Source organism: Artemia sp. Qi Xiang Cuo, chromosome 2, assembly GCF_049724085.1.
Source record: "Artemia sp. Qi Xiang Cuo chromosome 2, ASM4972408v1, whole genome shotgun sequence".
In the NCBI taxonomy this organism is placed as follows: domain Eukaryota; kingdom Metazoa; phylum Arthropoda; class Branchiopoda; order Anostraca; family Artemiidae; genus Artemia; species Artemia sp. Qi Xiang Cuo.
In genome coordinates, this window is record NC_142795.1 from 48,065,487 (window position 1) to 48,209,665 (window position 144,179).

Sequence of the window (144,179 nt, forward strand, 5' to 3'; positions counted from 1 at the left end):
AAAACCAGAGTCAACAAAAATGAAATTGATAACCTAAAATTAAGATCAAACTTGTCGTTTTAAAAATTTAGATAAGAAGCCTGTAGAATTATAATCTAGGATATAATGTTCTGAGTCCTAGCAATAATAAAAGGGTCAAATCCGAAGCTTGATGACATCTTCTTGGGGTACATTTGAGAACCTGGACTCACTCTTGAAAAATTCATTTACCTAGTTAGGTAAATAAAACTTTCAGCTACCGTGGCCTATGTTGAGTGTGGATGAATAGTTAGATCAAACAGTTCGTGGTAACGAACTGTAAGTAAGGAGCGACCCGGCTCAATGGTAACCGAAACTCTAAAAAACGAAATTTTGGTACCAATAGATACATCAAAAGAATCACATTTTAGTTCTAATTTCAAATATTTAAATTTTATCAAGTTTAATTATACCCATCAAAAGCTACGCGCCTGAGAAAATTTGGCTGATTTTCGAAAAAAGGGGGAAAGACCCCCTAAAAGATATAGGACCTTAATGAAGATCCCACCATCACATTCAGCGTATCAGATAACCCTACTGCAGAGGTTTCAAGCTCCTATCTACAAAAATGTGGAATTTTGCATTTTTTGCCAGAAGAAAGATCACGGGTGCGTGTTTGTTTTTTGTTGTTTTTTTCCCAGGGGTAATCGTATTGACCCAGTGGTCCTAGAATATCGTAGGAGGGCTCATTAGAACTGAAATTAAAAGTTCTAGTGCCCTTTTTAAGCGACCAAAAAAAATAGAGGGCAACTAGGCCCCCTCCCACGCTCATTTTTTTCTCAAAGTCACCCAATTAAAATTTTGAGATAGCCGTTGTGTTTAGCATAGTCGAAAACCTAATAAATATGTCTTTTATAATGACTTAATCCCCCACAGTTACCAGGGGAAGGGCTGCAAGTTATGAACTTTGCCCATTGCTTACATATTGTATTGGTTATTGGGAAGTATACAGACATTTCAGGAAGAATTTGTTCTGGTGGGGGGGGGAGGGGGGCTGGAGGAGGGGGCTACTCGGGAGAATCTCCGTGGAAGATGTTTCTTTGGGGTAAGGGACATTTCTATGAAGGGGGCGCCTGCTTTCCAAGCATTATTTAAAAAACGATCAGAAATTAAATTAAAAAAAACAAGTACTTTCAACTAAAAGTAAGAAGCAACATTAGAACTTAAAATGAACAGAAATTATTACGTATATGAGGGGGTTCTCCCCCAAGTCAATACTTCGCTCTTTACGCTACAGTTTTTTTTAGTGCTTTCCAAAGAGCTATCTATTCTAACTAAACGGCCTTTGGGATTCAGGGGTTTGTGAATTAAATTTTTTTTAACTTTAACGTAAAGAGCGGGGTATGGACTAAGGGGAGACCCCCCTAATATATGTAATAATATATACGTAATAAAAAAAAAACAATAAAAAAAAACAAGCGATACGGCTCAATAGTTATCGAAACTTTTAAAAACGGAACTTTGATGTCAATAAATGTATCAAAAGAATGGGCTTATAATGCTGATTCTAAATATATGAATTTTAATAAGTTTAGTATTACTCATCAAAGGCTACGAGCCTCAGAAAACTCACCTGATTTTTTAAAGAGGGGGGAAACATCTCCTAAAAGTGAAAAATTTTTAATGAAAATCACACCGTCAGATCCAGCGTATCAGAAAACCCTATAACATAGGTTTCAAGCTCATATCTGCAAAAATCTGCAACTTTGTATTTTTTGCCAGAAGAAAAATATGCGAATATAGAAGTTTGTTACATAAGTTAATTTGTAAATTACGTTGGAACCAAATTTAGAGACAGCCATTTAGCAAAAGAAAAGTAAAATTTTTATGCAAATTTTGTTTACTTATTCAATGATGGTGAGCCAAAATAAAAGCTGCATTAACTAAAAAACGATCAGAAATTAAATAAAAAAAAGCAAGTTTTTTAAACTGAAAGTAAGGAGCGACATTAAAACTTAAAACGAACAGAAATTATTCCGTATATGAAAGGGGCTGTCCCCTCCACAACGCATAACTATGTTAGGTAAAGGTTTAAAATTTCTCACAAATTTATTTTTTAAAAAAAAAAAAAAATTTATCGTAAATATCGAGGCGTTGAGGAGGCGACCGCACCGTTCATATGAGGAATAAATTATGTTCGTTTTAAGTTTTAATGTCGCTCCTTACTTTCAGTTTAAAAAACTTGTTTTTTTTATTTAATAAAAGGTATGGGCTATGTTTACCTTGAATGAGGTTATGGCCTGAAAAGCTACCATGAGGCTACGATAGAGATATAGGCTAATGTTTACCTGTTTAATTGTCTAAATTAAGAAACAAGAAACACAAATCATAGGTAGCGCAATAGCGCTGCCTAAGTAAAGAGTGATGTGGGACAATGTATTACTTGCATATTTTATTTTTCTTTTTTTTTAGACGAGGACACTTCGTTTAGAAGGAGTTGTTGTAAAAATGTCGAAGGAGGCTCATTCATTTGGAAATTCAAAGGACTAGTGCCTTTCTTAATGCTCGAAAGTGATTTGAGGGCAACCAGCCCCCCCCCCCTCTACGCTCATCATTTCCCCAAACCTATCCAATAAAATTTTGTAATAGCTATTTTTTCAACGTAGTTGAAAGGTCCGGAAATTATGTTTTTGAGGATGACAACCCCCCACCCCCCCATCCCTCAAGGCAAGGGTTGTAAGACACGACCTGGGGGCATATAAGGTTTTTTTTATAGAAAAGGTGGTCGTATAAATTTCGGAGGCGGTTCATTGGACTGGTTAGTAGAAGTTCTAGTGCTCTTTTTAAGAGGCAAAGCGAACGGAGGGTATCTATCCCTTCCTTTTTTGTTTTAAACCAGAGCAGTTGGTATAGAAGGAGTTCTCGTAGAAACTTCGAAAGAGGCTGATTCCATTGGAAATTACAACGTCTAGTGTCCTTTTAATAGTCGACAGTGATTAGAGTGTAGCTAGCCCTCCCCCCTACGCCCATGATTTCCTATATCAGATCAAAATTTTGAGATAACCATTTTTGAAGGTGACACCCCCCCCCCCCGACAGTGCTCATGTCAATGTTTGTAAGTTATGCTCTGGGAGCATATAAGGTTTTCATGGAACGGATGGTCTTATAAATTTCGGATTGGATTGGGCCCATTTGATTGGAAGTCGGAAGATCTAATGCCCGTTTTTAGAGTCTAAAGTGAACAGGGATAACCAGCCCACAAAAGAACTTTGTTGTTCAGCATTGTTGAAAGGTCCAGTAATTATGTCTTTGTGGATGTCAGCCTCCCCACAGTCCTTAGGTTAAGGGCTGTCAGTTAGGAAATTCGTTCATTGTTTATATATAGTATATCTTATTGAGAAAGGTATGGATGTTTGAACTTAATTTTCCAAAAGACGAAGGGAATCCAGGTGAACCTTTCAGAGAATATTGAGGGGATCGTTGAACTAAATCAAAACTCGTTATGTGTATACGGATTTTCAAAAGGGCGTAACTCATGAATTACTCAGTCATTATCTAGCTATTGAAGAGTGAACTCCTATAATCGGATTACTTTTTCAAGTTAAAGGGATTAAATTTGATATTGTTTTGAACTTTGCCATTGCGTAATTTGATGCGAGTGTAGAGTTCTACGTGCGGATTATAGCATTCATTATGGCTGTCACTCAAGCAAAATTTGATGAAGGAATGAAACGGCTTCAGGCGTTGCTGGATAAAATATTAGCAGAGCAGAAAAGTTTTTCTGTATCAATAATTTCCCTTCAAGATGAAGTTAGGCAAATATCAGCTGAAAAGGCGAATCTACGAGAGGAATCTAAAAAGCTTCGAAATGATCTAGAGCAAGAAAAATTGCGGAATAACGATTTGGAGAGTAAGCTTTTGGACATCGAAGTGAGAGAAAGAAAGTTGAATTTGATTGTTCATGGTCTGCCTGCTGAAAAGCATAATCAATCAGTGACTAGCAACGTAAAGCCTCTTCTTTCTGACAAATTGCAGGTTACCGAGGACATTTCTCTTACCAAGTCTTATTGCCTTGCGAGAAATAGCAGTTCAAACATCAGTAGTAGGAAAACTAGTGTTTGACCGGCCCTCTTTTTACATCGCTACACACAGATCATAGCATTCATGCGATTCTCAGTGAGGTGAATAAGTTGAAGGGTAGTGGAATTCGCATTTGTACTGATCTCCCACCAAAGCTAAATTTCCTACGGAATGAGCTATTGTCTATGGGAAAGGGCATGCGTGATTCGGGTTCAGTTCTTCTTACGCGTATTAAACAAAAAGGGAGTAAATTATGGCTCGAGTGTAAAAAGTCTCCCTCTTCACAGTGGGTTAAGATTGACTAGTTGCGGTGATTAATAATGACATTCGTTTGGTGAGATTATGTTTATTACTTTATGTAATGTTTCTCTGTTCATAGGATCTATTATTTTTATTTCTTTTGAGGTTTTTTGTCCCTCTGTAGACTTATTATAAGTTTATTTTCTGTCTTTTTGTTTGTTTCTATTATTTTTATTTCTTGTGAGGTTTTTTGTCCCTCTGTAGCTTATTATAAGTTTATTTTCTGTCTTTTCTGTGTGCTTCTATTTATATGAAATAATTGAGTACAATATTTTTTTCTGTATCCGCATTTCATCTTACAATGAATAAGTTCCATTTCTTTCTGTTGTTTCTATTTATTTTCAAGCAGTTCCTTTTTCTTTCATCATTATTTTCGAGTTCTCGCTGGTTCAGTTGTTTTTGCTACGTTAAGACTCAGACGGTGTGCATTTTGCGAAAGTTTCTGCTTGTCCTGATCATAATTCTGATTATTTACATTGGATGATAATTGTATTGGGGAGACCTAGAGTCTAACCCTTTTGACTTTTCCATTTTCCAGAGCCATGATAATTTTTTTGGAAATGAGATAAATGATGGTGGGCTGATTTATTTTCCAAAATGAAAATATAAATTACATTCCAAAGTTTTTGACATTCCCAGTACCGGTGTTGTGAGAACAGGATTTTTCAATTGTAGAGGTTTTTTTTAGTTCACAGGATGATCTTGTCGATGTAGTTCATAAGCTATCTTGTCATGTCATTGGATTCTGTGAGACTTTTCTTATAGACCCGGCTCCTCATGTTGCTTTTCCAGGATATCAATTTACTTTCAAAACCAGACTGACAAGGCGCCAAGGTGGTTTGGCAGTATTAGTTAAAGAAGGTATCTCTTTTCGACGCCTTGCAAATCTAGAAGGTTCTCAAGATGAAATGCTTTTTGAAGTAATGGTAACTGAAATTAGTCTTGGAAAAAATGATATAGTATACCGACCTCCTTCTTCTCCAGTCAAGTCTTTCCTCTCTAAACTCCATGATTTTTTGCATCAACCTCATTTTCAAAACAAAGATGTTATCCTCTCCGGAGATTTCAAAACATTGACCTTCTAGAAGCTTCAAATGAAGCTTCTGTTGATTTATTGTCTTCTTGTTTTTTCGCATATCTGCTTCCTACTTGCCTGATACCTACGAGAATTTCACCTAGTTCTGCTTCTCTCATTGATAATATTTTTACATCCTTACCAATTAAAGCAAATTTTGCTACTTTAAGTGATATATCGGATCATTTCCTGCTGGTTTCAGATTTAGCTTTTACTTATAAAATACCGCAGGTAAGTAAGGAACGTCAAGTACGGTTAATAAATAAAATAACATTAAAGCACCAGAATGAAAGCCTTGGTCTGTTGGATTGGCAGGATGTAATATCCACGGAGGATACAGTTGTGGCAACTGATACTTTCCTAAGAAATTTCCATTGCTGCCTTGATTCTAGTTGCCTATTTGTTACGAAGAAAATTTGCAGAGAAAAATTTCCTATAAGGCCGTGTATAACGTCTGGAATTTTGATATCAGTTAAGAAAAAAAAACAGTTATTTAAAAAGCAGTTAAAGAATCCAACTGATTATAATATTAAAAATTTTAAAATTTTCAAAAATAAATTAACCGCACTGATACGATTGTCGAAACATAGGTATTATAAAGAGTCTTTCGAAGAAGCTCAAAATTCTCCTCGCAAAACGTGGTCTTTAATTAATTATATTATAAAACAAAGGAATTCTAAGTTTCCTGAAGTTATTAGTTTAGAAGATGGCTCGACTACTAACAAATTGGAGAAAGTGACTGATATTTTGAATACTTATTTCGCTAGTATAGGAAAGAAAATTGTTTCATCAGTAATTAACCAGTTTGATTCACGTAGTAATAAACATGTTTCTTTATACCTTCCATCTCCTCAAAGTAATTCAATTTTTCTTGGGCCTATTTCTCAGTCTGAAATAACAAAAATAGTGTGAGATCTAAATCCATGTAATTCAGCGGGAATCGACGGGTCTAGTTTCATAATTGTAAAGTAATATTGTCTGTAGTAATTTTGCCATTCCAGCATTTAATTAATCTTTTATTTAAAACTGGAGTTTTCCCATCGGCTTTTAAAGAAGCGAGGATACTTCCGCTTCACAAAGGTAACTCTCCTGAAAACCCATCAAATTACCGCCCTATTTCTATTTTGTGAGCATTTTCTAAAATATTTGAGAAGGCAATTTATAAGAGGTTCTATGACTTTCTTAAATCGTTTAATTTCTTCACAAATTCCCAGTTTGGTTTTAGGTATGGACACAATACTGAACACGCAATCATTGCTCTCATCCAATATATTCATGAATGCTTAGATAGAGGTGAAATTCCAGCAAAAATACATTTGGATTTTAAAAAAGCATTCGATACAATATCCCATTGTATTCTTTTTTGTAAATTGGATAATTGTTATGTGCGCGGACCGGCGTTGGATCTAGTTAAATCTTATCTTGATAATAGAAAGCAACGAATAGATGGAGGTATTTTCTCTCTTCGCCTGTTCCTCAGTCCTCGATGGTTGGGGTACCTCAGGGCTCTGTCCCAGGTCCTCTGCTTTTTCTAATTTATATAAATGATCTTCACCACGCTTTGGCAATCCCATGTCTCAGCACACATTTTGCTGATGATACGGCAGTTTCAATTTCTGAGAGGAATGAAGAGAAGTTGGAGGCAAAACTTGATACTGCATTTTCTAATGTTCTTGAATGGTGTTCTGCAAATTTTATTGCTTTGAATTTATCAAAAACTAATTTCATAATTTACGGCAGGAAGTCAAATATATGCCCTCGTATTAGCCGAGTTACTTCTTCAAAGTATCTATTATCAATATCTCGGGTGAAAGTGATAAAGTTGCTTGGACTTATGATTGATGAAAGCTTATCTTTTAAAACACACATTCAATAATATACGCTTAAAGATTTCAAGGTATGTTGATTTAATGTGAAGGTTGAAGCATTATTTGCCCTACTCTGCTTTACGAAGCATTTATTTTGCTCTGATTCAGTCTATTATTAATTATTGTTCTCTAGTATATTTATCTACATTTAAAAGCCATATTAAACCAATACAGATTTTACAAAGTAAAGCAGTAAGAATCCTGAAACTTTTTATTTCATCGCCTATTGCACTTCCAAATAAGTTTTCTACAGCATCTTTATATACTTATCTAGATATATTTCCAGCTTCTCAACAATTTACTTTTGGAGCAATTATTTTCAAATTTAATTATGACATTAAGAAATTACTGCCATATTACCTCAATCAAAGTTTGTTCTCCCAATCACAAGATTTACATCGTTATAACACGCGACAAAAAAAGAGTATCTACATTGACAAGTATATTACTGAGAGATCTAAATTCACCCCGTTCGTGTCAATAGCCCGGTGCTGGGATGCTCACAAGGATTTTATTGATAAATTTTCTTCTATCCATTTAATAAAAAGGAATCTTAAATTTCATTTAGTTCAGGATTACTTTTAATTAAGCGTCTTTTTAATATGACTAAGTTATTTGTTTGGATTGTTGTTCTAGGTGAATGTGGGCCTCTCGGCTATCTTTTAGTATTAATTTATATTTAATAATATTGATTTTTTTTTTATATTTTTATTTATATTGGGATCTTGGGCTAGCTGCTACTTTCAAATTATTGTTGTATTATTGTATCTTTGCCGTCGTAATTATCTTTGTATTGTAGCGTAATTTGTTATTGTATCTTTGTCTAGGCCTAGTTTTTCGAGCTTGTCTCCCCATGGACCTATGTCAATTATTTACATGTATATGTTAATAATAAAATGATTGAACTTGAACATGAACTGGGAATATAAATTTGGAACTTTCAGGAAATGTTAAGGGAGACGATCAAAAAGGGAATATTTGGAGGCTACCACTACCACCACAACTTCTACTACTACTACTTCTTCTACGAATACTACTACTACTACTACCGCACTACTTCATTTACAATATTGAGGGAAATTTTGAAGTAAATCAAAAGACGCTATGTGCATGCGTTTTGTCGAAAGAGTGTATCTTAAGAATTGCTTTGGTTATTAAGTCGGAACTTTCAGAGAATACCAAAAAGGGAAAAGCATCTGACCAAAAGGCAGTATGTGCACGCTACTACTAACACTTGTATCACTGCTACATTTTCTACTACTACTACTATTACTACTTCAACCACTACTTTTATTACAACTGCTTGTAAAGGTAATACGTTAATGCTGCTGCTGCTACTAGTACTACCGCTATTAATATTAGTACTACTATTAGTACTGCTAGTAATACAATGACTACTACTGTGACTACCATTAATATTATGCTTAAGGGTATGAATGTGAAATTTTTAAGGAATTCTTTTGGGAGGGGGAAGGTGAACTTAATCACAACACGCTGTGTGTATGCAGGTTGTAAAAACTGCGTACCTGTAATATCTTATGATAAGTTTGGTGTTTGAACTTGAAATTAACAGAGCTTGTTGTGGGGGATGCTGAACTAACCACAAGAAAATGTTTGCATCCTATTGCTACTGCTTTTACTCATACTTCTACTACTGTTACTATTTTTACTACTTCTACTACTACTACTACTACTGCTACTAAAGCTAAGGCTACTTCTATTAATTCTATTGCTACGACTACCACTACTGCTACTAAAACTAAAGGCAAGTAGGTGAAAAACTTGGGAAATACTGAAATTGTATGGAGCTAAATGCTGCCCGCACAAGTTTTTAAGAGGACGTAGGGGAGACCGGGGATTGTGGACATTTTTCACAGGATGGCAAAAACTTTTTCAGTTAGGCTGATTTTGCATATCCGGTTCCACTAACATTAGCTTTAATATCTTGGCTTTGTTTGAACTACTTGTGTAAAGCCTGTACATCTTACCAGATTCTCATGGGGAGTGATCAAACGAAAAGCAGCAAAATTGTCCATATACCTGTATTACCAGGGTATACTAGACACTTGGTATGGGCAATTTGGACACTGATTTTCATTATACCCTGGGTTACTAAAGTCGGAAATAGAAGAATAGAAATCAGAAGTAAAAAAAGAGAGCAAGAGAAAAGAGTAGAAAATCAGAAAGTGAAAAGTTTGTTGTTTACTGAAAATGAATCAAATATATATATATATATATAACAACTAGGTATGCAGTGACAACCAAGAGCGCAATTTGAATTGAAAATCAAGTATTTTGCTGTAGGCATCAAGACATGGCTAATTGTAGAAAAAGCCAAGACAGATAGTCCAAGTAATTGAGAGGCAAATGTTTAAATGGCACGGGTAAAAGGCGGGAGTAAGCATGACTCTCTTATGGGACAAATACTTGTGTGTTAGTTTTTGGAAAGGCACGCCTGCCTAGAATCTCAGGCAGGTAGATCAAGAATTTAGAATTGACACAGGACCGTTAGATTGCCTGGAATGACAGGCAAACAAGGCACGCCCGTCTTTGGTCTTAGGAAGGTTGACGAAGAATTTAGAATTGACACAGGACCATTAGTTTGCTTGGAATAACAGGCGAACCATTGCTTAAAGCCATCTTCATCTTCCAAATAGTACTTATTCATTGCCTAAGCTCATCTCAACATTCTGAGGAAATTTCAATTTTTCACAAATTTTTCAAATATTTGCGTCACTTTCCCGAGACTCTGGGCACCCCCGAATATTGTCCCAAATTCCTCTCTCAATTTAGCACTTGTTCACTGATGCACACCGTCTCCAATCACTTTCCAAATATTATCTATTCAATGCCTCAGCTCAGTCCAGCATTCTGAGCAAATTTCAACTTTTCAAAAATTTTCAAGTTTCGGGTTTCTGGCCGGAGACTCTGGGGAGGTGGGTACCTCCAAAAATTATTCCAAATTCCTCTCTCGTCTTAGAAATTATTCACGGATGCCTAAAGCCGAGAATGGTTAAACCGTTTCCCTAGCGGTAACCATGCGCTACACACATATCAACAATATATTTTTTCATTTTCACATGGAGTCCCATCTAGCCCATGTCCATCGCTTAGCTTTCAAGCCTTTTGGAAAGGTACGCCTGCCTAAAGTCTCAGGCAGGTTTAGAGTCTCAGGCAAGGTTTCCACTTCTAGTAAGAAATCACTTCTTTTAGGGACACTTATTTTGAATCTAGGGAAATATGGAGTTAAGTAAGGATTTTCAGGGAAATCTGGGGTAAAGTAAGGATTTTAAAAGATAGTTTTATTTTTTCAAACAAAAAGCTGAAGAATTCTCAAAGATTGCGTAGGGTTTCCACTATCCCCGAATTTTCGGGGATTTGCCCCAAAAACTATGTGTCTCCCCGAAAAAAAATTTGGTTCCCCGAATCCCCGAAATTTCCCTGAAAATTAACCAATCACGGTGTCACCCCTCAAGGCCATGCCCAGGATTTTTTTCGGAGGGGGTTTAACTCAAAGATTTTTTCTGGGGGGGGGGTTAAACAAAATAACCTCAAAAAACGCATACAAAATTTGTTTATATCCATTTTTGTCACGTTTTTACGAGTCAAAATATAGTTCGGGAGGGGTTCAAGCCCCCCTACCCCCTCCCCCTCTGGGTATGGCCTTGTCACCCCTAGTGACTATCCCTAGCAAACATTACTTTACATACCATAATTTTTTGCTACTCTCTTGTTTGTTAATTTTTGTCTCCTGTGTTACTTTGCATAAGAACCAGACCCATACAATTTAAGTATAGATGGTTCTTCATATTTTCACAAAACTAACATTTTCCTGCATTTAGATTAAACCATTTCAAATGCAGTATTCCAAATGCTATTAAGATTCTTACATTTATGTCATTCGTGGTCATGACAATCTTGACAAAATTAGACAAGAATTTTACTTAAAGTTGTTGAACGCCGGTTGTATTTTTGGTTTTGAAATTGAACTTCTAAAGAGGGAGAATTGGGTACTTTCCCATAATATGGGCACCTCTAAAAAACAGTCACTAAAACCCAAGGCATCCACTCGACAAAAACAAAGATTTGACGCTAACTGATGTTGTATAAACAAGTATTCAGGGGTTTCTCACTATGGGAACTATATTTCAACTGTTGTTTTTTGGGGTTTAGGGGGGCGGGGGATGAAAAAAAAACAAAATAGGATGAATATACAATAGTTTAGAAACAAATTTGGGCTATATATTTGCACATTAGGGGGGTAGGGGTAAAGCATAGCATATATTAACGTATTTAATATATACAATGCTTCACTCCCCACCCCCCTAATGAGCAAATATATAGCCCAAATTTGTTTCTAAACTACTATATATTCATTCTATTTTGTTTTATTTCATTAGCATTAACCAAACTTGACTTTTTAGAGGTGCCCACATAAAAGGAAAGTACCGAGAATGGTTTTGAAAGCCGAACCATAAGTTAAAATGTCGTTTTCTTTTGCTATTTTTGGTTTTGGAACTACTGTATTAATGTTTAATACTTAATGATTGAAGGCATAATATATTGAAGGAATCTTTTTGCCAGGAATTCTTATCATTTAAATTTTTTCTTTCATTCGGTGTGTAAAATTTAAGTTCTTCTCTCTTTTATCTGAGAATTGTATTTGTCAATCGGCTATTCCCCTCACAATTATTATTCTGGTCCTTTCACCCGTGTAATATTTTCAGTGGACCTAATATCTGAAACTGCAGTGTTAGGATCTTTTTACAGTCTTGCAAAGATGTTAGTTAGGCGAAAGAAATTTTACTGCAAATATGTTCTGCTCAAATTCGGGATAGCCAAGTAAACTTGTTTAAATGTCTAGGCCAGTAGGCCTACCTTTATAACTTATAATGCTTGAACATTCTTAGTCACCCTGTATGAAGACTAATTCTGAGATAAAAACAAAACAATTTAAAGAAATTGTGGTATAATTTATTTTATCGGGAGAACTGTCCCTAAATACCATAGTGTTACCATAACAAATGCACCACTCCTCCTCCTCCGAATGAGGCAAAATTTAACTGTAGACTATGTACAAGGTCGGGGAATAGGGGATTTATACGGTAGTGACCCCAAAAATATTATTCATGAGAAAATTTCCATTACAGCTTAAAGTACAAATTTGGTTATTAGGCTCATATTATTTTCTTGTCAAGTTTTATATTATTTTCGGAATTATTCACCACGAACTGTTGGTTAATAATGCCAAATGATGTTAGCGTGAAAAAACAGAATAGGTAACTTTTATATGATTTGTAACCTATATCTATCATGTCCAGGCATTAGATGGGCTGATATAAAAATGAGACTGCAATAAGTACTATATTTGAAACATGGATGGCCGCAGGGTTGGTGGGAGGGGTGGGGGGTTAATCGGTGACTATATAGTAATTATGAGGTAACAAGAGGAAGGAGAGCATAGTAGAAACAAACAATGAAAAAAAATGTATGTGTCAAGGGGGTATTTTCCACCGGGGGTGTGTGTGTTTTCTGATGGTATTTTCCGCGGGTGTATTTTCAGCGGGAGACATTTTTTTACGAGGGTATTTTTTGTAAGGGGGAGGGGTACTTTCCCGTTTTTTCCGCGGGGGGATTTTCCTGGGGATAAACACCCAAAACCTTAGAATCAGCATGAAAGACCAATAATGTGTCAATTGTAGTTGAAATTCTCTTTTAATTTAAGTTTAAAGTTACTTGTTAATTTAGTTCTTGCTTGTTTTAAGTTTTAATGTTGCCCCATACTTATAGGTTGAATTTTGCCTATTTAATTTACATATCTAGAAACCGCAGACAATATTTGTTTTTAAATAATATTAATGAATTGCTCAGATTAATGAATTAATGAAAAACTGCTACTGGTATTTACAGTTCACATGTATTCACTGTTTTTTATTATTTTTTTTTACAATTTTGAAGTTTTTGCAGCAATATCAGCAATAAGTGTTTTCAGCTATGGTTTCCAATTCCGTGCTCTGGCTCTAAAACTACTCTGTAAAAGGCTTGATTTACTACGCGGATCCAAGCCCTACTTGAGCCTGAAACCGAAGCTAAAACCAATTTTGGCTCCCGAATTTTCGCGACGAAATTCCATTTTGTTTTTTCCCGAAAATTCCCCGAACCTTGAAGACTTGTCCCCGAAACTCCCCGAGTCTTTAAGGCTTTGAGTGGAAGCCCTGGCTGTAACAGCCGAAATTTCAAAAAGCTGAACCCCGGAATGTTATTTAGGTAGCCTAGCATAGCAGAAATAAAAGCAATTGAAAGTGAACTAGAATGGGTATCAAGAAAAACCAGTGAATGTGATGAAAACCAATCTAAGTTCCTCATATGCAGTGGCTGAAAATCTGCCCTCCAGTCCCTAAAAAATTTTCCTAGTAAACCAAATGATGAGGTCCATAAGTGTTATAGTTGCATTCTGAAGATTGTTGAGAAAAGAATAGTGATACAATTTTTGTGATGTCCAGCCCATGTGGCAGTGGTGGGTAATGAAAAAGCAGACCAATATGCCAAACTAACAGCACAAAATATGACCCTTACATCCCCTACAGAAACATAAACAGATTAGAGAGATGGTTAGAAGGATTTACCAAAAATATTTTGAGGAAATGATAGTAGTAATGTAGTTCTTACCCAGAAAAAGAGGTAAATATTTACCAAATCATATTATTGACTTACAAATAAAGTGAGCATACCACTCAATGCCTTTTTTTATGCTCTTTCCAAATATAATACTAATTTTTGTCAGAAAGGAATTTTACCCCCCCCCTATATATACCAATTCAGGGTATACATTTGCACATTAGGGGGGGGTAAATTTTGTTTCTGATGTAAATGGGAGGTAAGTTTAAACTTTACCCCCACCCTCCTCATATGCAAATATATACCCTGAATTGGTATATAGGGGTGGCGGTAAAATTCATTTCTGACAAAAATGAGTAGACTACTATATTTGAAAAGAGCATAAAAAAGGCATTAAGTGGTATGTTCACTTTATTCATAATTCAATAATATGATTTGGTAAATATTTACTGAAAAAGCAGCCTGGCTTTGATATGAAAAACTACAGTATATTAACAAGAAAATATGGTTGCTTAATGTTCTGTTTCTGGTCAACCCATGTAGGTATTAAGCATAGGGTTGTTTATCATAGGCAAAGCTGATAGTCCTCAGTGTGATAATTGTAGTGAGATAGAAAGTATTTTCCATTATTTTGTTGAATGTAAGGAATATGAAAATTTGAAAGAAGAAATGATGAATTTGTACAAAGAGGAAAATTTAGGAGAGTTTTAAGTAGCACTTGCATTAGGAATTTTTGACGTATAGGATAACAGACCTATTTATTAAATTTATACAGGAAAGTGGTAGAGAAAAAGATTTTATCTAATGTTGTTAGTAATCAAATTGCTGTATTGTCAGTGTTGAAAAAGGAATTGGTTTTGTATATGGAATATGTTCGACTGATGGTTTTAGCAAAGATATATTTATGTGTTAAGTGAAAAAAAAAACCTGCTATAAAGGAAGATTGTCTGTTCTTTTTAGATTGAAGCTGAGGTGAATTAATAATTGCTGTATTGAAAGTAGTTGCAGCTAATGGTGTCATGCTGAGAAAGAAGAAAATTAGTCATATTGAAAGAAGTCTCAACTGACATTGCTGTCAAGAGGAGACTCAAATCTCTCAGATCAGAGATTTAGGTAGCCTAGTTTTTATTTTATTTTTAAGCAATGGCTTTGATTGGTGTAAATTACCAACATAAGGGAGTATTGGTTAGGCTATTCAGCAATTTGGGTAAGGTTTATATTAGCAGACTATTCAGGTAGCTTAGAAATGAACTTATCTCTATAGTCAGAATTGCATCCTCAATCCAAATTTTGTGAGCATTTGGTATGGAAATGAACTTTACCATCACTAAAATGAATTTAGTGATGGATTGTATGAGGGTCTGGTAAATTTTTGCAGTTCATATTATTGACTTACAAATAAAGTGAACATACCACTCAGAATGCCTTTTACAAATATAATGATCATTTTTGTTGCAAACAAATTTTACCCCATCCCTATATACAAATTCAGGGTTTATATTTGCATGGTAAGGGGGGGGCTGGGGTAAAGCCTAAACTTACCTCTCATTTGCATCAGAAATAAACTTTAACCCCACCCCCTAATGTGCAAATATATAGCCTGAATTGGTATATATAGGGGTGGGGATAAAATTCATTTGCAACAAAAAAAATTTACTGAGGGTCAACTAACTGCATCAAACAAGTCTTTGTAAAAAACATGATTCCCTCACAAAATATTGTTGGTTTTTGTGCAGATACTGCTAATGTCATGTTTGGATGCAATAGATCTTCTTCAACACTAATGAAAGCCATGATGCCCCATATCTTGAATATAAAATGCTCATGCCATCTTATTCACTTATGTTTATCCTATGCATGCTTGTTACTTCCCAAGACACTAGAAGATTTGGCACAAATCTATGCCCACTTTTCCAGAAGTGTTTCTAAGGGAGGTAACTATGCTGAATTTCTGGAGTTCTTTCAATGCAAAGCACTCTCAATTCTGGCACCAGGATAGACCCATTGGTAGTCCCTTCAGGCCTGCATAAAGATGCTTATTGAGTATCAGTTTGCTATTACTCAGTATTTCCTAGAAACCATGTTTGACATCCCAACTGCATCCAATGACCTTATATTGCCAACATTACAAAGCAAGTTGACAAAGCCATACCTTGAATTCATGGACTGCTCTCTCAGCCTCTCCAATGAATTCAATGCAGTTTTCCCATCTGAGCTTCCAGTTCTTCACTCCCTAAAGGCAAGTGTCAGCAAACTTGTGAATGATGTTGTGTCTAACTTCATGAAACTGGACTATATTCACAGTGTTGGTTTATTTACCAAAGTGGATCCTTACCTTTCAAGCAAGTACCTGCCTTTAAGCCAAACATATGGGAATAGCTGCAACAAATTCAATGCAAGAACTTGTAGATGCTCAAGAGCCAAGTGATGATATTGAAGTCTTTTACTAGTCTTGTTGAAAATACTATATAGTCCTAATCAAGAAGATCCAAAACCATTTCTTGGTTAAAGAAAAAGATTATGACATTTTGATATGGTTGAACCAAGAAATGCAAGACATTTGAAGCCAAAATCTCTAAGGCCACTATTTGCAAGATTTTCTATTCTAAAAGAAAAGTTTTGGCCTCCAGAAAATGGATGTAGAATAGAGGTTACTTGCAATGACTAATGTCACTGAGCTTTATTTGGAATATGCCCAAGTTGAAGACCTGTCAGTTGAGCAGTACTAGATAAAGATATTTAGTCTGGAGACTTGCAGTGGCAAAATCAAGTACCCAGAATTGCAGAAGTTTATATCACTGATCTTCTCTTTACTTTTTAGTGCTGAACCACCCGAGCATTTGTTTAGTCTCCTGAAATCAGAGGCAACGCCATAGCGTTGCCTATAGTAAAGGCCATATGGCTCCAATGTTTTATTATTATTAATTTAAAAAAAAAAACTCTGAAAAATAAGGTTCTCAAAGAAAAGTAAAGGCCATTTTAAACTTAAGCTCAACAGATACAAATACCTGTTAAAATTCAAACTCAAAACGACCATAAATTACTATTAAAGAATAAATGAAACCCAAAACGAACAGAAATTAAATAAAGAATCATAACAAAAATATGCAACAAGTAATAATATAAATGAATAAATAGATCTTAAAGCAATTAATGCTTAGATTGAACATGAAAATCAAGCTTAAAACGAAAAAAAATATTTTGCTATTGAAGTATAAATTAAACTTAAAACAAATAAAAATTAAATAAACAATCAATGAAAACAAAAATACAATAGATATTATTTTAAATTAATAAATAAATCTTAAAACGAGTGAAACTTAAATTGAATATGCAAATCAAGCTTGAAACAAACAAAAATCACCACAAACAAGTTTGGGTATGACCTCCTTCTGATATAACTCTAAATATACTGATATTTAGTAATCAAAATGTTAATATTATTTGGTTTATTAAAGTTATAAAAGTAAAAACATAGATATTTTTTCAGTAAAGTGCAAATTTTTTTCTGGCCTTGGGAAGGCATAGAGGTTTTGAACCCAACTTATGTTAATTTCTGCTCGTTTTGAGTTTGACTAGGTTAATGATTGTAATTTCTGTTTGTTTTGGGTTTCATTTATTTATCGATGCTGATTTGTGGTAGTTTCACGCTTGGTAGATTATTTTATTTTATTTTTGCTCTTTTTTTGTTTAATGGAGTTCTTTACTTTTCTTTGAAAAACTTGTTTTGTAGAAAATTTTTTTTAATTTATTTCTGTTCGTTTTATATTGACATAGTCTTTTCAGGGAAAAATAAAATAATACTTTAAATCTTTTCGTTTTTTAAGACTTTATAATTTGGCCTGCTATTTGTATGCTGGAGTAAATTTTTCAGCAATATTTAACAAAACACACCCTTTTATAAATCTGGACACAAATAGTACTGTTTAATTTAGTTTCAAACCTCCTCTAGTTGACCTGAAATGGAAAACTTGATACCATTTGAAAAAAATATGTTTACTTTCTTTGATAGCTTGGATACACTTACGCTATTTTGATTTGGTTAAATTTTAAGAGCAAAAGTAGCCCCAAAAGTTTGAACATAATACCCTCAATTGTTCTTGGGATACTGCTGAGATGCCTTAATGGGAATTAGCATTAACACAGTGCATTTTGATTGGCAACAACTTAAGGCAACAATTAGTTTTTAAACATAATGGGCAGATGGGAGGGTGGGAGTGGAAGGGTGACTAGTTGCCCTCCAATCACTTTCGATTATTAAAAAGGGCATGAGCCCTTTCTATTTTCAATCTAATGAGCCCTTTTCGTAGTTCCCACGACAACTCCTTCGATACAAAGTGCCCTGGCATAAACCACAACAACAACAAAAAATAATACATTATAACCACATAAATCTTTACTATAAAAATGTCAAGCCTTCCAATCACTTTCAACTATTAAAAAGGGCACTAGGCCTTTCGATTTCCAATCGAATGAGCACTTTTGAAAACAACAAAGCTTTCTATAAACACCTTATATGCCCCCAGGGCATAAATTACAACCCTTACCCTAAGGTCATTCTCAAAGACCTAATTTCCAGAACTTTCTACTATGTTGAACAAAATGACTATCTGGAAATTTTGATTGGATTTTTTTTGTATGAATGGTGGGAGTGAGAGGGAGGTTAGTTACGTTCCAATCATTTTCGACTATTACAAAGGGCACTAGCCCTCTCAATTTCGAATTGAATGAGTCCCTTTTGAAGTTTTACGATAACTCTATCTATAAAATCTTATATGCCCCCAGGGTATAAAATACAACCTTTGCCCTTGGGGCTCTCGGGGGTTTGTCATCCTGAAATACATGATTTCCAGAACTTACAACTATGTTGAACAAAATGGCTTTCTCTAAACTTTGATTGAATGTTTTTTGGGGAAATGGTGGGCGTAAGAGGGGGGTTAATTACTCTCCACTCACTTTCGACTATTAAAAAGGGCAATTTCCAATCAAAGGAGCCCTTTTTGAAATTTCTATAACAACTTTCGATATAAACTTTAATGCCCCAAGGGCATAACTTACAACCCTTGCACTGAGGGCTCTGAGGGGGATATCATCCTAAAAGACTTAATTTACAGAACGTTCAACTACGTTTAACAACATGGAAATCTCAAAATTTTTATTGGAAGTTTCCTGGGGAATGGTGTGCGTGATAGGGGTGTTAGTCATAATCCAATCATTTTCAACTATTAAAAAAGACACTAGCCCTTTCATTTTCCAATTGAATGAGCCCTTTTGAAGTTTCTATGACAATGGTTTCAATGAAAACATTATATGCCCCCAGGGCATAACTTACAACCCGTGACCTGAGGGCTATGGGGGGAGGGGCTGTCATCCTTAAAGACCTAATTTACAAAAGTTGCAACTACGTTGAATAGAATGGTTATCAAAAATATTGATCGGATGTGTTTGGGAAAAAGGTGGGGGTGAGAGGGGGGTTAGTTGCCCTCAAATCAGTTTCGACTATTAAAAAGGGTACTAGCCCTTTGAATTTCAAATCGAATGAGCCCTTTTTCAAGTTTCTACAACAAAGATTTCAGTAAAAACCTTATCTCTATGTGTATCTATGTGTATTATCTCTATATGTGTCGTCTCTATATGTGTGTCGTCTCTGTGTGTGTTTTGTCTCTGTGTGTGTGTCGTCTCTGTGTGGGTGTCGTATTTGTGTGTTTCGTCTTCGTGTGTTTGTCATCTCTGTGTGTGTTTCGTCTTTGTCTGTGTGTGTGTCGTCTCTGTGTGTGTGACGTTACTCTGTGTGTGTATGTCATCTGTGTGTGTGTGTCGTCTCTCTGTGTGTGTCGTCTCTGTCTTTGTTTGTTGTCTCTATGTGTGTGTCGTCTCTGTGTGTGTATTGTCTCTGGTTTATGTTAGGTTAGGGGGGTTAGTTACCCTCAAATCACTTTCGACTATTAAAAAGGGTACTAGCCCTTTGAATTTCAAATCGAACAAGCCCTTTTTCAAGTTTCTACAACAAAGATTTCAATAAAAAACCTTATATGCCCCCAGGGCATAACTTAAAATCCTTGCCCTGAGGCTTGTATTTCTATTTGGAAATCAACTACACTGAACAAAATGGCTATCTCAAAATTTTGATTGGATGTGTTTGCGGGAATGATGGGCATGAGGGGGGGGGGGGGCCTAGTTGCCCTCCAATTACTTTCGACTATGAAAAAAGGCACTAGCCCTTTGAATTTCCAATCGAATGAGCCTTTTTTGAAGTTTCTACGACAACGCCTTCTATAAAAACCTCATATGCCCCTAGGGCATAACTTAAAACCCTTGCCCTGAGGGTTGTGGGGGAGTGTCCTCCTCAAAAACATATTTTCTATCTGGAAATCACCTACGCTGAACAATTTGGCTATCTCAAAATTTTGATTGGATTTGGTTGGGGGAATGATGGGCGTGGGGGGTAGTTGCCCTCCAGTCACTTTCGACTTTTAAAAAGGACACTAGCCCTTTGAATTTTCAATCGAATGAGCCTGTTTTGAAGTTTCTACGACAATGCCTTCTATAAAACTTTATGTGCCCCAAGGGCATAATTTAAAACCCTTGCCCTGAGGGTTGTGGGGGAGTGTCCTCATCAAAAACATGCAATCACTTTCGACTATTAAAAAGGACACTAGCCCTTTGAATTTCCAATCGAATGAGCCTCTTTTGAAGTTTCTACAACAACGCCTTCTAAAAAAAACCTTATCTGCCCCAAGGGCATAACTTAAAACCCTTGCCCTGAGGGTTGTGGGGAAGTGTCCTCCTGAAAAACATATTTACTATCTGGAAATCAACTACGCTGAAAAAAATGGCTATCTCAAAATTTTGATTGGATGTGTTTAGGGGAATGATGGGCGTGGGGGGGGCGTAGTTGCCCTCCAATCACTTTCGATTATTAAAAGGGCACTAGAACTCTCGATTTCCAATCGAATGAGCCCCCTTTGAAGTTTCTACGACGGCCCCTTCCATGAGAAGTGCCTCTGGGACAAAAAATAATAATAAAACATTGGAGCCGTATGGCCTTTACTATAGGCAACGCTATAGCGTTGCCTCTTATTATTATTTTTTTTTCCCAGAGGCACTTCATATGGAAGGGGTCGTCGTAGAAACTTCAAAGGGGGCTCATTCGATTGGAAATCGAGAGTTCTAGTGCCCTTTTAATAATCGAAAGTGATTGGAGGGCAACTAGCCCCCCCCCCCCACACCCATCATTCACCCAAACACATACAATCATAATTTTGAGATAGCCATTTTGTTCAGCATAGTTGATTTCCAGATAAAAAATATTTTTTGAGGAAAAAACTCCCCCACAACCCTCAGGGCAAGGATTTTAAGTTATGCCCTGGGGGCGTATAATGTTTTTATTGAAGGCGTTGTCGTAGAAACTTCAAAACAGGCTCATTCGATTGGAAATTCATTGGGCTAGTGCCCTTTGTAATAGTCGAAAGTGATTGGAGGGCAACTAGGCCCCCCCCCCGGGCCCATCATTCCCCCAAACACATCCAATCAAAATTTTGAGATAGCCATTTTGTTCAGCATAGTTGATTTCCAGATAGAAAATATGTTTTTAGGAGGACACTCCCCCACAACCCTCAGGGCAAGGGTTTTACGCTATGCCCTGGGGGCATATAAGGTTTTTTTATAGAAGTTCTTGTCGTAGAAACTTCAAAAAAGGCTCATTCGATTGGAAATTAAAAGGGCTAGTGCCCTTTTTAATAGTTGAAAGTTATTGGAGGGCAACTAGCCCTCTCCTCCATGCCCATCATTCCCCCAAACACATCCAATCAAAATTTTGAGATAGCTATTTTGTTCAGCGCAGTTGATTTCCAGATGGAAAATATGTTTTTGATGTGGACACTCCCCGACAACCCTCAGGGCAAGGGTTTTAAGTTATGCCCTGGGGGCATATAAGGTTTTTAAAGAAGGCGATGTCGTAGAAACTTCAAAAAAGAGCTCATTCGATTGGAAATTCAAAGGGCTAGTGCCCTTTTTAATAGTCGAAAGTGATTGAAGGACAACTAGCCCCCCCCCACGCCCATCATTTCCCCAAACACATCCCATCAAAATTTTGAGATAGCCATTTTGTTCAGCATAGTTGATTTCTATATAGAAAATATGTTTTTAGGAGGACACTCCCCCACAACCCTCATGGCAAGGGTTTTAAGCTATGCCCTGGGGGCATATAAGGTTTTTTTTTAGAAGCCCTTGTCGTAGAAACTTCAAAAAAGGCTCATTCGATTGGAAATTAAAAGGGCAAGTGCCCTTTTTAACAGTTGAAAGTGATTGGAGGGCAACTAGCCCCCCCACGCCCATCATTCCCCCAAACACATCCAATCAAAATTTTGAGAATCAGCGCAGTTGATTTCCAGATGGAAAATATGTTTTTGAGGCAAACACTCCCCGACAACCCTCAGGGCAAGGGTTTTAAGTTATGCCCTGGGGGCATATAAGGTTTTTAAAGAAGGCGTTTTTGTAGAAACTCCTAAAAAAAGCTCATTCGATTGGATATTCAAAGGGCTAGTGCCCTTTTTAATAGTCAAAAGTGATTGGAAGGCAACTAGCCCCCGCCCCCCACGCCCCTCAGTCCCCCCCACAGATGCAATAAAAATTTTGAGATAGCCATTTTTTTCAGCACAGTTGATTTCCAGATGTAAAATATGTTTTTGAGGAGAAAACATTTCCGCTGCCCTAAGGGCAAGGGTTTTAGTTTATGCCCTGGGGGCGATTAAGGTTTTTATGGTATTCGTTATCAATGAGACATAAGAGAAAACCGATCTGATTGGGAGTTCAAAGGGCTAGAACCCTTGTTAATATTCAAACAGTGCGGGTGGGCAACTAGCCCCCTCCACCCACGCCCATCAGTACCCCAAACATATCCAATAAAAAATTTTAGATAGCCAATTTTTTCAGCGTAGTTTATTTGCAGATATAAAATATGTTTTTGTGGAGGACACCACCCACAACCCTCAAGGCAAGGGTTTTAAGTTATACCCTGGGGGCATATAAGGTTTTTATAGAAGGTGTTGTAGTAGAAACTTCAAAAAAGGCTCGTTCGATTGGAAATTCAAAGGGGTAGTGCTCTTTTTAATTGTCGAAAGTGATTTGAGGGCATGTAACCCTCCTCTCACGCCCACCTTTTCCCCAAACACATCCAATCAAAATTTTAAGACAGCCATTTTATTAAACGTAGTTTTAAGTTATGAAAATAAGGTCTTTGAGGATGACAACTCCCCCACAGCCCTCAGGGCAAGGGTTGTAATTTATGCCCTGGGGGGCATATAAGGTTTCGTACAGACAGCATTGTCGTAGAAACTTCAGAAAGGGCTCATTCGATTGGAAATTTAAATGACTAGTTCCTTTTTTAATAGTCGAAAGGGATTCAAAGGCAACTGACACCCCTTCCACGCCCAACTTTTCCCCAAACATATCCAATCAAAATTTTGATATAGCCATTTTGTTCAACGTAGTTGAATGTTCTGGAAATTATATGTTTGAGCAGGACACTCCCCCCAGTCTTCAGGTGCAAGGGTTATAAGTTATGCCCAGGGGGCATATATTGTTATTATGGGAGGAATTTTCATATAAATTTCAGAGAGGGCTCATTTGATTGGAAATAGAAAGTTCTAATCCACTTTTTAAGCGTGAAAAGATATTGGAGGCTAGCCAGCTTCCCCCACCCCCAAACCATTTTTTCCCAATCGCATCCACTAAAAATTTTAAGATAGTTATTTTGTTAAAAAAAAGGTTCAAAGATCATATAACAAAAATCGCGGTGTCAACAAAACCTATCAGGGCCCGGGGACAGGCGTTGTAAGTTATGCCCTGGGGGCATATATGGGTCTTATGGAAGGGATGCTCGTATTAACTTCAGAGGGATCATTTGATTGGAAATTGAAACTTCTAGTTCACTTTTTAAGAGTCAAAAGAGATTGGAGGGCACCTAGTCCCCCCTCAACGCCCTTTTTTCCTCAAACCCATCCGATAAGAACTTTGAGGTAGCTTTTTTTTTAAATAGTTCAATGACCATATAACCTAAACTCAGGAGTCAACACAGCCCCCCAGGGCCCGAGGGCAGGTATTGTAATTTATGCCCTGGGGTAATATATGGTTTGTACTGAAGGGGTGCTCGTAAAAAATTCAGAGATGGCTCATTTGATTGGAAATTGAGAGTTCTAGTTAAGTTTTTCAAAGTCAAAAGAGATTGGAGGGCAACTAGCCCCCCCCCCCGCGCCTCTTTTTCCCCAAATGCATCCAATAAAAATCTTTAGATAGCCATTAAGTTAAAAATTTCTCAAAAGTCAGATAACACACCCAAGTGTCGTCACAACCCTCAGGGCCCGGGGGTAGGCGTTGTAAGTTATGCCCTGGGGCATATATTGTTCGTATGAAAGGGATGCTCGTATAAACTTCAGAGAGGGCTCATTTGATTGGGTATTGAAAGTTCGAGCTCACTTTTTAATAGTCAAAAAATATCCGAGGTCAGCTAGCCCGTCCCCACGCCTTCTTTTTCAAAACCCATCTGATAAAAATTTTGAGATAGACATCTTGTTAAAAATAGTTCATAAAAATAGTTTGATTAGAAATTGAAAGTTCTAGTTCACTTTTTAAGAGTCAAGAGAGTTAAACTAGCCCCCCCCCCGCGCTAATTTTTCCCCAAGCCCGTCCGCTACAAATTTTGAGATAGCCAGTGTTTTGGAAATTGTTCAAAAATTATGGTTCTTATGAAACGGATGCTTGTATAAACTTCAGAGGGGGCTCATTTGATTGGAAATTGAAAGTTCTAGTTCAAGTTTTAAGAGTCAAAAGATATCCAAGGCAAATAACCCCCCCCCCCCCCCCCCCCCCCCCCCCCCCCCCACACACCTTTTTTTCCCCAAGCCCATCCGATAAAATTTTTATAATAGCCATTTCATTAAAATAGTTCAAAGGTCAGATAAAAAAAATTCCTGTGTCTATGGAACCCGCCAGGGCCCGGAGGCAGGTGTTATGAGTAATGCTCTAGGGGCATATATAGTTCTTATGGAAAGGATGCTCGTATAAACTTCGGAGAGGGCTCATTTGATTTGAAATTGAAAGTTCTTATTTACTTTTTAAGAGTCAAAAGAGATCAGAAGGCAACTATCCCCCCTCCTCCACGCCGTAAATGCATCAGAAAAAAAATTTTGAGATAGATATTTTGTTAAAAATATTTCTAAGTTCTGATAACAAAAAACTCTGGTGTCGACACAGCCCCCCAGGGCCCGGGGGTGGGCGTTGTAAATTATGCCTTGGGGGCATAAATGGTTATTATGGAATGGTTGCTCGTATAAACTTCCTAGAGGGCTCATTTGATTGGAAATTGATAGTTGTAATTCAATTTTTAAGAGTCAAACGTGATTGAAGGGCAGCTAGCCTTCTCCCAAACTCCATTTATTTTTTTTTCCCAGAGGTACTTCACATAGAAGGGGTCGTCATATAAACTTCAAAGGGGGCTCATTCGATTGAAAATCGGGAGTTCTAGTGCCCTTTTTAAGAATCAAAAGTGATCGGAGTGCAACTGACCCCCCCCCCCAAGCCCTTTTTCCCAAATACGTCTGATAAAAAATTTGAGGTAGCCATTTTGTTAAAAATAGTTCAAAGATCATGTAACAAAATCTCCTTTATGTATGGTCATTTTGTTAAAAATAGTTCAAAGATCATATAAGAAAAGCTCCTTTGTCGACACACCCCCTCCCCCAGGGCCAAGACAGGCGTTGTAAGTATTGCTCTGGGGGCATATCTGGTTTTTATGAAAGGTATGCTCGTATAAACTTCAGGGAGGGTTCATTTTCTCAGAGTGAAAAAAGATCAGAGGGCAACTAGCCCCTCCCGCCCTCCACGCCTTTGGGTGTATCAGATGGATAAACCCATCCAATAAAAATTTCAGATGACCATTTTGTTAAAAATAGTTCAACCATCAGATATTAAAACTCCAGGGTCGACACATTCCCCAGGGCCCAGGGATAGGCGTTGTAAGTTATACTCCTAGGATATAAACGGTTCTTGTATATGTGATACTCGTATAAAGTTCAGAGAGGGCTCAATTGATTTAAACTAGAAAGTTCTAGTTCACTTTTAAAGAGTCAATAGAGACCAAAGCTTAGCCTAGTCCCCCCCACGCCGGCACGGACGCAGGAATTTGTTTCGGGGGGGGGGGCAAATTGTTTCGGGGGGGGGGGCCAAAGCCTACAAACCCATTATTATGTGAGAAAAATAAGAAAATTATGGGAAAATGAAAAAAATCGTGAGATTTCGGAGGGGGCGGGCCCGGAGGCCCCCCTGCGTACGTCCCTGCCACCACGCTCTTTTTCCCAAACCCATCTGATAAAAATTTTGAGATAGCAATTTTGTTACAAATCGAACAAAAATCACCACAAACAAGAGTTTGGGTATGATCTCCTTCTCCCACTGTAAAAGTCTAAAAGCTACTTCATTATTGGTGCTTTACTGAAAACTATATGCATCTTGAACAGTCTTGGAAAGTATAAACAACATCAAATTGAATAGTTGATGTATAATGATATTAATTTATGAAAGATCCATCAGTTCAAGAATTCATTTTACTGTAATTGTATTTTTATTTTCAATACTGTAAAAACTGGAAAAGAAAATATTTGTAATATAATCCGTTTTCAGTTAAGTGCCAATGACGCAGTAGGCTTTTGGTTTTTATTTACAGTTAGGAACGGAGGCCGTATCCAAAAAATTGTTTGTAGGGAAACTGTATTCGTCTTTAACCATTTTAAAAAGATCCAATAAACTAAACTGAATATTTGACGCATAATGATATTAGCTTCTGAGACCTCATCAGCTCAAAATGTTACTATTATTTTAATTTTTGTTTTCAATATTAAGTACAAAAGAAAATATTTTTCATAAAGTTGGTTTTCAGTAAAGCGTCAATGAAGCAGTAGGTTCTAGACTTTTACAGTGAGAGAAGGAGGCGATACCCAAACTCTTGTTTGTGGTGGTTTTTGTTTGTGTCAAGCTTGATTTGCGTTTTCAATTTAAGTTTCGGTCGTTTTAAGATTCATTTACTATTATATATTAGTATATATTGTATGTTTGTTTGCATAGATTGTTTAGGCTATTTGTTTTTTCTTTCTGTTGAGTTTCATTCCAACTTCAATAGGAAAGAGCTCATTCGATTGGAAATTCAAAGGGCTAGTGCCCTTTTCAATAGTCGAAAGTGATTGGAGGGCAACTAGCCCCCTCCCCCCACGCCCATCATTCCCCCAAACAGATCCAATCAAAATTTTGAGATAACCATTTTGTTCAGCACAGTTGATTTCCAGATGTAAAATATGTTTTTGAGGAGGACACTCCCCCACAACCCTCAGGGCAAGGGTTTTAACTTATGCCCTGGGGGCATATAAGGTTTTTAAAGAAGGCGTTTTTGTAGAAACTTCAAAAAAAGCTTATTTAATTGGAAATTCAAAGCGTTAGTACCCTTTTTGATAGTCGAAAGTGATTGGAGGGCAACTAGCCCCCCCCCCCCACGCCCATCATTCCCCCAAACATATCCAATAAAAATTTTGAGATAGCCATTTTTTTCAGCGTAGTTTATTTCCAGATAGAAAATTTGTTTTTGTGGAGGACACCACCCACAACCCTCATGGCAAGGGTTGTAAGTTATACTCTGGGGGCATATAAGGTTTTTATAGAAGGTGTTGTCGTAGAAACTTCAAAAAAGGCTCATTCGATTGGAAATTCAAAGGGGTAGTGCCCTTTTTAATAGTCGAAAGTTATTTGAGGGCATGTAACCCTCCTCTCACGCCCACCTTTTCCCCAAACACATCCAATCAAAATTTTAAGACAGCCATTTTATTAAACGTAGTTTTAAGTTATGAAAATAAGGTCTTTGAGGATGACAACTCCCCCACAGCCCTCAGGGCAAGGGTTGTAAGTTATGCCCTGGGGGGCATATAAGGTTTTGTACAGACAACATTGTCGTAGAAACTTCAGAAAGGGCTCATTCGATTGGAAATTTAAATGACTAGTTCCCTTTTTAATAGCCGAAAGGGATTCAAAGGCAACTGACACCCCTTCCACACCCACCTTTTCCTCAAACACATCCAATCAAAATTTTGATATAGCCATTTTGTTCAACGTAGTTGAATGTTCTGGAAATTATATGATTGAGCAGGAAACTCCCCCCAGTCTTCAGGGGCAAGGGTTATAAGTTATGCCCTGGGGGCATATATCGTTCTTATGGAAGGAATATTCATATAAACTTCAGAGAGGGCTCATTTGATTGGAAATTGATAGTTCTAGTTGACTTTTTAAGCGTCAAAAGATATTGGAGGGTAACCAGCTCCCCCCCACCTAACCCTTTTTTACCAAATGCATCCAATAAAAATTTTAAGATAGCTATTTTGTTAAAAAAAAGGTTCAAAGATCATATAAAAAAAATCGCGGTGTCGACACAACCTATCAGGGCCCGGGGACAGGCGTTGTAAGTTATGCCCTGGGGGCATATATGGGTCTTATGGAAGGGATACTCGTATTAACTTCAAAAAGGGATCATTTGATTGGAAATTGAAACTTCTAGTTCACTTTTTAAGAGTCAAAAGAGATTAGAGGGCACCTAGCTCCCACCCCTCCACACCCTTTTTTCCTCAAACCCATCCGATAAGAACTTTGAGGTAGCTTTTTTTAAATAGTTCAATGACCATATAACCTAAACTCAGGGGTCAACACAGCTCCCCAGGGCCCGAGGGCAGGTGTTGTAAGTTATGCCCAGGGGTAATATATGGTTTTTATTGAAGGGATGCTCGTAAAAAATTCAGAGATGGCTCATTTGATTGGAAATTGAAAGTTTTTGTTAAGTTTTTTTGAGTCAAAAGAGATTGGTGGTTAACTAGCCCCCCCCCCCCCCGCGCCTCTTTTTCCCCAAATGCATCCAATAAAAATCTTTAGATAGCCATTAAGTTAAAAATTTCTCAAAAGTCAGATAACACACCCAAGTGTCGTCACAACCCTCAGGGCCCGGGGGTAGGCGTTGTAAGTTATGCCCTGGGGCATATATTGTTCGTATGAAAGGGATGCTCGTATAAACTTCAGAGAGGGCTCATTTGATTGGGTATTGAAAGTTCGAGCTCACTTTTTAATAGTCAAAAAATATCCGAGGTCAGCTAGCCCGTCCCCACGCCTTCTTTTTCAAAACCCATCTGATAAAAATTTTGAGATAGACATCTTGTTAAAAATAGTTCATAAAAATAGTTTGATTAGAAATTGAAAGTTCTAGTTCACTTTTTAAGAGTCAAGAGAGTTAAACTAGCCCCCCCCCCCGCGCTAATTTTTCCCCAAGCCCGTCCGCTACAAATTTTGAGATAGCCAGTGTTTTGGAAATTGTTCAAAAATTATGTTTCTTATGAAACGGATGCTTGTATAAACTTCAGAGGGGGCTCATTTGATTGGAAATTGAAAGTTCTAGTTCAAGTTTTAAGAGTCAAAAGATATCCAAGGCAAATAACCACCCCACCCCCACCCCCCCCCCACCCCCCACACAAACCTTTTTTTCCCCAAGCCCATCCGATAAAATTTTTATAATAGCCATTTCATTAAAATAGTTCAAAGGTCAGATAAGAAAAATTCCTTTGTCGACGGAACCCGCCAGGGCCGGGAGGCAGGCGTTATGAGTAATGCTCTAGGGGCATATATAGTTCTTATGGAAGGGATGCTCGTATAAACTTCCGAGATGGCTCATTTGATTTGAAATTGAAAGTTCTTGTTTACTTTTTAAGAGTCAAAAGAGATCAGAAGGCAACTATCCCCCCTCCTCCACGCCGTAAATGCATCAGAAAAAAAATTTTGAGATAGATATTTTGTTAAAAATATTTCTAAGTTCTGATAACAAAAAACTCTGGTGTCGACACAGCCCCCCCGGGCCCGGGGGTGGGCGTTGTAAATTATGCCTTGGGGGCATAAATGGTTATTATGGAATGGTTGCTTGTATAAAATTCCTAGAGGGCTCATTTGATTGGAAATTGATAGTTGTAATTCACTTTTTAAGAGCCAAAAGTGATCGGAGGGAAGCTAGCCTCCCCCCACACTCCATTTATTTTTTTTTCCCAGAGGCACTTCATACAGAAGGGGTCGTCGTATAAACTTCAAAGGGGGCTCATTCGATTGGAAATCGAGAGTTCTAGTGCCCTTTTTAAGAATCAAAAGTGATCAGAGGGCAACTGACCCCCCCCCCCAAGCCCTTTTTCCCAAATACGTCTGATAAAAAATTTGAGGTAGCCATTTTGTTAAAAATAGTTCAAAGATCATGTAACAAAATCTCCTTTATGTATGGTCATTTTGTTAAAAATAGTTCAAAGATCATATAAGAAAAGCTCCTTTGTCGACACACCCCCTCCCCCAGGGCCAAGACAGGCGTTGTAAGTATTGCTCTGGGGGCATATATGGTTTTTATGAAAGGTATGCTCGTATAAACTTCAGGGAGGGTTCATTTTCTCAGAGTGAAAAAAGATCAGAGGGCAACTAGCCCCTCCCGCCCTCCACGCCTTTGGGTGTATCAGATGGATAAACCCATCCAATAAAAATTTCAGATGACCATTTTGTTAAAAATAGTTCAACCATCAGATATTAAAACTCCAGGGTCGACACATTCCCCAGGGCCCAGGGATAGGCGTTGTAAGTTATACTCTTAGGATATATATGGTTCTTGTTGATGTGATATTCATATAAACTTCAGAGAGGGCTCATTTGATTGAAAATAGAAAGTTCTAGTTCACTTTTAAAGAGTCAAAAGAGACCAAAGCTTAATCTAGTCCCCCCCACGCAGGCACGTACGCAGGAATTTGTTTCTGGGGGGGGGGGCAATTTGTTTCGGGGGGGGGCCAAATCCTTCAAACCCATTATTCTGTGAGAAAAATCAGAAAATTATGGGAAAATGAAAAAAATCGTGAGATTTCGGGGGGGGCGGGCCCGGAGGCCCCCCCTGCGTACGTCCCTGCCACCACGCTCTTTTTCCCAAACCCATCTGATAAAAATTTTGAGATAGCAATTTTGTTACAAATCGAACAAAAATCACCACAAACAAGAGTTTGGGTATGATCTCCTTCTCCCACTGTAAAAGTCTAAAAGCTACTTCATTATTGGTGCTTTACTGAAAACTATATGCATCTTGAACAGTCTTGGAAAGTATAAACAACATCAAATTGAATAGTTGATGTATAATGATATTAATTTATGAAAGATCCATCAGTTCAAGAATTCATTTTACTGTAATTGTACTTTTATTTTCAATACTGAAACTGGAAAAGAAAATATTTGTAATATAATCCGTTTTCAGTTAAGTACCAATGACGAAGTAGGTTTTTGATTTTTATTTACAGTTAGGAACGGAGGCAGTATCCAAAAACTTGTTTATAGGGAAACTGTATTCGTCTTTAACCATGTTAAAAAGATCCAATAAACTAAACTAAATATTTAATATATAATGATATTAGCTGCTGAAACCTCATCAGCTCAAAATGTTACTATAATTTTAATGTTTATTTTCAATATTAAGTACAAAAGAAAATATTTTTCATAAAGTTGGTTTTCAGTAAAGCGTCAATGACGCAGTAGGTTCTAGACTTTTACAGTGAGATAAGGAGGCGATACCAAAACTCTTGTTTGTAGTGATTTTTGTTCGTTTCAAGCTTTATTTGAATATTCCATTTAAGTTTCACTCGTTTTAAGATTTCTTTATTCATTTACATTAATATCTACTGTATGTTTGTTTACACTCATTGTTTATTTAAGTTCTCTTTTTTTTAAGTTTCATTTATACTTCAATAGGATTTTTTTTTTTTTCATTTTAAGCTTGATATTAATATTAAATCTAAGCATTACTCGCTTTAAGATCTATTTATTCATTTATATTATTACTTGTTGTATGTTTTTGCTATGATTGTATATTTAATTTCTGTTCGTTTTGTGTTTCATTTATTCTTTAATAGTAATTTCTGGTCGTTTTGAGTTTGAATTTTAAAAGATATTTGTATCTGCTGATCTTAAGTTTAAAATGGCCTTTACTTTTATTTGAAAAACTTTTTTTAGGAAAGCTTTTTTTTAATTAATTAATCAAAACAGACACCCAAAATAGTCTCAAGAATGTCACAGTATTCTCACTTGTTTGAGTCAATTACTGATTGATAAATGAATATAAAAACTTCATTAACTGTCAGCATACCAAAAGATGTTGCTGGCTTCAAGACAAAGGCAAACCCTATATGTGATGAAGTGCTGGAGATGACACTTAATTAAACTTTCTTATGTGTCCTCAGGAGGGAAAGAGGTATCTAAAGTAAAAGATAACAATTTGATGCTGTGCTATGTTTTTTCAAGTAGATTGTATGGAAATATAAAGCGAAATATCTCTTCTTTCTAGGAAGAAATCAGACCTAAAGATAGGGAATTTTAGGGGAAATTGGTATAAAATAGGGAGAATTGAAACCAAAAAGTGGAAGCACTGAGGCCTAGATGTCATCATAAATAAGTAGGAAACACAAGTTTAAGAAAAGGAAAATTTCATTAAAGTCATGTACAGGTAACAATAGGTTCCAAGTGATAAATGCAATGGATATGATCCTCTGACATCTAAGAATATCCTAATAATGATCCTAATTACTTCCCACAATTAAAACAGATGGAATTGAGAAACAAACAAGAAAATATGATTCGTTGATTCAATTCTAAGACATGTAATGGGCTCATCCTGATTTCGTCTTCAAAGGAGAGGTAATAATGTGAGTTGATACACTGTGCCTACTTGGAGTTAATTTCCCTCTGGATCTCTCATGGACTGAGCATCTCAGTAAAATTAGATCCTCTTGCAACAAGAAGTTAGGAGTTATCCTAAGATGCAAAAGTATTCTCCCTGATGGTTCTATTCTGCCACTTTTCAATTTGTGCATCAGACCTGTCATGGAATATGTATGTCCTCTCTTTGCTGGTGCACCAAAAAGCCACATTGCTCCACTCCAACATATTCAAAACAAAGCAGTGCATGCAGCAACCTTTGGCACGAAAGCTAAAACACCATAGCTGATCCAGGAATGTTTTGATGTGGCGTCCATGTCAGTTTTCTATAAGTACTTATATAACCTTCCATCAGAGGAGCTATTGAAGCTCGTTCCTGATAAAGCAATGCCCTTTGCAATCAACTTTCCGAAGTACAGCTTGTCAGGACTACCTTGAGCAGGGTACTCCCTGCCAAGAATATTTGAAAACGAGTTTTGCCCAAGGATTGGTTGCCGTTGCCACATGGAATAGATTGCCGGCACAGGTAATCCCAGAAAATCCTTCTCTTGATGCATTCAAGAGAAGGTATAACAAGTACCTTAGTGTTAGAAAATGAGGTAACTACCAGGAATAGCGGCAAATCATCATCTGTGATGGAGCCGTGAAACCTGTAATAAAAAAAATGATACTTGCTGTATATTAAAAATTCAATCATTTTTTTTGGCTAGTTTGTTCATATAGCGTAGGGCTGTATGAGACCATTAGAGGGGGGCTGGGGATGAGTTGTCAAAAACACAAACCAAACCATGGAAATAAGCATAAGATTGGCTGGTAAAGTGCTAGTTTAGCTACTTTTTGCTATCCTGGAAAGGGGTTATGTTAGGAAAGTGAAACTTTCAGGGATGGGTCTACAGGCTAAAGTATGTCCTGGGAAGTTATTTTGAAGTAGCCTACCTAACTCCACTCCTTTTCCTTCTAGAGGGTAATTTTAATGACCTTTAAAAAATCTTTGTGATATAAAAATGAAACCTTGCAAAACAGATCTTCTGCTTAAATGAAGTACAAGAAAACTGTTTCCAGCTTCACAACATAACAACCCAATTTCCCAATTTATGAGGTTTCAATCTCCAAATATGTTTCCTAAATTTGGAAAAAATCAATTTAAATAGCTTAAAATCCTTCTCAAATAGCAGGAATTGCATCTTCAGAACTAAAACCAGAAAAAAGAAACAAAACTGAAAATTAATGTAAAATTTTGTTTTGTCAAAATTTCAAAAGGCAATAGACTTGTCAAGTGGGCAAATTTCTTAAGACTCAGAAATCAGAAGAGGTTTAACATGGGAGCTTGACAATACCTTCCCAGAGTATGTTTTTAGCCCTGGATTCATTACTGTAAGTTTTGTTTTCCTAACCTATCCCCTTTCCAACATAGCCAAAAGTAGCTAAACTAGAATTTTACCAATTGGCTATCTAAAAATGTGTCTCTTTTTGTTCTAGCATGTCTCCTTCCGAAAGGATTAATTCTTAACCTTCATCCTTATCTTGTTCTTAGAAGCACACTCATCACTCCCCCTCCCTTTGTAATTGAGTAATGTATAGCCAATTATGTTTGCCTCTAATCCCATTATATTTTACTTCAGCTTTACTCTTTCTTCTTTATTTTGCTATTTCCAACACTAGTCAATTTGTGAGATGAAAAGAGTCATGCAATACATAGGATATAGTGGAAATATATATAGGCTATTCAGCTATATATTGCTCCACTTCAGGGGAGGTGGGAGGTGAAGCAATTTGCTTTTAGGAATGAGGTAAGTATTTACGATTGTTTAAAGTAGCCTATTTTTAAGATCTTTTAGTTTTTCCTTCAAATGTTTCCCTCTGCTTAACAATTACCAATGAAACTTCCAGGAAGGAATTCAAGGTATAAATTATGCCCCATGAAGTTGATTTTTTTTTTTTTTTAATCTTGGACAATGGTTAGTCTAGGAGAAACATAGTTTCAGGAATTAAATCAGAGGCTAAATTATGCCTTAGAAAAGTGTTTTCAAGTTCCTATATCAACTCATTCCTAATTTCCAAGGCTTAGAAAATTTGAAAGCGGCAGGTCTAACATGGCCTAGCTTAGAAAAAAGGAATATATCTCCTTAGTTTTGGTTTAAGTATACTTTTTAGACTCTAGGTTTTTGAAACCCACTTCAGATGATTTGAACGAAATTTAATGCCATAATAGAATCTATTTTTTCCCAAATTAATGGCACATTTTTCTAACTTCTTTCTAATCTTATACATCAGGATTAAGCAAAGTTATAAAGCCCAAGCAAATATCTTTAGGCCATGGTTGTGCTGTAGATCTACTTGTGAAAATTTTACATGTATACTACTACTACTCATAACTCACTGCAGCAAAAAGTTGGCTAAGACCATCACAACTGTTCAAGTTCCTCCTCCATCCTTATCTGTTCAAGGCTTTGCTCTTTATACCCCCTCAAGAAGTTCAAAATTCCTTTAAATCCTTTCTTTTGACCTCTTCTCACACCATTTAAGGACAACCTCCCTTTTCTTTGGCCCTAGATGGATAGACAATTGGTACATTCTAGCTTGAAATTAGTGCTTTGTTTTGCTTGTGTTTGCTGTTTATTTGTTTGCTTTGCTTTTGCTTAGCTGTGCTTATTTACAGGTTGTGTTATGGGTTTTTTTTAATTAAATGCCTGAGCTTGCTTATCTCCATTTGTTAGCTATGCTTGTTGCATGGTGTCAGAAAAGACGGGCATGGACGCCGCCATCCATTATCCAGAGTTGAATTGGGAATCAGACAACCCTAGAGTAGCATGGGTCAGGTTCAAGAGCCATGCACAGCTTATGTTTGATGGTCCTCTTAGTAGAAAGTTGGAGAAAGTGCAGTGTGCATACCTGTTAATCTGGCTGGGAGAAAAAGGGCGTGACATATTCAGCACATGGACATTAGCTGATGCAGGAAAAAACAAGATCGATGTGTACCTCCAGAAATTTGGTGACTATTTCAGCCCAAAAGCAAACCTGATCTTCTCTTGGTATGTGTTCTGTAAGCGTGATCAAAAAGACAGCAAGACCATTGAACAATATGTTACCAAACTCAAGGTTCTTGTGTGTGACTGTTCCTATGCAGCTGATACCAAGGACAAAAAGGTACATGACAGACTCATATGTGGAATAAACAATCAGAGGACCAGGGAAAAACTTCTTCAGTCAGGATCAGAGCTGACATTAGCTGAAGCAATCAAAATCACCAGAACATACACTGAAACCCGGGCACGACTGAGGATAATGTCTTCTGAAGGCAGCATGAGCAATCCAGCATTCAAACAAGGAGTTGATGCAATTAAGGAAAACCTGAACTCACGTATCGAGAAAGCATCCAAATCTGATTGCTATTTCTGTGGTGGTGAATATTCAGTGAGTCATAACTGCCCTGCTAGGGAGAAAGCCTGTAGTAAATGTGGCAAACTAAATCATTTTGCTGAAGTTTGTTGCAGTGCGAAGAAAAGTGTCAATGTTATTGAATCTACACATCAGACTACAGATGGTGAACTCTTTAATTATTAAATCTGAGCAGACAATGAAGAGGATTAGCCATATGCAAGCATAAGAATTGATGGACAGATTAGTGTCCAATTCTAGATTTACATTGGGGCACAAGCCAATATAATTCCAAAGCACTTTTTCAAAAAGCTAAAATCACAGCCGAAAATGTACCCAACTAATCATGTCCTTACTAGTTTCTGTGGTCAAAAGATCACAGTAATTGGTATTTGCAGATTGAAATGTGCCTACAAGGATCGTAGTCAAAGCTTGCTTGAATTGAACTAGTCCTCAGCCTTCAGAGTAATCCAGCATATACAAGCCAACTCTTCGATGAATTTTCAGAGTTGTTTGAAGGAGTGGGCAAAATCGAAGGGACATGCAAAATAGTCCTTTGAGAAGGAGCTGAACCTTCAGTGCGGCCTGCAAGACGGATCCCCCTTGCATTACAAACGAAATTCAAGCAAGAGCTTGATTGCATAGAAAGTCTAGGCATAATTGAGAAAGCCAGCCAACCAACTGGGTTAACTCTGTAGTTATTGTGGAAAAGGCAGATGGGAGCCTTAGAGTTTGTATTGATCCCCATGACCTTAACAAGGCAATCAAGAGGCATCATCACCCAATGCCAACATTTGATGAAGCGATCCAGAAACACCAGGTGCGAAATACTTCTCGAAGCTTGATGCTCGGCATGGTTATTGGTCTTTATGTCTGGACGACGAGTCATCTGAGTTGACGACCTTCAATACTCCCTTTGGGCGATACAAATTCAAGCGAATGCCATTTGGCCTTATATCAGCTCAAGACGAATTTCAGTAACATATGGAAGAAGTTTTTGCAAGATTGGCTCGTTTTTCTGTCATAAGTGATGACATTGTCATCTCAGGCAGACCAGAAGAGGAACAGGACGTCAATCTTCGAAAGACGCTGCATTGAGTTAAAAAGAAGGGAGTGAAAATGAACAAGGAAAACTGTATCCTGAAAGAAACATTCATCCCTTATTTTGGCCACATCTTATCTGGTGAGGGCACCCACCAGGATTCAAATAAGGTCAAGGCTGTCCAAGAAATGCCTTCGCCAAAATCACGGGAACAGCTGCAGACCCTCCTTGGAATGCTCAACTACCTCTCCCAGTACATTCCAAACCTGCCAACCCAAACGAGCCGTTGAGATCATTGCTGAAGCAAAAGATGTTTGTTTGGACCCCTGACCATGGGCAGGTCGTTCAGCAACTAAAAGAGTCCATCTGCGGAAGAGTAGCTTTCTTTGATCCAGCTTGCAGTAATATTGAGCTGCAAGTAGATGTATCAAAATCGGACTTCGTGCGATACTGCTTCAGAACAACAGTGTTTTGTCATATGCGTCAAGATCACTAACAGACACTGAACAGAACTATTCCCAAATAGAAAAAGAACTGTACTTAGTCGTTTTTGGATGCCATCACTACCACCAGTATTTGAATGGTCAACACTTCAACATAGTAACTGACCACAAGCAACTTGAAACACTGTTGGACCACCCAATCATTAAGTCTTCAGCCAGGCTCCAGAGAATGCTGCTGCAGATACAGCTCTACGATTATATCCGTAAGACAACATTTTGTCTTTCATCCGCAAAATGTGTCATAGCCATCCCAACCTTTCTCTTATTACAGTCCTAAAAGTGGGATGGAACCAGATTTTTTGCATAGTTAAAAGTGTTCTTAATGTGTTCATCTATCAGTGCTCTTCGGATACGTATAGGTAAATACTTCAAAAGATGTTCCCAAGGCATATTTTAGGGCCCATTCCTGAAAGTTTTATTTATCTAGCTCAACTACTTTCCAAGATTGTTAAAAAAAAACCTCATCTAGAACTATATTCACATGAGGCCTAAAGAAAGTGTTACTGATTAATTTTAAAAACCTTTCTATGAAAGAAGTTTTTTCAAAGAAAAGTAAAGAGCTTCATTAAACCAAAGTAAAGTTAAATAATATTTCAATTGTAAAACAGCTATAAATCACTATCAATAAATAAATGAGATCTAAAACAAAACAGAAATTCCAATAAGTAACCAAGTCAAACCTAACATGAGCAGAAACTATCACAAAGAGGAGTAGAGCTAATGTCCCTTGTGCCTTCTAGAGACCGGAATATAATTTCTACTTTACCAAAAATCAATTTTATTTGGAGCTATGTGTTTTTATTTCTCATAACATAAAATATATTCCCATAATTACCATTATTACTGAAAAAAAAAATTTAATTTGTATTGACAGTTTAATATTCATTCCTGAAAGTCTCAATAATTTTTTATTTATTAAAGTTATGAAATAGAAAACGTTTAAATTTTTTTTTTTTCTGTATAGGTCAAATTATTTTCTGGTCCTTAGCCACAAGGTGAATTAGCCCTACTCCTGTTTGTGATAGTTTCTGCTTGTTTAAGTTAGACTTGGTTATTTGTCATAATTTCTGTTTGTTTTTTTGGTTGCATTTTTTTATTTGGTGTGGTTTATTGTTGCTTTATGCTTGAAATATTATTTGACTTTATTCCTACTCACATTTGTTTTTATATAACTACTTTCCCTTGAGAAACTTCTTTTGATGAAAAAAAAAATATAATTTTCTGTTCTTTTTTAATTGATGTAGTCTTCCTCATTGATTACAAAAATAATTTTTTCAATCTTTTCAGTTTTCTGAATGAGAATCCAGATTTTGGTTTGTTATTTATTGAAAAAATTTGCTACAAGGTTTAATAATAACCTAGTTGTACTGTATTGCTTCAAATGGATGGGAACGGGGAATGATATTCAAATAAATGGGTTGAAATCTGAATTATTTTTTGGGTTCTATAAGGGTGAAGAAATTTCAACCCCCATCATGTTACAATCTTGAGTATAGACAAATATTAATCAACCATCCCCCTCCACATGCTCTGAAAATTTAAACTTAATTCCCTTAACGTTTCCTGAGATGTAGCAGATACACTCTTTTGACAACCTTGAATGCCCATAGAGTATTTTGATTTAGTTCAAATTCCGATTCCATTTACCCTGTCAGTTTTAACTTAATATCGTTGGCCATTCTTAAGAAATTCCAGACATGCCCTTCCAGCAAGATTGGATGCTTATAGTATCTTTTGATTTAGTTCAATGTCCCCAGCAATAGACTCTGATGTTCCAATGTAATACCCTTAGTTTTTTCTGGGATATTGCACAGATATTCTTTTGAAAATATTGATGCTAATAGTTTCTTTTGATTTAGTTTTACATCCCCCCTGACTTTTGCTGGAAGTTTCAACCTAATGCTATATTCTGTCCCTTTGATATTGCACCTATGTCATTTTCACAACCTGGATGCCTATAAGATCTTTGCATTTAGTTTGACTGTAGTTGTAGTAATAAAAGTAGTAGTAGTATCAGTTGTTGCATTTTTTAGTTATAGTAGCAGCAGATGCAAGTAGTCAATTTTCACAGCCTGGATGTACTTAAACTCCTTGGATTTAGTTCAACCATAGTAGTAGTAGTAAAAGTAGTTGTAGTGGCAGCTGGCGCTATTGTAGTAATATTAGTAGCAGTTTCAAGTAGCTGTAGCTACAGTCACTAGTAGTTTCAGTCACTGTGTCAATTAGTCACAGTTCTAAGTGCTTATAGTCATCATCCAAAGTAGCTATAGATGTAATTAGGTATTGCAATCCCAGTTGCAAGTAGTTGCAATTACAGTTCCAAGTAGTCACAGTTGCTAATCATAACAAGCATTCATAGTTGCAAGCTTTTGTAGTTGTAAATAGTTGTAATTAGGCATAAATAGTTGTTGTAGCAGTAGTAGTAGTAGTGGTTGTAGCATATGTAGTGGTAGTAGTAGTGGGGATTACTGTAGACCTGAAAGTTTCAATTTAGTACACAAGCTATACAAGTTACCCACGTTAAAATATAAGGTGTTTTGGTTAAACAAATTTTAGAGTTAAATGAGTTTTAACCAACTATAGTGTTTTGGAAAAGTTTCTTATTCCAGTTCAATAGCCTTTGTGTTTCAGCAGTCGTTTTTAAAAAATGTGACAAAAAGTCCAATTTTATCATAAAGAGTGAGGTTTTGAGGAGGGGTTGCTCCGTTCCTCTATGGAATAATTTCTGTTTGTTTTAATTTTTAATGTTATTCTTTGCTTTCAGTTGAAAAAAGGGCTTTTTTTATTTACTTTCAGATAGTTTTTCAAATCATGCCCAGACTTAACTAGGACATGATGTGGGCTACCAGCCCAATAAACACACAACCTATTGCTGTTAACGTTTGTGTACCAATAATTGTAAATTGGTAGGCAGCTTCCCACTTTTTCAGTTTTCTGCTTGAGAATTCAAATATTGCATTGTAAGTAAAATTTTGGGTTCCATTGTAACTGAACCCCTGTGCAACTGAATCCCAAGGAACTGAACCCCTGTGCAACTGGACCCCCATGCAACTCAGCCCATTTAACTGAAGTACCGTGTAACTGAACGCCCATGCAACTGAACCCCCATACTCAGTCTTTCAGTATTCTACAAATATGAGGTAACATCATGGGGAAAAACACAAGTTAGAATCTTTACATGTTCAACTTTGTGAAATGGAACTTTTGTGAAAGCTTTAAATTTGGCCCCGGAACAGAGCAATGTTGAAACAACCAAAATACACTCAGTATATACTGCTATGACTACTACTGCTGCTACTTCTGGTGCTACTACTACAACTATTACTATTACTAAGAGGTTAAGGGTACGAAGGTGAAACGTTCAAGGAATTTTTAGGGGATGTTTAACTAAGTCAAAACATACTCTTCACATGCCGGCTATCAAAAGGGCATATCAGCAATATTCCAGGAATGGTCTAGGGTTTTAAGTTGAAACTTTCAGCCCCTGCTAAGTAGGACGTTTTAACAAACCAAAAGGCACTATGTGCATGGTACTCCTACTACTCTGACTACTTCTAACACTAAGACTACCACTACTAGTACTACTGAAGCTTAGGGTTTTTCGGTGAAATTTTAAGGGAATGCTGAGGAGCGTGTTGTACTAAATCAAAACACACTGTGTCATTGCAGGTAATTAAAAGGGCGTAAAAAAACATATCCCTGGAACAGCTTAGAGTATTAATTTTGAACTTTCTGTGCATGTTAAGGGGGATGTTGAATTAAATTGAAACACGCTATGCATATGCAAACTGTCAAAAGGGCGTATCAGCAGTATCTCCAGGCGGCTTGGAGTATTTGGTTCAAACTGTCAGGATATGTTGAGGGTTAAGTTGAACTTATAAAAAATGCGCTATGTTCATGCTACTACAAATAGCAATAGTATCACTGTTACTTATAATAGAACTACTATCAGTAATGCTAATGTTATTAATATGGAACTTTAAGGGACTCTTTAGGGGGATGTTGGGCTAGATTAGTATCACTAATACTTCTCCTAGTGCTCCTACTATTACTTCTATTTCTATGACTACTACTATTCCTAATGCTAAGGGTAGTAGTACAACTTTCAGGGAATGGTGAGGACAGTGTTGAATTGAATCAAAAGACTATGTACAAGTGGGTTATCAAAGGGGTGTATTAGTGATAGCCCAACAAGGGCTTAGGGTATTAAGCTGAAAATTTCAGGGTTACTAACATTACTACCACTTTTGCTACTTCTACTTCTATCACTACTCCTACTGTTGCTGCTATTATTGAACTAAATTGAAATATTTTAAGCATATCCATGTTGTCAAAATAAACCTGGCTGTCAAGATATCCAGGTGGATATTTTAGGAATGGAATAGGGTATAACCTCTCCCGGGGCCATAAATACAGGCGAAGGAGGAAGAATGCCCCTCAAATGTACACACAATAGGGCCCACCAGTGTGTCCACGCGTCCCATGAGTTACATACCTTCTCCCAGTAATGGGTTAAATTGCATGGTGGTGCAGAGCACCATCGCGGGAGGATCCTCTATAGGAGGATAACTGCAGCAGGGCGTAAGATCCAAATTTATGGATAAAGGCCTCTGCAAAGGACTGCCTCGACCCTTTTGGGGTATCTGCAAGACTGGGGACTTTGCGGTCTACTCTATTCCCACTTGAGCAGTAGTGCCTAGTAAACGACACAGCATTCGCACGGGATTCTGATTAATGGACAGTTCTTCGGGGCATGGTTTGTTTTGACGGGCGTTTTCGGGCTGAAAAACCTCTTCCTAGCTAATTTATTTGCTATGGGCTGCCTCCTCGTAGTAGCATAATATTCGTAGGCATGTTTATATAATGAGTCGGAGGTAATAGGCCTGAGATTGTCTGTGCAGGATTTCGACTCTTGTTGATAGAAGAGCCTCGCCAAGTGCTGAAAACCATGTTGTGACCAAGATTAGCCGGCTTAAGCACTTCGTTCTAGACTTGAGAAGATATTTGATCCCTGTCCTGCACTGGTATCCAGGATTATTGCTTTTCCTGAGGCCAAAATTATTTCAGTGATTTAAAGAACATGAAAATTGCAATTTGGAATGTTACGACGTTAAAAATTGTATCAATATTTTGTCTGGCGAATTCAGACGGTTCGAACTGGACTTATTAGGAGTTTCAGAAACTCATATCGCAGGGGTAGGAAGCTTGAAATTAGGTGCTATAGAATTTTGTTTACTCAGGCAGGGTTAATTTAAAGCTGAAATTTCGGAAGGGTAATTACCTCCCGGGAAGTTATGATGTTGGTAGACTCCAGGATGAGAGTTTGAGAGAAACTTTCCAGGAACAGTTGAATTCTAAACTTAAGACTTTAAAATTTGATAATGTGAAAGATGGTTGGAATAATTTTAGTAAAAAAATTGGTGCAGTTGCTGAAGGTGTCTTAGGGAAGAAACCTAGGACTGCAGCTAAGAATATTAGTGAAAAAGCTTTATGTTTAATAGAAAGGAAAAGGGACTTGTACAAGAATTATCTGAGTGATAAATCATATGAAAACAAAAGAAACGCTATTTTACATTGGAGAAAGCATTAAAATACGAACTAAGGAGGTGTGAAGTGGAGGCCATAGATAAATGGGTTATCAAAGGGGTGTATTAGTGATAGCCCAGCAAGAGCTTAGGGTATTAAGCTAAAACTTTCAGGGTTACTAACATTACTACCACTTTTGCTACTACTTCTTCTATCACTACTCCTACTGTTGCTGCTATTATTGAACTAAATTGAAATATTTTAAGTATATCCATGTTGTCAAAATAAATCTGGCTGTCAAGATATCCAGGTGGATATTTTAGGAATGGAATAGGGTATAACCTCTCCCGGGGCCATAAATACAGGCGAAGGAGGAAGAATGCCCCTCAAATGTACACACAATAGGGCCCACCAGTGTGTCCACGCGTCCCATGAGTTACATACCTTCTCCCAGTAATGGGTTAAATTGCATGGTGGTGCAGAGCACCATCGCAGGAGGATCCTCTATAGGAGGATAACTGCAGCAGGGCGTAAGATCCAAATTTATGGATAAAGGCCTCTGCGAAGGACTGCCTCGACCCTTTTGGGGTATCTGCAAGACTGGGGACTTTGCGGTCTACTCTATCCCCACTTGAGCAGTAGTGCTCCTCAAGAAAATTGTAGCCTAGTAAGCGACACAGAATTCGCACGGGATTCTGATTAATGGACCGTTCTTCTGGGCTTGGTTTGTTTTGACGGGCGTTTTCGGGCGGAAAAACTTAATCTTAGCTAATTTATCTGCTATAGGCTGCCTCCTCGTAGTAGCATAATATTCGTAGGCATGTTTATATAATGAGTTGGAGGTAATAGGCCTGAGATTGTCTGTGCAGGATTTCGACTCTTGTAGATAGAAGAGCCTCGCCTAGTGCTGAAAACCATGTTGTGACCAAGATTAGCCGGCTTAAGCACTTCGTTGTAGACTTGAGAAGATATGTGATCCCCGTCCCGCACTGGTATCCGGGATTATTGCTTTTCCTGAGGCCAAAATTATTTTAGTGATTTAAAGAACATGAAAATTTCAATTTGGAATGTTACGAAGTTAAAAATTGTAGCAACATTTTGACTGACGAGTTCAGACGGTTCGAACTGGACTTATTAGGAGTTTCAGAAACTCATATCGCAGGGGTAGGAAGCATGAAAGCATTGGAGAAAGCATTAAAATATGAACTAAGTAGGTGTGAAGTGGAGGCCATAGATAAAATTGCTAAGGATCTGGAAGATGCAGCTAAACGGGACAATACTAAAATCTTGTACTGGCACATTAATAAATTGAGAGGGATTAGTCAATCAGGACTTGTCCCAGTTAAAAATAGGAACGCCACAATTAGTGATAAGGAAAGAGTAAAAGAGAGCTGGCCAGAACATTTTGAGAATTTGTTAAACCGAGATAGAATTGCAGGAAAAGATATAGAGGAAAATGAAAAAGCCTGTTATACCTGGGATGTGAAGGAAGATTTGTTTTATGAGGAAGAAATAGCGGCAGTACTAAAAGGATTAAAAAATAATAAGGGTCCAGGTACTGATAGTGTGGTGCTATCAGTGCTATCAGGTTAGAAATAAGTTACTGAAGATTATGAATACGATTTTTGAAAAAGGGGAAGTACCTAACGATTTTAGGAAAACCTTAATTAACCCAATATATAAGAAAGGTGATAAGAGTGAATTTGGTAGTTATGGAGGCATTAGTCTGGTCTCTGTAGGTAGTAAATTACTTAGGAATAAGGTACTTTTTAGACTGAGAGATGCAGTAGATAAATACATTAAATAAAATGATTAGTGATATATACGAGAATAGCACTGCTGCGGTTAAGGCAGGAAATGAGGTTAGCAGCTGGTAGGAGCAATAAAGATGTTAAAAGTAGAATAGCCAAGGCTCAGGGTGTTTTATCACTGTTAAAAAAAGTTTGGAAGAATAGGAATATAAGTCTGTAAACCAAGATTAGAATATAAGAAGCTACAGTGATGACAGTAGATAGTACATATTGAATTCTGATGCCCCTATAGCAAGGAATTCTAACAGCCATATGGAATTCTGATGCCCCTCTACACCAATTCAAAGAGATTCAGAACTCCCTCACATGGCATTATACTTCTGGTCACGGCAACCTAAATGGAATTTGAGGGTCGATAAAGTGAAATCATGTCACTATTCTAGTTTTTCTAAACCAGTATTGCCTATAACATAATATATTCAAATATTTTTTGATAACTTGATTGGTGATTGGATTTGAATAAAAGGAATTCAAATATTTTGCCTATGAAATAGACTTTCGTGTTGTAGCATTTCACAGTTTGAATAACTCTTTCAAGGAGTAAAATAGATAAGGAATTCACAAATTGGACACTATGAACGATATTAATTAATGTTTTGAATAATAGGAGTGTGAATGATTCTAATTAGTGATTGGATTGTATGAAGGTGGAGAGAAAAAAAGGATTAAACTGAGGAACGATGCCACATTCTGTGTGATTTGCAAAAAAAAAGTAAAATAGATAAGGAATTCGAAAATTGGACACTATGAACGATATTAATTAATGTTTTGAATAATAGGAGTGTGAATGATTCTAATTAGTGATTGGATTGTATGAAGGTGGAGAGAAAAAAAGGATTAAACTGAGGAACGATGCCAAATTCTGTGTGATTTGCAAAAAAAAAGGGGTAATTAGTGATTGGATCATTTTTTAACATGAAATCTCTGAATAAAATATTTTTGGAGCATGTACTTGACGATGGATAAAAGGGTTAATGTGATTAGCAATTACGAGCGAGGATTCCCCCAATGGCACCTGGCAGTAGGCTACGCATATCAAATTGCTGTACTGTAGGCCGACTTGCTAGCGAAAATGGATTCTTTGGGTCATATAAGAAATGTTCATTTTGAATATCTTTCAATTTTGAAAGGAAACCCAAAAATGCTCATAATAAAGAATAAACAGTGTATGCTAGAAGGGGAAGGATCAGAGGCCCTTCGTTCCCCAATTTCTGAGTGTAGGAGAGGAGGGGGTCAATTTTGGAGGGAAAACCAAAAATACTCAGAATCTAAAATAAACGGGATCTGCTTCAAGGGGAAGGCTCAGAGGCCCTTCGTTCTCCCATTTCTGACGGCAGGGGGAGGGTCAATTTTGGAGAGAAACCCACAAATGCTCAGACTTGAAAATAAACGTGATCTACCTCAAGGGCAAGTCTCAGAGGTTCTACATTCCCCCATTCCTGAGGTCAGGGGAGGGGAGGTAAATTTTGGAGGGAAAACCAAAAATGCTCATAATCGAAAATAAACGGGATCTGTCTCAAGGGCAAGGCTCAGAGGTCCCTCCGTCCCCCATGTCTGAGGGCAGGGGGGGTCAATTTTGGAGGGTGATTTTTAAAAGTTCTTTTTGAATTTCTTTCTTTGAAATACAAGAGTTGGAATATTTCGGTAGTGTTTTGTTGTGGTTTAGCTTATCACAGTTACATTCTCTTGATTTTTCAATGTTGATTTTGGATTTTTTTAGTTGAAATGCAAGAGTTGGAATATTTCAGTAGTGTTTTGTCATTGTTTACCTTATCACAGTTACATTCTCTTGATTTTTCAAAGTTCATTTCGAATTTCTTTCGTTGAAATGCAAGAGTTGGAATATTTCAGTAGTGTTTTGTTGCGGTTTACCTTGTCACAGTTACATTCTCTTAATTTTTCAAAGTTCATTTTGAATTTCTTTACTGGAAATGCAAGAGTTGGAATATTTCAATAGTGTTTTGTCATGGTTTACCTTGTCACAGTTACATTTTCTTGATTTTTAAAAGTTCATTTTGAATTTCTTTCACTGAAATGCAAGAGTTGGAATATTTCATTAGTGTTTTGTTGTGCTTTACCTTGTCATGGTTACATTCTCTTGATATTTCAAAGTTCACTTTGGTTTTATTTCATTGAAATGCAAGAGTTGGAATATTTCAGTAGTGTTCTGTCGTGGTTTACCTTGTCACAGAATGGTTTACCATATCACAGTTACATTCTCTTGATTTTTAAAAGTTCATTTTGAATTTCTTTTGTTGAAATGCAAGAGTTGGAATATTTCAGTAGTGTTTTTTTTGCGGTTTACCTTGTCACAGTTACATTCTCTTGATTTTTAAAAGTTCATTTTGAATTTCTATCATTGAAATGCAAGAGTTGGAATATTTCGGTAATGTTTTGTCATGGTTTACCTTGTCACAGTTACACTCTCTTGATTTTCCAAAGTTCATTTTGAATTTCTTTCATTGAAATGCAAGAGTTGGAATATTCCAGTAGCGTTTTGTCGTGGTTTAGCTTGTCGGAGTTACATTCTCTTGATCTTTCAAAGTTCCCCTTGGTGTTATTTCATTGAATTGCAACAGTTGGAATATTTCAGTAGTGTTCTGTCGTGGTTTACCTTGTCATAGTTACATTCTCTTGATTTTTCAAAGTTCATTTTGGATTTCTTTAATTAAAATGCAAGAGTTGTAATATTTCAGTAGTGTTTTGTTGTGCTTTACCTTGTCACAGTTACATTCTCTTTATATTTCAAAGTTCAGTTTTGTTTTATTTCATTGAAATTCAATAGTTGAAATATTTCAGTAGTGTTCTGTCGTGGTTTACCTTGTCACAGAATGGTTTACCATGTCACAGTTATATTCTCTTGATTTTTCAAAGTTCATTTTGAATTCCTTTTGTTGAAATGCAAGAGTTGGAATATTTCAGTAGTTTTGTTGCGGTTTACCTTGTCACAGTTACATTCTCTTAATTTTTCAAAGTTCATTTTGAATTTCTATGCAAGAGTTGGAATATTTCAGTAGTGTTTTGTCGTGGTTTACCTTGTCACAGTTACATTCTCTTAATTTTTCAAAGTTCATTTTGAATTTCTGTCCTGGAAATGCAAGAGTTGGAATATTTCAATAGTGTTTTGTCATGGTTTACCTTGTCACAGTTACATTTTCTTGATTTTTCAAAGTTCATTTTGATTTCTTTCATTGAAATGCAAGAGTTGAAATATTTTAGTAGTATTTTGTTATGGTTCACCTTGTGAGAGTTACATTCTCTTGATTTTCAAAGTTAGTTTCGAATTTCTTTAATTGAAATGCGAGAGTTGGTATATTTCAGTAGTGTTTTGTCGTGGTTTACCTTGTCAGTTACATTCTCTTGATATTTCAAAGTTCACTTTGTTTTTCTTCCATTGAAATGCAAGAGTTGGAATATTTCAGTAATATTCTATCGTGGTTTACCTTGTCACATATACATTCTCTTGATTTTTTCAAAGTTCATTTCGAATTTATTTCATTGAAATGCAAGAGTTAAAATATTTCAATAGTGTTTTATCGCGGTTTACCTTGACACAGTTACATTCTCTTAATTTTTCAAAGTTCATTTTGAATTTTTTTCTATAAAATGCAAGAGTTGGAATATTTCAATAGTGTTTTGTCGTGGTTTACTTAGTGACAGTTACATTGTCTTAATTTTTCAAAGTTCATTTTGGATTTCTTTCGTTGAAATGCAAGAGTTGGAATATTTCAGTAGTGTTTTATTGCAGTTTACCTTATCACAGTTACATTTTCTTGATTTTTTCAAGTTCATTTTGGATTTCTTTCGTTGAAATGCAAGAGTTGGAATATTTCAGTAGTGTTTTATTTCAGTTTACCTTGTCACAGTTACATTCTCTTGATTTTTCAAGTTAATTTTGAATTTCTTTCATTGAAATGCAAGAGTTGGAATATTTCAGTAGTGTTTTGTCGTAGTTTACCATGTCACAGTTACATTCTCTTGATTTTTCAAAGTTCATTTTGGATTTCTTTCTATGAAATGCAAGAGTTGGAATAATTCAGTAGTGTTTTGTCATTGTTTGCCATGCCACAGTTACATTCTCTTAATGTTTAAATGTTCATTTTGTATTTATTTCATTAAAATGCAATAGTCGGGATATTGCGGCCTTGTTTTGTCATGACTTACGTAGCCACTGTTACATTTTATTGATTTTTTCAAAGTTCATTTTGAATTTCTTTAGTTGACATTCAAGAGTTGGAATATTTCAGTAGCGTTTTGTTGTGGTTTATCTTTTCATAGTTACATTCTCTTGATTTTTTCAAAGTTCATTTTGAATTTCTGTAGTTGAAATGCATGAGTTGGAATATTTCGCTAGTGTTTTGTCATGATTTACCTTGTCACAGTTACATTCTCATAATTTTTCAAAGTTCATTTTGGATTTCTTTCATTGAAATGCAAGAGTTTGATTATTTCAGTTGTGTTTTGTTGCGATTTACGTTGTCACAGTTACATTCTCTTAATTTTTCAAAGTTCATTTTGAGTTTCTATCATTGAAATGCAAGAGTTGGAATATTTCAGTAGTGTTTTTTCGTGGTTTACCTTGTCACAGTTACATTCTCTTAATTTTTCAAAGTTCATTTTGAATTTCTTTCCTGGAAATGCAAGAGTTGGAATATTTCAATAGTGTTTTGTCATGGTATACCTTGTCACAGTTACATTTTCTTGATTTTTCAAAGCTCATTTTGAATTTCTTTCATCGAAATGCGAGACTTGGAATATTTCAGTAGTGTTTTGTTATGGTTTACCTAGTCAGAGTTACATTTTTCTGATTTTTCAAAATTCATTTTGAATTTATTTAATTCAAATGCAAGAGTTGGAATATTTCAGTAGTGTTTTGTTCTGGTTTACCTTGTCACAGTTACATTCTCTTGATATTTCAAAATTCAATTTGGTTTTATTTCATTGAAATTCAAGAGTTGGAATGTTTGAGTAGTGTCCTATCATGGTTTACCTTGTCACAGATATATTCTCTTGATTTTTTCAAAGCTCATTTCGAATTTATTTCTTAGAAATGCAAGAGTTGGAACATTTCAGTAGTTTTTTTGTTCTGGTTTACATTATCACAGTTACATTCTCTTAATTTTTCAAAGTTCATTTTGAATTTCTTTCGATTAAATGCAAGAGTTGGAATATTTCAATAGTGTTTTGTCGTGGTTTACCTAGTCACAGTTACCTTCTCTTAATTTTTCAAAGTTCATTTTGGATTTCTTTCGTTGAAATGCAAGAGTTGGAATATTTCAGTAGTGTTTTATTGCAGTTGACCTTATCACAGTTACATTTTCTTGATTTTTCAAATTTCATTTTGAATTTCTTTCGTTGAAATGCAAGAGTTGGAATATTTCAGTAGTGTTTTGTCACAATTTACCTTGTCAAAGTTACATTCTCTTGATTTTTCAAAGTTCATTTTGAATTTTTTTCCTGGAAATGCAAGGGTTGGAATATTTCAGTAGTGTTTTGTCGTAGTTTACCATGTCATAGTTAAATTCTCCTGATTTTTCAAAGTTCATTATGGATTTCATTCGATGAAATGCAAGAGTTGGAATATTTCAGTAGTGTTTTGTCATGGTTTTCATTGTCAGAGTTACATTCTCTTAATTTTCAAAGTTAATTTTGAATTTCTTTCTTTGAAATGCGAGAGTTGGAATATTTCAGTAGTGTTTTGTCGTGGTTTACCTTGTCAATTCTAAATTTTATTGATTGTTCATTGCTTTCTGTTTATTTCTTGTTTTGCAATGAAAAAGTTGGACTGTTTCCATAGTGTGCTACTGTACTTTATATGGTCTTTGTTAAGTTCTATTGATTTTTCAATGTTCATTTGTAATTTATGTCGTGTAAATGCAATTGCTGAAGTATTTCAGCAGTGTTTTATAATAGTTTACAGTGTCACATTTAAATTCTCTTGATTTTTCAAAGTTCATATGAATTTCTTTCATTGAAATGCAAGAGTTGGATTATTTCAGTAGTGTTTTGTTGCGGTTTACCTTGTCACAGTTACATTCTCTTAATTTTTCAAAGTTCATTTTGAATTTCTATCATTGAAATGCAAGAGTTGGAATATTTCACTAGTGTTTTGTAGTGGTTTACCTTGTCGTAGTTACATTCTCTCAATTTTTCAAAGTTCATTTTGAATTTCTTTCCTGGAAATGCAAGAGTTGGAATATTTCAATAGTGTTTTATCATGGTTTACCTTGTCCCAGTTACATTTTCCTGATTTTTCAAAGTTCATTTTGAATTTCTTTCGTTGAAATGCAAGAGTTGGAATATTTCGGTAGTGTTTTGTTATGGTTTACCTTGTCACAGTTAAATTCTCTTGAATTTTCAAAGTTCTTTTTCAATTTCTATCATTGAAATGCAAGAGTTGGAATATTTCAGCAGTGTTTTGTCGTGGTTTACCTTGTCAAAGTTACATTCTCTTAATTTTTCAAAGTTTATTTTGAATTTGTTTCGATGAAATACAAGAGTTAGAATATTTCAATAGTGTTTTGTCGTGGTTTACCTTGTCACAGTTACATTTTCTTGATTTTTTTTCAAACTTCATTTTGAATTTCTTTCATTGAAATGCAAGAGTTGGAATGTTTCAGTTGTGTTTTGTTGTGGTTTACCATTTCAGAGTTACATTCTCTTGATTGTTCAAAGTTCATTTCTAATTTCTTTCATTGAAATGCAAGAGTTGGAATATTTCAGTAGTGTTCTGTCGTGGTTTACTGAATTATTTCAGGATTGTTTTGTTGCGGTTTACCTTGTCACAGTTACATTTTCTAAATTTTTCAAAGTTCATATTGAATTTCTATCATTGAAATGCAAGAGTTAGAATATTTCACTAGTGTTTTTTAGTAGCTTACATTATCGCAGTTACATTCTCTCAATTCTTCAAAGTTCATTTTGAATTTATTTCATGGAAATGCAAGAGTTGGAATATTTCAATAGTGTTTTATCGTGGTTTACCTTGTCACAGTTAAATTATCTTTATTTTTCAAAGTTAATTTTGAATTTCTTTAGTTGATATGCAAGAGTTGGAATATTTCGATAGTGTTTTGTTATTGTTTACCTTGTCACATTTAAATTCTCTTGAATTTTCAAAGTTCATTTTGAATTTCTATCATTGAAATGCAAGAGTTGGAATATTTCAGCAGTGTTTTATCGTGGTTTACCTTGTCACAGTTACATTCTCTTAATTTTTCAAACTCTATTTTGAATTTCTTTCGATGAAATGCAAGAGTTGGAATATTTCTATAGTGTTTTGTCGTGGTTTACCTTGTCACAGTTACATTTTTGATTTTTTTCAAAGTTCATTTTGAATTTCTTTCATTGAAATGCAAGAGTTGGAATATTTCAGTAGTGTTTTGTTGTGGTTTACCACGTCAGAGTTACATTCTCTTGATTGTTCAAAGTTCATTCTGAATTTCTCTCATTGAAATGCAAGAGTTGGAATATTTCAATAGTGCTTTGTAGTGGTTTCCCATATCACAGTTACATTTTCTTGATTTTTCAAAGTTCACTTTCGTTTTATTCTGGTTAAATGAAAGAGTTGGACTATTCCAGTAGTGTCATGTCGTGGTTTACCTTGTTAGAGTTACATTCTCTTAGTTTTTCAAATTTCATTTGTGATTTTTTTCGCTGAAATGCATGATTTGAAATATTTCAATAGTGTTTTGTCGTGGTTTACCTAGTCACAGTTACATTCTCTTGATTTTTCAAAGTTCACTTTGGTTTTATTTCGGTAAAATGCAAGAGACTTAAAATAATGTCGTGAAATCAACATACAAAGTCGACATAGCTTTGTTTCATTTTTTCAAGGTTAATTTAGACGAGGTTACGTGCGCGCACGTAACGTTGTCTAAATTAACCTTAAAAAAATGAAATAAAGCTATGTCGACTTTGCTTGTTGATTTCACGACATTATTTTAAATTATTTTCTTGAAAAACCAAGAAAATGTAACTGTGACAAGGTAAACCACGATAAAACACTATTGAAATATTCCAACTCTTGCATTTCCAGGGAAGAAATTCAAAAGGAACTTTGAAAAATTGAGAGAATGTAACTGTGATAAGGTAAACCACGACAAAACACTAGTGAAATATTCCAACTCTTGTATTTCAATAAAAGAAATCCAAAATGGACTTTGAAAAATTGGGAGAATGTAACTCTGACAAGGTAAACTTCAACAACACACTGCTGAAATAATCCAGCTCTAGCATTTTAATGAAAGAAATTCATATGAACTTTGAAAAATAAGGGGAATGTAATTATGACATGGTAAACCATGACAAAACACTACTGAAATATTTCAACTCTTGCATTTCAACTACAGAAATTCAAAATGAACTTTGAAAAATCAAGAGAATGTAACTATGACAAGGTAAACCATAACAAAACACTAATGAAATATTCCAACTCTTGCATTTCAACGAAAGAAATTAAAAAAGAACTTTGAAAAATCAAGAAAATGTAACTGTGACAAGGTAAACCACAACAAAACACTACTGATATATTCCAACTCTTGAATTTCAAAGAAAAAAATCCAAAATGAGCTTTTAAAATTATGAGAATGTAACTGTGACTAGGTAAACCATAACAAAACACTACTGAAATATTCAAACTCTTGCATTTCAACGTAGGAAATTCAAAATGAACTTTGAAAAATCAAGAAAATGTAACTTTGACAAGGTAAACCATGACAAAACACTAATGAAATATTCCAACTCTTGCATTTCCAGGAAAGAAATTCAAAATGAACTCTGAAAAATTAAGAGAATGTAACTGTGACAAGGTAAACACTACTGAAATATTCCAACTCTTGCATTTCAACGATAGAAATTCAAAATAAATTTTGAAAAATTAAGAGAATGTAACTGTGATAGGGTAAACCGCAACAGAACACTACTGAAATATTCCAACTCTTGCATTTCAACGAAAGAAATCCAAAATGAACTTTGAAAAATTAAGAGAAAGTAACTGTGACTAGGTAAACCACGACGAAACAATATTGAAATATTCCAACTCTTGCATTTCATCGAAAGAAATTCAAAATGAACCTTGAAAAATTAAGAGAATATAACTGTTATAAGTTAAACCACAACAAAAAAAAACTACTGAAATATTCCAACTCTTGCATTTCAAAGAAAGAAATTCTAAATTAACTTTGAAAAAATAAGGACAATGTATCTGTGACAAGGTAAACCAAGATAGAACACTAATGAAAAATTCCAACTCTTGCATTTCAATGAAATAAAAACAAAGTGAACTTTGAAAGATCAAGAGAATGTAACTGTGACAAGGTAAACCATAACAAAACTTTACTGAAATACTCCAACTCTTGCATTTCGATGAAAGAAATTCAAAATGAACTTTGAAAAATCAAGAAAATGTAACTGTGACAAGGTAAACCATGACAAAACACTATTGAAATATTCCAACTCTTGCATTTCCATGAAAGAAATTAAAAATAAACTTTAAAAAATTAAGAGAATGTAACTGTGACAAGGTAAACCACGAAAAAACACTACTGAAATATTCCAACTCTTGCATTTCAATGATAGAAATTCAAAATGAACTTTGAAAAATTAAGAGAATGTAACTGTGACAACGTAAATCGCAACAAAACACTACTGAAATAATCCAACTCTTGCATTTCAATGAAAGAAATCCAAATGAACTTTGAAAAATTATGGGAATGTAACGGTTACAATGTAAATCACGACAAAACGCTAGCTAAATATTCCAACTCATGCATTTCAACGAAATAAATTCAAGATAAACTTTGAAAAAATCAAGAGAATGTAACTATGAAAAGATAAACCACAACAAAACACTAGCAAAATATTCCAACTCTTGAATTTCAACGAAAGAAATTCAAAATGAACTTTGAAAAATTAAGAAAATGTAACTGTGAAAAGTTAAACCACAACAAAACACTATTGAAATATTCAAACTCTTGCATTTCAACGAAAGAAATAAAAAATGAACTTTGAAAAATTAAGAGAATGTAAATGTGAGAAGGTAAACCACGACAAAACACTACTGAAATATTTTAACTCTTGCATTTCATCGAAAAAAATCCATAATGAACTTATAAAAATCAAGAGAATGTAACTGTAACATGGTAAACTACGACAAAACACTACTGAAAAATTCCAACTCTCGCATTCCAATTAAAGAAATTACAATTTAACTTGAAAAATCAAGAAAATGTAACTGTGACATTGTAAAACATGACAAAAAACTATTGAAATAGTCAAAATCTAGCGTTTCATCGAAAAAAATTAAAAATGAACTTTGAAAAATCAAGGGAATGTATTGGTGATAAGGTAAACTGCAATAAAACACTATTTAAATATTCCCAACTCTTGCATTTCAAAGAAATAAATCCAGAATGAACTTTGAAATATTAGGACAATGTAACTGTCACTAAGTAAACAACAACAAAACAATATTGAAATATTCCAACTCGTGCTTTTGCTCGAAAGAAATCAAAAATTAACTTTGAAAATTAAGATAATGTAACTGTGATAAGGTAAACAACAATAAAACACTACTGAAATATTCCAACTCTTGCATTTCAATGAAAGAAATTCGAAATGAACTTTGAAAAAATCAAGAGAATGTATCTGTGACAAGGTAAACCACGACAGAACACTACTTAAATATTCCAAATCTTGCATTTAAATGAAATAAAACCAAAGTGAACTTTGAAAAATCAAGAGAATTTAACTGTGACAAGGTAAACCACGACAGAACACTACTGAAATATTCCAACTCTTGCATTTCAATGAAAGAAATTCGAAATGAACTTTGAAAATCAAGAGAATGTAACTCTGACAAGGTAAACCATAACAAAACACTACTTAAATATTCCAACTCTTGCATTTCAATGAAAGAAATTCAAAATGAACTTTGAAAAATCAAGAAAATGTAACTTTGACAAGGTAAACCATGACAAAACACTAATGAAATATTCCAACTCTTGTATTTCCAGGAAAGAAATTCAAAATGAACTCTGAAAAATTAAGAGAATGTAACTGTGACAAGGTAAACCACGACAAAACACTACTGAAATATTCCAACTCTTACATTTCAAGGAAAGAAATACAAAATGAACATTGAAAAATAAAGATAATGTAACTGTGACAAGGTAAACCGCAACAAAACACTACTGAAATATTCCAACTCTTTCATTTCAACCAATGAAATTCAAAATGAACTTTGAAAAATCAAGAGAATGTAACTGTGACATGGTAAACCATTCTCTGACAAGGTAAACCACGACAGAACACTACTGAAATATTCCAACTCTTGCATTTCAATGAAATAAAACCAAAGTGAACTTTGAAAGATCAAGAGAATGTAACAGTGACAAGGTAAAGCACAACAAAACACTACTGAAATATTCCAACTCTTGCATTTCAATGAAAGAAATTCGAAATAAACTTTGAAAAATCAAGAGAATGCATCCGTGACATAGCAAACTACGATAAAACACTACTGAAATATTCCATCTCTTGCATTTCAATGAAATAAAACCATATTGAACTTTGAAGTATGAAGAGAATTTGACTTCGACACGCTAAATCACGAGGAAACGCTTCTGAAATATTCTCACTCTTGCATTTCAATTACAAAAATTCGAAATGAACTTTGGAAAATCAAGAGAATGTAACTGTGACAAGGTAAACCACGACAAAACACTACCAAAATATTCCAACTCTTGCATTTCAATTATATAAATTAAAAATGAACTTTGATAAATAAGGAGAATGTAACTGTGACAAGGTAAACCGCAAAAAAAAACACTACTGAAATATTCCAACTCTTGCATTTCAACGAAAGAAATTCAAAATGAACTTTTAAAAATCAAGAGAATGTAACTGTGATATGGTAAACCATTCTGTGACGAGGTAAACCACGACAGAACACTACTGAAATATTCCAACTCTTGCATTTCAATGAAATAAAACCAAAGTGAACTTTGAAAGATCAAGAGAATGTAACCGTGACAAGGTAAAGCACAACAAAACACTACTGAAATATTCCAACTCTTGCATCTCAATGAAAGAAATTCGAAATGAACTTTTGAAAAATCAAGAGAATGTATCTGTGACAAGGTAAACCACGACAGAACACTACTGAAATATTCCAACTCTTGCATTTCAATGAAATAAAACCAAAGTGAACTTAGAAAGATCGAGAGAATGTAACAGTGAAAAGCTAAACCATGACAAAACACTACTGAAATATTCCAACTCTTGCATTTCAATGAAAGAAATTCGAAATGAACTTTGAAAAATCAAGAGAATGTAACTGTGATAAGGTAAACCATGACAAAACGCTACCGAAATATTCCAACTCTTGCATTTCAACGAAAAAAATTCAAAATGAACTTTGAAAAATCAAGAAAATGTAACTGTGACAAGCTAAACCACAACAAAATGCTTCTGAAATATTCCAACTCTTGCATTTCAATTAAAGAAATTCAAAATTGACTTTGAAAAATTACCCTCCAAAATTGACCCCCCCCCCTGCCCGCAGAAATTGGGGAAAGGGGGGCCTCTGAGCCTTGCCCTTGAGAAAGATCCCGTTTATTTTCGCTTCTGATTATTTTTGGTTTTCCCTCCAAAATTGACTCCCCCTCCCCTGCCCTCTGAAATGGGGGAACGAAGGTCCTCTGAGCCTTTCCCTTTAGTCAGTTCCAGTTTTTTTTCGATTCGGAGTTTTTTTTTGTTCCCCATCAAAATTGACCCCCCCCTCTCCTGCCCTCAGAAAATACGGGAGACATGGCCGATGGGCCGTCCCCTTGCGGCAGAGCCCGTTTATTTTCGATTCTGAGTATTTTTGGTTTTCCCTCCAAAATTGACCCGCCCCCTGCCGTCAGAAATGGGAGAACGAAGGGCCTCTGAGCCTTCCCCTTCAGGCAGATCCCGTTTATTTTTGATTCTGAGTATTTTTGGTTTTCCCTCCAAAATTGAAAGATATTCAAAATGAACAATTCCTATACGACCCATAGAATCCATTTTCGCTAGCAAGTCGGCCTACAGTACATCAATTTGATATGCGTAGCCTACTGCCAGGAGCCAGTGGGGGAATCCTCGCTCGTAATTGCTAATCACCTTAACCCTTTTATCCATCGTCAAGTACATGCTCCAAAAATATTTTATTCAGAGATTTCATGTTAAAAAATGATCCAATCACTAATTACCCCTTTTTTTTGTTGCAAATCACACAGAATGTGGCATCGTTCTTCAGTTTAATCCTTTTTTTCTCTCCACCTTCATACAATCCAATCACTAATTAGAATCATTCACACTCCTATTATTCAAAATATTAATTAATATTGTTCATAGTGTACAATTTGCGAATTCCTTATCTATTTTACTTTTTTTTTGCAAATCACACAGAATGTGGCATCGTTCCTCAGTTTAATCATTTTTTTCTCTCCACCTTCATACAATCCAATCACTAATTAGAATCATTCACACTCCTATTATTCAAAACATTAATTAATATCGTTCATAGTGTCCAATTTGCGAATTCCTTATCTATTTTACTCCTTGAAAGAGTTATTCAAACTGTGAAATGCTATAACACGACAGTATTTCATAGGCAAAATATTTGAATTCCTTTTATTCAAATCCAATCACCAATCAAGTTATCAAAAAATATTTGAATATATTATGTTATAGGCAATACTGGTTTAGAAAAACTAGAATAGTGACATAATTTCACTTTATCGACCCTCAAATTCCATTTAGGTTGCCGTGACCAGAAGTGTAATGCCATGTGAGGGAGTTCTGAATCTCTTTGAATAGGGGAAGAGGGGCATCAGAATTCCATATGGCTGTTAGAATTCCTTGCTATAGGGGCATCAGAATTCAATATGTACTATCTACTGATGACAGTGGTCAAATATGGCTCTGAAGCATGGGCGCTCCGAAAAGTGGATGAATATTTGCTAGATGTTTTCCAGAGAAATTTCTTACTGATTGTTCTTGGTACCCGGCTGACCGATCGTATTTCTAACTGTAGGCTGTACGGAAAATGTGGTTCAATACAGCTTTCTAGGGCTATAATGAGAGAACGGTTGAGATGGCTAGAGCACGTTGTGCGGATGAAGGATGACAGATTGCCAAAGATTGTCCTTTTAGGCCAACCGTCTAGGGCTAAACGGAAAGCAGGTCGTCCTCGTCTGGGGTGGGAGGACGCCATAAAGAAAGATTTAAGGGAAATGGGAACTTTCTGGGAGGATTTAAAGAGGGAGGCGTTGAATAGATTGAGATGGAGGAGGAGCGTGCGTAGCTGTATTGACCTCAGGTGGCTTGGTGCTGCTGTAAGTTGTAAGTAGTAGTAGTATTAGTAGTAATAGGATGTAAAGTAGCAAATTTCAGGGAAGATCTATGCTGCTTTATAACTGATCAAAAAGGCGCTATGTGCATGCCGGTTGTCAATAAGACGTCTCTGTAGTATCTCAAGAACAACTGAGAATGTTAAGTTGAAACTTTCAAGGCTACTACTATAATACTTCTGCTCTAACTATTGAACTAAGTTTAAGTGTGAGTGTTTTTGCATCCAGGTTGCCAAGGTAGCATAAATACAATGTCTTAGGAACCGAATAGACTATTAGGTTTTATTTTCATGGGAAAGGTGAGGAAGTGTAACGCTAAATCAAAATATACCATATGTATCCAAATCAAGGAGGCTCACTTGTGCCTCTTTAAAGAGGCGACCCACCACATTGTTAATCGATTTCCGGTCCTAGTGGTCGCAGAGATACGGCGGTGATCACAGTTTGTAGCCTAGACTCAAAATAAGAAACTTGCAAAGTTTCACCCCCTCCGACTTTATCTTCATGGGGGATAGTAGGCCGGAAGTTGCGACCCTCCCACCACAGCCCTTCTTTAATGTTGTCCGATCGGGCCGAAATTTAGAGGATAAGCTTTCCTAGGGCCTGGGAGCTTATTCCCTGTTTTCCAAAAACTCTGTTTTCCTTCCCTGTTTTCAACAGGTTGCTCCTTCCCTTTTTTCCAAAAGCCAAATATAGCCACTTAATGTTCATCAAGTTATTTTTCTTATCTGATACGCCTACAGGCCACAGTTGGCAACGGATCCGGGTGAATGAGGACTCATTCGAAGCGGAATTCGACCTTTTAGGGCCTTTTGATATTTTCAGACCGTAAAAATTATCCCCCGAATTTACATTTACGAAAAACCTCGTTTTCCTATAAGAGCCCATGTTAATTTTTGAAATTCCTAAAAGCATAGTATTTCATTATTATTTGATCAAAATAGTCCTCTTAACCAGACAAGACCGACTACAAGCTTCCAAAAATTCCAGCTCTTTCCCAGAAGTTTTTTTTGTCGAAAAACGAAAATCTTACTTTGTATTTGCTTGCGTCGAAAATAGATTGCAGAGACTAAAAATAATTTGACAACAGTCTCTGATAGTACAGTGGTCACTATTCCTGTCTGTCATGCGGAAGACCCGGGTTCGATTCCCCATCAGAGTAATTTTTTTATATATTGAATTTAAAGCAGTATCTCTTAAATTTAAAGTTTAGAAAAAGTCAGTTTCTTTTTTAAATCCAATCTATTAAATCCTTCGGCTCAACAGGCGTCTCCAGAAGAATATCACAGTCGGCCTTCAGCTTACAGGTAAGTCTCCACTGCTTTGATAACATGCCGTATACCCGCATGCTCGAAGAAAAGTTGAAAAAAAAAATCTTACTGTACATTTGATTGAGTATTCAGAAATTAAAAGCCTTAACAAAAGAATCTTCAAAAGCGGGGGTTTGGGGCGCGGCAGCCCCCCCCCCAACTTTAACTCCTGACACGATCAGCTAACAGTTAGTCAATCAATAATAAGTAATAAACTGTACAAAAACGTGCAGAAATTATTTGAAAAAAAACTACCTTTTCTAAAGAGTTAAAGAGGCTGAGTCACAAGTTCGAACCTTAAAACGTACAGGGATTAGGAGGTTCAGTTGGGGGGCTGCCGCCCCCCAAACATCCCGCTTTTGCAGCCTCTTTTGTTAAGATTTTTCAAGTCCTGTAGCCTGCAATCATTTGGTCGTACCAACACGAATGAAACTGTTTTAATGGTATTTTTTTTAAATCTTCAGAGAATTTGGCAATGACAATTCAGTCTGTTATAGTTATAACTACAAACTTGTCTCTCTGCCAAGTATAGTTATGTATTCAGTGTGATTATGTATGATGGAAAAATAGATGAACCTGAACCTACCTGAACCTAAACTGCTTGTTTCTGCTGAGCCCTTCTTCTGTTCCCTGTTTTTCATGTTGATCTAATAAACTTGCGTTAGGAGCAAGTTTATTTAACGCAAACTTGCGTTAATTAAGTAAATTACACTACTTTAGACTGCGTTTGGGGGACGCGCGCCCCCCTCGCCCACCCCCGGGATCCACCACTGAGTAGGATATATTACTATATTCTTTGTCTAGGCCTAGTTTCTAGAGTTTTCCTCTCGGTAGACGAATGTGACTCGAATAATAAATGGTTTAAATTGAAAATCTGATCAGTGGCCATTTTATGGGGGAAGAGGTTTTTGCCCTGGGCTCAGAAATTTATTGAGCCTTAGATAAGCTGAAATAAAGTCAAATAATTTTTCAAGCGGAAAAATACCACAAATCACCATCAATAATTAAATAAAACCCACAACGAATAGAATTTAGAATAAAAGACTGATTCAAGGTAGAAACGAGCAGAAACTAAAAGGATTAGGACACGACACCTTACCTTCTTAAGACCATATCATAATTTGTTCTTTAGTGAATACAAAATACACTTTAAATGTTTTATCTTTTTTATATTCAACAATCCCAATTATGAACATTTTCAGGAATGAATATCAGCACATATATTAAAGTGTCAATCCACATTCGGTCCAGCGTATTGGAGAAAAAACTGTTATATAGCCCATGCTTCTTGACTATCCTGATATGGACCCCTCTTGCCCCCCTCCCCCCCAATAAAAATGCTGGAGCTACGCCCCTCCATGGGGTAGTATAATTTCTTATAATATATCTAGCGCTAGCCAAACTAGCCAAAGGGTGATTTTAATCGTCTTTGTTAAACTTCAAGAAGCTATTTCTCTCTCTTTTTGTTTCTGAAGTGTAACAATAAATTTAATATTTTTACTTTATGAGATACCAATAAAAGTGATACATTTGTTTTTTGAAAGCAGGGGTGCCAATAAGTTAATTTTTTTTTTATTTAAAGCAGAGACGGTATCCTATCAAGATGGTATCCAGAGGGGAGGGGGCATAGGGAGTCATTATATTTAAGTGATAGTACCTTGATTTTTTTTTTTTTTATTGAAAGCAGGGATATCAAAAAGTTGAAAAGTTGACAAAAATTAGCAAGATTTTCGTGAGTTATACTTGATACAGCACTTGCATGGTTTTATCGTCCAAAGGGAAAGGGACATATGCGTCCAACCCGTTTTTTTTTCTTATTGATGAAACGGGTTTACTTTGAAAACATTCATTCTTAAGTACCAGGCAGATTCACACTAAAACGAATTGGTGTGGCGAAAGCGATATCAACATCCCCACCTAACGTTGCGCTCGAGTGACAATGGCGCCCTTGGTCCAGTGCCCAGGTTACATTAAAAGGCCAGGTCATAATAAAAGCTTTCAATTTGGGAGGTTCAAGGAGGAGTCTTTGATAGTCTTATGACCTCAGGGGACTAGATGTTGCAAAGTTCTTACGTATCTACAGTGGTTTAAAAAATTCGATCGCCCCACAAATGATTACCAAAAATGTGCACAAATATAACAAATGTAACATTTGGAATATTATAACACTTTTCAAAGCTTTGAAGAAAAGCAAAAAAGGCTAAATACCCCTAACTACGCTTGAAAGCCATTTTAAAAAGAAACTCTTTGGAGATTTCCATGGAAATGACCATAGCAGAAGCTTTGAGCCTGTGTGGGGATCAAAGAGGAGTCTTTGAGTATTTTGACCACAGGTGACTTATTGTTGCGACTTTCTTAAATTTGGTAATTTTTGTGAGCATTTGGAAATCAAAGCTTAAACTCAATAACTGATACTAAGTGTCCTAATATTTTGCTAGGATTAAAAGTGACGAACTAGGATAAAAATCTCAACATCTTCCTACTTCAGTCTGTATATTATTGCATTTAATTACATGTAAAACGGATGAGCTTTTCATTTTTTTTACCTAAGAAAATAGCTGGCACTTAATTTTTCTTCATACCAAATAAACCATTAAGTGTTTTTTGTTTCATTGTAATTGAAGTGTTCTTATGTGAAGTGTTCATCATTTATTTTTCAATTTGATAAATTTACTCTTTTTAGATGCAGTTTATAATTTGACTGATATAAGATATTTATCAGTTTTTTTTTTGGAATGAATCCTCAAAAGAAAAAATGAATAATATCCAAAAGAGCAGCCAAAAGCAATAAAAAAGCAGCAGTTCAGCCTTAGCCTACATGGCATATATTCTATAAAGAAGCCGAAAAAAACTTTAAAATGCATTTTTTTTTATTGTTATTGAAACCAGTTTTTAATACAAGAAGGCTTTTTAGGAATCCAAAAGAGAAAAAAAAACAATACCAAAGTCGCCCATTTCAACTGTTTTAAAGGTGACAAAACAGATATAGGCAAAGGGCATTATGAAAAAATTAAGCTTCTAAGTTTAAAGTTATATTCAAAGTTTTTACCTAAATAACTGACGAATTTTGTGATATGGTATTTGAAGTTTTGTATGCAGTAATGCTCGATGAAAAAAAACTACTAATTTTGATAATTATTTATGTTAAGAATACATACTTCAACTACTCGTATAGATACAATAGATACTTGAAGAATAGATACTTCAAATACTCGTATTATGCAAGGGTTCTGAAACGCCACAGCCATTTCGTTCCTACCAGATTTCTACTTCTCTTGATGAATAACAAAGAAGACCAGTTTCCAGCCAGCGACTTGTGAATTTTTGAACTCATGAATAGGCTCGAATCTGTTGTAAATTTAAGCTGTGATTTGAGACTGATGTGTGAAGACTGATGAAAACATTAATGTTTGTGGTCAAAATTGATCGCGCCGCTGACCGGCGGCGCGGCGTGCTGTTTTTGGCCCCGCCGCCGCCGGTCTTCCTTCATCAGCGCTGCGCCGGGGTCTAGTTTGAACAGGCACATCAAAGGGGGGGGGGGGTGATTGCCTTTCTATATACTTCCCCCTAGAGTTAGAAAAATACATTTTTTTTGTAATTTTGTTGAAAATATAAGGAATATTTAAGGCCGTATCCAGGATTTTTACTCGGGGGAGGGGATACAAAGAAAACGCATCAAAATGTGTTTTTCATGTATTTTTATTACGATTTGACGAGTCAGGCAAGCATTTGGGGGGGGGGTCAATCCCCCCCCCCAGGATACAACCTTGGAAATATCGTATTTTCCTCGTGAATATCGGCTACGGGTGCATTTTTCAAGAAGTGGTTGTGCGGTTGTCTATACATTACCAAGTTTTTGTTGCAGTTGAAAAGAATTTGGGCTAATAGGAAGATGCGTCTGCCTCTTCATAATCTTTGCTAAGCATAAACTATCCTAAGACTAAAAGTATGCAACGCTCAACAGTCAGAAGGGGTGGAAAGGATAAAGATCCTCCAGAGCCATTGCTGGCATAGAGGGCGTTGAATAGACTTTTCAGTTGATTGGTCTTTTTTACAGGGACAAGTAGCAAGCTTGTCGCCCAATCTTGTTGTGGTGGTGATATATCCTTACGGCTAAATAGATTCGTTTAACCGTCGTTTGAAAGAACCGAAATGGTTTTGATTAAAATAACCTCCTCGGGGAGACCGTTTTGAATGGATCCATGATAGGATTTTCTCCTTTGTTTCTTTGATCTTGCCTCTGTCGTCATGTTGCACCAGAATCAAGATCGTGCTTAACCCCTTGCTTTCTATATCTTTGTAGAAAGTCCTTTATTTCAAAATATTAAACACTAAATGTGAGCCCACAAAACAAGCAATATGCAAGCTTTTTACTATTCAAAATGAACAGTTTCTTTGGCCCGATGTTATCTTGTAATTCTATTTCATTCAAAATTTTTCGGAGCAATGGGTTTTTTACTTTCTTTTTGTCTTAAACACACAATCATCTACCACTGTATTAAACCACCGGAAACGTGTTTATTTAACTTCTGTTTGAGAATTCAGAACATATTGGTTTATTGTTTACAGAAATTGGTATAACTGGGCTATTTTTGCTATTCAAGTATAGAAGTTGGATAAGACTAGATTGATCACTCCCTAAACATCAGTCTTCATCATAATGCTTATGGAGATATAGGTTTTGTTGGCAACCTACGACTTCAATGTTTCAAACAAATCAGGATGTTTCTTACTCAAGCTGAGGCAGTAATGGAATATCTCTTCTTGAAAAATATCTCTTCTTCCAATATCTCTTCTTGAAAAATATATTCTAAATAATTTAGACAATTTGATATTTTCATAAATTTATTTGTCTATTTTGAATTCTTTAGCAAGATAAATGTAAAAAAAAAAAAAACACCAACTTATTGCTTCAAACTGCTTTACACTCTTTTTATTTTTTTCTCTTGACTAATTCATGTAAAATCGTTGATTGGAGGGTGATATCCCCCTTTTCAAGTATTTAACCCCAAAGACATCCGATCAAAATTATGAGATAGCGATTTTATTCACAGTAGTCAAAAGGTCCAATAAACATGTCTCAGGAAATAGTTTTACTTTAGAATTCTATTCAAAAAATAGTAAAGTTCAATATCTCTTCTTTAATTCGTTTATGGTATTGATTATTCTTGACTTAGCATAAGTGGAATAGAGGGTCAAGACTCTTCCCAGAAATCTACTATCCTTTCCCCTAGAAAAATCCTTTGAGTTTTCCCATGAAATATCACAAGTTTTCTACTTTCAAAGGCAATCGATTTTAAGGCATGTTGTTTGTTTTTCCGTCAAATAAATACATCTTTAGTTCCTCCAGCCTATTTCAGCCAAATTATGCATGCTTTCTAATCTTCCTTACCTGTAAGAATCCTTTATATAGACTAATGCTTCGGTATGGATGCAACTTGACACAATAAAATTAGCCTTTGTTATCTATAAGACCCCTCACAAAAAATTAATATAGAAACATAACAGAGGGAGTCCAGGTCCACGATCTTAAAAGTCATGAAAATCAAGAATTAAAAAGTTCAAGATCTGAAACGTAAAATTTTCTAGAATAAGTTTTTTTTTTTTTTCAGTGTGCATCTTATGGGTATGCCCATACCTCAGCATCCTCAAAACTAACTATATGGGAATGTATAAATTGCCGTACTTGTGAATTCGATGAATACTAGAAAAAAAATTCTACCTAATACAAAGTTCCATAAATAGAAATAAGAAATTTCAGATTCTGATGAGCTGGAACGTCTATCCAGAGACCTGGACAGCCACTAGGAAGCTTTTTCGTATATTTAATATAGACTTCATAGTCAAGACAAAAAAAAAATTTATTGCGACTTGTGATGAATAAAGAAGCCTCTAAATCTTGTTTAGACAGGTAAGGTGTTAACGATATAATTCTGGTAAATCATTGTATGATCAAGAACTGTAAGACATCAATTAAAGTGGCATATTGCCTTGTCGAACCGACTGACAGAGGCAGCTGTGACTCAGAAAAAAATGTCCATGCAGTTACAGAAACAAATGGACAACATCCCAGGTCAAAATATGGTATTTTATAAAGAACTTTAATGCCCAGGTTGTTATAAATAAAGATAAAAAGGGGTAAGAATAAATTTTAAAGATTTTGAGCATGTATTTAAAATCAGCAGAAAATGTATCATAATTGAGCTCTAGAAAGTGTAACTTCCCCGATTGCTGTAGCAGAAGAAAAACACAGCCATTACTTGGCAGTAAATTGGGTGAAAATCCAGTGATAGGGGGAATAAAATATATAGTAACCCTATTATATTATTAACAAATAGGAATTGGAAATGAGTGTATGTATCATAGAATAGCTAAAATTCTAAGCTAGGTATTAACTTGTTTGTTATTTAAATTCTTCAACGCTTCAAATTATTAGTTGTTGACTTACTGTAACAGCATCTTTTTCGAAAGACCGATTATCCCATTTTGCCATATTTATTCCTTAAAAATATTTATTCCAAACGTATCACTTTTATTGGTATTGCATATTGGTATCTTTTTTTACTTCCATTGAAAAAAACTGAACCAACAAATTTGCCCCTAGATTTCGAAAATAAGGTTTTATCCGAATTGACGCCCTTGAATCGGAAGAGAACCTATAATAAATAGCAGCTAGGAAGAAGCTGCTCAGTCTAAAAATGCCCACCAAAAAACCTTCATCATTGAATACGCATTAGCATCGTTTTACGCATTACAAATTATTTTATTAAGGGGGTTTTATTGTAGCAGACAGTACTTCTGATTCCTGGAGTTCTAGTAAGTATTAATACAGGTCTAGAAGTACTAATTTGTACTTACGATGCATGTTGAGAAGTTAATTGTAAAACATGTATTACTCTGTGTATTAGAATACGTCTCTTGTTATTTGACGGTTGGCATTAGAAACTTGCTAATTTGTCCATTTTTTTTTTTTTTTTGTTATGCGTCAGAATACAAGTTTTTCTATTCTTTTACTTATTGTACGGTTTTTGGGTATTTTTATGATAGGGTCTTGTAATTTCCTTTTTAGATTCCAATGGCAAGATGCCGGCTTAAAGCTATTCTCTTTACGGTTTTGCTAGTGTTTATATCGTCGTTTTTTCTTCGTTTTGATTTGCGCAAAGTACACACGGATCAGCCGCTCTTCTATTTGAATGTGTCACAGGTTTGTGTATTTAACTTCTAATTAACGATTTTTCTAGTCGTTTTTTTAAAACAACTTATAGAATGCAATGTTTTTGTGAACAAAAATAGAATTCCTTGCACCATTTTCCATGTCGAGTACAACATGTTCTATTGCTAAACTCGCTGTTAAGTGACTTAAGCCAAGCACATCCAATTGAACTCTTTCCCAATTGACATCATTCTTGATAGTTCAATTGGATATGAGTGTTCTTCTGTACTTCTCTGCTAGGAAATTGACTGTTGGATAAAAGAGGAGACGGACTGACGAGCCGAATATTGGTCAATATCGCTCATTTTTTCGCAAATTACAGGGTGAAAACAAGCCAGCTCTTGTGAAGAATCACCGAAACATAATTATACCCACTAGCTATCATCGTTGCCTGTTTGAACGGACGAAGAACTTAAATGACAGCTTCCACAATGGGCCACTCATTGCTGTAAAGTGAAGTGAAGTTCGAGCTCTCCGATTTTAGCATTACGAAGATTTTAGTTGAAGAAGTGGCGCAATGGCTCTTTCCGGGCACAACATATTTATATCACGGTAAGAGTGCTGTCCCATCGAACACTCATATCCTTTGTGATGGATGGGCTAAGATTATATGGACAACGGCCTCTGCAAAGGGCTGCCTCGACCCTTTCGGGGTACCTGCAAGACTGGGGACCTTGAAGTCAACTCTATTTCCACTTGAGGGGTGGTGACCCTTGAGGAAATTATAGCCTGGTAAACGACACAGAATTCTGATTAAAGGATAAATCTTCTGTGCTTGGTCTGTTTTGGTGGGCGTTTTCAGGCTGAAAAATGTCTTCCTAGCTAATTTATCTACTATGGGTTGCCTCCCCGTAGTAGTATAATATTTGTCGGCATGAATATATAATGAGTCGGAGGTGATAGGCTTGAGATTGTCTGTGCAGGATTTCAACTCTTGTTGATAGAAGAGCATCGCCAATTGATAGAAGAGCATCGCCAATTGATAGAAGAGCAACCATTCATTCTGGAGGTCCCAGGGACTTCTTGCTGTCCGGTTCTAAGCCGGCTTAAGCTTGATATGTTGAGAAGAGCTGGCTTAAACTTAAGAAGATGAGTTGATTCCCTTCCTACACTTTTATCCGGGATCATTGCTTTCCTGAGGCCGAAATAATTTTAATGATTTAAAGAATATCAAAATTGGAACTTGGAATGTTACGATGTCAAAAAATGACCGTCGTATCTATATTTTGACTGACGAATTCAGACGATTTGAATTCGACTTATTGTGAGTTTCAGAAACTCATATCCCAGGGGTACGAAGCATGAAATTAGGTGATATAGAATTTGTTTACTCAGGTAAGAAAGATGGGGTACATAGACAGGGAGCAGGGCTCATGATGAATAAGGAAGCTGCCAAGTCGTGTTTAGGCTGGTAAGGTATTAATAGTAGAATACTAATCGCTCATTTTGTGACTAAAAAGCCCAGGATATCAGTTATAGTACAATATGCCCCTGTAGAATCGACTGACGGAGATACTAGTGACTCAAAAGGATTTTAGTTACAGTTACAGGAGCAAATAGACTGGGTCCCAGGTAGAAATATGGTGTTTTTATTAGGGGATTTTAACGCTCAGCTCGGAAGAAACAGGGATAGATGGCATCCTAGCCTAGGTAAATTTGGTGTAAGAAAAGAAACAGTAATGGCTACAGACTTTGTAGCAATTTTGTAGGTATAACAATTTAGTTATAACCATTACGGTGTTATAAGTTAACATGATATTGACGTGATGGTAAGACAGCAAACCTTATTGATTAGGTTATTTTAAAGCGAAGAATGGCAGGATCAATACAAGATACTAGGGTATATAGGAGTGCTGTTATTGATGCTAAAAGTAAAGATCACAATCTGGTAGTGAGGATTAATTTAAAGCTGAAATTTTTGAAAAGTAACTACCTCAGAGGAAATTAGGATGTCGGTAGACTCCAGGATGAGAATTTGAGAGAAACTTTACAGGAATAGTTGAACACTAAATTGGAGAGTTTAAAATTTGACAACGTGGAAGATTGATGGAATAATTTTAGGAAATAAATTTGTTGCTGATTTGAAGTTGCTGATGGTGTCTTAGGTAAGAAAGTTAGTAACGTAGATGGAAAGACTTGTAGGGCTGTATGTTTAGTGGACAGGAGAAGGGGCATGTTCAAAAATTTTCGGGTTGAAAGATCAAATGAAAACAAAAGGAATGTGAAGAAAATGGAGAAAGCATTAAACTATGAACTAAGGAGGTGTGAAGTGGAGGCCATGGATAAAATTGACGAGGATCTGGAAGATGCAGCTAGACGGGATAATAGTAAAATACTGTACTGGCATGTTAATAAATTGAGAGGGAGTAGTCAACCTTGGCTTGTCCCAGTTAAAGATAAGAACGGGGCCACAATTAGTGATATTGAAAGAGTTAAAGAGAGATGGACAGAACATTTTGAGAATATACCAAACCAAGATAGAGTTGCAGGAAAAGATATAGAGGTAAATGAAAAAGTTTCTGATACCTTGGATGTGAAGAAAGATTTGTTTTGTGAGGAGAATTAGCGACAGTACTAAAAGGATTAAAAAATGATAAGACCCCAGATGATGATAGTGTGGTAAATGAGTTTCTTAAATATGGTGGTTCTGAGGTTAGAAATAAGCTACTAAAGATTAAGAATATGGTTTTTGAAAAAGGGGAAGTACCTTGTGATTTTAGGAAAACTTTAATTAAACCACTCTATAAGAAAGGTGATAAGAGTGAGTGTGGTAATTATCGAGGCATTTGGCTGGTCTCTATAGGTAGCAAATTACTTAGTGATATGATACTTTTTAGACTGAGAGATGCCGTAGATAAAGTTTTAAGAGAAGAACAGTGTGATTTTAGAAAGGGTAGAGGATGTATCGACCGAATTTTCACACTCAGGTTAATAATTGAGATGTGCCTGAGTCATCAAACACCTTTGATCCTCAGTTTTATAGATTATGAGCAAGCGATCGATTCTGTTAATAGAAGAGCTTTAGAAAAGGTCTTATCCTTGTAGTGTATACCAGACAAAACATTAAAGTGATTAGTGCTATGTACGAGGATAACACTGCTGTGGTTAAGGTAAGAAATGAGGTTAGCAGCTGGTTTCGTATTAAATTAGGAATTAATCAGGGTTGTGTTCTATCCCTCTTTATATGGATCATTTTCATGGATTTTGTCTTAAGAAGCACAGGAAAGGCAATGGACCATGGAATCAAATGGGGAGGAAAAACTCCTGGACTTTGATTATGCTGATGATTTAAGCATCCTAGATGAAAGTATGAGCCAAATGAATGAACTTTTAGAGGTTTTGCGAGTTTAAAGTGCTAAAATAAGCTGGAATAAATGTTAAGAAGACTAAGTCACTAAGGCTAGGAATAAGTGAAGATGAAAAGGTGATGTTGGTTAACGAAAGGATTAATCAGATTGACAGCTTCACTTACCTTGGTAGTATTATTAGTAAAGACGGTGGGAGCAGTGAAGATGTTAAAAGTAGAATAGTAAAGGCTCAAGGTGTTTTTTTTTCACAGTTACAAAAAAAGTTTGGAAGAATAGGAAGATAAGTCTGCAAAACAAGATTAGAATATTGGAGACGGTAGTCAAATGTGGTTCTGAAGCAAGGGCGCTTCAAAAAGCGGATGAAGATTTGCTAGATGTTTTCCAGAGAAATTGCCTGTGGATTGTTCTGGATACCTGGCTGACTGACTGTATTTCAAACATTAGGCTGTATGAAAAGTGTCGTTCAATCACTCTTTCTAGGGGTATAATGAGAGAACAGTTGAGATGGCTAGAGCACGTTGTGCGGATGAAGGATGGCAGATTGCCAAAAATTCTCCTTTTTGGCCAACCATTTAGAGCTAAACGGAAAGCAGGAGGTCCGCGGTTGGGGTGGGAGGACGTCATAAAAAAAAGATTTATAGGAAATGGGAATTTCTTGGGAGGGTGTGAAGAGGGAGGCTTTGAATAGATTGGGATGGAGGAGGAGCATGTGTAGGCCTCAGGTGATTTGGTACTGTTATCACGATGAGTTATCACGTCAAGAATAACGATAGTAGATACTGCTATTGATGAATAAATGAATCCAAAAGTGAACAGAAATTAAAATTAATTAATGATCAGCTCGCCTTAAAACGAAAAGAAATTACCACAAACTGGAGCAGGCCTACCTCCCCCCAGGCCTTCTTAAGACCAGGGCATCATTTGCGCCATTCTGAAAACAAAGTTTATTTGATTTTGTCTGAATATTTTCCATTTTGTGCTTGTAGCATTGAGAAATCAAAATTTGTTGAGACTTTCTGAAATTAATATCATTAACTTCATTTCTTATTTCCAGTAATATCGGTTATCACGGCGATTTTTGTTGCGTTCGTTAATGTTCTGACAAGTAAAGACGATATTGTTGAAAATAATTACTGTTTTCAATAAAACACAAATAACACTCAAGCCGTTTAAAGGAACTTAGAGGGAGGGTGTGCGTTCGGAAGGGGGGGGGGGTAAACAGCGCTATTCCTATTTGAAAACCTTGATTAACCTTCTGATGAAAATTCTGTTGTGTTGCTATTGATGTTTTGACACTAAAAAACGCCCTGCTCAAAATATACATGTAATTTGTTTTTAATAAAGCGCCACGAAACTCTGGTCTATAGAAGATTAAATAAAAAAAAAACTAGTTTTTTTAACTGAAAGTAAGGAACGACGTTAAAACTTAAAACGAACAAAAATTATTCTGTATATGAAAGGGGCTGTCCCCTCCTCAGTGCCTCGCTCTTTACGCTAAAGTTTTTTATTGTTTAAAAAAATAAGAGTTGTGAGAAAGTCAAACTTTAGCGTAAAGAGCGACGCGTTGAGGTGGGGACAGCCTCTTTCATATACGGAATAAATTCTGTTCGTTTTAAGTTTTAACGTCGTTCCTTACTTTCAGTTAAAAAAAAACTTTTTTTTTATTTAATTTTTGAACGTTTTTGAATTGATGCAGGTTTTGATTCTGGCTCACCGTACATGAATAATTACAACAAAATTTGCATATTAATTTTACTTTTATTTGGTTAAATGGCTTTCTCGAAACTTGTTTAATTTTATTTACGAACGTTTTTATTAGTAATAAATATACGTAACTTACGAATTAACTTACGTAACGAACTTTTACATTCATATATTTTTAAATACCTATATCAGGGGGCTGGCCTACTAGTCAATACCTCGCTCTTTAATCTAAAGATCGAATTTTTTTTCCAATTCTTTAAAAATGACCCCTTAATCACAAAGACCGTTATTTAGAATGAATAGCTCTTATGAAAGTAGGCTACTAAAAAATCTTTGGCTTAAAGAGCGGGGTACTGACTAGAGTGCTAACACAATCATACAAGTAATATTTTTCTGTGCGTTTTAATTTTTTATTTTACTACTTATTTTTCTTGGTAAAACTTGTTTTTTTTTACATTTACTTTCTGATCTTTTTTTTAGATAATGATGGGAAATCCGACGCCCCCTTTATAGCAAGGTCCCTTACCACATGAACACTTCCTTCTTGTAAAGATCTTCCCAAATAACCCCCAACCCACCCACCCCCCTTATACCAGAAAAAATCCCCCCTGAAAACGTCTGTATACTTCCTAATAACCAATACTATATGTTAACATTGGGCAAAGTTCATAACTTTCAGCCCTCCCCCCGGGGACTTCGGGGGATTAAGTCATCCTAAAGGACATATTTATCATATTTACAACCATGCTGAACAAAATGGCTATCTCAAAATTTTTATCAGGTGACTTTGGGAAAGAAATGAGCGTGGGAGGAGGCCTAGTTGCCCTCCATTTTTTTGGTCACTTAAAAAGGACACTAGAACTTTTAATTTCCGATCCAATGTGTCCTCCCACGATATTCTAGGTACTACTGGGTCGATACGATCACCCCTGGGAAAAAAAAAATAAATAAACACGCGTCCGTGATCTTTCTTCTGGCAAAAAATGCAAAATTCCACATTTTTGTAGATAGGCGCTTGAAACCTCTGCAGTAGGGCTCTCTGATACGCTGAATATGATGGTGTGATTTTAATCAAGGTTCTATAACTTCTAAGGGGTCTTTCCCCCTTTTTTCGAAAATCAGCCAAATTTTCTCAGGTGCGTAACTTTTGATGGGTAGGACTAAACTTGGTGAAAGTCATATATTTGAAATCAGCATTGAAATCTGATTCTTTTGATGTATCTATTGGCATCAAAAACCCGTTTTCTAGAGTTTCGGTTACCATTGAGCCGGGTCGCTCCTTATTTACAGTTCGTTACCACGAACTGTTTGATATAGGAGGTGTTAGCTCTACTCCTGGTTGTAGCAGTTCATTGTTCATTTCAAGTTTGACTTGATCGATCATTTTAATTCTACTCCTTTTAGAATTCTTTTAGAATATCAGTGCATGTTGTTTTATATTTGGCATGAATTTTCTTGAACTTTTTTTTTCTGTCCATTTTTTATGACCTTATTTCTGCCAATTTTGGGTTTAAATGAAACCCATTTTGGGTCTCATTTTGACCCATTTTGGATTTAAATGTTTTTAAATTGATTCACTTATATAGGGCTTTGCTTCTTGGGCTCTTTAAACACACCTTTTGGGGCCACCTTCCAACAGAAACTGTGGAAAAAAGTATTGTCCAAATATTAAGATAGTTTCTGGCCAAGGCATTTGTCTCTGTCCTCTGTTCCCATCTAGTTTCTGCCAAATGGTGTCCCTTATTGCTTATTACGTAAAGAACTATTGGCGAAAGATATGTTTATTATCGTAATTCTCTTTGCTTGTGTATTACATATCTTTTGAGTTCCTCCAACGATTATGTGTTTTCTTCTAGTGTAATTGGATAAATCTCTCCATTCAGAGTAAAAACAAAGATATTCCATTTGGACATGATGTGCATGAAATTTTGAAAGGCAAGTACTTATTTTGATACCTTCTGTAAAGGTAAATTTACTTCATCATAAGCGGATCTAGGAATGATATGTGGAGGGGGAAGGTAGGACTAACCTATGTCAGTTGATATTTCATTATTTGAGATTTAATCTTATCAATATACAGTGTCCTATTTTGAATGGTTAAGGTATGGCAGTTTGACAGAGGACCTTATTATACACAGTTTCCATATATATACAGATGGCTCTAATATTGGATCATTCTGTTTTTTTTTTAGCTGTAAGTATGTTTTAGGCCCAACTAGTTGAATGTGTAAATTGCTTAATACTGGGTTAAAAGAAAACGCTAGTTTAACTTCTTTTTTTTATAAATTGTGTCACATGTTCTTCTTGAATTTATTTCAGGGAAATTATTATTTAACATTGTTCAATTATTTATTTTATCGAAATTATATGTTTGGTCAATATCTCGATTTAATTATCTAGTCAACAATTCTTGATGAATCTGATGTTTACGGTGAGTTCATCAGAGTATACCTTAAAATAAACAGTTAAAAGAGGAAAAAACCAACTTAAGAAAAAAAGACACTGGATGCTTGACCACCAGCAGTACTATAAAATCATGGAGATAAACTTGCTGAATTGGCAAGAATATTTAATTGTAAAGCAAGGAGTCTTTTAAAATAGAAAACAATTTTGCTAAAACTTTATTTTGTGTTATATTGTAATCCAGCAATTTTTTTTTACAAGGTTTAATAAAATCACAGAATATTGAAAAAGAGGGGGGAAAGGGACATCTATTGTGCTCTAAAATGAGATGTCGTGTCTTGTTGGACCTCTAGTGGATCATTATCGAAGCGGCACATTTGCAGAAGTGTTTCCAACTGCATAATGTGTAGACTAGGTCCTTAAATGTCAAAAGGTATATACCCATCATGCCTGCAAATAATCTAGCTTATTTTATGTTATAAACTAAGAAAAAATTGGCGTGTATTGTGGCTTAAAACGAAACATTGTACCTTGTCGGTCCTCTAGTGGATCCTTATCGAAGCAGCACATTTGCAGATATAACTGCATAATGTGTAGACTAGGCCCCTAAATATTAGCAGGTATATACTCATCACACCTGCAAGAGATTCCGCGTAGTTTAAGCAATAGAATATGGAAAAAAAAATTAAGTCATGTTTTCTCGCAGTTTTCGTACAAAATGGTACAAAATGGAAAATAGCGGATTGGAGCCTTATGTGCAAGATGTTAAGTTTAGTGGGAGTTTTCCTCTTTGGATTTAAAGTTTCAAATTCCTTAAATAGACGATTCCTTTTTTTTTATTATTTTTTTTTTTTTTCATTGACGAAAAGTAAAAAAGTTTATTTTGATCTTGACTCTAATTATGTACGTTTTAAAAATTGTGGGCTGACCGTTCATTCTTCAAATAGACAATGCAATTGTATATATTGACTTTATTTTCAAAAGTAGAAAGTTTCTTTTATATACGGTTCAAAAAGTTCGAGCTGACGATTTGTAATAGATTTTTAACGTAAAGAATAATAGAGAACACCCTTTTTATCAAAAAGTTCACACGATAGTTGTCTTTCAATGTTGTAACGTTCCATATTGCAATTACAATGTTATTTAAATCATTTAGATTGTTATAGCATCAAGAAAAGCAATGAATTCCACCACCGCAGGTCAATGACTAATGCATCTTCTTAAGTCCGTACAAAGCGCTTAAGCTGACTTGGACCGGTCAGAAACTCGGGACCCCGCTGTTGAGTGGCCATTTTCTCAATGATTTACAAACATGCTGCACCATTCTTTGGGAAATCCCTTTTGGAAGTATCATTGTCTCATATTCTTAGATCGTTGAGCAGAATCCTTCCTGCGGTGCTATATAGGGGGGGACAATTGCCCCCTCATAGATAATTTACATTTTCATTTCAAAAAATCCTTGCCCCGTTCCTATATTTTGGTGAAATGGTGCTGCTATTGTCCTCTAAATTATCTTTGGGCCATCTTGATGTTCTTTTACTTTCATTACCCTTTTCTGGCAATTTACGTCTTTGGAATTTAACTATTCTTTTGTCACTATAGGAGTCACTTTTGTCCATTCAAAATTAAAGAACTCTCTTGAAGAAAAATTGAAGAAATATGTCTGTTCAAAATCTGCTACCTTGTATGAAAAATACTCATTTCCATACTCAACTTTTTCAGATCTGGAGTTTGTTAAACTTCCTAGTCAGCTTCCTGTAATAGAATATCCAACAAAACCGTCAGTGAAAATTAAAGCTAAGTCACTGAAAGGAATGATGTTTCATGGCATACCCCTTCTTTGGAAAGATGGACACAACGTTCCAAGATCAAAACCCAGATTTATGGTTGAGTGATTGTAAATTGTTCTAACAGATTAAGTTTTGTGAAACAGAGGCCTTACATATATATATATATATATATATATATATATATATATATATATATATATATATATATATATGTATATATATATATATTTGTGTGTGTGTTTGTGTGTACGATCTGCATCATTATGTATATACAATTATTTTTAACGACATATTATGTTTTGTGTTATAGTATGTTTGCGTTCTGCATTCTATTCATTAATGCACTTACATTCCATTTCGTATTCTTCCTGAGATAACAAAAATGCTCTGATTTAATAAGAAACAGGGAATTTTATCGTAGGCATTGTAATTGTGCTGCCTAAGTAAGAATGATGTTTGCACAATTTTTTTTTTTTTTTTTTTTTTTTTTTTTTTTCGATACCAGGGCACTTCGTATCGAAGGAGTTGTCGTAGAAACTTCGAAAAGTGCTCATTCGATTGGAAATAGGAACGGCTAGTGCCCTTTTTAATAGTCGAAAAGTGATTGGAAGGCAGCAAACACTCCTTCCACGCCCACCATCAAAACTTTAAGATAACCATTTTGTTCAACGTAGTTGAAAGTTCTGGAAATTAGGTCTTTGAGGATGACAACCTCCCCCACAGCCCTCAGGGCAAGAGTTTTAAATTATACCCTGGGGGCATATAAGGTTTTATAGAACGCGTTGTCGTAGAAACTTCAAAAAAGGCTCACTCGATTGGAAATTGAAGTGGCTAGTGCCCTTTTTAATAGTCGAATGTGATTTGAGAGCAACTAACCCCCTTCTAACACCTACTTTTTCCTTAAATACATCCAATAAAAATTTTTAGATAGCCATTTTGTTCAGCGTAGTTGATTTCCGGATAGAAATTATTTTTTGAGGTGGGCACTCCCCCACAGCCCTCAGGGCAAGGGCTGTAAGTTATGCCCTGGGGGCATATAAGGTTTTTATAGAAAGTGTTGTCGTAGAAACTTCAAAAAGGGCTCATTCGATTGGAAATTCGAAGGGCTAGTACCCTTTTTAATAGTCGAAAGTGAGTGGAAGACAACTAACCCCCCTCTGCTGCCCACCTTTTGCCCAACTTTTGGAAATTGGGTGTCTGAGGATGACCCCCCCCCCACAGCCCTCAGGGCAAGGGTTGTAAGTTATGCCCTGGGGGCATATAAGATTTTTATAGAACGCGTTGTCGTAGATACTTCAAAAAGGGCTCATTCGACTGGAAATTGAAATGGCTATCGCCCTTTTTAATAGTCGAAAGTGAGTGGAAGGCAACTAACACCCCTTCCGTGCCCACCATTTCCCCAAACACATCCAATTAAAATTTTGAGATAGCCATTTTGTTCCAAGCAGTTTAAGGTTCATGAAATTATACCTTTGAATAGGACATTCCCCCGACAGTCTTCAGGGCAAGGGTTATAAGTTATTCCCTGGGGGGATATAGGGTTTGTGTCAAATCTTTGTCACAGAAACTTGAAAAAAAGCTCATTCGATTGGAAATTCAAAGGGATAGTGCCCTTTTTAATAGTCGAAAGTGATTTGAGGGCAACTAACCCCGCTCTCACGCCCACCTTTTCCCCAAATACTTCAAATCAAAATTTTTAGATAGCCATTTTATTCAATGTACTTGAAAGTTTTGGAAATTAGGTCTTTAAGGATGACAATCCCTCCCACCCCACAGTCCTCAGGGCAAGGATTGTAAGAGATGCCCTGGAGGCATATAAGGTTTTTACAGAAAGCGATGTTGTAAAAACTTCAAAAAGGGCTCATTCAATTGGAACTAGAAAGGGCTAGTGCCCTTTTTAATATTCGTAATCGATTTGAGGGCAAGTAACCCCCCTCTAACGCCCACCATTCCTCCGAACACATCCACTCTAAATTTTCAGATAGCCATTTTGTTCAACGTAGTAGAAAGTTCTGGAAATTAGGTCTCTGAGAAGGACACCCCCCCCCAGCCCTCAGGGCAAGGGTTGTAAGTTATTCCCCTGGGGATATATAAGGTTTTTATTGAAAGCGTTGTCGTAGAAACTTCAAAAGGGCTCGTTTGGTTGGAAATTGAAAGGGTTAGTGCCTTTTTTAATAGTTGAAAGTGATTGGAGAGTAATTAACGCCCTTTTCACGCCCACCATTTCCCCAAACACATCCAATCAAAATGTTGAGATAGACATTTTGTTGAACGTAGTTGAAAGTTCTGGAAATTAGGTCTTAGAGGATGACAACCACTCTAGCAGCCCTTAGGGTAAGGGTTGTAATTTATGCCCTATGGGCATATAAGGTGTTTATAGAAAGTGTTGTCATAGAAACTCAAAAAGGGCTCATTCGATTGGAAATCGAAAAGCCTAGTGCCGTTTCTAATAGTCGAAATTAATTGGAAGGTTTGATATTTTTATACTAAAGATCGATGCGGGTATAATGTGCTACTTTTTGTTGTTGTTGTTTAGACCAGGGCACTTTGTATCGAAGGAGCAGTCTTAGGAACTTCGAAAAGGGCTCATTCGATTGAAAATAGAAAGGGCTGATGCCCTTTTAAGTAGTCGAAAGTGATTGGAGGGCAACTAATCCGCCTCCCACGCCCACCCACCCATTTGCCCATTATGTTCAAAACTGAATGTTGCCTTAAGATTAAATCAAAATGCACTGTGTTAATGCTAATTCCCAAAAAGGCATCTCAGCAGTATCCCAAAAACGACTAAGGGTATTATGTTCAAACTTTCAGGGCTACTTCTGCTCTTAAAATTTAACCAAATCAAAATAGCGTAATTGTATCCAAGCTATCAAAGTAAGTAAACAGATTTTTTTTGCGAATGGCATCAAGTATTCGATTTCAGGTCAACTAGAGGAGTTATGAAACTAAATTAAACGCTACTATTTGTGTCCAGATTTTTAAAAGGGTGTATGTTGTTAAAAATTGCTGAAAATTTTTCTCCAGTATACAAATAGCAGGCCAAACTATAAAGTCTTAAAAAAAAGAAACGATTTAAAGTATTATTTTCTTTTTCCCTGAAAAGACTATGTCACTATAAACGAACATAAATTAATTTAAAAAACTTTCCACAAAATAAGTGTTTCAAAGAAAAGTAAAGAACTCCATTAAAAAAAAAATGAGCAAAAATAAAATCAAATAATCTACCAAGCGTGAAACTACCACAAATCCAGAACATATTATGTTCTGGCCCTATGCCTTCCCAAGGCCAGAACAGAATTTGCACTTTACTGAAAAAATACAAATGAATGTGCATTGTCAGTTTAATATACATATACTGATATGTAGTAATCAAAATGTTAATATTATTTGATTTATTAAAGTTATAAATGTAAAGACATTTATATTTTTTTCAGTAAAGTGCAAATTATGTTCTGGCCTTGGGAAGGCATAGGGGTTCTGAGCCCAACTTGTGTTAATTTTTGCTCGTTTTGAGTTTGACTCGGTTATTTATTGTAATTTCTGTTCGTTTTGGGTTTCATTTATTTATCGATGCTGATTTGTGGTAGTTTCACGCTTGACATATTATTTGATTTTATTTTTGCTCAGTTTTTGTTTAATGGAGTTCTTTACCTTTCTTTGAAAAACTTATTTTGTGGAAAAAGTTTTTTTAATTAATCTTTTTCAAAGTCTATCCTTACGGTCATACATTTGAATCAATTTCAGTTTCCTGTCAACGGCAAAGGAAGGAACATAAAACAACACTCATCTGAAGTGATAATTTGGTTTCATTATAATATAATTGATATATTCAACTGAGGATTTCAAAAAGTAAGTAATAAAACGCAGCACCACTCTATTGGAATTGGCTGTTTTCTGGTTCAGCACCACCACAAGAATATTGATTCCTACTAATCCTGATTTCATCATTATAATTGCTGGTTACCTAGCTTTCGTTAGGCCCATGAAGAAAATTTTAATGTGAAACAATAAAATATGTCTTGCTTTAATGAGTTTAAATATATACAAAAAAAACGTTTTAACATTGAAACCAAAGAGTGAATTTAAAGGTTATGAGAACAAGTAATTGGATTAAAGACGATTTCAAACTTAAACAAGCCGAAACTACTATAAATCTAGAAAAGAAAGCTGAAGCGGAAAAATATTACAATGGAAAATGAAACCAAACTTTAAACGACAGAACTACTACAAATTTAGAGATGTTTTTTCCTCCCTTTCGGTGCTGTACTAAATCTGGTTTGTCCGTAAAACCTCAAATAAAAACGAGGCTTAAGATTTTGTGTCTGAGCCAAATTACTGATTGTTCTCTGTGATAGAAATTGACCTGCAACGTAACAGGAAGAACAAAAATCCAAGACGAGTGCTGTCGGATGGAAAAATTCTAATGTGAGAACGTAAGAATTTTTCTAGAAATATGCATGGTGATCCTTGAAATTTTTGATTTGGGTCATTCTCGATTTGGCCGTCGTGTCAAAAAGAATAATGAACAATGTGAAATTGAGCTAAGAAATACCTACAAAAATCCAGTTAATATTGAATTTTAATTAGATGAAGATATATTGAAGGAAACTTAGTCATTTTATGAAGAAACACGGTTAAATTATTGAACTAGGTAATCTTTATTATTGTCAAGTTTTAGAATTATGCCTCTTTTAAAGCTTAGGATAAATTTTAAAGACATTCGGAAATGCGTGACAGTGTTGGGTCAAGTACTCCAAAAAAGTATTTACATGTATTTCTAAAGTACTCAACCAAAGTTGTACTTTAGTTATCGCATTAAGTACTTGAATAAAATTTTACTTTATTACGGAAGTACATGGCTTGAAGGCTTTTTTGCACGGTAAAGAATGTGATCAGGTAGTCCGGAGATAAACTGACATTAGTTACAATGGAGACGTGAAACGGATCTCCCTTTTAGTATTATCCACAATTCAGCTTCAGTCGTATTAGAACTTAATAGTAAACAAAGATATTAAGAATTGGCCTCTCATTCATTATACAAATATAAACTTTCTAGAAATTATACCAGTATAGACTTTCACAGTGGTTTGTTTGGTTAAATACGGCGGGTGACATAACAAGCATAACATTGCCAGCTATTATCTAAAATAGGCTTTATCAGAATTTTCTTTCCTTATGTCGCCCGTCTGAGCGCCACATAAAGCATTGTTCAAATTGGTGTAATGAGGAGGATTAGGAAAACTTACCTCAGTTTCCATTTTCTTGTATACACCACAAATCAAAAGGCTTAGTTGATGGTGTCAACACGTCAAGAAGGACATGGAAGTCAAAATGAATAAAATCTTAGCTTTGCGTGGCTGTTTTATTATATTCTGATGTAGTAATGTAACATTCTTATCCCACCAATGTGAAGAATGCATTGCGTTTACTTAAAAAACTAAATCATGAAAATTTCTTCTAAATCTTTGCCTTAGCAAATATAATCACTAGCATAGTTTAATATCCCACTATTCGAGCCCTTTGCGCCATGTGCTAATAATAAATAAAGATGTCTGAAAAAAGTCTTTATTTTAATGGGGAGTCATGATATCTCTATTAACTTTTAGTGGCAAAAGCTTCTCAAACTTAGTATCTTCTACGCGGTTTCTTTTCGCACTCAATACATCTTCTGTATGGGAAATTAGGCGTTCTACGTGCGGAGATAATGGGAGAGGGGTGTTAAATTTCTTAAACAGTTTTCGAAGATTCGGATGGTCTTTCATATAATCTATTGTCCTCTTGTTATTTTGAACAAATTTGACGAATTCACCTTTGAGGCTAGTGTCTACATTTACTTCTTCATCACTGGCTGTATGATCATTTTTCTTGAACGAAAATAAATCATAAGTCTCATTCGTACCAGACTCCAATTTCTAATTCCGAAAGTTGTATGAGTGTATTTGGGATTAGATTTTTCACCCCTTTTGCTTCAAATTTGAATTATCAAACATTCAACAGGCCAGTGACTTCTTCAGAAAATATTAGCATTGATAAAATATCAGAATCCATTTAAATTCAAACTTGCCTCCTCTAAATAACCGCTTCGTATTTTTACGTAAAAATCTTATTCTTCATTTATAGCACTGTATATATAATTAGCAGTATGATATTTCCCCATCTCACACACTATAAAAACCCGGCCCGAGGTGCGAGTACTCCAGATAACTTAAGAAAATACGCGACATTATATCTTTTCACGGGCAGACAAGTCAAATTTCTCTTGAACGCGAAACTTGGCTTCAGCGTTGGAACACTAAATTTTAATAAAACTAATTTTAAATTAATTTATTCCAATACATATATGAAAATCGGTAATTAGTAGTGCAATGTTATTATTAGATGTTTTTAGGAATTAAAAGTAGGTTTCGAAGTCACAGATTGGTTGCAATCAATCAATCATTTTATTAATACTAAACTCTATTACAAACGTAAAGAAAAATTATTTTGGCCCAAGAAGCTTGGCTTGTTGTGGGCCATACAACAGAATAATAAGGCACTAAAAGAACCACAAATATTACCCTAAATCCAACAATATATATGAAACAAAGATTAAAGAGAACAAACACTACCATACAGTAAAAAAAAAAATTATAATAATAACGATATATAAAGAAAAACACAAAACGGAGAAACAATCGGAGAAGAGAATACAAGAAAAAATAAACGAAGGAGAGAGAGAAACTACTAAACTGGAAAGACACGACGAAAAACTGCCTTTGCAGACAGAAATAACGGGACATCAGGTGGGATTGAATTCCATAATTGAATTGATTTATAAATAGGAGACCTCTGGGCTGCTGTAGATGAACGTTTGGAAATAATAAGTCTACGAGAAGAACTACGTAAAAAAGTAGAGTACCTACCTGAGCCTGTCCGTGAAAAAAAATTGCTGCAGAGGCGGTGGAAGTGTACCTAGAAAAGCAGAATGCGCTAAATGAAGATTACTTTTACCCGCAATACGATCCATCAGAGCTATTCCAGTATCATTATAAAGGTCAGAGGAAGGGTAAAGCCGAGGGAGAAGAAAAGTAGCCTTCACTGCCCTATTTTGGGCTCTTCGAAGTGATCAGAGAAGATATTTATTAGTATTACCCCAGACAGAGCAGCAATAAGAAAGGTAAGGAAAAATAAAAGCATAATAAAGAGAAAGCATAACATCTTGGGGAAGAAATGAGTTAACCCGGTGCAACATAGAAGACTGGCGGAAGATGAGGGAACGGGTATGAGTTATATGAGGCTTAAAAGAGAGAAAACAGTCAAGATACACACCAAGAAATTTCATCATAGCAGCTTGCGGTATAACAGCATTCCTATAAGTCAGTATGATTGGCTCCTTTACGTCTCTCATACGATGAGGGGTCCTGAAGTGTACAATGGTACTTTTTTGGCTGTTGAGAGTCATACTATTTGACCAGCACCAATTTTTAACTTTATCATGAATACCTTGAGCTAGGGAAGTGGCAGATGACAAGTCCACTGCAGCAATGAAAAAGTTACTGTCATCAGCAAAAAGAATAGGGTGCACAAGGGGATGAAGACCATCAACGAGATCATTAATGTAAATTAAAAACAAAAGTGGTCCAAGCACAGAGCCCTGTGGGTCACCCTTCAATATAGGCAAAGTAGTGGAAGAATTACCATTAACTAAAACATACTGATACCTTCCCGACAGGTAAGACCTTAACCATTCTAGTGGGACTCCATGTACTCCAAATGAAGACAGTTTAGACAAAAGAACAGAGTGGTCAACCATATCAAAGGCCTTTGAAAAGTCAAGAAATAGACCCAAAACACAAAAGCCCTTGTCCAGATTAACACGCACAAACTCTGTTGCATCTGAAAGTGCATACGAGGTAGAGAAAGTGGGACGAAAACCATACTGATGGCTAGTTATGAGAGAATTTCCTGCAGTCGTATTAGTACTGAAAACAAATGAACAGAGTCTACGATACACTACTCTTTCAACAACCTTAGAGACGACAGGAAGAAGAGAAATGGGACTATAATTTGAAATTAGAGATGACTCACCTTTTTTATGTAAAGGTAAAACATTAGCAACTTTAAATAAATGAGGTAAAACACCAGAAGAAAGAGAGAGGTTAGTTATGTGTGAGATGGGGTTAGAAACAAACTTACCAATTTTTTTAAGAACATTATTACTCAAACCAAAACCATCAACTGAACGGCTACTTGGAAGCTGCGAAATAATACTATAAATTTCAATATCACTGCATGGGGAAAGTAAAAATTATTTTTCTGCTATGGGAAAACTACTTACTCTACTCTTGGGTTGAATGGGAACCGAAGGAAGAGTCGTGAAATACGAATTGAAGGCGTTTGCTGATAAATTTTTATCCACAATAGATCCATCAGCATTCCTGTAATGACATGGGGTGGACTGTTTGAGTTTCTTGCGAGAAATAGCTTCATTTACTACATTCCAAACCTTTCGCGCAAGTTCTCCTTACACTCATTAATTCGACGCGAAAAATAGAGCTTTTTGGCTGCACGTACTGAGGAAGTAAGTACATTTTTATAATGTTTATACTTCAAAAGATCATCCTGTGTTTTACTTTTACATGCTACCTTGAACAGAGACACCTTCATATGTGTAGCACTGATCAGACCTTTGGACATCCATCGGCATTTGGGTATAGAATTCCTTGGTCTCTTCCCAAGAGGAAAATGCTTATCCAACAGAGCTCCCATACGACACACAAATAAACTTGTTGCACATTCAACATCATTAGCTTCAAGAACAATAGACCAATCATTACTCTGAAGACCAAGAATTAAATTAAAGATTTCTTTATCTGTAAAAGTTCTAAAAGAAGACTCACCTTGCTCATTCACAGCAATCTCAGTTTTAGGCACAAAAAGTGATAGATAAATAGGGAAGTGATCAGACTGATAAGTGAAAACAAGACCAGAAGTGAACTTCAATTTTGGAGAATAAGAAGTGAAAATATTATCTATCAAAGTGGCAGAATTTCTTGTAGGATGAACACGAGAAGGAAAAAAAATTGAAGGAAGTAACCCAGAAGAAGAAAGCACATAAAAGAGATGGTCACATTCATCACTTGATCCAACATTTAACATGTTACAATTAAAATCTCCCAAAACACAAATACGTTTTTTAGAGAAAGTCCCCACACCAGAAAGCTGTTTAAGCAAATCACAGAACAGATGTGTTGGAAAAGGAGGGGGCTTATAAAACAAACAAACAGTATCACATGCAAACGGGCTTTTCAGATCAATGACAAGAGAATAAACAGTCCTATTATTAGACGCTTCTGAAGTAAACAGGGATTCAAGGTCTTACCGTCTACTAAATTTAATATCAGGTTTCAAAGGCATTTTGAGAAAGTTTCTGCCAAAATACATGTTCCAGGGTAATTGGACCGCTGATGGGAGATCAAATGAGAGGAGCTGTTTGCACGCACCGATATAAATATATATATATATATATATATATATATATATATATATATATATATATATATATATATATATATATATATATATATGTATATATATATATATAACTAGTTCAGATGTTTATAGGAATCACAAGTAGGTTTCGAAGTCTTGAGTTGGTTTTAAAGGCATTTTGAGAAAGTTTCTGCCAAAATACGTGTTCCAGGGTAATTGGACCGCTAATGGCAGATCAAATGAGAGGAGCTGTTCGTACGCGCCGATATACTTCGAAAACTTTACGAAAAAGAAAGTTTTTTTAAAGAAAAGTAAAGGCCATATTAAACTTAAGATCAGTATAAATAGAAGCCTACAATAAATCAAACTCAAAACGACAAGAAATTATTATTGAAGAATAAAAAAGGAAAGGAGAATAATGCCGTAATTGTGCCGTAAAAGGTCTAAGATTATACAGACTCAGCAGTAAGAAATGCATTTTATTTATTTTCTGGTAAACAAACTGGAAGAATATTCTATAATAGGAGCTTTTCTAGCGTAAAGCCCCATAAAATTTTGGATCTTCCACTAAAATTTTTGATGTCCTTCAATTTTCTGAAAACTCCCTAAGAATTTTACGAAAAACACTTCTTAACAGACGTTTGATATTTTCTTGGATAGGGCTATTGTGGCAAGTTTTACCAAAGCAACCAATAATTAGAACCCAAGTCCTAAAATTGGTCTAGGAGCCCTTATCGCTATTTAAATTCACAAAGTGCAAAGATTTTCAAACAGACGTGTTTATTCTTTAAAGTTCAGGAAAGGTCTGCCCATTTCATACGAAAACACTGATTGAAAACGAAACTAGTCTTATCTCGGCTCTCCACCAAAACAGGTAATTGGCATTTTTCAAATTTCACAGGAACTACAATCTGAGAAAATAAATATCAGGACGTGAAAAAAATGATAAACCATCCAGTGTCGGATCCAGAGGGGGGGGGTGCCCCCCTCCTAACGTAGTCTAAAGTAGTGTAATTTACCTAATTAACGCAAGTTTGCATTAATTAAACTTGCTCCTAACGTAAGTTTTATCGGATCAACCTATGTTGCACCCCTCCCCCCTCCTAAAAAAATCCTGGATCCGCCCCTGAAACCATCACATCTACTCCACCAATTCTTAGAAGAAAAAAAATTCCTTACTTTCACAAATTTCATCAACCCCCCGCCCCCTTTTGTAGAAATCCTACATAGGCCAATCAGTTAAGTCCATTGCATATAAATAATAGATGAATTAACAAATCTCATATAAATTAAGCCATGGCTGTGGGATGTCACAGTGGCAAATAGCACGATTGGCTCACCAAGTTTTTTTTTTCTTTCTCGATTACGAATAACTGAGTTTTAAACCATGTCTAGATAATTGACATACAACCAACAACTTAGTAATATAAGAATAAGTGGGAGAAGCTGTGTTATCGCACCGAGAATGAAGAGCCAGAAATCATCTGCGGTAAACTTACTGCCTAATTATATCTACAGTGATTTATAGTAAGCCCAACATTTTAAAATTTGTTCTAATTTCTAAATATTTATACAGAAGTTTAAGTCAGAAATACAGTTGGTATTTAAGTGCAGAAAAGTGGTCGAAAATATTATTTTAGTATATGCTTAAAGCAGGCTAGTCTTCAAAAAATGTTAGGAAGTATTTATTAAAGTACTTAGAAACCTATTTCAGTACAAACTAAGTACCACCCCAGCACTGATGTGTGGATAGGCCTATCAGGACATAAACTTCACTTAACCTCGCGCCGGGGTTGCGTTGAGAGGGTTGTCATCCTTCTCCACGTCGAGTGGTCTGCAGCAAGGGCCTGTGCATCAGACAGCAAGATACCTTGGTCCAGGAAATTCCCGAGACTTTCGCTCCACTGGAACTTGGGTGTTCCTCAAGGACGCTTCCAGTCACTACTGGTTTGTTCAAAGTTGTAAAGAATCCGAGACGGAGTTTCTTCAGGCAATTGCCAAAGATGTTCAAACCAACGTAGTGTCCGCTCGGCAACCATGTGTGACAAAGTTGACTGGGAAGTCATACTTCGTAGGCTGTTATTGTTGACAAAAACCTGTCCATCGGATTCTCTTGATTGTCCCAAGCCACTTAGATTGAAAAGTGTTGAAACGGGGCTGAACAGCTGCAGTTGCAGGCCAAGTTTCAGCTCCATATGGCAGGATCGAATAGACTGACTTTCGAAGGATCTTCATTTTGGTGGCTCGTGTGATCCTTGGCTTCTTTCCAAACATGGCTCAGTATACCAAATACGGCGGAGGCCTTGGCCGTGCGGGCAGCAACTTCATGGGGGATGCAGCCATCCGATAATATATAAGAACCATTATAAGTGAAGCGGTCAACCATTTTGATTTGGTTTCCGACGACCAAGCAATTAGAATTGTCGGCGTCACCCTATATTCACAAAGAGCATGGATCTGTGGGTTGCGTTTTGCGGAGGAACCCATGCGTCTCTTGCCGCTCGTCCTTCCTGTCTTCCGCAAGACACATAGTTTGAAATTATCCAACGCCTGCGGTTAAAACGCCTGTGGATTGTGGAAGAAAACAACATGGAGGCAGTTGAAAGGCTGATTTCAGCTTTTAAATTTCCTCAAATAATATGTGACAAAAGTCATTCTAAGCATAAAAGATCCAATTTAATTCAGAAGGCTTGGGAGGAGATCTCGAGAGAGACGAATTTGCCAGATAGGATGTGGTGAACAGTACACTGGACTGTTTTACAAGCTATACACCAAAGTATGGCCAAAGCTCACAATCCACTGAAAGCAATTGGGGGTATATTTGTTTTACTATTCCGTGTTCCCACATTTTTTTTTTTTTAGAAATACAACTGTTGATTTGGTAATTTTGCTCTAATAGCCTATCCGGACTGTGGGTTGTAGCTAGGCCGCAGTCATGGGGAAGATGCAATGTCCTATGTCAGGGATCATGCAGGGCAAATTTGTTTAAAAAAAAAAGTAAATTTAGTGACTCCGACGCAGAAAAAGTGACCAACTGCAAAAATCCTGGTAAATTTGAAAAATATGACCATAATGAGATAGCACATCTCTATCCCTGTACCTGAGTCCAAAGTTCAATTTACGGGCTGTATAAGTCATAACATGATCAAGAATACAGTTAAATAGCTCAGGAGTAACTGAATAACCTTGCCTGATTCCTGTTCTTACTAGAAAGAACGCACTACGTCTACCATTCACTTGCACACAGCTTTTAGTCTCTTAATGCATGGCCCTGAGTAGATGGACTTATTTTAACAAGAGGCCAGTATTAGAAAGGATATTCCATAGAGAATCTCAATCAACTGAGTTGAATGCTGCCTTGAATTCGACCTAATGCAATGAAGGCATGCTGGCGGAACTTGTTCGCCTTCTGAATGATTTGTCTTATAGAAGATATCTGCTCCGTCGCAGATCGGCCAGGCATAAAACCAGCCTTCTCTACTCTGCGCTTTCGTCGGAGGTGTGCAAGACATCACTGAAACAAAATATAGAAAAGATCTTGCCTTGAACCGAGAGGAGCACTGTTCCTCTATTGTTTTTACACTCCATCCTGTAACCTTTTCTCTTCCACAGTGGAACATGTACGCCATTCTTTCGGGATGATCTCCGAGTCTCGTATTGCGTTGAATAACATTTGGAGCCATAACAGGATAGTGCCACCACCGTCTTTAATTAGCTTCGCGGAGATTCCACAGATGCCAGGAGCTTTGCTGTTTTTCAGTTTCTTCACGGCATTTGAATTTTTACCACTGAGAATGCCATAATGTCAACATTAACGAGGTTCTTATAGATCACAAGTTGAAGGATGGCAGGAGTCGCTACAGATGGAGAGAAAGCGGACGAAGTAAGCAGGGATGAAAAGTGTTGGTTCCACCTTGAAAGGCTGGACGCTATGTCTTTAAGGAGCCCCCCGTCCACAGATAATACATTTTCTATTGGTTGAGCACACTGGCCCGAGAGGTCACGAAAGTATTTGTACATTGCTCCAAAGTCCTCCCTCGTGGCAGCCTCTTGTAGCTTATCAGCTTTAGTGTTAACGCATGACTTGAGATCTCTTCGTATGAGCTGATTCCTGACGCCATTAAAATGTCGATAGGTCTTCATATCTCCTCGACATCTGGCCTGCCTTCTGAGTGTTATGACGTCCACAGCGTCCTTTTAAAGCCAAGGCTTTTTGACCAAAATTTGCAATACAAGAGTTGTTCTAGCTGCGTCGGTGACTCCAGTTTTAAACGAGTCCCGCATGGCGTCAATATCCGAAAGCTGGGACAGGCTTTCAAAATGATTTTTAATCTCGACTGCGTACTGCTCTTTGATTGCAGGAGTATCAAGACTGCAGTGATTTAGTGTTGCAATGCACTTTTCGACCTGAAATTTTAGCTTAAGACGAATTTTTGTAAATACAAGTCGATAATCAGTATTACCTAGGTCAGCACTACGAAACGAGAGGAAATTAGATACCGACGACCTCCATCGCCAATAGATGATGATATAATGAATCATTTTCTTTGTGACGTCGTCGTTACTATACCAAGTATAATGATGAATTCGAGGTCTTTCGATAACTCTGTTGGAAATAAAAAGCTGATGGGCACTGCTGAGCTAAAGCAGACGATTTCCATTATCATTAGTTACGTCCGGGGTAACACGCCCAATGACGTCCTTTCATATTCCTGTAAGATTATTAATGGCAGCATTGAAGTTCCCAAGAAGAAGCAATATATCATGGAGAGATGCAAAAGAAATCAGTTGCTTGAGGTCTGTGTAAAACTGGTTCTTAACATCAGGGTCAGCTTCATTTGTTGCCACATGGTATACAACTACAAAGAATCTTCCATTACAGTGTCTCGGGCAGGTTGTGTGAAGATGCTTTGATATGGCATTATGGGATAAGTGCATTTCTAGCTATCTTCCGAAGAACCAGACCAACACCAGCTCTCTTTGTGTTATTAGTACCCGCCGAAATTAGACTGTAATTGTCATTGATGAATTTCTCACATTTTACTGGCGAATGTGTTTTTGTAATGCCAATAATAGCAACAGAATTCTGCTTGAGCTCATTAGCAAGAAGTAGCTCAGCGCCTGGAAAATTCAAAGTCAAAATATTCCAAGTAGAAATTTTCATACCACTCCTTTCAAGGAGGTTTATTTTTCAAGTGGTTTCACCACCGTCGTCAGGATATCCAGGACAAGCTGCAGTTGGAATCGTAAATGGGAAGGAATATCGGAGACTTGATTAACACTTTTCATTGCAAAATATTTTTTCTTGCCGAAGCAAGTCCTGGGGACAGGGTACAAGCCTGTCTCTCAACCCTCATTGCTTTACCCGGAAACTGTGACATGATGACACACAGCAGATGGGGTACATAATAAATTTACAGGCGACGTTGATCATGAATATGGATCCTACACCCTTTCACAGTTGTCCTCCTATGGAGGATCCTCCCACGACGGTGCTCTGCTTCACCATACAATTTAACCCATAGCTGGGAGAAGGTTTGCAACTCGTGGGATGTCTCCACACGCCGGTGGGCCCTACTAAGTGTACATTTGAGGCGCCTTCTTCCTCCTCCACCTTCATTTTACTACCCCTAGGCGAGGATGCCCCAGTTTATATTGCGGACCCCCAGAGCCTAGGTCCCCCCTTCGTCCACGCCTCCTCGTCCAGGCAATAAATTTATCTCATACCTTAAAAGGAATAAGCAGAAAGTGTATCTTATTCCTTAAAAGGAATAATATATTAGTAATTAGATAGTTCACCATTTTTGAAGTGTGCGCCTGGGGGGTAGGAACTTTTGAAGGGGAACCTAGAAATCTTCGATGGACAATAAACTAATTACCGTACATTTAATGTTATATGTGCATTGAAAAACGATTTATTTTATAATTGTACGTTCCCAAATCTAAAAATAGTCATTTCTTCAAGCATATTCATCACTTTCATCAATTTCCAAAAGAAGTGACCGTGAACCGCGTAATTCAAAATTTAAGAATTTGCGCACAAATTGTTTTTGAGCTCCTGAAACGAAACTAGTATATGCAGGAGCATAATTATCCTGTCAAATAGTATTTTTGTCACTCGATCAGAAAAGACTTACTTTCAAAAAAAGCCAGAGGCTACACCTAAAGAGATGGGATCATTTTAAAATGAGCAGGAAAGGTATAACCTTTTCTAACATAGCCTAGTGAACTTAGTGTAGCAGTCTATTTGAGCTGCTCTTCTAAAGGAAAGTCTTGTCCTGTTAAAAACAGTAGTAGTTTACCTCTTGATTTCCCAATTGACAATTTCCTACTCTGACAATGTACTCCCCCTTGATATCCACTCTTTGACTAGGCTATTGGAAAAAATTTGTTTATAAGCTTATATTAAATGGTAATATCCAATCTCCTTATAATTAAAAATATTTTAGCCATCTAGTTAGAAACTTTTGCCCATCCCAATAGGAGAAATCTATATTTGCTAACTAGTTGACAAGATGCATTTCCCCAGCAAAACTTTTAATTTCCAACCAGTTGACTAACAACTTCTCCCCAGCTACACTTAATTAACCCAACTAGCTGGAAAGAAATATTGTCCCAGAAAACAATTCATTTTCCAACTTGTTGACTAATAACTTATCCCCAGTAATTTTGCCAACTCATTGGAAACAAACATTGCCCCAGAAAAAAAAAATTTTCCAACTAGTTGACTAATAACTTCTCCCCATCAACACTTAAATTTGCCAACTAGCTGGAAACAAACATTGCCCCAGCAAAAAAAAAATCATTTTCCAACTAGGCCTAGTTGACTAGTAGGCCTAACTTCTCCCCAACAAAACTTTATTTTTTCAATAGGCTTTCACCCTGGCCTATTTATTATAGACTAGGCTACTTGATACTGTGAGTGCACACATCTCTAAGAATAGATGGGTAAATAAGTCAAATTTCCAAATATGGTAAAATTTCAGTTTATCAGCACTTCTCAAAAAACATGGTAGGATAATAAAATAAAAATTTTCTTATTTCATGCTCTTTTTCAATGTATTAGGCCTAGTTGTTATCCTGACAACAAAGCAACCCTCCCTCCCTGAAGAACCCATCAATATATACAAAACTAAAAGTAAATTCCAAAAAGTGGATGACCATTTATTAGATGTTATCTAGAGAAATTGCTTAAAGATTGTTCTGGATACCCAGATGATTGACCATGTTTTCAATTGTTTGCTATACAAAAAATATGGTTAAATCCTGCTCTTTAGAGCTACAATCAGAGAAAGATTAACATGGCTCGAACGCATTCTTCAGATGAAGGATGACAGATTACCAAAGATTTTCTTTTGTTGGCCAACTGGCTAGGGCTAAAAGGGAAGCAACTTGTCCTTGTCTGGGGTGAGAGGATGTCATAAAGAAAGATTTAAAGGAAATAGGAACTTCCTGGGAGAGAAGTTACTAGTTCAAAAATGAATTGTTTTCTGGGGTAATGTTTGTTTCCTGCTAGATGGCAAAATTAAGTTTTGCTGGGAAGAAGTTATTAGTCAACTAGTTGGAAAATGGATTGTTTTCTGGGGCAATGTTTATTTCAAGCTAGTTGGCAAAATTAACTTTTGCTGGGGAGAAGTTATTAGTCAACTAGTTGGAAAAATAAAGTTTTGATGGAGAGAAGTTACTAGTCAACTAGTTGGAAAATGAATTATTTTCTGTGGCAATGTTTGTTTCAAGCAGCACATTAATTGAAAATGAAGTAGGCATCAAGACATGGCTAATTGTAGAGAAAGCCAAGACAGATAGTCTGAGTGATTGAGAGGGAAATCTGGGATAAGCCCTTTTTAGGATTGTATAAAAATAATGTCAGAAGGAGATTGGATTGTAACATTCTATATAAGCTTATAAAGTAATTTTTTTCCAATAGTCAAAGGGTAGAATCCCCTTTTTCAATAGGCTTTCACCCTGGCCTATTTATTATAGGCTGGGCTACTTGAAACTGTGAGTGCACACATCTCTAAGAATAGAAGGGTAAATTAGTCAAATTTCCAAATATGGTAAAATTTCAGTTTAGCAGCACTTCTCAAAAAACATGGTAGGCTAATAAAATAAAAATAACAATTTTCTTATTTAATAATCTTTTTTAATATATTAGTTGTTACCCTGACAACAAAGCAACCCTCCCTCCCTGACAATCCCATCAATATATACAAACTTAAAAGAATATTCCAAAAAGTGGATGACACTTTGCTAGATGTTTTCCATAGAAATTACCTAGAGATTGTTCTGGGTATCCAGCTGACTGACCATATTTCAAACAGTATTCTGTACAAAAATGTGGTTCAGTCCTGCTTTCTAGGGCTATAATGAAAGAAAGGTTGAAATGGCTAGGGCAGATTCTGCAGATGAAGGATGACAAATTCCCAAGGATTTGGCTTTTTGGCCAACTGCCTAGGGCTAAAAGGAAAGCAGTTTGTCCTTGTCTGGGGTGAGAGGATGTCATAAAGAAAGATTTAAAGCAAATGGGAACTTCCTGCAAGGGGAGAAGTTACTAGTTGGAAAATGAATTCTTTCCTGGGGTAATGTTTGTTTCCAGCTACTTGGCAAAATTAAGTTTTGCTGGGGAGAAGTTACTAGTCAACTAGTTGGAAAATGAATTGTTTTCTGAGGCAATGTTTTGTTTCCAGCTAGTTGACAAAATTAACTTTCACTGGGGAGAAATTATTAGTCAACTAGCTGGAAAAATTAATTTTTTTTCTGGGGAGAAGTTATTAATCAAATAGTTGGAAAATGAAAGTTTTGCTGGGACAACATTTATTGTCAACTAGTTGACAAATTTAAGTGTTGCTGGGGAAAAGTTATTAGTCAACTAGTTGAAAAGATTAAGTTTTGCTAGGGAGAAGTTATTAGTCAACTAGTTAGAAAAGGAAAGTTTTGGTGGGGCAACATTTATTGTCAACTAGTTAGCAAATATAGATTTTTCCTATACAGATGAGCCAAATTTTCCAACTAGATGACTAAAATGTTTTTAATTCTAAGGAGATTAGATAGTACCATTCTATATAAGCTTATAAAGTAGTTTTTTCCAATAGTCAAAGGATGGGGTCCCATTCCCCTCCCCTAATGTTCTCATACCCTTAGGGTAGGCTATACAAAACTAAAATAAAAGGTGGTCAATCTGGACGTTAGTCATTGGACACATCTGAAGAGAACCTAATAATAATAAATAAATACCAGCAAATTCTTTATTTTATACTCTTTCAAAATATCATGATCACTTTGTACTCCACCCCCTGCTGGTCCTGGATTAGCACTAGGAGTACTTTAAAAATTTAAATAATTGACCCTAATAATTAGGCTAGCCTGCTTTACAATATGCAGAATGGTTGTGTTGTCTATAGCCTAGTGGTTGGCTAGCCAAAATTATTGTGTATTGTCTACGTAAAATTCTAGTTTAGCTACTTTTCATTATCTTGGAAAGGGGTTTGGTTAAGAAAATGAAACTTTCAGTAATGAATTTAGGGCCAAAAACATGCTCTGGGAAGGTTTAGGTACTTGTCTATTATATAAAACATGCTTGCAAAGTTTGGTTAATGCTAATAAAAAAACTAAATATGATGAAAACTGAATACTTTACATACTTGTCTTGAATCCAATAAATGCATCAAAAGTGAAGTTTTGTTAATGTTAATGAAATAAAACAAAATAAGATGGAAATATAACATTTTAGAAACAAATTTGGGCTATATATTTGCACATTAGAGGGGGGATGGGGGTAAAGCATAGGATATATTAAATATGTAACCCAAGTACCTTTGTTTGCCCCTTCAACCCCAAAAACTAAAGTTTATATCTTGTGAACAACAACTCACCAGCTAGTGGAAACCTGTTTTTCAAATGGTATCTTTGAAATTCTCTGTGTAGCTCAGTGTGTATATCAGATTCAAGACAAGTACTATACTTTATTAGTAAAATAATGTATTTTGCTAATATTGTGCAACCTCCACTAAATATCTTATGGTACTTGCAAAGTGAAGTTTGGTTAATGCTAATAAAACAAAAGCACAATGAAAATAGAATACTTTATACAAAAAATAATGTATTTTTATAGTTTATATAATAGATAAGTACCAGTATTGCTGAGCTTCCATGTTAAGCCTTCCCTGATTTCTAAGACTTTGAAGTTTTTCTTTGTGACAGGTATGCCTATTGAAATTTTGACAAAATAACTGTTTGCCTTAATTTTCTGTTATCAGTTTCTTTTTCTCTGGTTTTAGTCATGAAAATGTTATTTTTATTATTTGAGTAGAATTTTAAGCCATATCAGTGGTTATTTTTTCTATATTTAGGAAAGTGTTTACAGATCTTTGAAACCTCATAAATTGGATTTGAGCAAAGTTGTGAAGCTGAAAACAGTTTTCTTGTACTTCATTTAAGTGAAAAATCTGTTCTGCATGGTTTCACTGTCATAACACAAAGATTTTGAAGGGTCACTGCCCTCTAGAAAGAGAAGGAGTGGTAGTAGATACTTCAAAATACCTTCCTAGGACATACTTTAGGATGTAGACCTATCCCTGAAAGTTTCATTTTCCTAACCTAACCCTTTTCCAAGATAGTGAAAAGCAGCTAAACTGGAATTTTACCATTGTTAATCTTCAATTAATATGCAGTGTGTTTCTATTCATCACATTTTAATGTTTCTGTCCATTCTTATCCAGATTTTGATAACATTGCAGAATTATAGTTCTTCTGAAATAAGTATTATAAGAAAAATAAGTCAGGGTTGAACCAGACAACACATATTTGCATTAATACTTTTGGCAAAGTGTCAAAACCAAACCTAACTGGTGAGGCAAGACTGTACCCAGGATTTTTTTTTCAAAGATTTTTTTGGGGGGGGGGCTATGCAAAAAACATATAAAAAATTTGTTTATATCAATTTTTGTTATGTTTTTATGAGTAAGACAAACATTTCAGATGGATGGGGTTCAAACCCCCATTAAGCCATCTTGTGAATAGATGTCCTTTGTCCAGTGTTCAACTAGAGTTATTCATTAAACTTAAGCTTGATATGACTCTTGAAAGGACAAGAACACCAATATCTAAGGGCTGGAGCTGGTGGGAACATTGTGATGGAAAAGTTAGAAGAACAATTCTGTTTTCTGTGCAGAAATAAAATACATCTCAGATCAAAGTGACTATTGTGATTATTAAGCAAAAGGAGATGACAATTGTCCTTTTACAACTGACAATGCTTCCAAAAGTTTTGTAGAGCCTACAAAAAAGTCTTGCTGTTCACCCAGCCCAATGGAGCCTTAAGGATCTCTTTGTATCATCTCAGGGTGGAATTTTCTTGTGAGAAAATAAAAACTAGTGGGGCATGTCTGCCAATTGTATTGATGAAGTGAATCAATGTCTAATTTTTCCATGCTCAGCAGAGATGGTTTGCTTTACCTGTTTATCTCCTGTTGATGCCACAGCTCTTAGTTGTTTCAGAATCATAAGGATGCCAGTCCCAATAGTATTTTGTATACAGTCATCTGTGAATTAATGCATAGAATAGACATCAAGTAGCCTAGAATAATGAAAAAAAAAGAAATGACTACTTTGCTAAAGCCACTTGCCATAGCATGGCTTGTGGGCTCAGGTACATGAAACAAGATAAGGGAGTGTCTTCTTAAAAAAAAAAAACAGTAAGCCAGTCTTTCAAACTACTTTCTTGGTTTTGTCCAAGATGGTGAGGTTTCAAATTCATTTGCAACAGTATATTGAAATGCTGGCTTTTTAACATCATGTGGGGGGAGACCATGAATCATCCTTGATGCAGTGACAATATAGTTGCACATGCCCTGTTCTTCTTAGGAAATATCTTCTGATTATGCTCTGGAAAGCTCTCAACTTTTCAGATTATCATATCAATATGCACTTCAGGCCAATATTCTTTATAGTTTATATCATCTTTTACCTTTTTCAGTTGAGCATAAAGGGAATTTGTCTTAGTTTGAAGTGAGCTGCAGCCACTTTGATGGACGTCTTCCCTTCAAAATGGTCTCAGATTGCCTCTCAGAATTTTCCTGTTTTGGACTGCAGTCCCCAAGTGTCTTTTGTGTGTATTTTCTAGGAATTCCTATAACGGGGGGGGGATGAGCAAAGGAATAAAATAATATTCTACTCTTACCAATGTAATGTTGAACTGGATACTGTCTTGTTTAACTAAAAAAAAAAAAAAATTTTCTGAATTGACCCCCAACCTCCCTCCTATGATGATCCTAAAGAAAGGGGCAGCTGAACCAAGAGCATTAAAGATAAGTTAGATAGGACTGCTTTTTCTCAAAAACATAAATATTATGCTTACATTGTAACATAGGAATGTCTGGAGTGCAAAAAAATAAATCAGACCAACCTAAAATGCAGTTTAACTTTTGAAAGGTCAATCAACTAAATTAGGAATCCTTCCTTGAGACATGGCACTCTTACTAATGTTCATAGAATCTTGCAAATACAGTAGAGCTAAAATTATCTGAGGTAAAGCAGACTGAGAGTACTGCAGATAAATAAACACTTGGATAACACAGACTTTATTAACAATTAAGAAGAAAACTTGTAGTAAAATGAATAAAACTCAACCAAAGCTGTTAGATAGGTCTAAGCATCTATTTTGGTATTAAATATGAAATATGACAAACTGTAGCAATGAAACATAAAAAGTTATTTCTTGAAGAAATCCATAATGTTTTCCTTTGTTTAACAGAACTTGCTTGCCTATTTGCCAACATTTTTGGCAATTGTTGTAAATGTAGAATATCTATTGAGGTTGTGTGTTTTGTGTCTGTGGGTACTCAGTGACTATTTTCTCACTCTGCATCCTTCACCATGGTTTGTTTTCTCATTCTGTCTTTCAGTTTGCTTTTGTAATTACACTTCAGGTTTTCTAACACACTTTGGTCCATTGACTGCAGAAGTAGTGTAGCATTTCAGGGTAAAAATATGGTCTTAATTTCAAGGGATACCATTTGATCTATATGAAGATGAGCAGGGCAGATGTCTTAATAAGAATGCTTTTTGGTGTAAGTTTTTTCCTTTTAAAAGCTTTTCTACTTAGGCACAAAGGCATAAAAAGAAAGTATTTACAAATTGTACTTCCTGAATCGTTCTTATATTCCAATATATGTTCTAGTTTTTATACAACACAGGCATGTTAGGCATAGATGCATTTTTAAAAGCTAAGGACCTGGCTGATTTTTCTATCATCAGTAACTTTAACTTTCAATCCCCACTAGCATTAGAGCAGGCCTTGAGTGTGAATATTTCTTTTGACTTTTTAAACCCAGGAGCAGAAGCCTTCTGTTTAGAAGCAAGTGTTTTTGTAGGAGTCATTTGGTAGTTCAAGCCAATTTTCAGCACATTTAAAAATATGTTGAAGTAATAAATCTCCATCTGTTATAAGATTACTTAATTCATCCTTAAGCTATTGTATAAAGGCAGGATTGGACAATACTTTTCATCAGAAATTTCTAGCTCTCTGATTCTGTACCTTGCCTTCCAGTACTGCTTTCTGTAAGTTCTTCATTTCATTCTTTAAACATGTTATGGAATTTTTGGCCTTTACTTTAGCATGGACCCACTAACTAGATGTCCTTTGCTCCAGAGCTGTTTAAACCACACAAACAAAGCATCTGAACTGTAATTTTCACAGTTTTCTTTTTGTACCACTCTTGTCTTTTTGTGAACACCATTTTTTTTTTTTTTGCCTTCTTTTTATTTTCTGCTTTGGTCTCCTACAGTTGCTTAACCCATGCCTGAATTGGCAGCCACTTTTCTAATTGTCTCTCCTCTATCCAGTTGGTTGATTGCCTGTAATTTAGCCTCCAGTGACAAAACATGTCTTTTATGTTTACCTCTCATGTTAAATTAGCAGCAACAAGCTTGCTACTTGTCCCTGTAAAAATTACTCAACAACTGAAATGTTGCTTCTACATCCTACGTGCCAGCAATGGCTCTGGGGGATCTTTATCCTTTTTTCATTTCATTTTGGATAAATACAAACAATCTACACAGTTTACAATCTACAAAACAATCTAACTCAATGAACAAAACAAACAGTTCAGTAGTAATGTAAAACAAGGAATTGGTACTGCTCTATTTTTTTTTTTTTTTTGTATAATGTTTCAATCAATCAATCAATTTTATTAATACGCCAAAATATCCAAAAGAATAGCACTGGCATGTCAGAAAAAAAGACGTTAATCATTGTGACATGTTATGATGATGTTTACAAAAGTATGGCACAAAGGAACAATTGTATTGCACACTACAATTAGCTGGAAGGAGCGTTTGACCTCCAGGTGGGGCATGGATTTTCAGAAGCTGGCTGAAACTCTGGTAGGATGTTATGAAAAAGATCTGAACACAGGCAGGACCTTCCAAAAGCCTTGAGTAACTCGTGTTGCCTGGCAGATAGTGTATTCAGGCCTAGGGATGTCAGACTCTCCTCATATGATCTATATTCACTTAAGGATAATTTGGCATGTGCGTTTTTGAATTTGCTTGATTTTAAGATCCTGAGCTTTGGTGAGTCCAGGGTGCCAAATCTGGCATCCATATTCCAGGGCAGGACAAGCGTAGGTTTTATAGAGGTTGGTCAAATTGTGGTGGGATAGTCCAAATCTTTGTAGCTGGGCAAATTGTCTGAGAAGACTGGCTCCTCTCTGCACCATTTTGGAGGTTTGGGATTCCCGGCCAAGGTTATTGTCAATTATGATCCCAAGAATTTTTGTGAACTCCACTGCTTCAAGATCAACCTCGTATTCTATTTATTCTTGAATATGCTGTGTAAAGTTAACTTGCAGGACCACACTTTTTTTCAGTGCTGATTTGAAGTTTGGCCTTGCTTGCTGGACGCTGCAGCTCCTGAAGGGTGTGCTTGAGTGCTTGTGATTTGGATGAGACCAATTGAAAGGTGGGTAGTGTCAAGTTGTCTGCAAATTTCAGTCTATGTTTTAGTTGGATTACCAGCTTGTATACAGCTATGAGGAAAGCCAGAGTCCCAAGTTTGGTACCCTGAGGGGCTCTGCAGGTGATGGGGAGGATCTTTGACATCTTTGTTGTCTGCATATTTTTAAGCTCAACACATGTTGCTCAGAAACATGGCCATCTGTCTAACAAGAAACTGTTGAGCTTTCATTTCAGCTGTTCCAGAAGGGACAATATAATGGTCTAAGAGGTCAAACGCCTTGACCGTGTCCCCAATAAGAACATCGATGTAAGAGCCAGGATTTTCAAGGTGGCTCAGGATTTCTTCCATTATGATGACAAGGTAGTGTGTAGTGCTGCTTGTGGCGGAATCCAAGTTGCCGTGGATCAAGTAATTCCTTGATGTCGTCATAGAGCCAGCTAAATAGAAAATCTTGAAAGATTTTCGAGAAGTTGGAAGTCTTTGAGATAGGCTGCAGGTTTTTAACCAGTTTCAGGTTCGGTATCTTTGGGATAGGGACAATATACGCCATCTTAAATTGCTGGGGGAAGGTTCCTTCAACAAGGCACTGATTGAAAACGGCAGCAAGTGGTGCAGACAGTTCCCTTGAACACTGGGCAATGATTTTGGTGGGGACTTTGAAGGGACATGATGCCTTATTCTGGTCCATCTTGTGAATCTTTTTCTCGACTTGTAGGGGAGTGATTATTGGGATTTCCTTCAGTGTTCTGTTGAATTCAGGTAGTTGCTGAAGAGGTTGAGCTTTAGGGCAGATTTCAGCAAAGTGGGAGTTTATTTAGGGTCCGGCCCTTGATCAAGAACTTCGGAGTTCCAAGATTGACGATCAAGTAGTTTCTTGACTGTAGTGTGGAATTTCTTGGGACCTGTCTTTGAAAGTTGTTCAACTACTTCAATGTTTCCTTCATTGGAGCTGTAACTCTGCAATGTTACCCACATTTTTAAATCCTTCTCAAATGAAATATTTATCCAGCTGATCCCAACTCTTTTGCAATCAAATAGAGTGTTTTTTGAGAGATAAAGAATGCAGCTAGCCATATACAAAGATGAAATGAATATGTCAATTGATGAAAAACAATAAAGAAACCTATTCTTTAGAACAATATCTGTGATTGTTTGGAAGGGGCTGCATTGTCAGAATAGTTAATGTTATATTTGGAAAGGGTGTCTATTGGAGAATGAAATAGTACCACTCTTTTGTTATTATAGTGTTTCAAAAGACCCAAGGGTAATCTATAGTTGGACAGCTTTAAGGTAATGTACCTTCCATTTTGAAGGTCCTGCCTGTTGTCATATCTTTTTCGTAGCATCCTACCAGAGTTTCAGCCAGCTTCTGAAAATCCATGCCCCACCTCACAATTTTGATTGGGTGTGATTGGAGGAATGCTGGGCGTGGGGGGGGGGTAGGGGCCCTCCAATCATTTTTGACTATCAAAAAGGGCACTAGAACTCTCAATTTCCAATGGAATGAGCCCCTTTTGAAATTTCTATGACGATCCCTTCCATGTGAAGTACCCTGCTCTAAAGGAAAAAACAATAATAAATTGTACATTGTGCCAACATTGTTCTTATACGCCCTCAGGGCATAACTTAAAACCCTTGCCCTGAGGGTTGTGGGGGAGTGTTTTCCTCAAAAAAATATTTTATATCCGGAAATCAACTATGCTGAACAAAATGGCTGTCTCAAAATTTTGATTGGATGTGTTTGGGGGAATGATGGGCGGGGGGGGGGGGCTAGTTGCCCTCCAATCACTTTCTACTATTAAAAAGGGCACTAGCCACTCCAATTTCCAATCGAATGAGCTCTTTTCGAAGTTTCTACGACAACTCCTTTGATACAAAGTGCCCGGGTATGGAGGAAAAAAATAAATAAATAATACATTGTGGCAACATCATTCTTTGCCTATGAAAAGTGAACAAGAACTTTCAATTTTCAATCAAATGAGCCCTCTCCGAAGTTTATACATGCCCCTAGAGCATTACTCAACGCCTGCCTCCAGACCCTGGGGGTTGCTTTGACACAGAATTTTTTCTTATCTGACCTTTGAACTATTTTTAATGAAATGGCTATTATGAAAATTTTATTGGATGGTCTTGGAAAAAAAGGGTATGTGGTTTGGGGGGGGGGCTAGTTGCCCTCGGATATCTCTTGACTCTTAAAAAGTTAACTAGAACTTTCCATTTCCAATCAAATGAGCCCTCTCTGAAGTTTATACGAGCATCCCTTTCATAAAAACCATATACGCCGCCAGGACAGCACGTACAACAACTAGCCCTCGTGCCCGGGGTGGAGTTTTTGTTACCTAATATTTGAAAAATTACCAAAAAAAAGACAACCTCAAGATTTATCGTGGTGAGACATAGGAGCAAAAGAGCGGGGGGAGGGCTAGTTTCCCTTAAGTTTATTTATTCTAGAAGAGTGAAATAAAACTTTCAATTTTAAATTAATTAAGTCGTCTTTGAAGTTTATACGAGCATCCCTTTCACAAGAACCATACATGCCCTTAGGGCATAACTTAGAACGCCTTCCCCTGGGCCCTGGGGGGTTTTATTGACACCAGAGTTATTGTTATCTGACCTTTGAACTATTTTTAACAAAATATCTATCAAAATTTTCATCAGATGCGTTTGGAAAAAGAAGGCGTGGGGGGGGGGGCTAGCTCCCTTTGGATCTCTTAACTATAAAAAAGTGAGCTCGAACTTTCAATTTCCAAATCAAATGAGCCATCTCTGAAGTTTATATGAGCATCCCTTTCATAAGAACCAAATATGCACCAGGGCATAACTTACAATGCCTGCCCCTGGGCCCTGGGGAATTGTGATGACACCTGATTTTTTGGTATCTGACTTTTGAGCAATTTCTAACTTAATGGCAATCTCAAAATTTTTATTGGATGCATTTGGGGGAAAAGGATCGTGGGGGGGGGGGCTAGCTGCCCTCCATTCTGTTTTGACTCTATAAAACTGAAGCACTTTCAATTTCCAATCAAATGAGCCATCTCTGAAGTTTTTACGAGCATCCCTTCAATAAGAACCATATATTCCCCCAGCGCATAACTTACAACACCTGCCCTGGGGGCCTGGGGGGCTGTGTCGACCCCAGATTTTCATCATATGGTTTTTGAACTATTTTTTTTTTTAAGCTATCTCAAAGTTCTTATCAGATGGGTTTGAGGAAAAAAGGGCATGAAGGGGGGTGACTGGGTGCCCTCTAGTCTCTTTTAACTCTTAAAAAGTGAACTAGAACTTTCAATTTCTAATCAAATGAGCCGTCTTTGAAGTTAATACGAGCATCCCTTTCATAAGACCCATATATGCCCCCAGGGCATAACTTACAACACCTGCCCCCGGGGGGTTGTGTTGGCACCGGAATTTTTGTTTTATGATCATTGAAATATTTTTAACAAAATAGCTATCTTAAAATTTTTATTGCATGAATTTGGGAAAAAACGGTTTGAGGGGGGGGAGCTGGTTACCCTCCAATATCTTTTGACGCTCAAAAAGTGAATTAGAGCTTTCAATTTCCATCAAATGAGCCCTCTCTTAAGTTTATACGAGCATCCCGTCTGTAAGAACCATATATGCCCCCAGGGCATGACATATAACCCTTGCCCCTGAAGTCTGTGGGGTGAATGTCCTGCTCAAACATATCGTTTCCAGAACTTTCAACTATGTTGAACAAAATGGCTATATCAAAATTTTGATTGGATGTGTTTGGGGAAGGGGTGTTAGTTGCCTTCCAATCACTTTCGACTATTAAAAAGGCAACTAGCCATTTAAATTTCCAATCGAATGAGCCCTTTCTGAAGTTTCTACGACAACGCTTTCTATAAAAACCTTATATGCCCCCAGGGCATAACTTAGAACCCTTGCCCTGAGGGCTGTGGGGAGAGGAGGTTGTTATCCTCAAAGACCTATTTTCCTGTATTTTCAACTACGTTGAACAAAACTGCTATCTCAAAATTTTGACTAGATGTGTTTGGGGGAAAGGTGGGCTTAAGAGGGGGGTTAGTTTCCCTCCAATCACTTTTGACTATTAAAAAGGGCACTAGCCCTTTGAATTTCCAATCCAATGAGTTCTTCTTGAAGTTTCTACGACAATGCTTTCTATAAAAACCTTATATGCGCCCAGGGCATAACTTACAACCCTTGCCCTGAGGGCTGTGGGGGAGTGTCCTCCTCGTCCTCTTCAAAAACATAATTTCTATCTGGGAATCAACTATGCTGAACAAAATGGCTATCTGAAAATTTTTGATTGGATGTGCTTGGGGAACTGGTGGGCATGGAAGGGGTGTTAGTTGCATTCCAATCACTTTTGACCCTTAATACGGGCACTAGAACTCTCGATTTCCAATCGAATGAGCCCCCTTTGAAGTTATACGACGACCACTTCCATATGAAGTGCCTCTGGGGGAAAAATAACAATAATAAAACATTGGAGCCGTATGGCCTTTACTATAGGCAACGCTATAGCATTGCCTCTGATATCTCAAAGTTGCTAGCAGATGCATTTGAGGAAAATACGAGGTGTGTAAGGACGGGGATCCACCATCCAATCACTCTGAATCTTAAAAAGGGCATCAGAACTTCTGATTATCAATCTAATGAGCCACCTCCGGAGTTCATACAATCACCCTTTCTATATATACTTTACATGTTCCCTGGCCATAACTTACAACCCTTGCCAGGAGGGCTGGGGGGGTTTCATCCTGGAAAGACATAATTTCCAGACCTTTTAACTACGTTGAACGAAATGGTGGGTTTGGGAGGGGGTTAGTTGCCCTCCAATCACTTCCGACTGTTAAAAAGACCACTAGCCCTTTCAATTTCCAATCGAATGAGCCCTTTTCGAAGTTTCTACAACAACTCATTCAATATGAAGTGCCCTGGTCTAAAAAAAAAATAAAAAAAAAAATACTACATTGTGCCCAGATTGCTCTTTACTTAGGCAGTGCTATTGCGCTGCCTATGATAAATAGGTCAGCTTACAGTCTACTCAAATTTAAGAATTAAGTTATATACCATTTCAAAGTTGACACATTGGGGAATCCAACAATTTACGAAGTTCATATTCACAATCCCATCACATGCCCCAAAGTAGATATCACCAGTGTGTTAGAAATCTGGCTTCCTAAAAACAGGACAAGTGTTTTAAAGTACAATGTCATTTAGCATTTGGTATTTGACCTAAGAGCATCTATAGGATTTTTAAGCTGGATTAAATTAGAATAAATTACGGTGGATTGCAGTTACTGTCAGTTTTGCAATAAGTGAAATAATAAATAGGTATATATGGACTATTTTACCATTGGATATTTTTACCCACTCATATAAGGTGCTGTATTATCGTAATATCTTTTTAACTTGATTTAATAATTTGAACATAATTCAATTTTGCTAATAAGCGAGCAGAAGAGGGGAGTTTCTTGTCGCAAGGGCCGTTGTACCTGCCGGGAGTGTGACTCCCTTAAACTGCGTGGAGTAGGTAGCAAGAAACTGCGCTTCCTTCGCTTATTGGTATCTAATTCTTATGATACGCGTATCCGCGCGCTGTACAGTGAATAATGAATAATGAACTTGTGTTTTTGCCAGTTTTAAATTTCTTGCAATTTAACCGTGCTAATGGAGTGAATGAAAATTACATACTGAAGTTTCAAAAAGATTTTTTTTCTGGAATTGCTGAGTATATTCGAAGCTAAAAAAAAACTCCTCTGTGAGGTGGCCGTACCTGGGACTCCGAAAAGACAGGGACCGAAGGCTTTGGAAAGCCATTTGAAGGATATGTTAAGCATATTCGTGAAATGTGACAATCAAGACACAGACCTACCGACGTTTGTAATTCGTTCTCCAAATGACCTACCAGTCATTGTTTATTCTAGCTTTTGTTTATTCTAGTTTGAACGCAAAGTTTCATAGAATGGAACACTTCCTAAAGACTGTTCCTAGTAAGTTCGATTTGTATGAAAAACACTTTCCACCATTGCCTGCCCGTGTGACGCCACCAACTGACTCACGCAACTGTTGTTGTCCCTAAAGTGCCGAAAACGCTAAATGATCCGATAAAACGCAAAGAAGTGCTCCATAAAGTGAGCTGTCATGATGCAGTTACCAAGCTGAGTTTGCGAGGTGACAAATGGCTGATTAATGTCGAAAAATCTGCTGCTGAAGAATTCAAAGACTCATTTTCAGTGATTTTAGCAGAATCTTCATCCAAGGTGATCACTAAGCGGTTTTTCATGATGGTCAGAGGAGTATCAAAGGACTCAGACCTCTCATTCTTTCAAGGATATCCAGGTATGGTGGAAGCTATGTGTGTCGGTGACACTGGCACGGTTAAGCTTGAGTTTTGTGACTCCATGTCAAAAGCCAAGGCTATGTAAAATGGTGTTAAACTTGGGTATGAATACTTATCTATGAAAGAATATCTGTCGGTACCTCGGTGCTGTCTCAAATGCTGTTCGCCAGACCATAGAGTTGCTGGTTGTACAAGTTTGGTTGTGAATTGTGGATGCTGCGCGGCCTCTCATATTTCCACCAAGGATTCTCCCTGCCAGCTTGATGCAAAATGTGCCAATTGTGGTGAAAATCATGCCTCCTTTAGTCTTAGATACAGAGTGCTGAGAGATATCATTGCAAGAAGAAATGATTGTGCCAGTTTTGCTTGTTTGTTTAATATAAGTGGCACTCGTTTAAAGGAGCATGTGATTGCTGAATTGTGTGATCGGTTTGACAAAGTATGCCTTCAAGAACGCCTCCTGACTTCTACCAGTATTAATGTGTTATAAAGAAGTCGTAACTATTTCTGCTTTAAACGCGTATATGAAAGCCTCGGCAAATCTTAAGGCTATTCTTGCGTCTGTTGTATCAAGTGGTTATGATTTCATAGTGGTTGGTGACTTCAACACAGATATTACTAGTCAGTCAGTTCGATCTGATATAGTCTTTGATGCTTTTTCTGCTTATAAAATAGTCTAGAAAAGTGTTGATTATTCATTTATTCACCAATCTGGAAGTGTGTATAACATTTACCATGTACTTTCCTCACAAATATTAATATATCGACTGTTCTTGTTCATGAAGACGATCGTGATATTGACCACCTCCCGACTTCGTTCTCCGCTTCATTACTCTGCTCTGTTCTACTAGACCATTTAGCGAAAGTTCTAAGTGGTTTTACAGGAATAACTGGAGAAGAGCTAATTTTGCACTTTATATTACTACGTTGTCCGCGTTATTGGGCTATATAAAATTTCCTTGCCATTTGCTTCAAGTTACTGACCGTTTTTCAAATGATAAGCGGTCTCTTAATGAATATTATGATAAAGTAATTTGGTGCTTAAAACAAGCAGAGGCGACTGTTGTGCCTCTAGAAAAGATTAAAGTTAAACTAGAAAACCAGAATGGGTTTTGGGCCCAGATTTAAAAGTCGTAAAGAATAAAGCTAAGTTTTGGCTACGCATATGTGTGTCTTGCGGTCGGCCAAATCGAGTAGGTGTCTTCGATTTGAAGCAAAGTACCAAGCGTGCATATAAAAACGTTTACGGCAGTCTAGGTTTTCTGGATTTTCCTGCGTCGAGAAAGGAGTGGTCTCATGCTCTGAATTCGGATAAGCTTAGTAGTGAGTTTTCTGAAAGTCCTATGGCAGTTCATACTTGGGTGTCGTATTATAATGATGTTTCGGCACGGTGAACAGGGAAGTTAAAAAGCTTTTTAGTTATCTTCTTGAGTTGTGTTTGCCTAGTCGTATTTCTCAGAGTAACGTATTACCGGTTTCTACCGTTGATATCATCTGAAAGTAGTTTGCCCGACTTTGATAGCTCACCTTCAGCTACTGTTTCAGATGTGTTTATCTACTTCTATGGTTCCCGACAGTTTTCTCTGTGGCACAGTCACCTCGGTCTTGAAGCGTGGAAAAACTTCGTCAGAGAAAAACTTCATATCGCCCAATTACTGTTTCCTGTAATCTTAGCAAAATTTTTTGATATATTACTCTCCCTTTCATTTCAGAAAATGTTAATTTTGGTGAAAACCAATTTGGCTTTCAAAAAAGGCTGGGATGTCAGCACGCCCATCGTGTTGTAGCTTCTCTCCTGTTGCAATTTGCTAATAATAAATATCCTCTTCATATATGTGCTCTTGATCTTTCGAAAGCTTTTAAATAGTATAGTCCACTCACACGCACTCTATTCACTTTTTTCTAATAATATTAACCTTTCTATTGTTGTTGTGCTATGTTACTGGTATTCTAACTCTTTTATTCGGGTAAAATGTAATGGAGTCGTTTCTGATTCAAAGGTGTTTATTTGGCATGGGGTCCGTCAAGGTGGTGTGCTTTCTCCAACTATTTTTAAGTTATGTCTCTTATCCTTTCATCTTTGCCTTCGACTTTCATTTCTGATGAAATTGATGTATCGTATCTCGCTTATGCGGACGATGTGCTACTTGTCAGTCGTTCTAGGGCTGGGCTCTCACATTCTGTCAGATGGATCTCAGACCAGTTCAGACGGATTGGGCTTATGCTGAACGTTGATAAGTGCGAATATATTTCGTTTAATTTGAGTGCAAGTCTCCCTCTTAACTGTGGCTTTTCCTCTATTCCCTGTGTCTTTTCTTTTCGGTGGCTTGGTCTTCATATTACTCATAATCTCAAAACATTTTGGGCTCTGACAGTTTCTAATGCTAAGAAAAGAAAATTCAGATTGGAAATTCAAAAATTGTTGCAAACTGAGGGAGGTACAATAGAAAAGCACTTGAAAAATTATATTCTTCATATTGTGATTATTCTTTTTTTTTTTTTATCTGTGTTTCTTCCATTTCTGAAGCCTAAGGATCTCAAATCTCTGCTGACTTATTATTTTAAATTTTCTCGGTACCTTCTGTGCCTCCCTCCATGGTTCCGGAACCGGTATCTAATATCGCGATTCGGCCTCCCTGATTTACGGGAAAAGGCGACTGTGTTTGCGGGAAAGCTGTCGGAACCTGCAGGTCTTACTGTACACCATAATTTGCGTCGTCTTGTGTAAATAATTGTCAAGTGTGCAAGTTTGATTTTTAGTTTTTTGTTTTTGATGTACTCCACTTCTTTTTGTTCATAGTGGGTAATAAATTAATTATTATTATTATTAATATATCCATATCAATGGCTGAATAGTAATGAAATCAAGGTCCTGAACCAGAGGGTTTCTGCTCAAAACTGGAACAATTTGATATAAAATCTGATCTGTTGATCAGTGATTTAAAAAGTAAATCGTTAATTTTTAGAACCAGATTTCTAAATTTTGAATCTTTTTATCTGACAATGATCATTGCAACCATGTTTCATGACAAAAGAAAACATTTGATTTGTTTATTTATAGAAATAGCCTTTGCAAAAGATTCAAAATCTAATACATGAATCACCACAGAAAACCACCAATTTATGAGACAGTTTTTTGAGGATGTGGGAAATTTTTGGACAAAGTCATACTACCACTTGGCGTTTTATGGACGAAAGCTAAATGAGTCATCTAAATAAATTCCTTCTTTTTTCTGCTATCTTGAAAAAGCAGATTTCTTTTATTTTTCATTTATTTATTAACTTCCTCTTGTGTCCATAAGATGCCACTCAGGGATGCAGCACAAGTTATAACATCTGCTCTAGTCACATGGCAAAAATATATGATATCATAGGAATATTTTTCCTTTTTGTTTTGTATTAGTTTTTGGTATATTTAAAAAAAAAAAAAACATTTCAATTGCCACCCGAAATTGAAGTTGGAAAAAATTCAACTTTTATGCAAAATGAGGGCTGTAAAGGCCCCGGAATAATGATCATATCTCTGTAGCTCAGTGGGAGACTTGCATTGTGAATGCTTATTTTCTGTATAATGAGAACCAGGCATCACCAAGTCCTTTGCTGTTGCACAGAGTTGTACCTTACAAATTTCTTGAATTTAAATTTTGATGGTAGTGATGTTTTTATTTATTTATTTATTTATAACCCACAAATGAACATCGACAATGACACTGCAGAGTAGTGAAAAATAGAATAGAAAAAACTAACACAACAATATTGTAAGCAACACATCATACAGTATCATAATCATAATCAAACCATTTAACATTGCATACCAGACCAACAATATCATAATCAACACACACAATAAAAAGACAGCAAAGCACACAACAATAAAGAGCAATATCATTACTAAGAGCAAAAACAACTTAACTATTATCATGTTGGAAAAGGCAAACTAGGGGGTTGGTAACAGAAATAACGGTATTAGAATTCGCAATCGTATCGGATGCCACACTATGTGTGTTTCAAAGAAACAAGAATTGTTTATATTTTAGGCCAAATATTACAAAAATTGAAATAAAATAAGTTATTGCAACTTTTATAAATATAGATAAAGGTTAAACGCCCCCAAGGGGGTGTAATCTTGATGAAAATTATATGATGATAATTCAACATGCATGCGAACTCTTCAAGCACTATCTACCAAAATACAAAATTCTTCGGTATCTTTAAAGAAGTGTGGTCATGACTGTGTGTGTGCGCGTTCTTTTTTTTTCAGGGGTAATTGCATCAAACCAAGCATTTATAGGTTATTAAAATATGATTCAGTTGAAGAAAATCAGCAATGTGGTGCCATTTCATATAACAAAAGAAACAATGCCACAACAAAATGTCAGTTTCTGGCACTCTGTTCCACAAAGGATAAGTTTTACCCCAGACAAGGCCGAAATTCTATTGACCAAAGATTTCGAGAACTGTTGAAAAGGAAATTAAGTCACCTCCCAATAATGGCTTGCAGTGTACTGCTCGTTCCTCACCATATACGTAGTTTATAAAAATGACCATGATTGCACCTTTTATCTAATAGAACTAATGGTAAGAGCATCTCATAGTCGTGCGCCAGCTAATAGGATGGAGGCCAGTGGGTTCTTTTATGGAGATTATGATCCCTAAGTTCTCAAAAAAGCATTTTTAAGGCCTATTTTCAAATTTGTCATGTGTGGGGCTTAATATTGTTAACTTCCTGGCTCTCTTCATTTGGAAGAATATATACATGGATGAATATAGGATGAAATATGCTGAACGATTTTGAAGAAAATATAAATGTTTTTACTTTTATTACTTTAAATAATCAAATAATATTAACATTTTAATTACTAAATATTAGTGTATGTATTTTAAACTGACAATGCACATTCATTTGTATTTTTTTCAGTAAAGTGCAAATTATGGCCTGGCCTTGGGATGGTATAAGGGTTTTGAGCCCAACTTATGTTAATTTCTGCTCGTTTTGAGTTTGACTCCGTTATTTATTGTAATTTCTGTTCGTTTTGGGTTTCATTTATTTATCGATGCTGATTTATGGTAGTTTCACACTTGGTAGACTATTTGATTTTATTTTAGCTCATTTTTTGTTTAATGGGGTTCTTTACTTTTCTTTGAAAAACTTATTTTGTGGGAAAAAGTTTTTTTTATTTAATTTCTGTTCGTTTTGTATTGACATAGTCTTTTCGTTTTTTTAAGAACTATAGTTTGGCCTGCTATTTGTATGCTGAAGAAAAGTTTTCAGCAATTTTTAACAACATACACCCTTTTAAAAATCTGGACACAAATATTAGTGTTTAATTCAGTTTCATGCCTCCTTTAGTTGACCTGAAATGGAAAACTTGATATCATTCGCAAAAAAATCTGTTTACTTTCTTTGATAGCTTGGTTACACTTACGCTATTTTGATTTGGTTAAATTTTAATAGCAGAAGTAGCCCCAAAAGTTTGAACACAATACCCTCAGTCGTTCTTGGGATGCTGCTGAGATGCCTTATTGGGAATTAGCATTAACACAATGCATTTTGATTTAATCTTAAGGCAACATTTAGTTTTAAACATAAAGGCAAATGGGAGGGTTGAGTTTCTACGACAACACTTTCTATAAACACCTTATATGCCCCCAGGGCATAAATTACAACCCCTACCCTAAGCGCTGTGAGGGTGGTAGTCATCCTCTAAGGCCCAATTTCCAGAACCTTCAACTACATTAAACAAAATGGTTATCTCAAAATTTTTATTGGATGTGTCTGGGAAAATGGTGGGCGTGAGAGGGGCGTTAGTCGCTCTCCAATCACTTTTAACTATTAAAAAAGGCACTTTCAATTTCCAGTCAAATGAGCGCTTTTGAAGTTTCTACGACAACGCTTTCAATAATAACCTGAAATGCCCCCAGGGCATAACTTACAACCCTGGCCCTGAGGGCTGGGGGGGGGGTTGTCATCCTCAAAGATCTAATTTTCAGAACTTTCTAATTTCTGCAGAACGGTCTTCAGGGCAAGATTTCAATAAAAAAATTTAACATATAACCCTTGCCCTGAAGACTGTGGGGGGAGTGCCCTGCTCAAAGGTATAATTTTCTGAATTTTTAAGTGCATGGAACAAAAAGGCTATCTCAAAATTTTAATTGGATGAGTTTGGAGAAATGGTGGGCGTGGAAGGGGTGTTAGTTGCCTTTCAATCACTTTCGAATATTAAAAAGGGTACTAGCCATTTCAATTTCCAATCGAATAAGCCTTTTTGAAGTTTGATGTGTTTAGGGAAACGGTGGGTGTGAAAGGTAGGTTAGTTTCCTTCGTATCGCTTTCGACAACCAAAGAGGGCATCAGCCCTTTGAATTTCCAACCAAATGAGCCCTTTCTGAAGTTTCTACGACAACACGTTCTATAAAAAACCTTATATGCCCCCAGGATATAACTTACAACCCTTGCCCTGAGGGCTGTGGGGGAGTGTCCTCCTCAAAAAAATAATTTCTATCTGAAAATCAACTACGCTGAACAAAATGGCTATCTCAAAATTTTGATTGGATGTGTTTCGGTAAAATGGTGGGCGTCGAAGGGGTGTTAGCTGCCTTAAAATTACTTTCGACTATTAAAATGGACACTTGCCATTTCAATTTTCAATCGAATGAGCCCTTTTTGAAGTTTCTATGACAACTCTTTCTATAAAAAAAACCTTATATGCCCCCAGGGCATAACTTACAATCCTTGCCCTGAGGGCTTTGAGGGGGTTGTCATCCTCAAAAACCTAATTTACAGAACTTAAAACTACGTTGAATAAAATGGCTATCTCAAAATTTTGATTGGATGTGTTTGGGGGAATGGTGGGCGTGAGAGGTGGGTTAGTTACCCTCTAATTACTTTCAACTATTAAAAAGGGTACTAGTCCTCTCAATTTCCAATTGAATGAGCCCCTTTTGAAGTTTTTACGACAACTCTATCTATAAAAACCTTATATGCCCCCAGGGCATATAACCTTTGTGCACAACCTTTGTCCTGAGGGCTCTGGGGGGTGTGTCATCCTTAAATACATAATTTCCGGAGCTTTCAACTAGGTTGAACAAAATTGCTTTTTCATTACTTTGATTGGAGATGTTTGGGGTAAAGGAGGGTGTGAGAGGGGTGTCAACTACATTTTCATAGCTGTTTACCTTTAAAAAGGATAATTAATTTCATAAAAAATGAGCCCCTTTTGAAATTTCTAAAAAAATTATCTATATAAACCCTGTATACCCCCAGGGCTTAACATACAGCACTCGCACCAAGGGCTCTGATGGGGTTTTCATCCTAAAGGACCTAATTTTCAAAACTTTCAACTACATTAAATAAAAAGGCTATCTAAAAATGTTGGTTGGATGTGTTTTTGGGGAAAAGGTGGTCATTAGAGTGGGGTTAATTGCCCTCAAATAACTTTTGACTGTTAAAAAGGGCACTAGCCAATTGAAGTTCCAATCAAATGACCCTTTTTTTAAGTTTTTACGACAAAGATTTCAATAAAAACTTATATGTCCCCAGGGAATAACTTATAACCCTTGCCCTGAAGGCTGTGGGGAGTGTTCTAATCAATGGTATAGATTCCTGAACTTTAAACTGCGTGGAACAACATGGCTATCTCAAAATATTGATTGGATGTTTTTGGAGAAATGGTGGGCGTGGAAGGGGTGTTAGTTGCCTTCCAATCACTTTCGACTATTAAAAAGGGCAGTAGCCACTTCAATGTCCAATCGAATGAGCCATTTTTGAAGTTTCTGTGACAATGCGTTCTATAAAAACCTTATATGCCCCAAGGGCATAACTTACAACCGATGCCCTGAGGGCTGGGGGAGGTTTGTCATCCTCAAAGACCTAATTTCCAGAATTTTCAACTACGTTGAACAGAATAGCTACCTTAAAATTTTGATTTAATATGTTTGGGGAAAAGGTGGGCGTGAGAGGGGGGTTAGTTGTCCTCCAATCACTGTCGACTATTAAAAAGGGCACTTGCCCTTTGAAGTTCCAATCGAATGAGCCTTTTTTTAAGTTAACGCTTTCTATAAAAACCTTATATGCCTCCAGTGCATAACTTACAACCCTTGCCTTAAGGGCTGTGGGGGAGTGTTCTCCTCAAAAACATAATTTCTATCTGGAAATCAGCTACACTGAACGAAATTGCTATCTAAAAATTTTGATTGTATGTGTTTGGAGAAATGGTGGGCGTGAGAGGGAGGTTGGTTGCCCTCAAATCACTTTTGACTATGAAAAAGGGCACTAACCCTTTAAATTTTCAATCGAATGAGCCCTTTTTCAAGTTTCTACGACAAAGATTTCAATATAAACTTATATGCCCCCAGGGAACAACTTATACCTTGCCCTGAAGACTGTGTGGGGAGTGTTCTAATCAAAGGTGTAGTTTCCTGAACTTTAAACTGTGTGGAACAAAATGGCTATCTCAAAATATTGATTGGATGTTTTTGGGGAAATGGTGGGCGTGGAAGGGGTGTTAGTTGCCTTCCAATCACTTTCGACTATTAAAAAGGGCACCAGCCATATCAATTTCCAATCGAATGAGCCATTTTTGAAGTTTCTAAGACAATGCGTTCTATAAAAACCTTATATGCCCCAAGGGCATAACTTACAACCCGTGCCCTGAGGGCTGAGGGGGTGTCAACCTCAAAGACCTAATTTCCAGAATTTTCAACTACGCTGAACAAAATGGCTATCTTAAAATTTTGATTGAATGTGTTTGGGGAAAAGGTGGGCGTGAGAGGGGGGTTAGTTGTTCTCCAATCACTTTCGACTATTAAAAAGGGCACTAGCCCTTTGAATTTCCAATCGATTGAGTCTTTTTTGAAGTTTCTACAACAACGCTTTCTATAAAAACCTTATATGCCACCAGGGCATTACTTACAAGCCTTGCCCTGAGGGCTGTGGGGGAGTGCCCTCCTCAAAAAAAAATAATTTCTATCTGGAAATCAACTACGCTGAACAAAATGGCTATCTCAAATTTTGATTGGATGTGTTTCGGGAAATGGTGGGCGTGGATTGAGTGTTAGTTGCCCTCCAATCATTTTCGACTAATAAAAAGGGCACAAGCCACTCCAATTTCCAATTGAAAGAGCCCTTTTCGAAGTTTCTACGACAACTTCTTTGATACAAAGTGCCCTGGTCTAAAGGAAAAGATAATAAATAATACATTGTGCCAACATCGTTCTTATATGCCCTAAGGGCATAACTTAAAACCCTTGCCCCGAGGGTTGTGGGGGAGTGTCTTCCTCAAAAACATATTTTCTATCCGGAAATCAACAACGCTGAAAAAAATGGCTACCTCATAATTTTGATTGGATGTGTTTGGGGGAATGATGGGCGTGGGAGGGGGGGGGCTAGTTGCCCTGCAATCACTTTCGACTATTAAAAAGGGCACTAGTCCTTTGAATTTCCAATCGAATGAGGCTTTTTTGAATTTTCTACGACAACGCCTTCTATAAAAACCTAATATGCCCCCAGGACATAACTTACAACCCTTGCCCTGAAGGCTGTGGGGGAGTGTCCTCCTTAAAAACTTAATTTCTATCTGGAAATCAACTACGCTGAAGAAAATGGCTATCTCAAAATTTTGATTGGATGTGTTTCGGGAAATGGTGGGCGTGGGAGGGGTGTTGGTTGCCTTCCAATCACTTTCGACTATTAAAAAGGGCACAAGCCACTCCAATTTCCAATTGAATGAGCCCTTTTCGAAGTTTCTATGATAACTCCTTCGACACGAAGTGCCCGGGTATGGACAAAAAAATAATACATTGTCCCAACATCGTTCTTATGTGCCCTAAGGGCATAACTTAAAACCATTGCCCCGAGGGTTGTGGGGGAGTGTCTTCCTCAAAAACATATTTTCTATCTGGAAATCAACTACGCTGGACAAAATGGCTATCTCATAATTTTGATTGGATGTGTTTGGGGGAATGATGGGCGTGGGAGTGGGGGGGGGGGCTAGTTGCCCTGCAATCACTTTCGACTATTAAACAGGGCACTAGTCCTTTGAATTTCCAATCGAATGAGGCTTTTTTGAAGTTTTTACTGCAACGCCTTCTATAAAAACCTTATATGCCCCCAGGACATAACTTACAACCCTTGCCCTGAAGGCTGTGGGGGAGTGTCCTCCTCAAAAACTGAATTTCTGTCTGGAAATCAACTACGCTGAAGAAAATGGCTATCTCATAATTTTGATTGGATGTGTTTCTGGAAATGGTGGGCGTGGGAGGGGTGTTGGTTGCCTTCCAATCACTTTCGACTATTAAAAAGGGCACAAGCCACTCCAATTTCCAATTGAATGAGCCCTTTTCGAAGTTTCTATGACAACTCCTTCGACACGAAGCGCCCGGGTATGAACAAAAAAAATAATACATTGTGCCAACATCGTTCTTATTTGCCCTCAGGGCATAACTTAAAACCCTTGTCCCGAGGGTTGTGGGGGAGTATCCTCCTCAAAAACATATTTTCTATCTAGAAATTAACTACGCTGAACAAAATGGCTATCTCAAAATTTTGATGGGATGCTTTGGGTTGAATGATGGGCGTGGGGGGGGGGGGGGGGCTAGTTGCCCTCCAATCACTTTCGTCTATTAAAAATGGCACTAGTCACTCCAATTTCCAATCGAATGAATCTTTTTCGAAGTTTCTACGACAACTCCTTCGATACGAAGTGTCCGGGTATGGAAACAAAAAAATATATAATACATTGTGCCAACATCGTTCTTTACTTAGGCAGCGCTATTGCGCTGAATATGATTGAGTACTTTGTTTAGGGGAAAAAAAAAACAGAAACAGAGAGTGAAAATAAAATTATCTTTTAAGTATAAGTTAATTAATTAAGAAGTTTTAAAGATTGATTCTTTAAAGATATTATCTCTAAGTGATCAGAACTTCAAAAAGAATTTTAATACTAACCTTGGTGGAAATCAAATATAACATCCATGGAATGTGTATTTGCAATGTTTTAATTTTGTACTTTAATGCAGTCAATATCTGGTCAGTGGAAACAGTTTCTTAGGGTTATGTTTGTGTCTTAATTTGCTGTAATAAGGCTTAACTTTAAGGTTTTTTAACAATAAGGCTGTGTATCAGTAACCCTTTATTTCAAGGGTTATAGTTATTGAAATGGCATTATTTCTCTTTTTTCTTGTCTTTTTCACTTGCTTTAGAACTGTTTATTTACGAAATTTAGTGTTTTGTTTCTTGTAGTGATTACCCAGGGATTGTTTAGGGAACGGTCCTTCATGATTAAATATTTAATGATTAGAAAGATTCTGTTTTATTTTGGAAACCAGATTCGCTAAATAAGCCTCTTTTCCTTCAAACATTGTTTTGCAAAAGTTAAATTTTGATATAAAACGAATGGGTTGAGGGGAAGTACTGTCTGTCATATTTTGGATAACCCTGGATTTTCTATTCAAAGTGAACAAACATTACATAAAAAATAACCTAGTTTTACCAAATGAAAATAAATAGCAATATTAAAAATTACAATGAACAGAAATCATCTTGTGTTTGAGGGGACTCCCCTCCTCCTCTCAGCCCCTCAAATATTTATACTTAAGTTTGACTTGCTTCCCCAAAAGTTTGAGAACGGGCTTCTAACACAAGGAGAAAGGGATATAAACTACTTCTCACAGGAGTCCAAGAACCAAGGCTTATCGATGCACATTTACTTTTAACAATAAAGATTCTGGTTGAATTTTTTTTTTTAAGATAATTGACACATAAAACCGTCGCATTCATCAACTGTCTGTAGTTGCATTCAAAAATGCTTTCCCGTAAAGCATTACGTAAACCTTGGAATTCAAAGCAGTGGGTGGCACCTTCCTTATATATAGAATAATTTCTGTTCAGCTACTTATGGTAGACAGTTGGGGATTCTGCTTTTTGAAGAAGTTGCAGAGGCAGTGTGAATATCAAAAGAATGATTCAGATGTGAGTGAAAACCTAAATTGGCTAGTTTCACAAGCAGTAAGTCATGAAAACCATTATCATATGCCCCCGCAAAATCTAGAAAATCATCAACAAGAATTTTATTATTACGAAATTTGTCTTGATGCCATTACTAAAATAGGAAAATGCATCTGTTGGAAAATAATGTTTTGTGAAGCCAGTAAATGCATGGAGAATAAAATGAAAAAATGTTACAAACCAATCAAGATGATTGTAAATCATTTTCTTTGTCCCTTTGTCTCGTAGTTCTATGATATTGGCCTCTCTGCTTTCATTTTTTTTAGCATTGGTAGTTGTACAGATTAGTCAAGTATTGCTAATAGCAACAACTTCAAAGCTTTCTTTAAAGTTTGCAATAAGACCTTTATTGGCGTTAGCGTGTGGAATTCTATAATCCAAAACGCAAAAGACATTTATTAGAACTAAGCTGAAACCACTCCATCTTATCTGGCACAAAGCCAATTGCTGAAAAGTTTAGTTTACTTTTGTCGCCATAAATATTTTCCTATGTATACAATCCGAAAACATTGGGTCCAAATTTTGAATTTCTTGGCAGCTGAGGTTTTTATCAGTTTTCCTTTTTTTTAAATTTAATGTATAAAAACTAATAGATCCCATTATAAATTTGTCTAAATTAAAACGCAGAGTTTGGGTTTTACTAAGGATGCAAATTTAGTTAATGATATAAATTTTCAGAAGAAAGGTTTCAAACTTTTGGTTTATTCAGGATGCTTTTGAAAATTAGTCTTGAAAATAGGTTTAGCTAGATCTGAGTTTTTAAGATCAAAAGTACCAGTTCATGATAAATAAACTGACTTTTTCTTTCTGTTTTTGAGTGGTGCAGAGAAGAAAAAACGACCCTTCATTACTTGTATCCAGAAATAAATAAAGATAGACAATTCTGTTCTGAGAGCTGCCTTATAAACTTCAGGCATGCACTGATTACATTGGTGAGTTATAGAAGAAAATTATTGAATAATCGTTTGTTTTATGTTGTGTATCCATGCAGAACTGTCTCTTTTGAGCAAAGGTCCAACAATCAGTTAGCTAAATCCTGCAAAGGCCTTGTGTGCTTTAAGATGAATAGTACTGCAAAATATGTTGTAAAGCAATGTCTGGGGAATAATATTTTATGAAGAGGTTGTACCTAATAGGCATAAGGTTTTGTCGTCCCTTCTACACCAAGCTACTTTGTTTGCTTTTTCATGTCAGATGGGTCATTCAATACTCTTATCTTGTCTCCTGCTTATTGTATGGATGCAAACCTCTAATGTTTAAAGCTATCTTTTGCTCCATAGTAAGAAATGCGGAAACTGATATAAGTTGAAACAAGTTCATCTTTGAGACAAGACATCCAGTGCCATCTGACATTACAATAGGATTAAGCATAAAAACTGATACAATTTTAGTTGTGGCATATAGTTTGTTTTATCTCTCGTGTGCTATACGTTTGGCTGAAGGTAAAAGAGCCGCTTTGCCAAAAGATAAGAACGTGTACTATGTGTTGTGTTTTACTCCATAGATCTATTTGAAAACAAATATCGTAAGAAAGTTACAATATATAGGTTTGATAGCAAAGATTTTGTTAATCAAACAGTTCGTAGTAACGAACTGTGAGTAAGGAGTGACCCGGCTCAATAGTAATCGAAACTGTAAAAAACGGAATTTTGATACCAATAGATACATCAAAAGAACATTTTCGTATGCGTATTTCAAATATAAAATTTTCACGAAGTTTAGTTCTACGTATCAAAAGACACGCACCTGAGAATATTTGCCTTATTTTGAAGAAAGGGGGAAACAACCCCTAAAAGTCATGGAACCTTAATGAAAAACACACCATCAGATTCAGCGTATCAGAGAACTCTACTATAGAAGTTTCAAGCTCCTATCTGCAAAAATGTGGAATTTTTTATTTTTTGCCAGAAGAAAGATCACGGATACGTGTTCATTTGTTTTTTTTTAGTTTTGTTTTTTTTTTCCCAGGGATAATCGTATCCATCCAGTAGTGTTAGAATATCCGGAGAGGGCTCTTTCGGACGGAATTTAGCATATCCAGTGTCCTTTTTAATTAACCAAAAAACGGTAGGGCAACTGGGTCCCCTCTCACGCTCATTCTTTTCCCGAAGTCAGTCAATGAAAATTTTGAGATAGTCAATTTGTTCAGCATAGTCGAAAATCTAATTAATATATCTTTGAGGATGACTTAATCCCCCACACTTCCCAGGGGAAGGGCTGTAAGTTATACACTTTGCCCATTGTTTACATATAGGCTAGTAATGGTTATTGGGAAGTATACAGGCGTTTTCAGGAGGAATTTTTTTCTTGTGTGGGGGGGGGTCGAAGTAAGGGTTACGGAGGAGAATCTATTTATGGAGGCTGTTTCCTTGGGCGCCAGATTTCCCGGCATTATTGAAAGAAACATCAGAAATTAAATAAAAAACAAGTTTTTTTTTCAACAGAAAGTAAGGAGTAATATCAAAATTTAAAGCGGACGGAAATTATAACTTATATGAAAGGGGTCGCCCCCTAGTCAATGCATCGCTCTTCATGCTAAAGATTTTTTAGTACTTTCAAAAGAGCTATATATTCTAATTAACTGGCCTGTGTGATTCAGGGGTTTGTGATTTGAGCAAAATTCGAACTTTAGCGTAAAGACCGAGGTATTTAATAGGGGGTAAACTCCCTAATATACGTAATAAAACATACGGATATAGAAGTTCGTTACGTAAGTTAATTCGTTGTTACGTCAGATCAAAAATTTCGAGAAGGCCATTAATATGCAAATTTTTATGTAATTTGTAATGTGATTTCATCCAAAATAAACTAATAAGCACTAAAAACATTTTATGTAATTAGATATATAAAAATAATTATGGAGCGATATTAAAACTTAAAACAAACTGAAAATATTCAAGATATGACAGGGGCTGTCCCTTCCTCAACGCCTCACTGTTTATGATAAAGTTTGACTTTGTCTCAGAACTTTATTTTTTAAAACAATAAAAAAAACTCTAGCGTAAACAGCGAGGTCTTGAGAAGCGGACCGCCCCTGTCATATAAGTACTCAATTATATTCATTTTAAGTTTTAATGTCGCTCCTTACTTTCAGTTAGAAAAAACTTGTTTTTTTTTATTTAATCTGATAAGAAAGGAAGCTCATATTTGTATCTGTGCCCTGGCGTCCAATACCATCCAGCTTTACCCTGCAAAATTAATGAGCTAAATATAAAAACATAAATAGGAAGGTTATTTGCGTTTCGTTTTTATCTCTTTATCCTTTCACTTTGCATTAGTCCGAACATAAAGAAAAGATTTTGTCAAATTTGCATATTTATATGTGCGCACACTCTCCAAATTCCTGGTAAATCACCAGTTTTCTTCAAATGAAATTTAAGCTTCCCCAATCGCTTAAAATTATCACGGCTCCTCGAAATACCTCCGAGATTCAAATTTTATCCCTCCCCAAAATCTTCTCGAAAACTAAAATCCTTCTTAATAATGTACCAAGAATTTTCTGGTTCTTGAACCAGACCCGTCGCCTTTCATGAAACGACTCAACTACAGAACGGCTTAAAAAAAAGTTGATTCTCTATTTAACCTTGGTGGAAATCAAATAACATATATGAAATGCATATTAGTGATGTTTTTATTTTGGACTTTAACGCAGTTAACGCCTGGTCAGTGGAAATGGCTGCTTATGGTTATGTCTTAATTTGCATCATTAAGGCTTTGGATCAGTTACCCCTTAATTCTAAGGTTTATAATCTTTGAAATGGCGCTTTTTCTCATTTTTCTTGTCTTTTTTCACTGGCTTTAAAACTGTTTATTTACAAAATTTAGCGTTTTGTTTCCCGTCACGATTATCTAGGGATTTTTTAGAGAATGGTCCTTCATGGCGAAATATTGAATTAAAAACCTTCACAGTTGCAGTCTGACTGTCCCGGTTGATCACACTAAGTACATATTTCGCAGATAGCGTTTGATTTCCGCCAAATTGGTTTGTAAGGATTTTACTGATAACGGGATTAATGTTGATGACAGGATGAAGATTGTGCTGATTTCTGAGCTAGCTAATGACAAGTCTGAGACTAATTTTGAAATTTGGATTTACAAAATCAAAAGATGTACATGTTTCATAAGCTGCAACTTCTATGAATGAAGAAATAAGCCTTAAAAAAAAGAATTAGATTTATGATGCCTGGGCAACGTGATGTATTGCAGCGTCATTTGACAGGCTTCCCCTACACCTTTTCCTCATCTATCTAACGCTGTGGCTGTCAACTCTTTAAAGATTTTAAAACAGCAGGTGCCAAGAAGAATTTTTATCACAGAAAGAGGATGAAACGCTTCTTAAAGATAGTATCAAATCTAAAATCTCTGCTAAAACAAACTTCATTCTCTATTCCCTAACATCCAATCAGTAGTGATAATTTTAAAATGAACCAAGTACACAAGATAATGTTGTGTTACATCGCTCCAAATCATAAAACTTATCACCTATTTCCCATGGTTTGATGGTATGAACAATTTTATAGAGACAAAATTTTTTCAGCCTCAGATGGACATAAAAAGAAAGTAATGTGTGCGTAGGACAAGAATCTGAGCCCTCTCCGTGCTGTATGATTCTCACTTGCTAGTCATTTTTCTTTATAGAGATGGAAACAACTGCTTCTTAGCATCAAATGCATATTTGAAACCAATAATAGGTACAGCAACAAGCAAAAGTTGCAAACCCATTATAGACAAAGATAAGTTATTGTTGCCTCGGAAAATAAAATCTATACCCTCCGATACTGCAGAACTAAAGGATGGCTATTAGATACAAAAAAAGTAAACATTGTATTGTGAAATAATGTAAAACAAACTTATAAATGTAAATGCCGCTGCTGGTTCAAGCGATTCAGCTAAGCTTCCCTTTTTATACGGGTAGCTCGTTTCTCATTGAACATCTTAACGATCGAAAGCTGGTATGTTCTGCCCCTGTTGTCACATGGAAATTCCTTTTTAACTGTTACCTGCTTACAAGGCAGTAGCTCTCCCTAACATTTTATATGTAACAGAATTGCAAATACCGCAGCAGCTTTATAGGTGAAGCCTATTAAAATGCGCTAAACTACTTGACGTTCCCGAGGCAGCATAAACCTTGTTTATTTTCGTTCCGGGTTTTATATCCTAATTCATATTATTTGCTGCTTGTTTTGGGTTTGATATCTTAGTCAAGCCTGTAATTTTAGAAGTGTGCTCGTTATAGATCATTGAAGAATGTATCTTTTTGTACATTTAATTTGAAGAGGGATAATGTATAGCAGAATTAGTAATAGAATTATCTGCTTGGACATGATTTTCTCGGTAAGCTGTGGACCCAAGAAATCCACTTAGAAAAGTCGTCTTCAACCCCTGAAGTTGGTCTTTTTGTAACTATGAATATACGCATGTATAATTTTCCTTTTGCTGTAGTCTATTGGCAAGTGTGACATAGCAGACCGGGTGGGAGAGGGAGATATCATATCTCCCTCTCCCATATCTCAGATATGGGTCAAAAATAAGAATTAAATCATGACCACTTTTTGGACACTCATTTCCATAATTGTTGAATATGAACAATAATAGTGACAAAGAAACTAGAAAACATTTTGTACATCTTTTTTACAATTAGCATGGCCTTGCGAAATGTATATCTTCAATTTGAATCGATGCAATTTTACTTAAATGTTCATTCTTTAAATTTAAAATAACATCGTTTTCATGAAAATTATCTTTGTTCGTCTTATTGTTAGCACAATGGTTTAAATTTTTCGTTTATACAATTCTATATCATTGGATTCATTGCAGTTCAAATTTAACTCAAATTTTTGAAGTAAAAAATGTCATGAGTTCCATGTAAATTATACTTTCAAAATTTGAACATTTTCGATAGTATATATTTCTAAAGTTTTCAACAATTCAAGTTCAAAATTGAATGATTTTAAATTCAGTTTCAAGTCAAAACATTGTTTAGGTTTAAAACTTAATACTTTTAAAATAAAAAAATTGTACTTCGTATTTTATTCAAATCCTTACCAAATCAAAATGTGTTTAATCAATGGTTTTGCCTCTCTGTTTCTCTAATGCCAGGGTCGTAGGCTACCGTAGGTTGCAGGGTCGTAGTCGTAGTCTACATATCCAGCTCTAAATTATCTTTGAGGGCGACTTCCTGCAATTGGGACTCTACTGCTTACGGACCAAAGTATTATTTCCATTTGGTAGTCATGCTTCTTACTTTGGGGCAATGGGCTTTTATGGCCTGAGCCTCAACACAGTTTGTTGTGTCCAATTATAATAATAGCATCTTATCCTGAACTTGTACGGTTTCACTTCTTGTCAACAAATTTTGTTTTCATTTTCTATGAGATTAAATTAAAAGATAGAAGAAAAAGAAAATATAAGACACAGATTTAAAATATTCAATATTTTTCTAAATTCAAAAAATAAGACTGTTTACAGAGATGCGCTATTTATGACCGGAAAGGCATTGGAATCTTCTTTTCAAATTCATTTTTCTTTCGAATGATATTTTCAGTTTGTTTGGCGGCTGATATAAATAGTGTCTTAAAAATACGATGATCACCATATACCGTCGTTTCTCTACCTGACTAAACCCCATAGGCTCAGGGTCGTGCTGTTTAGAAAAAAAATAACAGTTGCTTACGAAATAATCTCTTATTTATTCATTAAAAGATTTCAGATGATTCACAATCAAATGTATATACAAATTTAAAAAATGAAAACCTGAGAACCTGAATTGGCATGTACAAATTAGTAAAAAGCGATATAATTAGTTGGTTCGGATAAATTGGCTCAAGTTTGTATTTATTAAAAAGGGGACGTGATATGACTGACTTCATATTGGTGCTACTCTAGCATCGCAACACAAAAAAGGTGGGAAATGATGCCCAATACTATCGATTTTCAGAACATTTTTATGGCTTATATTATTATTTTTTGCAGTTTATGTAGTCTCTGTGTTTATTTTATATCCCTCTAAAAGGTTTCAACTCCTAATTTAAAAATCCTTGTCCTATACATAGGGCTAATGAGAATGGGGCAAATGGGCCCAAATCTCAAAGTGGAGATTTTTTATGTGTAAATTTATATTACTCACGTTTTGGCTGTTTTCCCCCCATAAATGAAACGCTTTTATGGCTTATTTTTACCCCCCCCCCCCCCCTCTCTTATAAACATGAATTCTAGATCTCTGCTATCAAAATGTTTGTTCGTATAATCGGAGGAGAGGTTCTGAAGAGTTGTATATGCTCTCCATTGCTTTTAATGCTGAGAACCAACGCTGTAGCCCTTCTTATTCATTTGCATTATATGCCATATTGCTATAAAAAAAAGTTGGAAGCAGGATAAAAACTGCAGATGGGGTCCAGTTTTGGGTCTCAATGATTCTGCCCATACAGCAGTCTAAAATGCGGCTAAAATTCAGAACTGAGGTTAAAACACAGAAAAACCTGTTTATTAACTTATACGAATTGCAGATGTTTGCCCAAAATGTTTAAGTTATGGTGAAATGAGACGGAACACTGAACGGCATGGTATTTGGCAACTTTTTGTTAACAGTTTTGTTTTCTTTAGGGTAAGTGTGTATATTGTAAAGAAGTATTAGCGAGTCCGTCAAAACATCACCTTACAACTGATTACCTAAGAAGACAGTTCTGTTCAGCTGTTTGTCGCGAAGAGTACAAAATGGAAGATCAAAAAACTGTTGCCGACATTTTTGATTGGGAAGAATATTTATGCTATTCTAAAGCTGAAGCAGCACCACAGTTTTGTTTTAAACAGGTAACATTCATCTATTTCTGTCCTTTAGAAAGCTAGAAATATCCTTTTGTCTTTATAGAAATGCTTTGTGGTTCAGCTTTTTATCTGTTTGTTCTTTTTTTCGTTTTTTTCTGGATCTAAAGGCCTAAAAAATATTTTTTTCGCCAAGCAACGTAGCAGTCACAATCGGATACGAAAATCAAAGGTGACTGGATTAATAAAAAGAAGCAAATGTATTCCAAGATTCAGAAGCGAATGAATTCTTTCGCTTGCTTTTGACACACTTTGCATCATATTGGGCTTTTGCTTGGTTTAGACGTTTTTTGTTCCGTTGACTTGTGTAATATACTCAGGTTCAATATGCCGTCATAAAAGTAGCTCAAGAAATTCTCAGCCATATATAAATATTTTTGTTTCTCCCAACTTATGGCTTTTTTTTTAGAAAACTTCCTGTTTTTGTTTTCGCTGTTGTTTTTTTTTTTTTTTTTTTTTTACGGGTTGGACATTTTCATTGTTTTGCTCTTTTTACTTGTTTAATGGATAATGTAGGCTAGTAAAGTTGAGAAACAAAATATACCGAAAATTTTGCCTAAATAAGCACCAGGGTGTTATTGCTGAAAAAAAACAAGAAAGTGCAAAAAAAAAAAAAAAAATAGGAATTCAAAAAAAGTGTGCCCTTTAAAAAAAAAATAAAAGAATTTTGAGAATGCAAGCAAATGAAGAAAGAAAGAATGAAAGAATCTTCAAAAACAATTGAGGTAGTCTTGTCCAACTGGGGCGTAATTTGCTATGGGGCAGGGGGAAACTGCCCCCTCCAGACCTCAGTTCCCCCCAGACTTCAGTTTGCCCCCCCCAGACTTAAGTTTGCCCCCCCCCCGTCCATCTGGAATTCAGTTTCAGCAAAAAATCGTAACTAAACAAAGATTAGCTTGCATAGTTTAAGCATCTAAAGGAACAGGTCAGTTTTCTTTAGTATATATTTGTCCTTAAGGTGCTATATGACTCATTTTTCGCTGTTATTTTCAATTGATTTGGAAAATTGGCTCCAATTTTGCCAAAGGCTGAGGTGGGTTAGGTACGTTCTGCGGATGAAGATTGGCAGATTGTCCTTTTTGGCCAACCTTCTAGGGCTAAACGAAAAACAGGTTGTTTTCGGTTGGGGTGGGAGAACCTCAGAAGGAAAAATTTAGGGGAAATAGGAGCTTCATGGGAGGGTGCAAAAGGGGGAGGCGTTGAATAGATTGGGATGGAGGAGTAGAGTGAGTAGTTGTGTTGGCCTCAGGTGGCTTGGTGCTTCGGTGAGTTTTTAGTAGTAGTATTAGCATAAAAAACCATAACTTTTGCTGAGTTGAACTAAAAATGAAAAGTGTGGTAAAAAAAAACCGCTGAAACCTAGTATTGGAAACCTTTAGGTCAAAAGCCAGTTAAAAAATATGGTTAACTTGAACAAACTTGAAGAGAACGCTGACATATATATTCAGACAAATAAAGCATAAGCTAAGTGAATTTTACCTCCTTGATATAACGTGTACATTTTTCGGTTAAAACTGTCTCAGGTTTCCCATATCCAGACAAGAAAAGAGCTGTGGGCCTAAAATTGAACTTTATGCTCTAGACCCCATCTGTAAAATATCCTTTGATACCGCTCTTCCCAAAAGTTTGATTTTACTATTTACAGGGTTTCTCTGGAAAGTAATAGGACTGAGTCGATTTAAAAACATTTGTTGAACCAATCATTACAATTCTTTAAAAACTTTCAAAATAGGCTCGTTCTGCATCAAAGTAGCACTGCCAGCACGATTTCCAAGCATTGAAGGCGTCGCGGTATGCATTCTCCGGAATAGCCTTGAGAGCTGTGGTGCATTCTGCTTGGATCCTCTCTGTTGCCTCAAAATGCTTGCCTTTCACCGGCCATTTTAGGCGAGGAAACAAAAAAAAGTCCGGGGGGCCACATCGGGGCTATAGAGTGGCTGCGGAGGCGTTGGATGCCGGCCTTGGTCAGGTAGCTGTTCACGAGAAAGGTGGTGTGAGCTGAGCGTTGTCGTGGTGCAACTTCCAGTCGGCTGCGATGTCTTGTCGGACCCAATCGACCCTTCCTTTGAGTCTTTTGAGCCCTTCCACATAAAACTTGGCGTTAAAGATTTGCCCTGGAGGAACATGTTCATGGTGGACGATGCCTTTGACGTCAGAAAAGACAATGAGCATCGTTTTCACTTTGTGTTTTCTCATTCTGTCCTTTTTTGGGCGAGGAGACGCGGACGTTTGCCACTCGGAAGATTGCTTCTTTGTCACGAAATCATACTCAAAGATCCAGGAATCGTCACCCGTGATTACTTTATTCAAAAAGGGTCACTTTCACACATGTTCAAATTTTCTTCTCGCAATTTCTGGTCGTCAGTGAGTATTTTTGGGACCATCTTCGTGCACACCTTGCAGAAGATCGCTCAACATGGTCCAAGAAGGTCTCCAAGATCATCGATGCCGGGCGAGGTGGAAACGCCTGATTCCCGCCACAAGTACAAGTAAGTACACCTTGCGCATGTTCAAATGCAGCGTCACAGTATCATGAGCGACAGATTTTGGTAAATTTAACTTTTGGGCAGTAAATCGAATACTTAATCGACGGTCTGAGTTCAAAACTTTGCACACAAGAGTCGCATTGTCGGTGTTTGTCGAAGTCGAAGGTCTTCCAGCACGGTCTTCATCGGCGACCTCTTCCCGGCCCTCCAAAAAAGCCTGATGCCACCGAAACACACCATTTCATCTAAACCAATATCTGGGCAAGCCTGCTTGATCATATCAAACGTCTCTGTCGCAGATTTACTGAGTTTCACACAGAATTTAATCACGTACCTCTGCTCTAACTAACTCTGCATTTTCGGCTTGCACCACTCACAGAAACACAGTCACGCAAAATGCCTGTCCTGACTCTCCAGGTGCTTGGAGACAACTGACCAGCCACTCGTTCTTTAGCTATGAACGCCCTCTACCAAATTCAGTCGGCGCACGCTTGCTCCGAAGTACAGTCGCGGCAAAAGAAAATCAGTCCCATTACTTTCCGAACAAACCCTGTATGTGTTTAACACTATACCCTTATTTTATTTTTTCTTTTGAATATTTTTTGTCCCTAGCATGAGATACCACCTGAGAATGAGTTTGAGTTGAATATGAAGTTAGAAGCCTTGGACCCGAGAAATTTAACCTCCACGTGTATAGCAACGGTCGTATCAGTCCTTGGGCCCCGAATTCGTCTTCGGCTAGATGGATCTGACGATAAAAATGATTTTTGGAGGCTTGTAGATTCGCGAGAGATCAACCCTATTGGACATTGTGAAAAGCTTGGCGGTATGCTTACACCTCCTCTCGGTAAGTTATGTTACCTCTACCTAATTTTGCTATTTAATTTTTAAATTCATTTAGAATACCCCTAGCTCCTGCATCTATGCGTATATATATATATATATATATATATATATATATATATATATATATATATATATATATATATATATATATATACCATGGTGTATATATACACCATGACAGTTATGACAGGGTGTACCTATACACCCTGTCATAACTGGAATATAATGAGACTGTGCCTGGCATGGTGTCCCAGTTATCATTATGTCAGTTGTCCCAGTGCTCCCTGGTGGCAACGTTTTTGGATTTATTTGCTTTTCTTGAAGATAGTGCTAGTAAACTTACAAACTCTTAGCACCTTCTAAACCTTGATGAATACACGTTCACCGGAAAACAGTATGGATTTCCTACCTTCAGGCGTTTAGGAATGGCCAAGCATCAAAAATTCTGAAAAGATTTGCAAAAAAACATAAAAACTTACTTTTTCAAACTTGTTGAAAAAAACTTTCAGTGATCCTGACCAAACTTCACTAACATGTGGGCTACTAGATGACAGTTCTTCAGTTGCATTTTCAGATTTCTTATGGAACATTAAGACACCGAAAACTTGAATGTCACAGTTATAGCCGGCCTCCCCTAATTTTATTGAGAAAGATAAAAACAATTGTCTCCTCGTTAACCCGCAATTAATGCGTTAACTTTTCAAAAAAAAAAAATCCCGATTCACTGCAGTATCTATTCTGCATAACAAAGTAAATTAAAAAAAAAAAGTTTTTTTCCAATTCAAAGTAAAGAGCAACATTTAAACTTAAAACAAAAAGAAATTATTACGTATATGAAGGGGGTTGCCTCCTCCTCAACACCTTACTCTTTACGCTAAAGTTGTTTGGTAGTTTTAAAGAAGCTTCTTCTAGTTCTAATTAAACGACTCTTGTGTTTCAGAAGTCGTTATTGAAGAATTGGGACAAAATTCAAACTTAAGCGTAAAGAGCAATAACAAATACTATGCGTAAACAATGGGTAAATTTTATAACTTAAATACCTTTCCCCGGGGGCTGTGGGGGGTGGGTCATGTTATTCCCAAAGGCATAGTTATTGGACCTTTCAACTATAATGAACAGAATGGCTATCTCAAAATTTTGATCAGACGACTTCGGGGAAAAAGGAACGGAGGGGGCCTAGTTGTCCTCCAGTTTTTTTTTTGGTCACTTTAAAAGGGCACTAGAACTTTTAATTTCTGTTCGAATGAGCTCTTTCACCATATTCTAGGGCAACTGGGTTGATATGGTCACCCCTGTAAAAAATAAAATAAAAAATAAACATGCATCCGTGATCTTTCTTCTGACAAAAATACAAAATTCCATATTCTTACAGATATGAAACCCTTACAGTAGACTTTTCTGATACGCTGAGCCTGATTATGTGACTTCCATTAGTATTCTGTGACTGTTAGGGGATGATTCCCCATTTTTCGAAAATTAAGCAATTTTTCGCACGCTCGTAGCCGTTAATGGGTAAGACTAAACTTAATGAAATTTATATATTTAAAATCAGCATAATAAGCCGAGCTTTAATATACCTAGTGGTATTAAAATTTCGTTTTTTACAGTTTCGATCACTGAACTGTTTGATCAGAGTATCAGAAAAAAAAAATTAACAAAACGTTGCTGTCACCATTAAACTTTGCATAAGGCTGGCACAAACACAAACTTTGCCTAAGACAAACAAAGCTGACTGAATCCAAGCAGATGTAAGGATTTGTTTTTTACCTATCTTATCTCTCAATTAGAGATAAGGATTGGATTTTGAGAATTTGGGTTTTCCTCTCTTTTTGACATTCATAGGCTTGGGTTTTAAGGATTTGGGTTTTTTCCTCTGTTTTGGACATTCACCAGAGCATATCTGTGATTGTCGACATGTACCGGTGAGGGTCCGAATGCACAAGAATGTAATGAAATATTTGACCTTTCATTGACGTATTTGGTGTTTGGTGATATTACCGGTGAAAGTCGACATTCACCATTTTTTTACATTCTATATATATATATATATATATATATATATATATATATATATATATATATATATATATATATATATATATATATATATATATATATATATGCATATATATATATGACAGAAATCACTCCGAACTATGAAGCCAGCCAAGTATAAACTACCACAAGTAAATTTGATATTGTCACTCCCTCAAACCGCCAAAAGGCTAGAGTGTCATTAGCACCTTACTGAAAACTAAGTAGATTGTTTAGATTGAAATTTCTATACATTTGACAGCAATGGATTTCAACGGAAGAAAATATCTTTAAAGATAATTTATGTATTAGATCATTGAGAGTCAACCGGCTGTTGAAAACATGTTTGTATCTGAGGAAAACAATTGGAATTTACGCATTATTAATGCTGTGGAGCGACGTCACTACCCCCACCTCGTTTGGATCAGAGGCCTGCTCGGTAAAGGAAAGAGACGTAAATTAAGAAGTTTGCAAAATTACCAGTTATATTCAAGGAAACTAAGTCGCTGTTAAGAAGACTAAGTCGCTAAGACTAGGAACAAGTGAAGGTGGAAAGGGGACGTTACGTAACGAAAAGATTGATCAATTGGACAACTTCCCTTACCTTGGTTGTATTATTAGTAAAGACGGTGGTAGCAATGAAGATGTTAAAAGTACATGTTAAAAGTAGCTCGGGGTGTTTTTTCACAGTTGAAAGTTTTTTGGAAGAATAGGAAGATAAGTGCGAACCAAGATTAGAATATTGGAAACTACAGCAATGACAGTATAGTTCAGTGGTCAAGTATGGTTCTGAAGCCCTTACCTTGGTTGTATTATTAGTAAAGACGGTGGGAGCAATGAAGATGTTAAAAGTACATGTTAAAAGTAGCTCAGGGTGTTTTTTCACAGTTGAAAGTTTTTTGGAAGAATAGGAAGATAAGTGCGAACCAAGATTAGAATATTGGAAACTACAGTAATGACAGTATAGTTCAGTGGTCAAGTATGGTTCTGAAGTCTGTGCGCTCCGAAAAATGGAGGAAGATTTGCAAGATGTTTCCAGATAAGTCTACAAACCAAGATTAGAATATTGGAAGATACAGTGATGACAGTGGCCAAGTATGGTTCTGAAGCAGGGCGTTCCGAAAAACGGAGGAGATTTGCTAGATGTTTTCCAGAGAAATTGTCTATGGATAGTTTTGGGTACCCAGCTGATTGACCGTTTCAAACAGTAGGTAGTACGAAAAGTGTGGCTCAGTCCCGTTTTCTAGGGCTATATGAGAGAAAGGTTGAGATGGCTAGGGCACGTTCTGTGGATGAAGGATGGCAGATTGCCAAAGATTGTCCTTTTCGGCCAACCGTCTAGGGCTAAACAGACAGCAGTCCATGGCTGGTGTTAGAGGATGTCGTAAGGAAAGATTTAAGGGGAATGGGAACTTCCTTGGAGGGTGTAAAGAGAATAGATTAGGATGGAGGAGGAGCGTACGTAGCTATTGTGGCCTCGTGCGGCTTGGCACTGCGGTTAGTTGTTAGTGGTAGTAGTAGTAGTATATTCCAGGTAAAGATGGGAATAGTATCTTTTTAGTTGACTAAATAATATAAACTGGAAGCAAAACAAAACTATTCTAGCTCCAAATATAAATTTACTGGTGATCACTTAATATCTGATTCAGGTAGAGCATAAAATTATCTCTTGGAAAACTAGGGTTGAAACCCGAAGTATCTTGATTTCTGGGAAATAATTCGGGAAAGTTGATCTAGAAATGACGAAACGCAATGTTGCTTCTCTTTTATGAAATTTTGGATTTGATGGATTATCTTTGGAATTTGCACGTGGAGCTTTGTCCCTGAAGCAGGCTAAAACAAATTCTGCTGTCATCTGCTTCACATGTGGGTGGTAGAGAGGGGAACGGGAGCAGAATCTTTTCCTTAACAAAAATATTAGGAGCAGATTTGACATAATAAATTCGTATCGTATTGTAAACTCAATCGGATATAAAACTGGGCCTTCTAGCTGCACTTTTGCAGTATCCGCTCACTATTAAACCTTGGGGGGGGGGGGGCAAGATCCCTAAATTCAAGCTATTGAAGATGTAGAAAAAGCGAAGCTAGGCGAGAGCAAAATATTTCGAAATTATAATCTTTTAGAAATCGCTCTGCTGTTCGTTGAGTTGCTTCACGGTTCAACGTGGGAACAGAAACATACAAAAAAATCAAGGTATGAAGTAAGTATCCAGACCAGCAGAAAGATTATGTACAGAGCTTTTTAATATTTATATGCAGATTTTATGGCCAAAATATTGACAAGAATCTTGCTTAAGAAGTTACTCGGGCATTCTCAGTATAACGTCACTGCTCAACTCGATCAAATGGAAAACACTAAAATTTGATTGCTTGTTACCCAATGTACATGTGTTGATGAAAGGTATGTCAAATTAAACATGGTAAATTATATTTTTTTTTTTTTTTGTATGGAGTTTTTTGGGCTAGAGGCAGTTAATAAAAAATCGTCACAATTACGGCCAATCTAGGGCAAGATTTTAGACCCTCTAGAAGATTATATAGAGCACAGTTAATCATTTTTGGAGAAAATTCACGTTTTTTTAGTTAATGGTTTATTTGCAATACGTGATTAATAGATGATTCGTTTTAATGTGTTTCTTAGGTTTTAGAATGAACGCCTCCTCCTGGCCGACGTTTCTTGTGAAGACTCTTAGTGGCGGTGTTATCGCACCAACATCTTCTTTCAAATCGGAACCACCTGATCCAAAGTGTAATTTCTTCAAAGTGGGAATGAAGCTCGAAGCCGTTGATAAGAAGAATCCTCAATTGATATGCCCTGCGACTATTGGTACCTTTTTTTTTTTATTATTATTATTATTATTATTCATGTACTATTGTTAAAATACAGACGACGATAAATGAAATATTTGCATAACACTTTCTTCGATTCAGCTTGTTTGATCTCTTACTCTTAGCCTAGTTTACTCTTAACCTAGTTTGTTTGTTTTTTTGTGCAGATTCTTTTCATTGCGCTGTATTTGAGAAACACCATGAAGCTATACTATCATATTTGTTTTTTCTGCTTGCTGATTGAAGTAAAAATGCTTTTACATTTAGTTTCGAAGTTAGTAACTACTAAGATCATGGACTCTTCTCCAGTTTACTTTTATTCGTAATTTGAATGCTCTATTTTGACTTTAATTTGACTGTTACTCTAGGGCCTGCTGACATCTGGAGTCCACTTAGGTAAATCTCTTTACTATAGCTTAAGAAAAATTTTTCTTGGAAAAAATTTTTCAAAGAAAGGTAAACAGCCATGTTAAAACTTTAAACTAGCAGAAGTAAGGTCATGTCATAGTTCGAACTTAAATAGAACAAAATTTCTATGAATAAATAAATGAAACCCGAGATTAAAATGAATAATCACATCAAACATAAAGATAAAAGACATTGCTATGGATAAATAAATGAACCTTAAAATGAGTAGAAATTTAGACCCTACTGCCCTCCTGTACTCTAAACGATTCTTAAAAGTCTGAAGCCAATCTGGAAAAAATTTCTGAGCCATTTTTGTGCCCCAGATTTAGGGGGCCTGGGCCCCAACGAAGAAAAGAATTTTGGCATATTTTAGGTTCTCACGACCAACGAACTAAAATTATCGTAGTGCATTAGAGTCCCCTTGACCTAGGGATTTACGGTTTTAAGTTACAAACCGTTCAGATAAAAGGCTTCCAGCCCTTTATCGGTTTCTGCTGTAGGGGAACCGTTTTTTTTTTCTTATTTTGTTTTTACTGAATTGAGATCTTTTTATCCCGACGACTTTAGAATATATATTTCAAGACGATCAGGAAAATAAAATAACTCCTTTTTGGGCTTTATTTTGTGGGGTACACGTCTCAGGACGATTTTTATTTTGCAATAGATTCATACTGATCCACGGACTTACGGATGTAAGTTTCAACCGATCAGGGACAAACAAGCCTTCCACTGTTTTCTGGCCCCGCATCAATATTCTCCCTTCCAACAAATATTCGTTCATCTTGGCCAGTGAACGATCTCTGAAAGCTTCGAATCAATCAAAAATGAACATGTTCCCATTTTCAACTGTAAATATTTCCCAATACCAGATAGGTTTTGTAAATATTTGGTGACTTGTATAATTGACAGCCCTTGCTACAGGAGCTCTGGAGGTCATGTTATCCCGGAGTCATGTTTATTGGACCTTTTGACGATGCTGACGCTGCTAAAATATTGTGGTCCTATATCATAGAGGTTACGGGAAGGGGTGGGTAGCAAAACGGAACATGGGAGAAGGAAGTTTGCAAAGCGAACTTTTGTTTTGCTCTTCCATACAAAGCGGCTGGGGAAAAAAAATGCTTGGAAGGCACATGAATCTTAATTAAGGCAATGTTAGACTGTTTCCTCTAATAAAGCCTCTGTGGAAAAATGAGCTAAACTATTCAAGCTAGAAATGTGAAAATTTATGCAGAATAATTTCGAAACCATGATAATGAATATAGGATATACAAATCCGAAGAATATAAACTAAAAACATAAAGCAGAACAAAGATTGGAAATTCAACGTCCTGGTAGCAAGCGAGCAAGGGTCGAAAGCCCGAGTAACCAACCATAGTGAGTGGGGGGGAGGTGATGTCATGTTATATTTGGAAAGGATGTGACCAAAAGTCTGGGGATGCCAGCTTTGTGCTTGGTACCGAGCATATATACACACACTCACATATATATATATATATATATATATATATATATATATATATATATATATATATATACCAAAATTGGAGAATGCAACATTCACTATATATATAAAGTATCCTTTAAATTTTCTTCAAAGCATTCTATATTCAGTTGTTCTTTTTAGATGTGATTAAATTAAAAAAAAAAGTTTCTTTAACTGAAAGTAAGGAGCGACATTAAAACTTAAAACGAACAGAAATTATTCCGTATATGAAAGGAGCTGTCCCCTCCTCAGCGCCTTGCTCTTTACGTTAAAGTTTGACTCTTTCTCACAAGTCTATGTTTTAAAACGATAAAAAACCGAATAGATCATTTTTGAATGTAAATAAATAGATCATTTTTGGGATTTTTAGGCCTATTTTGTGAGCTTTTCCTGAAGAAGAAACATTTTTTATAGCCAAGGCTAGGTGTCCCTAATTGAAAGGTGCACATTTGAGTCATACTTTGGAAATTTACTTTCTTTTCATTGTGTGAATTTTGTTGGAAAACACAGTGAAAATTCATTTAGAGCTATTTCTGTGAGTTTTTCAAAGAGAAAAACCATTTGTTTGAGTCAAGAGAGAAGACTTGAGATCGAGCACAATTTTTTTTTGGCACCCCAACCCTCTTTTCTTAATAGTAAAGCTTGAAACTTGTCAAATGCTAGAGAGCAGATCTCTTTCAATTTTCTACTTCTTGGTGGGAAGGGGGGGGGGTGTAAAAAAATGGAAATATAAAGGGTTTGTATTATAAATAAGAAAAATAAAAATAAAACCTTACGGAAACCTCTGTATTCAAAGCAAACATGTCACGCTGGGTTTCCTTGAGGACCATGCCCCGAGTATTTCTAAGAAAAGTGAACTTGTTCTTGATAAATGACTGTGTTAATTTTCAGTCAAAAGTGTCAGTCCATTCAAAAAGTGATCTTTAAGTTGTATCTTTTAAAATCACATTCCTAAATTAAAATGGAAAATTTGGCTTAGATCAAGAATATCAAGAAATCAAAAAGATATTTTAATTTCTGATGAATTTTCAGTCTTCCTGGGGTAAGCTCAAAAATAGTTTAAAATTCTTATTGGTTTATTCTGAAAAATTTATAGACCTCGTAGATTTGAAGGGAAAGTCAACCTCCAAACTTTCGGGTAATACTTAAGATAACAGTAAAATGAATACAAAATAAAGAGTTCTCATTATTTGGTATGGGATACGAGTAAAATTTTCATTATAGGGTAGCTTATAAAAACTGATCTGTGCAAACCACCAAGATTCTTGGAAACTGTTCCTCTAAGTTTACTAATATGTGCTTGAAATGACAGGGTTGAATCTGTCTGCATATCTATGTATTATAACTTCGTTTTTAGGGGAAGTAAAGAAGGACTTAGTACATGTTGTGTTCGATGGATGGAAAGGAGCCTTTGACTATTGGTGCCGCTATGACTCCAGAGAAATATTTCCAGTTGGGTGGTGCAAGAGAAGCAATCATCCTTTGCAGTCTCCCGGGAAAACTGGTGAGTATTAGCCCAAATTATCCTTTAGATATTGGTTTTAATAATTCTTTATCAAAATATCTGAAAAAATTTTTTTTATATTGGTTTCATTAAATTTTGGTTTTGCAAAAAAAAAGGTAACTTGTACGTTGACAAATATCCCCTTTGTAGCATTGATTAAGTTGAGATGTTACGTCAGACGGTCTGGTTGCTTAACGATCGAAATTCGTTCTTAAATACAAGTGGTGTTATTCAGTATGTCAGTTTCAGTTGAGGTATTTCGTGGATTTGCCATCATTAAAACGAACTCTATATATAATTAACTACCAGGTAATTTTTTCTTATGTTTCAATTTAAATTTACCTTGACAAAGAAATTTGAATTTCCAGCCAAGCAGCCAGTCTATATTCCATAAGTGTCTTTTTTCTTTGTGGTCTTATAACCGTTCAAAACTTTGACAATTTTGATTCTTTTTATTGCGGACAAAAACTGAAAGTTTTGGAAAATAATTTGTTTCGTCCTTATTTATGGATTAATTTGACGAATAGATTTGGAATATGGAAAAGTATTGCTTGAATATCAATTTCTAGACGGTCTCAGGCCGATCAAGTAAGCTATGCTAATCAATGCATGTACTTTTTTTCTAAAAGACTTCTCTCTTTTGTGTTAAAGGAATTACCCTAGAAAAGTGGTTCCCAGGCTTTTTCGTTCCCCGTACCCCTAATCAAGGCCCAAAATGGTTGCGTACCCCTTTCTTGAGGATCGTTTTTTTTTTTTTACTTTTTTCTTAACTAAAATTAGATTTTCAAAAACACGAGATTTATTGTCATAAATGACGGTACACAAATGTGTAAAAGTACCTACAAAATCAATGAAAAACTTTAGGCTGCTTTTTAGCTAAAATATTATCAAATCTTGGCTCAATGTCACTAACGGCAATTATAAGGTCATTTTGTACACTCAGTCTGTTTCTGTGTTTGCTTTTGATCAATTACATTGCCGAAAATGACAGTTCACAAAGGTAAGTGGATCCGAATGGCAACAAAACAGGCATTGCGATTTCACTTATTTCCTTGTATTCTGCTTTCACCTCTAACCAAAACTGGGAGACAGTTATATTTTGGAATTTCCATTTTAAGGCGCGATCACTTGCAAGTTCGATCAGATTCTCTGTAAGCTTGTCACTAAGACCGGAGCTTGGGGTCACGTCTCCAGCAAATCGATTTTGGATCCAATCCCGGGGTCTATCTTGGGTCATAATCGATGGGAAATATGACACAAGTTCATCTCGCAACTTTGTCAGATGCTCCCAAATACAATCACAGATTGTGTTAAGGTTATCAAATTCACTATCGTCCGCAAACTTGTCAAGGGTCGGGAGGACACTAACGTTGTTTCTTTGACCCTTTTTAAGCCAGAACTCCAATTTCTTGACGAAAGCACACATCTTCGAATCCAGGGAGAGTTCGTCCGTCCGGAAACCTTGCATTGAGAGATTCAAGTCATTCAGTTTGTCGAAAATAACCGCAAGATAGGCCAGCCTGCAGATCCAGTCCTGGTTTTCAAAACGTGAACTGAATGTAGACTTTTGCTACAGAAGAAACATATGAACTTCATGTCGAAGCTCGAAAAGTCTGTTTAATATCTTCCCACGAGACAACCAGCGAACTTCTGTGTGCAGAAGTTAATGTTGATGTTCCGAACCCATCTCTTGGCAGAGCAACTTGAACAGTCTTGAGTTCAGTGGTCGGGCTTTGATGAAGTTGATCACTTTCACAGCCTCGTCGAGGTTCTCGTGCAGATGTGCGTTCATCCTTTTCGATGCAAGAGCTTGCCTGTGGATGATGCAGTGCAACCACTTCACCTTTGTATTTTTCTTCCTTATCCAGGCCATGAGCCAATTATTCTTCCCTGTTAGGGCGGCAGCCCCATCACTGCAAACTGATAGACACCAGTCCCACAAGATGCCCCTTTCTGCGAAGAATTTACCAATCCTTGAATAGTTTTTATAGGCCAAATGAAGATACTGAAAAAACGAAGCGAATATTTCGAGAGGACAAACGCCTCTCTTCTTCAGCGCCAATGTGGTTTAAGAAATTATCCTTGAATAGTTCTTCTCCTGTTGTTCTTGAATGTAGGTTTTGACAAAACAGAAAAACAAACATTTCTCTTATGTCAGAACAGTCTTGATATCGGACAAAGACGATCACCTGGGCTTCATCTGACACATCCGTGCTTTCGTCAAGCTGTAACGCAAACATCTTCGTCACCTTTATTTGCTCAACAACCTGCATGACAATATCGTTTGCAATGTCTTCTATCCTTCATGAAACAGTATTGCTCGACACAGGTATAGACTGAAGGGCAGTAGCAGTTTTCGTATCAAACATTATTTCACTGGCTTTCACTAGTTCTGGTAATATCAGACTTTCGACAATGGTGTGCGGTTTTTTCTGTTTCACAACTAAATAGGACACGGTATATGAAGCCCGGAGAGCTTTGGAAGAAAATGATGCCATTTTGCTATTTCCAAACAGTTACTAGCGACTGCTTCTTGTTTACATTTGAAAGACTCTATCGGCTTACCGACATGAGAAGGGTGCATATTACTGAGATGCCGGTTCATATGCGCAGGCTTCATGGAACTGTTGGCCAAGACTTGACCACAAAGAACGCACTGTGCGTTCGCTGGATCAGACTTTGTCGCCCTAAATCTGGGCCCTAGTTATTCTGACAAATATCGACACGCTTTGACCGAATATGATTCGTCATATTTCTTCTTCTTAGGTGCAGGTTCTGAGTTAGGGGTACCATAATTCGGCTTCTTTTTATTCCTGATCAGAAATCTATCCATGTTTGCTTGCAACCACAATTCACGAACTTTGTGTTTCAACAGATGACAAGATACTGAAATCGCTGGGTTCAAATTGTCTGTGACTGAACTGATCGAGACCATACGGCTATGGAGAAAAATTAGCGGGTTACTGAAAGCCAAAGTTTTGAAAATGAGTCTGAAATTATGTACAATGGGTTATCTGATTTTGAGGAAAATGTTGGAACTGAGTCAGAAAAAATTTTTAAAGATGTAGACTAAATTAATTTTGGGACCTTTGCGCACCCCCTGCGAGGGTTACGCGTACCCCCTGGGGTACGCGTACCACCAGTTGGGAACCACTGTCGTAGAATATGCCGTACATTTTTCGTTTTTCATCTAGATTGTTCACTAGTCCTCATTATAGACTGAAAAAATAAAACTGAACGAAGTCATAAAGTATTCATACCAGTTTTTCACTTTTGTTCTTTTGTGTTTTGCATTTTTTTTTGGGGGGGGGGGGCGGGGTGCTTATTGTGAGTGCAATTTTTACAATGCCCACTCGAGTTTTTCAATCTTTTTTCAATGTTAATGTATATTTCAAAATTTGAGTCTCTTTACAGAAGTACAGTCGGAGTTTAAACAATTCAAAGGTTTCTATGTCGAATTACCATCAAAATTCACTCACGCCCAAAGATTAGGTATATTATGCAAAAACTATAGGAAAAAATATGACAATTGGTAAATCTGGACTTAGTGTGAAGGGGGATATTGGTAGGGTTCCTATTATTTCGATTGATTCAAATCCGTAATTTGTATTGATTGTAAACCAGTATTTGGGACTGAGTATCCTCTCAAATATTAAAAGAAAGCAATACTCCTGACAAGCCCTTGGATTTCCAATTTGTTTTAATTGAGTTATACAAAGGAACTATCATAAGAGTATAAAACTAATGACGCAATTATTTTAGCTTTGCCAGTAAAGGCTCTAGCAACTCCTGGGCGTAACAAGAGACCGAAGCAAAAGAACAGCCCTGCTCCATCCACCCCAAAGACAACCACTAAACGGAAAAGGAAATCGAGTAGCACTCAAGTTGCTGATTCTACATCGAGTCCTCTTCCTTCGCCTCCTAAGGCACCTATTACTGGTCAATGTGAGCCTGACTCGCCAACAGAAGAGCTAGTTGTGAATGAAGCCCAGCCAGATCTGTCTTCTCAAAGAACTTGTGAAACATTATCCCCGGATATTCATCTAGGTAAGTTTTTGGATGAAGTGAGAATGAGTGAAGCGGTGTATCACATTCTGTTATAGTCGCACAGCTTAATTATAGTGGAAACTAATTTAAGTGAACTGGTAAAGTGACTAAAATAATAGTAATTTGAGAATAAAAAGAGGTTACTAACCGAAAATAAAAATCTCTAATCTCTAAGTATGTGTGGGTCTTTTGCGGGGAGGCAAGCAAATCACTAGAAAGCACTTTTCTTCTAAACAGAATACTTTGAATTATCTTATTAAGATTAATTATTTATTTTGGCCTCCCATCTTGGATCTTAATGTGAGGTTGTAATTTATTCATATTAAAAACATTTATAAATCAAAGGTAGAATTTGTTTTTCGTGGTTTTATGGCTTTTGATTTGAATTAACTGTTAAACTATGGAAGCTAAAAACCTAAAATGTTGAAGAATATCTTGAAAGCATCAGAAAGGAATTAGGTTTTTGAACCTCGCAAATTATTGAATAAAAATAGACTTAAGAAAACTAAAATCTATAGAGCATTGTAATTTTGATTGATTGAACTGCCCTTATTTATGTATCTGCTGGGGATCAAATTCAGTAGGCTTAGGCTCAAATCAAGGGAGATATTCTACAAGCAGTGACAAGAGCCAAATGCTTGGGCATAGGGGGCCCCACTCCATTGAACCGAGGCTCCTAAGTTGGCAAAGTAGGTTTTGCCAACCTAGGATCGGGAATTGAATTTTGCTCAGTTTTTTACGGAAGGTTTGGACCTAATGTCTGCTGTATCAATATATTACATTTTGGAAAGCCGGGGGGACAAAAAGGTGGTTTTCTTTTGTCCTTAACCCAGAGCCTAGAGTGTGAGAGCTGGACTGTTCTGGTTTATCTTAAAGAGGATTATCTGAAAATTTTCTGC

The 144,179-nt window shown here is 36.3% G+C and overlaps 3 protein-coding genes across 4 annotated transcripts in view; all 3 read left to right on the top strand.

Annotated features, from left to right (window-relative positions):
* The first annotated feature begins 13,510 nt into the window (after nucleotides 1–13,510).
* Nucleotides 13,511–77,287, top strand: LOC148955303 (uncharacterized). 2 transcript variants are annotated; one of them, XM_089108142.1, is made up of 5 exons: nucleotides 13,512–13,548; nucleotides 14,860–15,012; nucleotides 67,712–67,846; nucleotides 74,724–74,802; nucleotides 76,993–77,283. In XM_089108142.1, the coding sequence occupies exons 3-5, from the start codon at nucleotides 67,718–67,720 to the stop codon at nucleotides 77,163–77,165; spliced, it is 381 nt and encodes a 126-aa protein (XP_088964268.1). In that variant the 5' UTR covers nucleotides 13,512–13,548; nucleotides 14,860–15,012; nucleotides 67,712–67,717; the 3' UTR covers nucleotides 77,166–77,283. The 2 variants fall into 2 exon arrangements, with proteins under 2 accessions (XP_088964269.1, XP_088964268.1); XM_089108143.1 differs by lacking the exon at nucleotides 14,860–15,012 and having other exon boundaries at nucleotides 13,511–13,548; nucleotides 76,993–77,287.
* LOC148955304 (uncharacterized) lies at nucleotides 35,428–36,261 on the top strand. The gene has a single exon (XM_089106944.1). It carries the CDS (start codon nucleotides 35,428–35,430, stop codon nucleotides 36,259–36,261), a length of 834 nt encoding a protein of 277 aa, XP_088963070.1.
* Nucleotides 77,288–120,636: 43,349 nt separating the features above from the next.
* Nucleotides 120,637–144,179, top strand: part of LOC148955305 (lethal(3)malignant brain tumor-like protein 4) — a 41,026-nt gene continuing 17,483 nt past the window's right edge. The window contains exons 1-6 of the mRNA XM_089101397.1: nucleotides 120,637–120,754; nucleotides 127,425–127,631; nucleotides 130,742–130,976; nucleotides 135,651–135,836; nucleotides 139,087–139,233; nucleotides 142,996–143,280. Coding sequence (XP_088957523.1) covers nucleotides 127,536–127,631; nucleotides 130,742–130,976; nucleotides 135,651–135,836; nucleotides 139,087–139,233; nucleotides 142,996–143,280 — 949 coding nt within the window. The 5' untranslated portion in view covers nucleotides 120,637–120,754; nucleotides 127,425–127,535. The remainder of the gene's footprint in view (nucleotides 120,755–127,424; nucleotides 127,632–130,741; nucleotides 130,977–135,650; nucleotides 135,837–139,086; nucleotides 139,234–142,995; nucleotides 143,281–144,179) is intronic.

Bases quoted from the DNA above. Each gene is read 5' to 3' on its own strand.
- LOC148955304 (XM_089106944.1), top strand. From the start codon at position 35,428: ATGGTGTCAGAAAAGACGGGCATGGACGCCGCCATCCATTATCCAGAG.
- LOC148955303 (XM_089108143.1), top strand. From the start codon at position 67,718: ATGGCAAGATGCCGGCTTAAAGCTATTCTCTTTACGGTTTTGCTAGTG. The intron at 67,847-74,723 runs GTTTGTGTATTT...GTTTTCTTCTAG, and splicing joins TCTATTTGAATGTGTCACAG to TGTAATTGGATAAATCTCTC. The intron at 74,803-76,992 runs GCAAGTACTTAT...CAACTTTTTCAG, and splicing joins TGTGCATGAAATTTTGAAAG to ATCTGGAGTTTGTTAAACTT.